The following is a 124,742-nucleotide window of genomic DNA, read 5'->3' as shown; positions in this document are numbered from 1 at the left end:
AACTCCGAATGTATTAGCTTCATGGAGTGTATCCACAAACACAATATCTTCCATCTTTCTCTTCAAACTATCAATTTCTTTAAAAATATGTCGATGGTTCCATGTCTGCTTGTTACAAATCCATGCAAGTTCTACCTTAGAATTAGATTCTATAATCAATCTCTTGAAACTCACCTACGGTGAAGATGCAAAAGGCTTTAGTGATTGCTTGATGACCATCAACTGTGCATAATTGGACTCTTGAATTTCCAGAGGACCAAAAACAGCCCATAATCGAACCCTTATCATCTCCAAGGACTCCTCCACAATCAGCAAGTCTTGATTTTCGTCAAGACGGTTCAGTTATATTGAACTTTAATTCTCTTTCATAAGGAGGAATTCAAACAGTAAAAGACCAGCACTTAAATCTTTTCGGTTCATTCCACAACCCATAGCCTCATTTCCTTCACTTGCCCTCACCCAATCTCATCTTTGCTAAGAAAAGAATTTCCTGCTTGTCCCAAATCTTCTCGATAAAAATAGAATCATTCCTTGCAAGCCATGAGAACCACAAGGTAACACGGCATACCACTATTCATTTTTTTTCAATGCACTCCCATATAAACAATCTTCCAAAGATCTAATGAAGGATTCACCTGAATTTGGAATCGCCCAAGTAAAACCCCACCATTTTCTTTATATGTTGCAGATTGAAGGGATATACTTTTAGGTTCTGTTTTTCTTTCCTCCTTCTAGTGCCACCATCCTAAAACAATTTAAAACGTTTCCAATTTCCTTTAGATGTTCCGAAGTAAGAAATTAAACAAGACCAAATCCAATCTTTCTCTATTAAAACAGTTGTAAGGGGTTCAACAAAGCCCTCATACACTGTCAAAGTTGATTACATGTTCATTTATGGTTCAAAGGTAGGGATGGAAAAAGTCCAAGTTGCTCCATGGATTCCACCTCGATCTGCCTCCAAGGAGGTGTTTCTTTTTTTTTTTGAAAAGTAAGGCGGTTTGCGGTTGGGGCAATATTTTTGTTTGATAGGCTCGGCAGGACAGGGCAAAGCGGTTATGGTATGTGGTTGCCCCACACCACCATGTCCTGCCCCGCTTATATTATTATTTATATTTTTATATGTGTACATTTTTTTTATATGTTTAACTAGTTAAATTTAAAAATTTATATTAAATTTGACTGAGATTATTATTTTATTTTATATTTTTTTTGAAAATTATATTAATTTTGGTATATCAAAATTTGTATTTGACACTTTAATATGATGGTAGTTATATACTATTAATTAAATTGACATGTAGAAAAAGTTAAATTTAAAAACCAAACTGTTGACAAAAAATTTAGTTATATATGATTTTAATTTAATTACCTTTTTTTAATATATGTATGAAAACCAAAGTAAGCCCATTAAATGCTTTAATGACAAAATAATTTGTCAAGAAATCATCTCTTTAGTGCCAAAAGCCAAGAGCTTGATTCTATGATTTCAATTTGACAGTTTAAAAAAAATCACAAAAATTTGATTGAGATTGGAATCCAAAAAGACCACAAAATTTATTAAACGCACAAATTAATCTTATAAATATATATTTTTTTTCAATAACCAAACCCTACAAAACAAAAAGAAATATTTATTATATTTTTTCCAAATTAATATTATCATTCTAACATTTTTATATATGTTTTGATCAATGGTCATAAGGATGAGCTTAGTTTGCATTCCAAAAGCTCTCAATGGTTCAAAATAATCTAATAACCTTGTGATACATAATGTGTAAACTCCAGCAATTAAATTTATAATTCTTTTTTGACTAAAATATGTCATTGTTAATAATAGATGCTTGATGATGGACGGTGGTCATCATAAAAAAACTGGCATATGTGACTATCATGCAAGGGTGTGACCTACAATTAAAATGTTTCCCTAGCATTGGCTTTAGCTTTTAACATTGACTTTAACTTCTTTCGTGTTTTGATGGAAGATTGAGAAAACACCAATAGCCGTTGCACGTTCACTTTTGGTGTTTTCTCAATATTCTATCGAAACACCAATTACTCCCACATTTTAAGCTTCATGAGTTTAGTGTAATGCAATCTTTAATAATATAAAAAATAACTCTATAAAATATTAAAAAATTTTTGACGTAATGCTGAATAAGCCCCTAAACTATTCAAGTAAATTTAAATAAACCCTTATGACTAATAATTAAGTAATTGTCATCAATCAAAATACCACTTGTTATTTTATATCTACATGATACTGACATAATGTTGATGTGGAAGTTGAAAAATACCACGTGATCATGTTTTCATGACCAATTAACATGTCAAGTTATCATCAATTATGATATATCAACATGTCACATCATTATCAATTATGATATATTAGTATGTCACGTTAGCACCACGTGTTATAGAATGATAATGTGCACTTTGACTAAGTTAATAATTAGTTATAAGAGCTTATTTAACATAAAATAAAAATACAAGAGTTTATTTTACACAAAAAAAGGATAAAGACTTATTTGGCTCAAAATAAAAATATAAAAACCTGATTGAATGCAATAAAAATATAAGAACTTATTTTAATTTTCATGAATAGTTTAAAGGCTTTTTTAGATTTTAAACTTAATTTTTTGAAAGAAGATAGATTAATATACTTATTATGGAATCAAATAACCAAATAAGATAATATTTATATTTATTTCTTTTTACACTTTAATATGGCTTATTAATAAATATATGTATCATCTACTCAAAGATTTATATTTTTTAAATATTTTTTTAATTTAGTCTCTAAACATATCAATTTTGTTCAATTTAGTCTCTATGACATGACCTAAAATTTTTTTTTAAATTTTTTTTCTTGATCTTCCACATTAGAATGTTAGTGCCACGTCATGACACGGGACATTGTGAAAGACACCAATTGTAGCGATGTTATAAACGCCATTAAGGTGAATCACCAATCTTAATAAGATTAGAAACCCCACTAAGGTAAAAAATAGTCAAAATCTCACTTTAGTTGTCTAAGCCAAAGATACTAGCACATGTTGTTTTTTTGAAGAGAGTGTAGAGAAATAAGCACTATTGCTTAAGAAAATATTTTTTATTTATTCTCAACTTGAATATGAATAATAACTAAGTCTAAGGGTCTTATTTATAGTATTATAGGCTCACATCCTAATGAAACTTTACTTCAGGTTGTCTAATACAACTAGAGTAGTTAACAAAAGATTTAAATAAAATAGATGTCCTATTCCTAAATAAAACATGACTAGCCTAAAGTCCTAGTATAAGTAAATTAAATAAAATCATACCTATAATTCTTAAATAATAATAATCTAATAATAGACTCTGGTATCATTCTTTCTAGGTTGGAGAAAAATTGTCTTTAAAATCTATGTCTTCTTCATGTTCTTCATACTAAGGAGAGAGATCAACTACGTTGAAAGTACAATAAACTTCATAATCCCCAAAAAAGTTCAATCTTGTAAGCATTCTCATTAATACATTCCAAGACTCGGAATGGTCCATTAGCTCAAGAAGATAATTTTGCACTGGACTTAGAAAAACGTTCTTTCCTTAAGTGAATCTACACAAAGTTTCTTCTTTTAAAACTAGCTAGCTTTTTGTGCTTATTGGTTTGCTTTTGGTATCTGTCAGTCTAATAAATAATCTTCTCTCGAACTTCTTCATGAATCTTATTGATTTGCTTAACACGTTTTTTATGATTAGTACTAGATTCACGAGTAGTTGGTAACGCAAGAAGGTCAAAAGGACTAAGTGGGCATTTTCTATACACTACTTTGAATGGACATCTTCGAGTGGTTTGGTTCAAAAAATTATTGTAAGAAAATTTTGTTTGTGCTAACACAAGATCCCATTGGCGAATGTGTTTACTCACAAAGCTTCGTAATAAGTTTTCCAAACATTATTTTTTATTTTTTATTTTTCTCTGTTTTTGACTTTTACTTCAAGTCTTTCAGAGTTATCTCGACACCATTTCACATTCAATTTCTAATAAGAAAAAATAAGATTTATTTTTGTTAGTACAAGAAATATTTGAATGGTTAGAATAGAAAATAAAATAGTTATTACATTTTATTAGGTTATCTAAAATATAAAAGAGATAAAAGTGTTAACCTACAAATTTATTACATTTCATACAATGAGACATATCCATAATCTATCAGCACTGTTTCAGGTCAACAAATATCTTTCCATGCGAAAATTTTGAAACAAATAAGTTGCTTCAACATTTATAAAAGATGCTCGAAATTGCTTTTTTTCATTAGATAGCATTGAGATAAAGCACTAATAATTAAAAATCACTTACATCGAGAAGAAAGAATCTTTTTTATTTTATTTTGTAGACCTATAGCTGGTAATAGTTAAATTGATGTATCAAACTTTGAATACAAGATCACCTACATTGAAACAAATATTCTTTAATTCTCTTTCAATTAAATCAATTTGTTGTTGGTAAAATTAAATTGATGTACCAAACTTTGAATACAAGTGATATGTATTGAAAAAAAGTAATTGTTTTATTAGAAGGGATAAGGTTCAAATTTACTGTTCTATTTAAGATGATGGATTAAATTTATCGCTCATCTTTAACCCTCATGCTGGATAGATTGCTCTGCCCTCTTTAATCCTCCCTCTTTTGGCTGCTTGTTATTAAGTTTTCCTTTCCAGATTTGTTGAACTGTAGCTGCTGGATCTTGATTATCTTATGCCTTGTATATTCTGCTGATCCCATCATGCTAAGCTTTTTGTCTGGACACACTTGTATAGGGTTTTCTATGTACAGATCTTGCTGTATAGTGTTTGCTGTAGGTATCCTTCTTCTCAACGGGTTAGTCCTGACTTGTTTTGGACTGACCACTTTTCACTTGCAGTTGGTTTTTGTTGGGCTGCAGGATTTTTGTAACTGATGCCTGAGGGACTTCCTCCCCTCATTTTGAGTAATATATTCATCTTTGCCTTTCCAAAAAAAAAAAAAAATCACTCATCTTTTAATGAAGGTTATTTTATCACTATACTTTTTAATTTGATTTAAAATGACAAAAAATTAAAATATATTATAGAATACCCTTTTATTTGCTTCTTGAATATTCTTTCATCCATAACATTTAATTATATTTTAACCAAACTAAAAGGTACAGTAATAAAAAGTACATCCGTTTAAAAATAAACGATAAATTTGATCTACCTATCTAAAGTTCCAATAATGAAAATTTAGAACTACCAATATGTAACTTGGCAAATAGCAGCTTTTTGCAGTGAACAAATGATTATGATGATGGGGTTAATGTAAAATTTTTATTCTAATCAACTTTCAGAGGATAATATATTAAAATGCAGTAACTTTTGCAACTTTTTGTCAAAATTTTTCCTTTTTGATTTGAGAAATTTAAAGGTTACAATGTCACATGTTGTATAGTTGAATTTAAATATTTACCAACAGAATAAAAATTTAAAACAATAGAGTATGATCACAACATGATTTCGTTGACTTAAAATTAATGAAATATGACTTGATATGTGCAAACTTATTAACACCAGGATAATTAAATTTTGATTGTGGAATTGGTGTCATTATTAAAACAAATATTTTTCCCAATCTTACCAAAAAAGAAGTTAAATACAAATCCTTTCATAGAAAAAATGCTAAAATGTCTAATCATCCAACTATGTGTAAAAAATATATGATTATAAAATATTTATATGTATTATTGATACTATTTGCGAGTAATCAATAATTGAATTTTCATAGTGTTATCCATATTCATAGTTAATGAAATGTTATGATTAAAAATTTAATTTTTTTTAGATAAATTACTCCCACCTTTTAAGATTTCACATTAATTCATCTCAATTCAATATTAATATTCAAAATGAACATTCCATCTCAAAATCTTAAACTCGAATGCTAAAAAATAATTAAACTACACATGAGATAAAAATTTAATTTATTTATAAAAATAATACATTTTCAATAACACAATACCACCACTCTTATTATTGGTATTTCCTTTTTAACTACATCCAATTATTGGTATTTAAATAAAATTTATTATTGTTAAAAGCTAAAAAATTCAACGTTTTTTAGTGGTCATTGAAAATTACATTGTGGAGTGGCGGAGGAGATGAAGAAATGAAAAGACTATAATTTCTTGTGAGACTCGTGACTTTTGAAAGGACATCCCACCGACACAGCAAAGGCAAGGAAACAACGACAAGAAAAGAAATGGACAGAAAAGCTTAAGGGAGAATGAGAGTTCTTCTCAAATGAGAATGATATCACATTTTGTCGACTACTCTCTACTTTTCTACTCATAAATTCTATAGTGTTTCACTCTTGACTTTGGTTACAGGATTTTCCACAGACACTCCTAATTTATATCTTCCTCAATGTATAAGCATCCAATAATCAAATTTAAACAATTTCTCCATCTTATATTTAATTAATATCTTGAATGACATAATGCTTAAAAAAATTTAAATAAATTTTTATTTTTTATTACGTTCAATTAAATTTTTATACTTGTATTTGAAATTAAATAAATTCATATAATTAATGGTTGATAAATTATTATTAATCAAAGTACTACTTATCATTTTATATTACGTTACATTGATGTGACATACTGACACGACATAATGAATGATAACGTGACATGTTAATATTGTATTATGATATAGTCATATGATTTTTTCATACTCTATGTCAACACCACTTGAATATAAAATGACAAAAGTATTTTGATCGATGATAATTAATCAACCATTAATTATAAAATTTTTTTGATTAAAAATAAAAATATAATTTTGTAATTGAATGTAATATAAAAATAAAATTATGAATAGGTTTCATAACTAACTCTTATCGTCTTAATATGTTAGGAATATTACAAAAGGTCATTTCCAGGAAAAGAGGTTTTTGCTTTTAATTGCTTTGAGAGAAGGAGAGATAATAAAATTAGATAACTAAGTTTTTTATGTTCTATAAAATAAGATATTCTTAAAATGATTTTCCAACTTATTTTTTTGAAAAATTTTCTAATTTAATTACTAGCCTTATCTTATGTTGATTATATTGGAAATGTAAATAAAAATAAAAACTAAAAACATTTTCTAAAACTAAATACCATAAATTGAGGTGATCAATGACTATTTCAAAAAGAAACAGCTCATTAGATGGTTATGTCAAAAAGAAAAGGAAATTAAAAAAAGAAAAATAATCTCTTAAATCATAAGTTATATTGGAGTTGTTAGAGTCAAAGCTTGTTGAATTCGTCATCCTGTGTGATTATGCCATTAATCATATTTTAATTTTCTAGTGGGGATCAGATGTTGGGATGGGGTCTAAACAAACCATTGTTAGCTGTCCACAATTAATTCAATTTGGAATATATAATACAATTACAACTTGTTGGGTTCTTCACCCTGCGGTCAAGTCCTGGAATAATATGCCATTAAACAATTTTTATTTTATCATTATGGTCCAGGTAAATAAGAATTATATAAGACATAGTCAGTTTAAAAAATTCCACTAACAGGTTAAAGGGTTGTCATATAATATTTTTCATACCTGACTCTATCATCTTGGAATGCTGCTAAAGCTCACTTCTAAGGAAAGAGGTTTCTGCTTTCGGAAGGGGAGAGAGAAGAGCATTCTTTAGCAGGGACTTGAAAATGAGGAGACAAAGAAGCTACTTTATTCTACACAAAATTTGGTTATAATTCCCATAAATACTTATTATTATATATCCACTTTTATTCTACACACACAAAAAAAAAAAAACTCTTATTAAATTTCAATTTTCTTCAAAGCATCAATTTTAAAGCATCCAATCTTTGGTTTTATCTTTTTCTTATAATGTTCCATTTAGAAATGTTATTAAAGTCAAAGCTTGTTGAATTCGTCACCTACTGCTTAATTGCTTGAATGATTATGCCTTTAATCATATTTTAATATTATAGTGTTGGAGTCTAAACAAACCATTTCTTAGCCGTCCACAATGATTCAATTTGGAATATATTTTTTAATTTGGTAGAAGGTGCAATAGGAAGAGATTTAAAGAAAAGAAATAATAATTATATATTTTTGTCTTGTTGAATATTTGAAAATGAAATCAAAGCCACGTGGGTCCACGTAAAACAATCTCTCTTGTTTACTTCTAGTTCAAGTCTTTCCGAGTTACCTCTACCCCATTTCACTCACAATTTCTCTGTTTTTGCAAGTCAGAAGCCATGTCTGTTATCGGAGAAGCTGCTCTAGCTGCGTTCTTTGAAGTGTTGTTCAGTAAGTTAGCCTCTGCTGAATTTCTCAACGCTGTCACTGAGAAACAAGTTGGCCAGGAGCTCAAGAAGTGGAAAAAGATATTGCCCGGTATTCAAGCAGTGCTAGATGATGCCGAGGAGAAGCACATGAAGGATGGGCATGTGAAGAGATGGTTGGCCGAGCTCCAAGTCTTGGCGTACGATGCGGATGATGTATTGGATGAGTTTGCTACTGAAGCTTTGAGACGCAAGTTGACCAGGGAGCATCAAGACAGCTCAAGTAAGTTACAAAAGCTCCTTCCTACTTGCATTCCTAGGTTCAGCCTATGCCATAATTCCTCATCTGATAATGAAATTATGTACAAGATAAAAGAGATCACCACTAGATTTGAAGATTTGGCAGAACGAAAGAGTGCCTTGGCTTTGAGTGAAAATGGTGGTGGGAGGCCTAAACGAGTAACAGAAAGGCCGCCAACCACTTCCTTGGTAACTGAAACTCAAGTCTATGGCCGGGCAAATGACAAAGAAGCAATCTTTGAATTGATTTTAAATAGGAATGTTGGTGAAATTTGTGTGATTCCCATCGTTGGCATGGGGGGGATTGGCAAGACAACTCTTGCTAAGCTTGTCTACAATGATAGTCGTGCAAATAATTATTTTGATCTTAAAGCATGGGTGTGTGTTTCTGAAATTTTTGATATCATGGATATAACAAAATCAATTTTGCTATCAGTTGGTCCTGAATATGGTATTGATCAATATGATTTGAATAAGCTTCAAACAAAATTGAAGAAAAAGCTGTCTGGAAAAAAACTACTCCTCATTTTGGATGATCTTTGGCATCAAATCTATAATGATTGGGTTGATCTACTAGCCCCCTTTGGAATAGGAACTACAATTATTGTGACAACACGTGATCAAAGTGTTTCTTCAATGGCAAGAACTATCCCCATTGAACACAAGCTGCAAAAGTTGTCTGATGAAGATTGCCTTTCTATATTATCTCACCATGCTTTAGGAGCAAAAGATTTCAGTAGGCATCTGAACTTAGAAGAAATTGGTGGAAAGATTGTGAAGAAGTGCAAGGGCTTGCCTTTGGCAGCTAAGACCATTGGAGGCCTTCTGAAGAATAAGGTGGACCTTGATGTATGGAAATATATACTAGAAAGTGAGATTTGGAATATTTCAGAAGAGAAGAGTGATATAATTCCAGCCTTACGACTAAGCTATCATCATCTTCCTCCACATCTAAAGCGATGTTTTGCTTACTGTGCCATACTCCCCAAAGACTATGAATTTACTGAAACAGAAATTGTCTGGTTATGGATGGCAGAAGGCTATCTAAGAATGGAAGCTGTGCAGCAAAATGAAGATTTGGGTCAAGAGATTTTTCAAGAACTTGTATCGAGGTCATTTTTTGAAATATCCAATGACGATAAGTCTAAATATGTAATGCATGATCTGATTAATGATTTGGCTCAATCAATTGCTAAAGAAATATGCTTCAGAGTGGAGAGTGACAAGGAATTGAACATTTCCAATCATGCTCGCCACTCATCTTACATTAGTGGTGAGACTGATGGAATTAAAAAATTCCGAGTCTTTTATGGAAAGAAGTATTTAAGAACCTTCCTACCGTTGCATATGTCACATAAAAGGCAGCACTATATATCTAATCAAGTTCTCAATGATTTGTTGCCAAAATTGAAATACTTGAGGGTGCTTTCTTTACAATGGTATCACTTGACCATGTTACCTAATGTTATTGGAGATTTGGTACATTTACGTTATCTCAATTTTTCTCACACTCCAATCACAACTCTACCAGATTCAATATGCAAGCTTTATAATTTAGAGACCTTGATTTTGCGAGAGTGTTATCATCTTAAGGAGTTTCCTTCAAAAATGAGATTTTTAATTAACCTAAGGCATCTTGATATTATTGGTGCAAATCACTAAAAAGGATGCCAATGGGAATTGGTGAGCTAACCAGTCTCCAAACATTGACAAGATTTTTTTTGAGTCAAGATAATGGCCTTCAGATAAGGGAGATGGAGAATTTGTCTAATCTTAAGGGTGAACTTCGTATTTCAGGATTGGAGAATGTTGTCAAAGCTCAAGATGCATCAGCAGCTATGTTATGTAACAAGTCAAATATTTGTGATTTAACTTTGAATTGGGACTTCCATGATGTTTTTGCAGTAGAAGAAATTCAAATTCATAAGGACGTGTTGAATTCACTCCGACCTCATATAATGCTGGAAAGGCTCACCATTGAATATTATAGAGGTGATACATTCCCAGATTGGATGGGACATCCTTCATTTGAAAAGCTATCACATTTGTATTTGCATCACTGTGCAAATTGTACATCATTACCGGCAATTGGAAGATTACCATTGCTAAAATCCCTTTCTATCAAGGGGATGCGTAAGGTGACTACTGTGGATTCTAACTTTTTTGGAAAAAATGTGTCGATTGCATTTCCAATACTAGAGGAATTATTTTTTGATGGCATGCCCGAATGGAAGGAATGGGATCCTTGTGAAGTTGATGAACATGTGAAAAACTTCCAACACCTTCGCCTGCTTTCTGTTTCAGATTGTCCCAAGTTGTTAGAAAGTTTACCTACTCGTCTTCCTTTCTTGGAGGAACTAGTGATTATTGGATGTCAACAACTGAGAAGTCTAGCTACTTGTCCTCCTTCATTGAAGAAACTTGAGGTTCGTGAATGTGGGCAATTGGTAGTTTCACTCCCTAGCCTTCCAATGTTGTGCAACTTAAGAATTGATGGGTGCCAAGAGGTGGTGGTTACAAGTTGTACAATTTTTAGCTCAATCATGAAAAATGTCTCCCTTTCAAAAATTTCGAAATTCACAAGTCCACTGGATATGATGTTCGGGTTAAGAAAAGCAGAATCTCTTTACATAGGTAAATGTGAGGAGCTAATTTCTTCATGGCAGAATCAAGAAGGATCCTCAGCACATCCGTGGCCTCTTCGCTTTCTGGAAATTCAGAATTGTTCACAACTTGCTTCAATAGGGGTTGAGGACGAAAAGGAAGAGCAGATTCAACTGGGAATCCCTCGCAATATTGAAGATCTGAGCATAAAAGATTGTGATAGGCTAGAAAGCCTATCAGAAAGCCTGCACAGCTACACATCCCTTACGGTGCTACAAATTGAAAGATGCCCAAGACTGATTTCATTTTCAACTGGAAACTTGCCTCCAAATTTGAGGAGTTTAACCATTTTCAGTTGTGAGAATTTGCAGTACTTGTTGGATGAAAGAGAAAATGTCAACAACAACAGCACATTTCTTCTAGAGAAATTGTATATTTATAATTGTAAGTCATTGATATCTTTATTCGCAAGGGGTGAGTTACCATTACAGGTTGTAAGGTTAACCATTTTAAAGTGTGAGAATTTGCAGTACTTGCAAGATGAAAGAGAAAACATCGGCATAGAGCAATTGGATATTCAAGACTGTAAGTCTTTGATATCTTTGTGCACTAAGGGCAAGTTTCCTATAGGGCTGAAATACCTCCACATCAGAAATTGCCGATCGCTAGAATTTATTGCACATGAAATTCAAGACAACTCTTCTCTTGAACAGATGATTATCAGCCTTTGTGAAAATTTTAGATCTTTGCCGCATGGATTGGACAAGCTCAACCATCTTGAGGAGATTTTTATTGGTAATTGTCCAAATCTGATATCCTTCCCGGGAAGTGGATTGTTAACCCCTAAACTCAGAAAGCTCCATCTTTCTAAGTGTGAAAAGCTCGAGGCCTTACCCAACTGCATGCACAACATCGTCTCTCTCGAAGAATTCTTGATATTTAAATGTGCGAGTGTGGTATCTTTCCCAGAAGAGGGGCTCCCTACCAATCTCATCTCACTTGCAATCTTGCAACCCATTATCTGCAAGTCAGTAATCGAGTGGGGTTTGCACAAACTCACCTCTCTTAAGCATTTCTCCATCAATGGTGCTTCTCTAGATGTGGCGTCATTCCCTTTTGAAGAAATGCTTCTACCCCCCTCTCTCACCTCTTTCACCATCATAGATTTTCCCAATCTTGAAATTTTGTCCCCCAAGGGCTTTCAAAATCTCACCTCTCTCGAATCATTGCGAGTCCAAGATTGCCCCAAGCTCAAATTCCTTCCAAGGAAGGAAATGTTTCCCTCTCTTTTGAAACTAGAAATTTCTAGTTGTCCATTGCTGAAACAACGATGCAATAGGGATGGAGGACAAGAGTGGCCCAATATTGCCCACGTGCCTTACATTGGAATGGATAATTTTTTCAGCATATATTGAGAAAAGCCAAATTTGAAATGGATTGTGTTCGTAAACGGAAGGTTCATCCAGAAATCAGGTATATATGTCACTTGAAATTATATATTAATTTTCATAAATATTCCTTTTATGTCAAGAACATACATTAAGTCCAAGTGTTCAAGTCTTCTATTTTCTTGATTACTATAGGTTCGTTAGTTCAATACTGTTTACAAATCTAAATAAAGAGAATTGAGTTTGAGTAGCTTAATACTTTTTCAAGTCAAGTTCAATAAGAGGACACTATGTAAGGACTTCTCCTCTTAGACTAATCTATTTATGCAGTACAATTCAATAAGAGGAACTTTATCCACCGAGTTAGACTTAGATGTCATTTGATCAGATTACAAAATGAAATGCAATGTTCTTTCCAAATCAATATCAAATTGTTTTCGTTTTTCATGAGATGATTTTGTCTACTATAAAGCCTTTCCCAGTATAAATAACATGTTAGTTTTTACCTATTTCCTCTTAAGTATTTCAACCTTGTGCTTCGAAATTTATGTCTAATTATGTTTTATTGTCAATAATATAAGTCTCACAGGATCTGAACCCAGATATCTTATAAGCACTTGGGACCATGCTAGGGGCTGGTTCTAGTTGGTTTACTACAATTGGCTCTTCTGCTACTGAAGTTATTTCTTGTATTTTGTTATAACATAGGATTGTTGTGGGAGAGGGGATACAAACCTGGGTCTTTGAGCAGGGATACATGCACTTTACCATTGGGCCAAATATGCAAGTGCCAGTTATTTCTTGTTACAAGTTATTTCTGTTATGGAATGACTAAATATTTTCCTTTCTGCTTATAGGGCCTACTGAAGGACAATGACAATGGTAGTAAATATTGGGGCATATGGTGGTGACTTTGGAGATTCTCCCAATGATTTAAATTTTTACTTGAATGGCCTTACATGGCCAGGTCAAACTCCTCATCCTTCCTTACATGGTATCCGACTTCAATTTTATATTTGTAATGTACCGAAGCACTTTTCTCTTTAAGATAATATTTGTATTTCAGTTATCTGATTGCATCACCACTTATAAGCTCAATTACTGTTTGCAGAGGTTAAACATGTCTATCAGCCAATCAAGGTTTCTCTAAGGGAAAGGATGATTAAGGTACTTGATTTTCTTTTTCCAGTTTCTGCATGCTTGTGAATTTGTCTGTTTTTAGCATCTAGTTAACTTGGCAGATAAAGAACACTAATTTATATGAGACAACAGAAGAAATGGAGATCAAATGGGCTGCTCATGGGGATGGGCTGTTATGATATACAATGGAAGTCTGGTCCATGGTATCCTCTATGGGCTTTCTTTGACGCTGAAGAAATATTTTTAACAATGACTGCTAAGCTTTTGTACTCCAAACAGTGGGTTGAAGCTGGCATGTTGTTTCATCTGCACAAGTCCAGTTGCCTGCCAAAAGAGATATTGTTCCTCATGTAACTTCTCTTCTATTTCTTTTCTTTTTTGGTGTTAGGTATTATTCTGAAATTCTGAATCGGCTGATCTTTTACTTTTGAGCTTTTCAGATCATCAAAACAGAAGATGATGTCCTTTCGATTGAATTTCTTGAGGATAATATCAGAATTAGCCGGCAGATGGTATGGGAGATTACAATGAATGTCAAAACTGAAAGTCTTGACAACTGGAAGGTAGTCTAAGCCTGTGGCCTTTCCTAAATTGCCCACTTTTGTTTTAATGTTTTCTTGTTTCCTAAAGTAGCAGACAAATGGCAATAAAGCAAGCCTTGCCTTGCATCTTGTAAATCAAATTATTTTCGCAATGTCTTTTCTCCTTTACAAATGCTTTGAGATTTTCATTGTTTTACAGGTGTATCTTGACCACAAGCACATGAGTATAGGCAGAGACAATAGCTTTAATACTAAAATGTATAACTGCACCGGTGTTTATTATTTAACTAAATGATGTATTTATCCTTCATTTTTCAGGCACTTTGAGAGGCTCAGTGCTAACTTAATTTTGATTTTATCCTGATATGTGAAGATGAGAAGTGTTTAGCGTGGTTGAAAGGCAAAAGAGCATAATTGAAGAATACACCTCCTCATGGTTTTTATCCTCTTACTCTGTTTTTGAACTCTATTTTAATTTCAATCATTGATTCTTTCGTTTCTTTTTTCAATAAGATTGCTTTCATTTGATTTGCATATGCCGGAATCTGAACAATGATAAAGAGCACAAAGTACAACACCAGGGTACTTTCCAGCAAGCTGCTCATCTATAATGTCCAGATTGATTTAAAGGGTGAATGATAGTTGCTAATCTTGCAGGTAGAAATTTGTAGAACAATGAAATGGGCAAATGCTTTACATATTTTAGTTGTCCTATATAACTTCCTCTTGGTTGTGTGCTTCAAGGCAGTTCAAATGCTTTATGCTTATATATATTTTCATCACAGGGATTCAGCTTTTATGGATATGTGAAAATGAGAACTGTTTGATGCCGTTGAGGGAAAAAGAGCAAAATGAAAGAATGCACCTCCTAATGGTGTGTCAATTTAAATATCCTCTTACTCTGTTTAATAACTCTATTTTTAATTTCAATCATTGATTCTTATATAATAACAATGCTTTATTTTATTTGTACATGCATGAATCTGAAGAACAATAAAGAGCAGAAAGTATAAACTTCAACCTCTGCATGAAATTTACTAACCATACAGACACAACTATTTAGAAGTAGTTTTCATTGAGGAGACAGTAAAAAAAGATGCATTAACAATGGAACCAATTGCTTCTGATTGAACTACTTTATTAGATTTTGAGCTTTATAAAGAAGAAGGTCAGACCTTTCTTTGATTGTGCAGGCAGCCGAGCAGATTGTATTCTACTGTGGTATCATACTAATTTAATTTAGCAATCAGGTATATAATATGTAATTTCTCTTTTGATTTCAATTTAGCTGCACTTAACCTCAAGAGATGTGAAAGGAAAAACAAGGGAAAAAAAGAACAGACAAAAAAAGAAAGATTTTGCAAATCAAATAAAACATTTGACCTGGTATCAATGGGTAACTGAATGTTTTGCTAAGGATACTTGTCATGACATGTAAGGTATTCTTCATATTACTTTCTTGTTAAAACTTGTAAGATATTCTTATGATTTATTTTGCAGGCATGCTTGGAGTCTAAATCATCAGTGACAAAATATCACCTTCTACATCTGGAAGTCTGAGTAATTCCTGTCTCTCCTATCGATTTGTTTTATGCTTTTGCATGAAAATGACATTAATCAGGACCTTCATTCTGGGATTCGAAAGATGAAAAGTGATATGTTTGTTATTTTCAGGCAATCTGGGGGTTGCATGATTTGTGGGACAATGTTGATGGTAAGATGCTATTTAACTTCTATTTCAAGTTTTGTTACTCAAATGACATTCTAGAAACCAGTTCTTTACTGAAACAGAGTGTAATTACTCAAATTACCACTTATGTACTCATCATAATCATTGCTTGCTTGGAAATAGCAATAATTATGATTTGCATCTGAAATTGTGATGTTTATTGCATTCATTTTGTAGGTAGCATTCATCTGAAATAGCAATAATTATGATTGGAGTAGCATGCTAATTCTATTTACAGATTAGGTAGTTCCAATCTTTTACATTTTTTGTACGTGACTAAAATGAAAGTCCTTGACCATTAACATGAAGATTCCTTATGGGTATACAGGCCTTTCAGAAGGAGTTGAGCTAAAATTACTGGACCTCCATATTGATTTGGCTTTCTGGCCTATGAAAAGGCTATGAAAACTAAACTTTTGAAGTTGGAATCGTCACGTCTTCATCCAAGGACCTATCCAGACTCCACGGTCATGCCAGTAGTCAATCTGTGAATCTGATCTTTCACATTCAAGCAAGATCAAAGTTGTTGTTCTGTTATCACTGTAAAAAGAGAAGCTTCTCAGTTGGAATATGATTGCAAACTTCAGAGTGGTAACCCTCAAAACTGCTAGCTTAGAAAACTTCTATACCTACTAAGACATTTTGGTTGACTTACAGCTCAGTTTACAATCCTGGTAAAGACTTTAATCCTTACTTCAACTCAGCACTTCGCCAGAGAAAGTCTGATGAATTGGCTGAGGGAATCTCAAACAGCTTGTTCCCTAAGTTCTCCAACTTCCACACTATGACCTGTTTCATAGCCAGAGCTACAACCAATTCATGACAGAAATTGCAATTGCTGATAAAATATTCTCAAATCAGTGTGGAGAGGTCTGTTCTTTCTCCAACAATCTATATTTGTCAGATTCAACTCGTAGTTTTACAAACTCTTGCTTGAATGGCCTCATTACAAACTTTTCTCTTTAAGGTCATATCTCTATTTCAGTTTTCATTTTGCATTGTCCGTGACACACTCGATTACTGTTTGCAGATGTTTAAGTATACAAGCTTATCAACCAATCAAGGTTTCAGTAGGCTGGGTAAACAGAATTAAGGTACTCACATTTTTATTCATTTTTTTACATTCTAACAACGCAATCTGTTTCTAACTAGTTAAAATTTCACTAGGCAAATACTGAACAACGCTAATTTGTTCGGGACAACAGTAATACAGCAGTGGAGCTGAGGAAGGTTGTGAACTTGGATGTGGAGTTCCCTGTCTTACCTTGATATAACCCCAGATAAATTACGATTAAGAATGGAAGGTTGGTCCATGTTATCCTCTATGAGCTTCCTCTGCTGCTGAAGTAATCCTTTTAAGGATTACTGCTAAGCTTTGATTACTCATAACAATGGGTTGAAGCTGGTCATGTCATTCCACCTGCACAATTCCAGTTGCCTGCCAAAGAGATACTTCACTAGCAATGCATGGGAAGTTACAAGATATTTGAAGAAGATGAAATTCCAGCTTCATAACTTATTGCTGATAAAGACAAGTGTGATGAATCTTATTTGAATCTGGTGTATTAGAATAATTATTTTTCCACAGCTTTTGTTGCTAGAAAGCAAAGCCCAATTTGCTGTTCTTCCCTTCATTTCTTGTCATTTTACATCCTTAACTGCTCCTTGGGTTGTAGAAAATGTTTTTCAGTTTTCATCTCTATTTTATATTGCAAATGATAAATTAAATAAAGGTAATAACTAAGTTTTTTTTTACTTTCTATAAAATTAGATGTTTTTAAAAATGATTTTCCAACTTTTAAAATTTTTTTTTTGCATATTTTCAAATTTAATTGCTTACCTTATCTTATGTTGGTAGTCATGGGGTTGGTGAAGGCTTAAAACAGTTTTGGACTCTCAATGGGGATGAACTGGTTGTAGTGTATGTGAACGAAGCCATAAGATGGAATACTGCTAGCCAAATTGAAATTTAATCTGCAGCTCTTCATCATATTGTTCATTGGCCATATCCTTACAAGTAGTAATTTTTTTTTAATCTATTAGAGGATACAATAGGAAGCCATTTAAAAAAATAAAAATGTAATTATTTTATCTAATTAAATATTTGAAAATTATGTATATTTTATCTAATAAAAATGAACATAAAAAAATTTACCCTTTAAAAATGTAGCTAGACTCCAATTTACTTTGGAATATTAAAATAAAATTAAAACTTGTTGGATTCTTCGTCCTATACTTAATATTCCTACATTCCGATTTTCCAATCATTCTCAATGCGGCATCTTAAACATCTAGGACAGGCTAAAACATATCACTCCAGCAACCATGCATAGGGAAGTTCGATCCTTAAAATATTCTCAATATCGCTGTACACAGACAAATAAAAGTGATCACCAATTCAATTAATCCTGACTAACTTTTCACCCCTAGCTCCACCCTTTTCTGTATTTTCTCTACTTCCATTTCCTCCAATTTTCTTGCAAGAACGCAACCATGTCTTTCTTTGACGCCCTGTCCGCTATACGAGAAGTTGTTGTCTCCAAGGTCTTCGACTTTCTCATAGACAAGTTGGTCTCTTCTGACTTCCTGCAATTTGCTACCGAAGAGAAGATCCACCTGGAGGTCGAGAAGTTAAGGACGGAATTGCTGGAGATTCGTGCAGTGCTGGATGATGCTGAGGAGAGGCAGCTAAAAGATGAGTCTGTGAAAATCTGGTTGTCCAACCTCCAAAACTTGGCATACGACGTGGACGACATTTTGGACGAGATTGCAACCGACATCTCGATGCGCAATTTGATGATGGAACGTCGAGGTAGCTCAAGTAAGAAACCCAGACTCATGATTTCTGATTCATACAACGCTGTTATGTTTAACAGGGACATGATGTCCAAGATAAATGATGTCACTGCCAGATTGAAAGATTTAGAACCACAGACAAAAAAGTTGCAGAAGAGAACGAGAGACTACCGTAGATCCAAAAGGATAGAAGAACGGCCGCAGCCTACTTCTGTGGAGATCGAAACTCATGTTTATGGTAGAGACAAAGACAAGGAGACAATACTCGAATTGCTCTTCAAGAGTGATGATGAACGAAATTTTGTGATTCCCATCGTTGGCATGGGAGGGGTTGGTAAGACAACCTTGGCCCAACTTGTTTACAATGATGCTAGTATCCAAAATCATTTTGACCTCAAAGCATGGGTTTGTGTTTCTGATGATTTTGATGTCACAAGAATAACGAAAGCAATTTTGGAATCAGTTGGTTCTGTGTCAGGCAATGGCAATGAATTGACTTCACTTCAAGAAAAATTAAAGAATGCATTGTCAGAGAAAATTTTTTTGATTGTTTTGGATGATGTCTGGAATGAGGATTATAATAAGTGGACCATTCTCCAATCTCCTTTTCTAAAAAGGACTCCAGGAAGCAAAATTATTGTGACAACACGAAATCTTGTTGTTTCAAATACAATGGGTGCTTCTCATGCTCAATTTTTAGAACTTTTATCAGAGGATGATTGTTTATCTATATTTGCGCAACATGCATTAGGAGCAACAAATTTTAGAAAACATCCGAACCTAAAAGCAGTTGCTGAGAAAATAGTGAGAAAGTGCAATGGTTTGCCTCTGGCTGCCAAAACCATCGGAGGCTTGTTACGTACTAATGTTGAACATGATGCTTGGAAAAATATATTAGAGAGCGAGATATGGCAATTATCAGAACATCAATGTGGTATAATTCCAGCTCTACAATTAAGTTACCATCATCTTCCTCCGCATTTGAGACGATGCTTCGCGTATTGCTCCATATTTCCTAAGGATTATGAGTTTGAAGAAGAAGAGATAATTTTGTTATGGAAGGCAGAAGGTTTTCTACAAGAAGCACGAGACAGACAACGTGTTGAAGATTTGGGTCACCGGTACTTTAGAAATCTACTATCAAGGTCTCTTTTGCAAATATCCAGCAAAGATAATTCTCGATTTGTTATGCATGACCTCATTCATGATCTGGCTCAATCAGTTGCTGGAGAAATATGCTTTAGAATAGAGGGTGATAAGCAAATTTCAAAGCAGGCTCGCCACTTATCTTACGTTGCTGATGAGTGTGATGGCATCAAAAAGTTTGAAGGCGTTTGGGAAGCAAAGTATTTGCGAACCTTTTTGCCATTGAGGTTGTCAAGTTATGGTAATGGCTTTGTAACCAGCAATGTTCTAACATGTTTGTTGCCAGGTTTGAGATTCTTAAGGGTGCTTTCTTTGAAAGGGTATAAGATCGAAGTGTTGCCAGATTTTATAGGAGATTTAAAACACTTACGCCACCTAGATATTTCTCGCACCTTTATTAGAAGCTTACCTGAGTCAATAAGTACCCTCTATAATTTAGAAACCCTTTTGTTAAGGAGGTGTGAGCACCTCGTGAAGCTACCTTCAGAGATGGAAAACTTAGTGAACCTATGTCATCTTGATATCACTGATGCAATTAGATTACAAGGCATGCCAAGTAATTTTGGTACATTGACTAATCTTCAAACACTTTCTAATTTTGTCGTCGGTAAAAGAAAGGGATATCAAATAAGGGAGCTAAAGGATTTAACCAATCTCAAGGGTCAACTTTGTATTTCTGGGTTAGAAAATGTTATTGAAACTCAAGATGCATGTGGGGCTAAGTTACAAGAGAAGATGGGACTCGATGGGTTAGAATTGAAATGGTGTAGCTGCTTTGGTAATGCAACAGAAGAAGTTGAGAAAAAGGTGTTGGATTCGCTTCGACCTTCTAAAAAGCTTAAGAAGCTCACCATTATGGGCTATTGTGGTGACACATTGGCAAAATGGGTAGGAGATTCTTCGTTCAATAATTTACTATCTTTATCCCTCATAAATTGTCTAAATTGCATGTCATTGCCATCAATTGGGAAATTGCCATTGTTGAAAGAAGTATGCATCCAGGGATTGCATAATGTAATTAGTGTTGGACTCGAGTTCTTAGGAGAAAACACACCAAATGCATTTTCATCATTGGAGATTTTACGATTTGGATACATGCTTAACTGGGAGAATTGGGAAGTTGATGATGAAGCCATGAAATTTTCGAAACTTCGAGAGCTCCATATTTGCTATTGCTCCGAACTGTTGGGAAGTATACCGGAATCGCTTCCTGCATTGGAGAAACTTGTGATTAAAAGCTGTGAGAAATTGGAAATTTCAATTTCAAGCTTTCCAAAGCTTTCAGAATTAGAAATTGATGAATGCGAGAAGGTAGTATATAAAGGGTTTGCAGATCATAGTTCATTACAAAAAGTCTTTTTTTCAAACATTCCCAAGTTTACTTGTACAAGAGAATGTTTGAGGTTAGGATCAATAAGAGTGGAATCCCTTAAGATTCTTAGATGTGAAGAGTTGTTCTCTTCGCGAGAGAACAATTGGGGATTGTTAACTCAGTCAATGTCCCTTGGTAATTTGACAATTAGAGGCTGTGCGCAACTTTTATCCATAGGGGTAGAAGGGGAAAGAGAAGAATTGATGCAATTGAAGATCCCTTACAGCATTGAACATATGGTAGTAGAGGATTGTGAAAAGCTAGAAAAGATATCAACAACCTTGCAGTCCTTCACGTCGCTTAGGGTGCTAGTGCTCGAGTCTTGCCCGAAACTGATTTCGCTTTCAAAGAGCAATTTGCCTTTGAGCCTGAATAGGCTGAGGATTTGGTTTTGTCATAATTTACGCTGTTTGTTGGATGAGGGAGAGAATATCAACATCGACAGTGCATTTCTTCTTGAGCACTTGAATATTTTAGGTTGTTCATCTCTTGTATCTTTGTCATCAAGAGGTCAGTTACCTAGAGGGCTAAAAGAATTGCAAATAGAGAATTGTCCAAAGCTAGAATCAATAGCCCAAGAAATTCAACAAAATGCTGCTCTTGAATGTATTCTTATCTCTGATTGTGATAAGATTAATTATTTACCTCAAGGTTTGAACAGGCTCTGCCATCTCCAGAAGATTAACATAGAATGTACAAATTTGGTTTCCTTTCCAGAAATTGGTTTGCCCGCCACAAACCTCAAAGTGCTCTACCTCTCAAATTGTACAAATCTCCAAGATCTACCCCATGGTATATACAACCTCAACTGTCTAGAAGAATTAAGAATAAGAAATTGCCCAAGTTTGACATCCTCCCCGGAAGAAGGCATTCCTACCACTCTCAAATCACTCCACATCGAAGGACCCAATATTTATAAGCTGCTAACTGAGTGGGGATTGCATAAACTCACTTCTCTCAAATCTCTCTCCATAAAAAATGGGTGTCCAGATGCAGTGTCGTTTCCGCAAGAAAAGATAGGAATGATGCTACCCTGCTCTCTCACCACTCTAGAAATCTGTGATTTTCCAAAACTAGAAATCCTATCCTCCAATGGCTTTCAGAACCTCACCTCCTTAGAGAGTTTGGTTGTCAAAGACTGCCTAAACCTCAAATCACTACCGGAAAAGGGCAAGCTTTCTTCGCTTTTGATGCTAGATATTAGTCGATGTGCAGTGCTAAGAGAACGGTGTGAAAAGGATAAAGGACCAGAGTGGTCCAAAATAGCCCACATACCTTGTTTCCATTATGAGTCTGATGATGCTTCAGAATATGATGATTCAGGGGATGGATATTATTCAGAGGATGCTTTTGGTTCAGATGATGATGCTTCAGAATATTATGATTCAGGGGATGGTTATTATTCGGAGGATGCTTCTGGTTCAGATGATGATGCTTCAGAACATTATGAGGCAGGGGATGGTTCTAATTCAGAAGATTGTGATTTAGGGGATGATTATAATTCAGAGGATGATTCTGGTTCAGATGATTATGATTCACAGGATGGTGCTTCAGAAAATAATTCTGCAGAGCAACAAAATTGAAAGCAAAAAAATCAAAGTTGCAGGTATAACGATTTGGAATTGATTATAACTGCTATAAAATTTTATTACAATTATAGTGTTAATTACATCTTCAAATGTATACACTATAGAGAAAAAAAACACTTTCATTTTAGTCCATCTTTTACATCTTTGATCTTCAGACCATTAGTTTTTGGAGGTTCGTGGTCTTCTAGTTTGTTGCATTAATTGAAAAATTTTAGAATTTTCTCAATTATTTTTGCAGGATACGATAATAACCATGGTCTTATGAACAAAATGCTTGTTATCTGCTGAGAGTAAAACTACAAGTAGCAGAAAGGGAGTTAAACGTTTGTTATCTAGTTTGTTATGCTTGTTATGATAGTCTTCTTAATGCCGATTACTGTACTGGAGCAGAGGTAATTTGTGATTTCTTGTGTTTGTGAATTTCCGTGAAAAGTTAAATCCAGGCATTTCACTTTGACTAACTAAATCATTTTGGAATATTGTTTTACATGTTTTGGTTTCTTCTATATCTTAATTGGATGCGTAATTATAGAGGGCTATATGATCCGTCATTGCAACTTTTTAAGACACCCTCATTGTTTGTTCTTGCAGTGTCCCTGTAGTCAATTGTGAGATAACAGGCTATACACTCTGATTCAAGATAGTCCACATGCTTTATGCATACATGGATGAAAGACTGATTTACAATTTTGAAGGTGGAAAACAACAACCATTTCATCTCATGGAAAGGAAGAGGGCACAAGCAAAGAGTACTCTATACCTCCTTCCATTTGTTTTATTCAATAATCTCCATTAATTTATATATCAATAATACTTGTCCATTGCTAACAGAATGATGCAAAAGCGATAAAGAGGAAAACTGGTCCAACATAGGCAACATGCCTCTTGTCCAAATTGATGGTAGATTCATATGTTACATAGAAGAATGTTTGTCCCAGGTATGACAATTCAGAAATAACATTTAGAATTTTATAAGGACATTGTTTCAGAATTATGATCTTGCAGGTAGGTGGTAAAATCTAACCCGACCAGAGGAACCCAACCATAACACGATTATATAGTAAAATAGTCTAATCAGTATCTGAATTGAGTTGATCATACAAAACTTAAACTCAAAATAACTCGAAAGTGAAGTGACCCAAAATAATCGGACATTTGTGATGACCTGTGCATGAATTGACCTGAAACTACCCAACCTACTCAATTGCCACCTATAATCTTGCATATGAAAATCAGTGTAAAAAATGAAATCACCAAGGACCAATTGTTGCACATGTTACTAAGAAGGTTGAGTCTATTTAGATGTAAAATCAAAAAGCTGAAATTGTTCATATACTCATCTATGATCCAGAGAAGTCAGATTGAAAGCTGTTTAATCTCTAAAAATTAAAGGGGAGACGGAGGGATTAGAAATTTACATCATCCTCTGTTTATACTCAAGGTCAGGTATTTCAATTGGGAAAAGCTTTTTTACTTTTCTTCATAACAGATTTTGAATTTCGAAAGCCAATGTTGTTCATCTTACTTTCACGTTGAAACTTATATGATACTCTCATTATTCATTTTTCAGGCTTGCAAGAAAAAACTGAGAATTTTCTGTATACAGGCATTGAGGGAGGTTGCAGAATGTGCGAGACACTGTAGATGGTAAGAAGCTAGTTTAATTTAGTATTCAGGTATTTTAGCTTCTCGTTTCTTTTTTCAACGCCCAAGCTTTTGCACTAAATCATCTTTTCCTGCTATAGTTTTCCTTTGTATTCAATCCATGCTGTAGATTGAAGCTGTCAATAACTCTCATTCTTTTGTAGACCTTCAGATGGTTTTTCATCTTGATGATTGGACTGGATAACTTTCGGAGACATGATATATCCATGGTTTCAAGCATATTAAACCACTTAGAAGATAACCAGGTAACTAAATACTGAGATCTTTCTTTGTGATTTTTGGTAGCATGGAGATGCCAATAATTATGACTAGCATCTGGAATTTGAGTTTCAGAAAACGTATCTCAATTAATCTTGATGTTTTCGAATTGATTTTGTGGGCACTGTGCATGGTCCACAAGCTACAATTGGTGAGACAAAGATCACTAACTCAAGTTAGAGATCAGTTTCAAATCTAAACAATATTTATAAATTTTGTTCCACCTGGTTTGAACTTGAGTAAATCAAAATACCAAACCATTAATTCTGCTTCTAGAAATGCAGGCACATATGATATTTTGTTTTTACCTATTTCTCAGTTCTCTAAGTTTTGCATCTTTTAGTTTCCTACTGTAGTTGTATGTGTGTGGTTGTTTGATTGTTGCCACATGTTAAAGCGACCCCTATTTCATGGTTTATTCCACCATTTCTTAACATCTGATGTGTTTTATGTTCTTTTGGTATGTAGTGTGAGAAGCTGTACGACCTATGACACAATCATCTTGGTACTTTGCTAACTCAATTTACAGATCAGATATTCGAAGGCTGAAATTGAACGTATATTCATCCATGATCCACATTAGTACAATTCAAAGTTCTCTCATCCCTGGAAAAGGAAGGGTAATAGGATCAGAAGTTTTGCATCTTCCTTCCTCATAATGAAACCCGGGTATGTCAATATAATATTCAATTTCTATTATAATACCAGGGTTCTTTATTTTACTTTCATGGAAAATTTTACTAACTGATATATTTATTCTTCATTTTTCAGGCGTTCTGAGAGGCTAAATGCTAACTCAGTTTGATTTTAGAAATGAGGTACTTTACAGCAAGCTACTCATCTATTATGTCCAGATTGATTTAAAGTGCAAACGATAGCTATTAATCCTGTAGGTAGAAGTTTGTAGAACAATGAATGGGCAAATGCTTTATGCTTATATTTATATTTTCATCTCAGGGATTCACCCATTGAAAGAATACACCTCCTCATGGTGCGTAAATGATATGTGAAAATGAGAACTGTTTGATGCTGTTGTAAGGAAAAAGAGCATAATGAAAGAATACACCTCCTCATGGTGTGTAAATATACAAATCCTCTTACTTTGTTTTTTAACTCTATTTTTAATTTCAATCCTTTGATTCTTATTTAATAACAAATGCTTTATTTTATTTGTACATACAGGAATCTGAGCAACAATAAAGAGCACGAAGTATAAACTTCAACCTCTGCATGAGATTTACTAACCATACAAACACAACCATTTAGAAGTAGCTTTCATTGAGGAGACAGTAAAAAAAGATGCATTAACATTGGAATCAATTGCTGGTGGAGCACTTGTCTTCTCCTTCATTTTATATTGTACAGATCACAGCGGACAGTTGATGCACATAGATTAGGATCGGACCTTAATTTTTAGTTGTCAGTGGCCGCTAATGCTGCCCTTCTTTTTGTCACGGGGCATATTTTTTTTTTTAATTTTTATGGTTTCCATCTCTTTGAGCAGCCACCAAATTTTTTGGCTGGCTTTCTTAATGTAATTGTTCAAGTTTACACACCCATACCAGGTCTCTAATGCCACGGTAGTCTTTGGTCATTTAGACAAGAGACTTGAAATGGCATACCAGTATTGAGGTTGAATAAATTCACTTTTCAAAAAAAAAAAAAAAATGGAACCAATTGCTTCTGATTGAACTATTGTATTAGATTTTTTTTCTTTTATAAATTTCTGTTACTGTAACTTCATTTAAAATCTGTTGATTTATGTTCATTCTAAACTTTCAGATTACTGATAAATAGAGCATTATGATCCACTGTTGCAAATTCATTTCATGGTTTAGAAGATGGTCACTTATCTATAATCAAATTGGAGGCCAGGTGACTAAATACTACTACTATTTTGCTTCATGTCATTTTTGTTAAGATTATACGAGCATTGATTTCAAAAAATGACATTTCCCTGTTATTACTGCAGGTATGCAAGTCTTCCATTAAGGTGGTGATCATGGTAGCATGCTAACTGAATGTTCTGCTAAGGATACTTGGCCAAAAGGAAAAGAAAGAAAAGAATAGAAAATGTGAACAAAAGAAAAGAAAGAAAGATGTTGCAAGTCAAATAGAACAATTGTCCTGGTATCAATGGTTAACTGAATGTTCTGCTAAGGATACTTGGAATGACAAAGTATCACCTTGACAAAGTACACTTGGAAGTCTGAGTAATTCATGTCTCTCCTGTCGATTTGTTTTATGTTTTTTGCATGAATATGAAATTAATCAGGACCTTCATTTTGAGATTGGAACGATGAAAAGTGTTATGTTTGTTGTTTGTAGGCACACTGGGAGGTTGCATGCTTTGTGCGACGATGTTGATGGTAAGCTGCTATTTAATTCTTATTTCAAGTTTTGGATTTCAAGGACATTCGAGAAGCCACTTCTGTACTGAAACATTGTGTAAAGATGGAAAATAAAGAAAGAAAATGGAAATAACCAACTGGAAAAATAACTGCAAAATTTAAGCTTGAGAAGGACTGTCATTCCTTAATACTGCATATCTGCAGGGGAAAAAGCGTAACTCCATAATTGGCTTAATGCATAAGTTTGATAGTGCAGCACAGATATTGTTTCTCACCAGGGATACGACATGTGTCTAATTGTGATGATTTTTGCTATTCATTTCATAGATAGTATTCAGGGTTAAGAGATAGTGATTGGAGTAGCAAGTTAATTAATTCAGTTTAGAGATCAGGTATTATTTCCAATTTTTACATATTTTGTACTTGACCAAACTGAAAGTGCTAGACCATTAACATGCAGATTCCTTATGGAAATACAGGCCTTTCACAACATGAGGTTGAGATAAAATTACTGGACCTCCATGTTGACTTGGCTTCTGTCGTATAAAAGGCTAGTTAAGGAGAGGTCAGTTCTTTCTTCCTCCAAGAACCTATAATGTCAAATTCAACGCCTAATTTTATAAACTTTTGCTTGAATGGCCTCATTACATGGCCAAGTAGAACTCCTCATCCCGCATTAATTCCCCTATTTGGATATTAATATTTTTTGTACCAAACCACTTTTCTCTTTAAGATCGTCTGCTTATTTCAATTTTCATTTTGCATCACCAATGATGCCTTGAGTACTGTTTGCAGAAAGTACAAAATCTCATTAGCCAATCAAGGTTTCAGTAGGCTCGAGAAACAGAATTAAGGTACTCACATTTTTATTCAGTTTTTTACATCCTAAAATTGCAATTTGTTTCTAACTAGTTAAAATATCAGTAGGCAGATAATGAAGAACACTAATTGGTTTGAGACAATAAGAATTCAGGAATGGAGCAGGGGATGGGTGTGAACTTGGATGTGGGGTTCCCTGTCTTGCCTTGATATAACCACAGAGAAATTACGATTAAGAATGGAAGGTTGATCCACGTTATCCTCTATGAGCTTCCTCTGATGCTGAAGAAATACTTTTAACAATTATTGCTAAGCGTTGATTACTTCAAACAATGGGTTGAAGCGGGTCATGTCATTCTATCTGCACAATTCGAGTTGCCTGCCAAAAGAGATACTTTACTAGCAACGCAGGGGAAGCTTAAATTCAAAAGTGAAGAAGATAAAATCCCAGCTTCATAACGTATTGCTGATAAAGACAAATCTGATGAATCTAATTAACTTCACATACTTGTACTAGTGCAATATCTTTTAAGTATTCCATCACTCAGTACTATCCAAAATTCCATTTGTTATGTCAATTTTTTCTTGGTATATCAGAGTAATCATGTTCCCACCACTTTTGTTGCTAGAAAGCAAAGCCCAATTTGTTCTTGTGTTTTTCTTGTTGTTTTACATACTTTACTGCTCCTTGAGTTGTAGAAAATTTGAGGTTATCTGCAGTTGTTAAGTTTTACAATTTTTTAGATTTGAGGTTAATCATTTGATTTAAGAAATGAAAATTTGAGTTTTTTTTCTCTCGTTTTAGAGAAGAGAATTTTGAAATTTCTTATGTAATTTTGTTTCAATAAACATGGAGTAAAAAAAGTGATTACTATTTTTTTATTACACTAGAAAGGGGTTATTATTCATCGGCCCTGTGCTTACTCAGAATTAGCCGGCAGAAGTATAGAAAACTACTTCATTTATTAGCAAGAGTAGTTATTATTTCTATGAAGAAAACAAGCTTAAAAATCAAACTTTTTTCTACACAGGCCATATTTATGAGAAATGGTAATCATAAGATCCTTTTCGATATAGGCCATACCCTTTTTTCATATACATACCATATGTACATACACACAATACATGTCAAATTTCCAATGAATTGAACGTGTCTTAAGGCTTAGATTTCTGGATGTCTTGCTCATCTTTACGCAAATCTCATTCCTTCCACTTATCTATCAACCAATGTGACCTTGTCATATTATGTTTTTTTATTGTTTAACTCATTGGATAGTGTATAATCCCCAGCTTAAAAAACAGAGTTCAAATCCCTTTCTCCCTTTGAAAAAAAAAAACCCCTAGATACACGACAAGTATCTGACTCCGATTGTGCCATACTCTTTCTCTATCAGGTTGTGTCCCATCACTGCAGGTACCTCTAGCCATAACATTCACAAAATTGAGTCCATCCTCTTGTGTTTGCTGGTAACCTTCCAAAGGTTAGGAATCGAGAGAATGTATCTAGTTGCTAATAAAGTGCTTTCATTGACTTTTCCTTTTCCTTTTTATGTAAGAATGATAATTAGGTTGCTTATGACTTTTCATTAGTAATTATTTCTACTTGTAGTTTGGGAGGCATAGCAAACGAAATGCACTATCAAATTATATATATACTTGCAAATTAGGATTTGAGTTCCACATTGAAATTGTTTGATCAATTTATTTGTTTCCTTTTGTATATGATCCTTGTGTACTTTTACTTGGAAATTTAGATCAAATAATCGATAGATTAGGAACTAAAATGAAAGCTTAGTCTTACAATCCATTTAAGCCATCTCATAGCATGCTCTTTGTTAAAGCATCATGTCTTTATTGACTTTTGATAAAGTGAAGTAGAATAATTGTGAAGTATGAGCTGGAGCACTTCTGGTTGTGGCAATTATTAAGTCTGTAGGTCCAACCGTGGGGACTGGGGAGGGCTAGCTGCCAAAGAGTCTCCGACTCTAAACATGATGCCTCCATTTTATACGTTTCTTTTACTCTAATAAATCAAGCTTCGGACGAAATTGGATATGCAGTTTCCATGTTTCAGCTTTTTTCCAATGTAGAAATCACCAAGAAAAGGGGCTTTGTGGGAATCAAATTCATACATAAATTCTACCTTGCTTTCTAACTTAAGAGTCGTGTGGTTCCATCCTAAAATATTCCTGAATTTCTCTGCTTTTTACTTCCACTTCAAGTCTTTCACAGTTACCTCTACTCCATTTCACACTCAATTTCTGATAAAAAAAAGATTTATTTTTGTTAATACAACAAATATTTGAATGATTAGCATTGAAAATAAATTAGTTAGTACATTTTATTACGTTATTTAAAAAATATGAAAGTGTTAACGTACAAAAGTATTACCTCTCATATATTGACACGTAGGCATAATGTGTTACAATGTATTACATTTTATTAGAATCTGTTGGCAATGTTTCATATCAATAAAATATCTTGGCTAAATGCTTTAATTGGGGTTAAACGTTTGGATATCTTTTCAATTAAGGGTCAAATGTTTTAATTGTAACAATTAAGAGTCAAATATTTCAATTGTAATAATTAAAGGTCAAACATTTTTTATTTTTTATAATTAAGGGTTAAGTTGATAAGTGAATAGAAATTGTATCACGCGCGACAGAAAATCAGTTGAGTTGATGACATGGCAACTGATTTGGAAATAATTGTTACATATTATGTTGAAAATATAGTTGTTATATGCCATATTGAAAATTTAATTGTTACATATTATATTGAAAAATGCAGTTGCTACACATGATGTTGAAATTTTAATTGTAAGGAGACCAAAAACGTGTAGTCTTTAATTGTTACAATTGAATTATTTAGCCCTAAATTGACCAAAAGCTAAAAATTTTAAACCCAAATTGAGTATTAGTCAAATATCTTTCCATGTGAAAATTTTGGAGCAAATAAGTTGCTTCAACTTTTAGAAGGATGCTAGAAATTACTTTTTTTATTAGATAGCATTAACATAAATGGACATATTGTATAAATTTTACTATTCTATTTAACATGGTATATTAAATTTATCATTCATCTTTAAATGGACATAAATTTATCATTATACTTTCTAATTTAATTTAAAATGATAAAAAATTAAAATATTTTATATAACATTCCTTTATTGATAATATTTAATTATATTTTAATAAATTAAAAGTTACGGTAATAAAAATTACATCCTTTTAAAAATAAAAGATAAATTTGATCTACCTATCTAAATTTACAGTAATAAAAATTAAATACAAATATTTTCATAGAAAAAATGCTAAAATGTCCAATTATCCAATTATTTATAAAAAATAAAAAATTATAAAATTATTATATTTATTATTGATGCTATTTGTGAGTAATCAAACAATTGAATTTTCTTAGCATTATCCATATTCATGGTTCATGAAATGTTAGGGTTAAAAATCTAATTTTTTTAGATAAATTACCCCACCTTTTAAGATTTGACATTAATTCATCTCATTAATTCATCTCGAGTCCAATATTAATATTCAAAATGAACACTTCATTTCAAAATCTTAAACACAAATATTAAAAAAATTATTAAACTACACATAAGATAAAAAATTTAATTTGTTTACAAGAATAATACATTTTCAGTAACACAATACCACTTCTCCTATTAGTGGTATTTCCTTTTTGGGTACAACTAATTATTGATATTTAAATCAAATTTATTGTTGTTAAATGCTAAAATTTAACCATTTTTAGTGGTCACTAAAAAATGAAAAATACATTGTGGAGTGAAGGGGAAGATGAACAATGAAATGACACCACATTTTACACTAAAAAGACTATATTTTCTTGTGAGACTCGTGACTTTTGAAAGGACATTCAACCGACACAACGAAGGCAAGGAAACTACAAAAAGAAAAAAAATGGTAATTTGAGTTTTTTTCTCTCGTTTTAGAGAAGAGTAAAAAAAAAGTGATTACTATTTTTCTATTACGTTAGAAAGTGATCATTATTCATTGGCCATGTGCTTACAGTATTAGAATTAGCCAGTAGAAGTGTAGAAAACTACTTCATTTACAGTAAAAGAAAAGAACAAGACGGCACAACATTGAGAAACTTTCTCAGGGTTTTTTCTATTCAATCAATGCTTAATGAGCAGAAATATACATACAGTGTTTAAACAGTAAGGTAAAGAAGAAAAATCATAATAATTACATTCAACTAACTTAACAGAAAATTAAAGAAAAGGTTAATAAATCTCCTCAGTGAAATGGTGCTTTTCCAACTTCATATGCTTTGCATACTCTTTTTTTAAAACGGTGAGCTTTACTTGTCTCTTTTTATTCTCTGGTTTTTCCATCCCTCACCCACAACTAGAGTGTTCTTATCCTGCCATTCAATGAAGAAGGCTTAGGATTGAGCTTATTCCTCGTGATCTTTCTAATACTCCCCTTCAAAATGACATATGAATGTTATGAACATTCATCTTGCTTAGAAGATTGTAAAACTACCTTGGTGTTAATGCCTTAGTGAACATGTCTGCGAGTTGCAAATTGGTTGACATGTACATTGGTTTAATTATACCTTCAAGCACCTTCTTTCTAATGAAATGACAATCTAACTCAATGTGCTTGGTCCTCTCATGGAAGACTGGATTCTTGTTGATGTGTATTGCTGATTGACTGTCAGAATAAAGGATTACAGCATCTATACATTCTATCCCAAAATCTGAGAGTAAGTGTTTTAACCAAACAACTTCACAACATGTTGATGCCATACACCGGTACTTTGCTTCTGCTGAGCTTCTTGCCACGACAGGCTGTTTCTTTGATTTCCATGTTACCAAGGAATCCACAATAAAAATATTGTATCCACTCATTGATCTCCTCGAATCTTGGCACCCTGCCCAATCACTGTCATAGTAGGCAGATAACTTTAAATTTTATTTAGACTTCATCAAGATCCTCTGTCCTAGTGAACCTTTAAGGTATTTCAATTCCCTGTGAGTTGCTGTGAGATGCTTGAGCCCTGGTTTGTCCATGAACTGTGATAGTATTTGCACTGCATATGAGATATCTAGTCTGTTAAATGTAAGGTACAATAACTTTCCAACTATTTGCCTATAGTTTATTGGATTAACTAACTTGTCCCCATCTTGAGTCTTCTACAGTTTGTGGTTGTAGTCAATAGGAGTGGATATTGCCTTAGCCCCTAGCAAACCATGTTCCTCTAAGAGATCTAAGGCATATTTCCATTAACATATTGAAATTCCTTCAGGAGACCCTTTTTATTTCTAATCCAAGAAAGTACTTGACCTTTCCTAAGTCTTTGAGTTTGAAATGTGAGCTCAGAAATTGTTTCATTTTTGTTACAACCTGCGATGATGTGCTCCCAATCAATATGTCACCTACATATAATAATAGAGCAATGAAATTACCATATTTTTCTTTCTTGGTAAATAGAGAATAGTTTGCTATGGACTGATGAAACCCATATTGTAGAATTAGGGAAGTAATCTTGACATTCCATTGCCTAGAATCTTGCTTCAGGCCATATAGTGACTTATGGAGTTCATAAACAAGTTGTATTCCTTGCGGATACTCCCCTCTGGATTTCATACCCCTATGGCAGTTCTATATACACTTCTTCTTCTAGATCACTATTTAGTAAAGCATTGTCTACATCAAGTTAAGATAAATTCAGATTCAAAGTTGCTGCCAAAGAAAAAAATACTCTGACAGTTGTATGCTTGGCAACTGGGCTGAATGTTTCTTGATAGTCAAGCCTAGCTACTTGATTATAGCCTTTAGCAACTAGCCGGGCTTTGTACCTTTCAACAGTTCCATTTGCTTTCAGCTTGACCTTATAAACCCACTTGCAGCCTATGACATGAGAATTTGAAGGCTCTTTTATCCAATTTCTTTCTGTTGTATGACAGTGTAAACACATAGCACAAGCTCCCAAACAATCTTAAATGGTCATAAGAAGGTAGCTTCCCATATAATAACTAAAATGGGGATTTATTTTGTAGTAATTTGGTAGGTACTCTATTAATGATATGCACTGCTATTAAAACTGCATCTCCCCAAAAATGCATAGGTATATCGAACTAAAACATTAGGGTCCTAGCTACCATCAAGATATGTTAATGCTTTCTCTCAACAATTCCATTTTGTTGAGGAGTTTCAACACATGATAAATGATGTATGATTCTAGTTTTATCAAAGAAATCTGTCATCCTTAGTTCTAGTTTATTATCTGACCTAATACATTTGATTAAAGAACCAAATTGCCTTTGAACATAGTTGTTGAAAGAAGGAATTATTGATAGAACATCTAACTTGCTTCTCATGAGAAAAATCCAAGTAAATCATGTAAAGTCATCCACTATAGTGAGAAAGAATCTTTGATTAGATAATGTTGGTGTCTTATATGGACCCCAAACATCTACATGTATTAATTCAAAAGCTGTTTTTATGTTTTGAATATGCACAAGAAAAGAAAGTTTTCTTTGCTTTGCAAGTGGACAAATTTCACAAATTAAATCATATTTTACCTATTGAGTCCATGAAGAAAATGGTTAAGGCTATTGATTGTGTGATCGAATCAAGCAACCAAGCTACCAGTAAATTGTTACAACGGGTCCAAGATAGGTAAAGAGGATTTGTACCCTGAGGTTTAGGTATGGAACCATTTAGGAAACCAATTTTGTTCCTAATAGATATTTCTAGCAAGAAAGACCTACTCCATGCTATGTAATTGTTGCTGGTAAGTTTGGGGCTAATAACCACTGAATTAGGACTATCGGTGTGATGTAGGTAATAAAGGGGTTTAGGGTCTACTAGATGTGATATTTTGGTGATTTGAGTCTTGATTTGTGCATTAGTTTGTGTACCAGACTGAGTTCTAGATTCTATGTTCTCAGCCATGATTTCTCAAATGATAATAAAGTACTCTTAAGAACTAAACACTAAAGAGTAAATTTTACTAAAAGGATTAGATGAACCTGAGTGATGATGTAGTAGCAAGAAGACTAAATATTGATGCTGAATAGGTAACAAATTTGTCCTCTATTGATGAAATAGTCCTTTTGCTACTGTAAAAGAATACTGACTGTCAGTTGGATTCTAAGCTACTCTAATATCATGTCAAGAAATGAGCAGAAGAAAAGAACAAGACGACATAGCCTTGAGAAAATTTCTCAGGGTTTTTCAATTCAATCAATGCTCAATGAGCAAAAATATATATACAGTGTTTAAATAGTAAAGTAAATAAAAAAAGGCATAATAATTACATTCAACTAACTTAATAGAAAATTAAAGAAAAGGTTAATAAATCTCCTTAGTAAAACGGTGCATTTCCAGCTTTATATGCTCTGCATTCTCTTTTATTTAAACGGTGAGTTTTGCTTGTTTTCTTTATTCTTTGGTTTTTCATCCGTCATCCATAACCAGTGTGTTCTCATTCTGCCATTCAGTGAAGAAGACTTATGATTGAACTTATTCCTCGTGATCTTTCTAATAAAGCATTCAACCGAATTTGGAATCACCCAAATATAGCTCCATCATTTTCTTTATATGTTGCACATCAAAAGGATATACTTATAGGTTTTTTTTTTCTTTCCTCCTTCAAGTTCCACTATCCTAAAACAGTTTGAAACGTTTCCAATTTCCTTTAGATGTTGCTTAGTAACAAATTAAACAAGATGAAATCCAACCTCTCTATTAAAACAGTTGCAAGGGGTTCAACATAGCCCACATATATTGTGTAAAAGTTGATTACATGTTCATTCCTAGTTCAAAGGTACGGATGGCGAAGTCCAAGCTACTCCATGGATTCCACCTCGAATGAAGGTTTTTTTTTTTTTATTGAAAAGTAGGGCGGGTTAGGAGTGGGGCAATATTTTTGTTTGATAGGTTGGGTGGGACAAGGCGTATGTGGTTGCCCCGCCCACCTGTCCTGCCCCGTTTATACTATTATTTATTTTTTATATCCTTATATGTGTATATTTACTTATGTTTAACTAGTTAAATTTAAAAATTTATGTTGAATTTAAAAAGTTAAAATTAATTGTAATATTGAGATTATTATTTTATTTTATTTATAAATCTTTTGAAAATTATATTAACTTTGTTATATCAAAATTTGTATTTGAAACTTTTATTACATTTAATGTTATGATAGTTATATATTATTATGTAAATTGATAGGTAGGATTCACAAAAAAAAAAATTATAATTATTAATAATAAAATGAAAGTACAATAATTACATGATTTCCTTTGTTAACAATTTAATCAAAATGATTTTATAAAAGAAATTATTGACAGAACAAGATGGGACGAAAATGGATTTTAGAGAAATCCATGGAAATGAGAGCATCAATAAGGATTTAACATACGGCGAGGGGTTTTGGTTGTCTAGATGAGGTAGGAGCCGCTGACGCAATTTCTACCCTATTAAAGATGTTGAAAGTTGTACCATCAAGCGAAAGGGGGGCAAAATCAGGAAATTCGCATTCTACTTTGTTCTTCCCAAAATCTCAAGATTATTTGTTAAATTGGAAAGGGTTAATTACATATTTGATAATAGTAGCTCTTTTTTATACAGGTCAGAATTTGAAAAACTGTAATCATAAGATCCTTTTCAAGATAGATAATATTTTTTCTTTGTATAGTACATAAGAGCATACATACACCCGATACATGTCAAATTGCCAATAAATCGAAGGTGTATTAAGGCTTAGATTTTTGGATTTCTTGTTCATCTGTACTTGCATATTATTACTAATTACTTTTAGATTTTATTTAATCTCCACTCAAATCTAAATTCTTTCCCCTTATTTATCAGTCAACGTGACCTTGTCATGTTATTTTTTCCATTGTTTAGAAAGTGCATCTTGGCCACAAGCACATGGGAATAGATGAAGATGATAGCTGGATACCTTGCGTACACGAAAACTATCTGATTTCAATTGTACCATACTTATTCTCTATCAGGTTACGTCCGATCACTGCAGCTACCTTCGACCCAAACATGTACAAATTCCAACTTTAAAACTGAGTTCATCTTCCTGTGACAGCTAGTAACCTGGTTGAAATAATGAGAATGTATCTAGTTGATTAATAAGGTGCTTTCATTGACTTTTTTTTTTTTTGGTGAGAAGATAATTTGGTTGGCTTATGACCTTTCATTATTATTTGGACTTATTTCTTGCTTGTAGTTTGGGCTACTTAGGAGGCATAGCAAACAAAATACACTATCAAATTATATTATATAAATAAATCATATGAAAGTAGTAAGATCTACTAATCAATATATGTTCTTATAAATTAGGATTTGAGTTTCACTTTTTAATTTTTTTTATCAATTTAATTGGTTCCTCTAGTATATGATCCTTGTGTACTTTTTTTCCTCTCAATTTGTTCGTGAGGTGTTGTTCTGAGGAGTGAATTTAGGATATTTATTGGTTACTTTCACATTATATATAGGGCTTAAGAATTTGACAAAAGAATCTGCAAAGATGTTAACTTCTTTGAGAGTATGCACAAATGTTAACTTATCAATCTCGTTAAATATTCTTTTTTTATCTCATGGTCTTGGATTCAAGTTACGCACTTAAAATAAAGCCACCTTAGAATCCATCTTGACAATAAAAGATTTCTCACCAATCCAAAAAGATAAACTAAAAACATGATGAGCAATATTAATTGCCATGATCAAATAAGTATAATTCAAGTCATGGATGGCTAATGGTTCAAAAAAGATACCTGCCATAGAACTGGATGAATCTCTTAAAATCTCTCCAAAACCTGCAAAGCTTAAAATTTAAGCTCATTTTTCTTAAGAGAAATTCAAAAAAAAAATCTTATTTAAAATTTTACATTTTTATAAGAGTAATAAAAATTCATGGATTTGAGCATCACCCTAAACTCATTAATAACTTTGTTTCCTTCAATAGCTTTGATTTTGAACATAGATCTCATTTTAATTACGACAGATATTTCATCTCCATCTCATCTTTTTCCATTAAAATACTTAAATCATTCCTCACAATTCATAAAGCTCAAAGTGTACGGCATCACACAATGCTAACTGTCGCTCTTTTAAAACACCATAAATGATTAAGTTCTAACATGGCTTAACAAAATTTTCAATAAAGTTTGGAGCAACCCATAAAGCCTATCACTTAAAACACAGTTCAATACAGTCTATGAATAGTAAGATGAAATTAAAATATGATAGCAATTCTAATGGTATAAACCACACCATGTACAAACAACAATTACTTTTTGAAAGAAACACCTTTTGTTTTTGAAAAACTTTTGATAAAAATGCAATTCAAGATAATTATAAGAAACTTTAAAATTTTGGAATAATAGTATATAGCTAACAATGGATATAAACCATTACTTTTAGTTGGTGGAGCATTGGTTGAGAAAGATTGGCTTGGAAATTTAGATAAAATAATTGATAGATTAGGAACTAAAATGAAAGCTTAGTCTTACAATCCATTTATCAACTTTTGATAAAGTGAAGTAGAATAATTGTAAAGTAGGAGCTTCCAAAGATGGTGTTAAAGAAAAGTAGCCATTTTGTTGAAAGGGACAAGATTCAAACTTACCATTCTATTTAAGATGGTGTATTAAATTTATCATTCATCTTTGAATAGAGGTAAATTTATCACTAAACTTTCTAATTTGATTTAAAATGACAAAAAATTATAATATATTATAAAATACTCTTTTATTTTCTTCTTCAATATTCTTTTATCAATAACATTTAATTATATTTTAATCAAATTAAAAGGTACAGTAATAAAACATCCATTTTAAAAATAAATAATAAATTTGATCCACCTATCTAAATTTCCAATAATAAAAATGTAGAATTTTCGGATCTCTGACTTGGCAAATAGCAGCGTTTTGCAATGAGAAAATGATTATGATGATGGGGTTAAAGCAAAATTTTTATTGCTATCAACTTTTTGATGATAACATATTAAAATAAGTAACTTTTACCAATGGAATGAATTCATTTTCTTCTAATTAATGATAAAACAATAGAGCATGATTTCTTTCACATAAAATTAATAGAATATGACTTGATATTTACAAACATATTAACAACAGGATAATTAAATTTTGATTGTGAAACTGATGTCACTATTAAAACAAATATTGTTTCCAATCTTATAAAAAAAAAGGAAATTAAATACAAATCTTTTCTAGAAAAAAGCAAAAATTTCCATTTATCTAACTATGTCTAAAAAATAAATAATTATAAAATTATTATATTTATTATTGATACTATTTGTGAGTAATAGACAATTAAATTTTCTTAACGTTATCTATGTTCATAGTTAATGAAATGTCATGATTAAAAATTTAATTTTTTTAGATAAATTATCTTAAATTTTAAGATTTCACATTAATCCATCTCGAGTCCAATATTAATATTCAAAATGAACATTTCATCTCAAAATTTTAAACACAAAAATTACATTTTATATAAATACAACTATTATATAAATACACAAAAATTATTATTTCATCTCAAAATTTGTTTGTCCTATTCTTTACTTTTCAACTCATAAATTCTATAGTATTCGACTCGTGACTTTGGTTACAGGACATTAAATTGACACAAGTAATTAATATCTTCCTCAATTTATAATCAAGTTTAAACAATTTCCTCATTCTATATTTAGTTAATATCTTGAATGTCATAATATTTAAAAATTTTCAGTAAAGTTTGGAGAAACCCATTGTAAAGCCTACCACTTACAAACACAGTTCCATACAATCCATAAATTGTAACATGAAATTTAAATATGACAGCAATCCTCATCGTACAAACCTCACCAAATGTATAAACAACAATTATTTGTCGAAAAAAACCCCTCTAGTTCTTGAAAAACTTCTGATAAAAGTGCAATCAATACAACTATAAGTATAAGAACCTTAAAATTTTGGGGTAATAGTATATATCTAAAAATAGAGATAAACCATAACTTTTAGTTGGTGGAGCATTGGTTGATAAAGATTGACTTGGAAATTTAGATAAAATAATTGATAGATGATTAGGAACTAAAATGAAAGCTTAGTCTTACAATCCCTTCATCAACTCTTGATAAAGTGAAGTAGAATAATTGTACACTAGGAGCTGCCAAATAGTGGGGTCCATCGTTTCTCTTGCTCCTAATAAACCATACTTCGGACGAAAGTAGATATAGAAATCACAAAGAAAAGGGGCTTTGTGGGAATTAAATTGATACATGAATTCTACCCTGCGTTCCAGCTTCAAAGCCGTGTGGGTCCACCGTAAAAGATTCCCCAATTGTTCTGTTTTTTGCTTCAACTTTTCAGAGTTACCTTTGCACCATTTCACACACAATTTCTGATTGAATGGCTAAAAAGGAAAATAAAATAGTTTTACACTTTATTAGGTTATCTAAAATATAGAAGACATAAAAGGGTTAACCTACAAATGTATTACCCCTTATACAATGACACATATCCATAATGTATTACAATGTCTTACATTTTAGGTTAAATATTTAAATTGAGATTAAATGTTTAAATATTTTTTTAATTAAGGGTTAAATAATTCAATTATAATAATCAAGGGTCAAACGTTTTCGATTTGTTATAATTAAGAGTTAAGTTGACAGGTGGATAGAACGTGTATCATACATAATAAAAAATTACATTAAAAATGTAATTGTTATATGTCATGTTAAAGATTTAGCTATTACACGTCATGTTAAAAATTTAGTTATTATATACCATGTTGAAAATTATAATTGTTACACGTCATGTTAAAAATTTAATTGTTACACGCTATGTTGAAAAATTTAGTTATTACAAATCATGTTGAAAAATATAGTTATTACGCGTCTTGTTGAAGATTTAATTGTTACATGTCATATTGAAAAATTTAATTGTTGCACGTCACGTCATAATTTGAATGGTTTTGACTTAACAGAAAAGACTTTCCGACAAAACTATCATACTGTATTTTATCCTGCAAATCAGCATTCATATTATGCGCGTGTCCTACACGCGTTAGATACCTCTCACTTTAGCCCTTAATTATAAAGAACCGAAAACATTTGGCTATTAATTGTTACAATTGAAACTTTTGATCTTAATTATAAAGAGCTATAGTTTATCAACAAGGTAAACTGAAATAAAGTTCAAAATGTAGCTTTACCAGAACCATAGCTAAGATAAAGGACAAAACTATGCTCCATAAACTGTAATAAATTGGTAATAAATGACCCACATGGCAATTAAGCATATTTTTATGAATAGAAATTTTTCGTCTTCATGCAATGTCTCGTTTAGTATTGCTTTTCATAATTTTGTATTACGTGTCTAAGTTTATATCAACCACAAGTGAGAGAAAATTATGAAAAGAAACAGTATACGGGGACACAGGATTTTTATTTATATTGAGCTTAAATATAAGTTGTGGGCACCTGCCAAACTGTATTTAAGAGGCGGAAAGTTTGGCAGTAAACGAGTACTGAAGTCACAAGTCAAACAGAAAGCAGAACTTTCAGGAATTATGGAAGGAGAACTATAGAAGGGGACGAAGTCATCAAGTTGCGATCACCTACTCTTGATCATTCACTGTTGTCCCAGTTTTCTACTTTCATAAAATATGGGATACGAGTGTATAGTTGAAGGGCTGGTAGCCGCTCTGCTGGGGTTTGTTTTCTTGTACAACGCTTTCGTAAGAGGATTCAACAAGACAAAAGCTGCAGCAGGTGCTGCTTCTTCTTCTTCTTCCATGGTGTCTCCAATGGAAAATTGTGTGAAGAAAACAGGGAATGGCGAGGTTGCTGGGAGTACAGACATTGTCATAGTTGGCGCTGGAGTTGCTGGTTCTGCTCTTGCTTATACACTTGGAAAGGTCCATTCCCTACATATTCTTTATAATTGATAAAAACTCAAAAATTTTGACCCTAAATAGAACATTTAGTCTATATTTTACTAGAATCTATTAGAACTGTTTTGGATCAACAAAATATCTTACCATGTGAAAATTTTGGAGCGCATATGTTGCTTCAACTTTTAGATAGGATGCTGGAAATTACTTTTTTTCATTAGATAGCGTTAGGATATACCATTAATAAGACTCAAATAAAAAATCACTTATTTCGAGATGAACCATTTTTTTTTAATTTGGTGGACCTATAGTTGGTAATAGTTAAATTGATATATCAAACTTTGAATACAAGATCACCTACATTGAAACAAATAATTTTTTTTCTTTTTTTTCAATTAAGTCAACTTGTTGTTGGTAAAATTAAATTGATGTATCGAACTTTGAATACAAGTGATATGTATTAAGAGAAGTAGTCATTTTATTAAAAAGGATAAAGTTCAAATTTACCGTTTGATTTAAAATGATGAATTAAATTTATCCATATTTTTTAATGGAGTAATTTTATTACTATACTTTTCAATTTGATTTAAAATGACAAAAAATTAAAATATTTTATAGAATACTCTTTTATTTGCTTCTTGAATATTCTTTTATCGATAACATTGATTTATATTTTAAGCAAATTAAAAAGTACAATAATAAAAGTTACATTCATTAAAAAATAATCGATAAATTTGATCTCTCTATCTAAATTTTCAATAATAAAAATATAGAACTTCGACTTGGCAAATAGTAGCTTTTTGCAAGGAGAAAATGATTATGATTAAAGACTACATTTTCTTGTGAGACTCGTGACTTTTGAAAGGACATCCCACCAACACAACAGAGACAAGGAAACTACAAAAAGAAAAGAAATGAACAGAGAAGGTTTAGGGAGAATGAGAGTTCTTCTCAACCTTATCTAGATGAAACTAACACTACATTTTGCCAACTATTCTTTACTTTTCAACTCATAAATTCTATAGTGTTTCACTCGTGACTTGGATTACAGGACATTACACCGACATGTGTAACTAATATTGTCACAATCCGGAACTCCCATCAGACCCATGACAACCGTCGCGACGTCCCGATAGGCACTTATTACCTGAAATGCCTATCGAAACCCCGCAAAGCTTAGCATCAGCTTCCGCATCTCCCCGGTGAGCGACAGTTATTAAATCTCACATTTCAAGAAATCATAAGTCGTTTCCAAGTCAAAACAATATAATATTATTTTCTGACTCACAAGGGCATTTTCGTTATTTTTCTTTAAAAATACCAAAACCCGCCAAAAACATGGTGTATGGGTGAAAAACACATGTTTCATAATTAAAAGTAAATTTAGATGTCTAAAATAATTATTTGAAATGAAATTATAATTATTTGAATAAAATAATGATATTCAATAAAATATTTTATTTTCTTAAAAAAATACTATTTATAGAGAAATCCGTAAATAATTTCTGTGGTGTAAAAGCTAAATATATTCATACATACTTTAAAGCAGATAACTGAGATATAAAATTACTTTTACAGTGACACGTGGGCCCCCAACTAACCAATAATGTGCAAGTCTGTGAACCTAAAATTTTGTCGATGCAAGGCTAACTGAAGTCCTTTATGCAATCGGCTATCTACCGACTATCCTGAGCCTAAAATGTGGGGAATTGATGGTGGTGAGATTATAAAATCTCAGTTAGTAAACAGATACCATCTAAACCATCTAAAGTCTAGTAAATAGAGACAAGTAAGATATTCCATTCCAGTATGTTTTTCATAACATCAATAATCAATTTACTCAAATAATCAACTTGGCTTATGTATTTCACAAAACTTGGCTCCTACCAAAATCATTCCTGGGGATGCCTTGGCCTAGGCATCTAACCGAGACCACCAAGGCTGTTCAGTGTAGTACACACATGAACATATTTTTACATTTGAAAATCTAGCCATGCCTTGGCGTTGGTTGAGTCTCACTCTCACGCAGTGGTCCACGTGAAGTGCACTCAAATCTTTACCTCCAGAGACACCCTTCACACGGCTCTCCGATCGAGGTAAGGTATATTTGATTCTGTACCCCCTCTCTTAGGCTGGTCCATAGAACCTCCACTGTAGAGATTATGGATTATTTTATCTACCACCTGATTTATAAAATCTTTTTCTACATGACGTGGCAATTTATCGTAACCTAGCCTCTCAAAGCTGAATACACAGTACAAATAATTCTAACACCAAAAATCAGTTTAGCCATTCATGCTTATATATTGTCATAAGCCATTCAATTTAAACACAATTTATAAACAATCTCCAATTACTCTATTTTTCCAAAATCATCATTTAATTTCTAAAAATTTATAAAATCACATTTATTCAAAAAGCATAACAATTTACCATTTAAACCCATTTTACCATAAAATGGGTTTAAAAACTACTCTAAATAATTAAGACAATAGTAAGTTTACTCACAGATCTATGAGTCGATGTACTCCTAATCTCAGTCTTCAAGCACAATCTCTGTATTTTTACCAGTGTAATTTGCTCACCACCTATCCACAATGTATAGTATATAATTCACCACATTAATACTTGACCATTATAAAATCAATTCAGGCTCGGTGTATATGCATGATATGATATGCAACTTATCCGACTACCGCTTAAATGCGGTGCTGACCTAATTCGATCAATTACTTGATTAAAAGACAATTGTGTCCGATTTGGCTCCAAATTGCTCCAATTCATTTCTAATATTTCAATTCACTAAATACAATTCCAATAATCTAAAATTCAACCTAACAACCCTCACAATTCTTCTTGAAAATTTCGGCAATTGTGGTGCACTATCACTAAAAATTTTTCCATTCCATTTTCTCACCATAAATCACCATTTCATCAATTTTTCAACCAATTCACTTGATCACAAAATCAATTCATTACTTCTACACTTCACATAGGGTTCGGCCATTGAAGGTTCATGGGGAAAATGAATTCTTTTCTTGTTGTTTTGTTTCTAAACATGCTTAACTAACTCTAAACACCAACATAACTCAAAATCAAACACTGCCAACATCATTTCTCTCACCAAACCCATTCGGCCAGCCATGATTTCTCCATTAAAACATACAATCCAACCATGGAAACTAAGGAGAAATGCATGGGTAAGGTAAATCACTAGCAAAATCAAAGAAATTTTACCTTTGTTTGATCAAATCATTGAATTCCAACACTTTCTCTTTGATTTTCCCCACCTATGGTTTGTTCTTCCTTGGTTTCTCTTCTCTTCTGGTTTGGCCGGCCATTATGGGAGAAATGGGCTGATTTTTATGCCTTTTTATAAAGAAACAATAAAATAATAAAAGCATGACACATGGCATTTTCTTATTGATTCAAATTTTAAATATTTGACTTTTAATTCTTTAATTATCCACCACACATTTCTCATGTTTATCCATTTCCATGATGAATAAAATCCCTTGGTCTTGACAAGTGTCGGGGGTGAAAATTTACCGATTTGCTCCTGGGGTGATAAAATTACCGTTTTTACCCTTATACTCCAAAAACACCCAGAATTAAAATTTTTCACTTCTAAATCTCAAATCATACTCCAATAAGTCAAATGGGGCCAAAAAAATCTTTTCTAAAAATTTTCATTTTGTCTCCAGGTGGCAAATGACCATTTTACCCCTAGATAGTGAAAATTTCGATTTGACTCCAAATTGATCATCGAACTCCGAATTACCATTTTGAGTCATCCCTGAACTGTGAAACTCTTAATTTCACCTTAAATATTTGATTTTAAATTTTAAATATTTGACTTTTAATTCTTTAATTATCCACCACACATTTCTCATGTTTATCCATTTCCATGATGAATAAAATCCCTTGGTCTTGACAAGTGTTGGGGGTAAAAATTTACCGATTTGCTCCCGGGGCGATAAAATTACCGTTTTTGCCCTTATACTCCAAAAACACCCAGAATTAAAATTTTTCACTTCTAAACCTCAAATCATACTCCAATAAGTCAAATGGGGCCAAAAAAATCTTTTCTAAAAATTTTCATTTTGTCTCCAGGTGATAAATGACCATTTTACCCTTAGATAGTGAAAATTTCGATTTGACTCCAAATTGATGCTCGAACTCCGAATTGCCATTTTGAGTCATCCCTGAACTGTGAAACTCTTAATTTCACCTTAAAATTCCTATTTGAACTAGTTCGAGGCTTAATCGACTTAATGGTACCATTAGGGGCAATATCGTCTTTTAACGATTTTCTCGAACTTCCTAAATATACAAACATTCTATTGAGCATGTAAATGATGTCATAATTATTTTATAGAACAGGGTTTGACAAATATCTTCTTCAATTTAAACAATTTCTTTGTCTAATACTTAATTAATATTTTGGATGTTGTAATATTTTAAAAAAATTTAAATTATTAAAAAAATTTATACTTTTATTTTAAATCAAATAAATCTTTACAATTAATAATTGATAAATTATTATTAATTAAAATATCACTTATTATTTTATATTATATTATATTAATGTGACGTACTAACATGATATAATAAATGATAACATGGCATTATTTTTACCCTCAATCTCAACACTATGTGAATATAAAATGAAAGTTATATTTTGATCGATAGTAATTAATTAACTATTAGTTATAAATACTTATTTAATAAAAAATAAAAGATAATAACTTAATTGAATATAATATAAAAATAAATATTTATTTTAATATTTTTAAATAATTTAAAAATATTTTCAAATATTATGATTTTTTTTTTCAATCTAGTAGTATTCAAAGTATTTATGAGTAGGTTTTTGCTAGGAATGTTACAAAAGGTCATTTCCAAGGAAAAGAGCTTTAAATTGCTTTGTGAGAGAGAGAGAGAGAAAAAAAACCATTCTTTAGCATTGACTTGGAAAATGAGGAGAGATAATGAAGCTACTTGGAAACTTTCATTTAATACCTACTAAACATAATAGGTTTCCCTGATTCTCTTTTTCATTAAGATTTTCTGACTTCTTCTTTTTGAGTCATTTTATTTTTTCAGAATGTTATAAAAGGTCATGCCCAAAGAAAAGAGATTTTTTACTTTAAATTGCTTAGAGAGAGAGAGAGAGAGAGAGAGAAGACCATTCTTTAGAGACAAAGAAGCTTCTTGGAAACGTTCATTTAGTACCTAATCAATGAAGTAGTTAGTTCATAATTTGGCCAAACGTGCACTTCAACTTTAATTTATAGCATGAAAGATGCATTTATCAATAGGAAATTGGATATTAATACAGTTTCCTTGTTTCAACTTTTCCAATATAGAAATCACCAAGAAAAGGTGCTTTGTGGGAATCAAATTCATACATAAATTCTACCCTGCCTTCTAACTTCAAAAGCCGTGTGGATCCATCGTAAAAGATTCCTGAATTTCTCTGATTTTTACTTCTTCTTCAACTCTTTCATATTAGCTCTGCCCCATTTCACACTCAATTTATAATAAAAAAAATCTATTTTTTGTTAGTACAACATATATCTGAATGATTAGAATAGAAAATAAAAAATATAATACTCAAATAATATAAAAGAGAGAAAGTTTTACCCTACTGCAAATGTATTACCCGTCGTACAACGAGACATTTCCATAATGTATTACAATGTATTATATTTTACTAGAATCTATGGGCATGTTTCAGGTAAACAAAATATCTTTCCATGTGAAAATTTTGAAGCAAATAAGTTGCTTCAACTTTTAGATAAGATGCTGGAAATTACTTTTTTTCATTAGATAGCATTAGGATAAATTACTAACAAGACTCAAATTAAAAATGACTTATATCGAGAGAGACGATTTTTTTATTTTGTGGACCTATAGTTGGTAAAAGTTAAAGTGATGTATCAAACTTTGAATACAAGATCACTTACATTGAAACAAATAATTTTTTGATCCGTTTTCAATAACTAAATCAACTTGTTGTTGGTGAATCTAAACTGATGTATCAAACTTTGAATACAAGTGATGTGTATTAAAAAAAAGTAACCGCTTTATTAAAAAGGATAAGGTTCAAATTTACGGTTCGATTTAAGATGATAGATTAAATTTATCACTCATTTTTGAATGGATTAAATTTACCGTTTTATTAAATTTATCTTGAGTCCAAAATTAATATATAAAATGAACACTCCATCTCAAAATTTTAAACACAAATGTTAAAAAAATGATGAAATTGCACATTAAATAAAAAATTTAATTTATTTACAACAACAATACATTTTCAAGAACGTAATACCACCACTCTTATTATTGCTATTTTTTTTGGTATAACTAATTATTGGTATTTAAATAAAATTTATTGTTGCTAAAAAATAGAATTTAATCATTTTTAAATAATCATTGAAATTGTCTTGATGATTATTAATGAATGAAATTCACCTTTTATCAAAAAAAAAAAAAAGAAGTGATCATTGAAAATTTCGTCATGAAGTGGAGGACAAGATAAACAAATGAAAAGACTATACTTTCTTGTGAGACTTGTGACTTTTGAAAGGACATCCCACCGACGCAGCAAAGGTAAGGAAACTACGAAGAGAAAAGAAATGAACAGAAAAGCTTAAGTGAGAATGAGAGTTCTTCCCAAATAAAAATGAGACCATACTTTGTCGACTATTCTTTACTTTTCAACTCATAAATTCTATAGTGTTTCACTCGTGATTTTGGTTACAGGCATTCCACCGACAGTCCTAATTAATAACTTCCTTAATTTATAAGCATCCAATAATCAAATTTAAATAATTTCTTTATCCTATATTTAATTAAAATCTTGGATGGCATAATACTTAAAAAAATTTTAATTATACGAAGTATAATATGGATGGCAGAATAGAAGGCAAATTTCTTTTTCTTTTTCATTTTTAATCAGGTAGTATACAAAGTATTTATGAGTAGGTTTTCATACCTAACTCCATCATCTTGGAATGGTAGAAAAGGTCATTTCCAAGGAAAAGAGGCTTTTGCTTTTGGAGGGGGAGAGAGAAGACCATTCTTTAGCATGGACTTAGAAAATAAAGAGACACAAAGAAGCTACTTGGAAACTTTCACTCAATACCTAATAAACTTCCCATATTTCAATCACAGCAAATGAAACCATGCACTTCAAAATATTAGATTTAATTTATAGCATGAAAGATGCAATTATCATATTTTACTTATTGAGATAAGTATTACACATTGAGATAAAAAATTGAATTTGTTTATAACAATAATACATTTTCAATTCGCAACTTATTATTTGGATTTCCTTATTGGGTATAAATTATTATTATTATTATTTTAAATAAACATGATTATTTTTGAAAGCTAAAATTTAACCATATTTTACTTGTAATTGAAAATTACATTGTGGAGTGGAGGAGAAGATGAACAATGAAAATGACACCACATTTTGACTCTTAAAAACTACATTTTTTTGTCAGATTAGTGACTTTGGTTATAGGACATGACACTGACACTCCTAATTAATATCTTCCTCATTTCTAAACGCCCAGTAATTAAATTTAAACAATTTCTTTGTCCTATACTTAGCTAATATCTTGGATGATCATGTACTAATAACCAAAGCTATTTTCTCTATCAAAGTTTGGTACAAGGTTCCTCCAGCTTTTTACTAAACAATTACTTGGAAATTTCAATAAAAAATTAAAAAGTTAAAAGAAAGCTTATTACTTTACCCGTCTCTTTTCCCAATAGCATCTCTATCTGCGTTTATTACCTTTAACAATTGTTGTGCCTTTAACGACTTTTAGCAGTGCTGCGTTTTAGTAGCTGCACTGTAAAAGATTCCCCATTTTCTCTGTTTTTCTTGTCGTTCAGAGTTACCTCTGCTCCATTTCACACACAATTTCTCTCTGTTTTTCCAAAGTCAGAAGCCATGTCTGTAATCGGAGAAGCTGCTCTAGCTGCGTTCTTTGATGCGTTGTTCAGTAAGTTAGCTGAATTCCTCAATGTTGTAACCGAGAAGCAAGTTCGCGAGGAGCTCCGCAAGTGGGAAAACATATTGCCCGGTATTCAAGCAGTGCTAGATGATGCCGAGGAGAAGCACGTGAAGGATCGGCATGTGAAGAGATGGTTGACCGAGCTCCAACACTTGGCATACGATGCGGATGATGTATTGGATGAGTTTGCTACTAAAGCTTTGAGACGCAATTTGACGAGGGAGCATCAATACAGGTCAAGTAAGTTACAAAAGTTCCTTCATACTTGCTTCAGTTATAATTTCTCATCTAATACCGAAATGATGTCCATGATAAAAGAGATCACCACTAGATTTCAAGAGTTAGCAGAACGAAGGAGTGCCTTGGCTTTGACTGAAAATGTTGGTGGGAGGCCTAAAAGAGCAATAGAAAGGCCTCCAACCACTTCCTTGGTGACTGAAACTCAAGTCTACGGCCGGGCAAATGACAAAGAAGCAATCTTTGAATTGATTTCAAATAGGAATGTTGTTGAAATTTGTGTGATTCCCATCGTTGGCATGGGAGGGATTGGCAAGACAACTCTTGCTCAGCTTGTCTACAATGACAATCAGGTGAATGATTATTTTGATCTCAAAGCATGGGTATGCGTTTCTGAAATTTTTGATATCAAAGATATAACCAAATCAATTTTGTCATCAATTGGCCATGAATCTCCTGATGCTGGAGCTGATTTGAATAATCTTCAAATAAAATTGAAGCAGAGGTTGTCTGGAAAAAGACTACTTCTCATTTTGGATGACCTTTGGCATCAAATCTATAATGATTGGACTCTCCTAATAGCCCCCTTTGGGAAAGGAACTACAATTATTGTGACGACTCGTGAACAAAGTGTTTCATCGATGACGAGAACTATCCCAGCTGATCACAAGCTGCAAAAGTTGTCAGATGAAGATTGCCTTTCTGTATTAACTCACCATGCATTAGGAGCAAACGATTTCAGTAGGCATCCGAATTTAGAAGAAATTGGTCGAAAGATTGTGAAGAAGTGCAACGGCTTGCCTTTGGCAGCTAAGACCATTGGAGGCCTTTTGCGCAATAAGGTGGACCTTGATGCATGGAAATGGATACTGGAAAGTGAGATTTGGAATTTACCAGAAGAGAGAAGTAACATAATTCCAGCTTTACGAATAAGCTATCATCATCTTCCTCGACATCTAAAGCGATGTTTTGCTTACTGTGCCATACTCCCCAAAGATTATGAATTTACTGAGACAGAAATAGTCTGGTTATGGATGGCAGAAGGTTTTCTACGAGTGGGAGCTGTGAATAGAAATGAAGATTTGGGTCAGGAGATCTTTCAAGAACTTGTATCGAGATCATTTTTTGAAAGATCCAATCAGGATAAGTCTCGATATGTAATGCATGATCTTATTAATGATTTGGCTCAATCAATCGCCAAAGATTTATGCTTTAGAGTGGAGGGTGACAAGGAATTGGACATTTCCAATAATGCTCGCCACTCATCTTACATTGGTGGTCGGAGGGATGGAATTAAAAAATTTCGAATCGTTAATGGAATGGAGCATTTAAGAACCTTCTTACCGTTGAAGATGCCAGATGAAGAGTATTGCTATATATCTAATCAAGTTCTCTTTGATTTGTTGTCAAAATTGAAATGCTTAAGGGTGCTTTCTTTAGAAGGGTATCACTTGACCAAGTTACTTGATGTTTTTGGAGATTTGATACATCTGCGTTATCTCAATTTTTCTCACACTCCAATCAAAACTCTACCTGATTCAATATGCAAACTTTACAATTTAGAGACTTTGATTTTGTGGGGGTGTAAAGCTCTTGAGGAGTTTCCTTTAGAAATGAGAGATTTAATTAACCTAAGGCATCTTGATTTTACTGGTGCAAATTCACAAATAAGGATGCCGATGGGAATTGGTGAGCTAACCAGCCTCCAAACATTGACAAGATTTGTTGTGAGTCGAGATAATGGCCTTCAGATACAGGAGATGGAGAAATTGTCTAATCTTAAGGGTGGACTTCTTATTTCAGGATTGGAGAACATTGTCAAAGCTCAAGATGCAGCGGTGGCTGGGTTATGTAATAAGTCAAACCTTTCTGATTTAACTTTGGAATGGAAGTACTCCCGTGACGCTTTTGCAGTAGAAGAAATTCAATTTCACATGGACGTGTTGAATTCACTCCGACCACATGCAATGCTTGAAAGGCTCACCATCCAACATTACGGAGGTAAAGCATTCCCAAATTGGATAGGAGATCCTTCATTTGAAAAGCTATCACATTTGGAGTTGGATAATTGTCCAAATTGCACATCATTACCAGCAATTGGAAAAGTACCACTGCTAAAATCCCTTTTTATCAAGAACATGAATAAGGTGACTGTTGTGGGTTCTAACTTTTTTGGAGAAAATGCGTCAATTGCATTTCCAAAATTAGAGGAATTATTTTTTTATAACATGCCTGAATGGCAGGAATGGGATCCTTGTGAAGTTGACGGAGATGTGTTCCAACAACTCCGCTTGCTCTCCATTTCAGATTGTCCCAAGTTGTTAGGAAGTTTACCTACTCGTCTTCGTTCTTTGGAGGAACTTGTGATTCTTCGATGTCAAAAACTGAGAAGTCTAGCTACTTGTCCTCCTTCATTGAAGAAACTTGAGGTTCGTGAATGTGAGCAACTGGTAGTTTCACTCTCTAGCCTTACAAAGTTGTGCAAGTTAAAAATTGAAGAATGCCAAGAGGTGGTGGGTACGAGTTTTACAAATTTTGGCTCACTCATGAAAAGTGTCTCCCTTTCAAACATTTCGAAATTCACTTGTCCAAGAGATCTGATGTTAGGGTTGAGAAAAGCAGAATCTCTTTCTATAGGTAAATGTGAGGAACTAATTTCTTCATGGCAGAACCAGGAAGGATGCTCAGCATATCCGTCGGCTCTTCGCTTTTTGAAAATTCAGAATTGTTCACAACTTGCTTCAATAGGGGTTGAGGACGAAAAGGAAGAGCAAATGCAATTGGGAATCCCTCGCAATATTGTAGATTTGGGTATTTCTGATTGTGAAAGGCTAGAAAGGCTATCAAAAAGCCTACACAGCTACACATCCCTTACGGTGCTACAAATTGAAAGATGCCCAAGATTGATTTCATTTTCAAAGGGAAATTTGCCTGCAAATTTAAGAAGTTTAACCATTAGATGTTGCGAGAATTTACAGTACTTGCTGGATGAAAGAGAAAATGTCAGTATCAACGGCACATTTTTTCTAGAGAAATTGGAAATTAGAGATTGTAAGACTTTCATATCTTTATCCGCAAGGCGCGAGTTACCGTTAAAGTTTATAAGTTTATCCATTGTTGATTGTGAGAATTTACAGTACTTGCTGGATGAAAGAGAAAATATCAGCATAGAGCAATTGACTATTGGATTTTGTCAGTCTTTGATATCTTTATCCGCAAGGGGCGACTTACCTGTTGATCTTCAACGTGTAACCATCTATGGTTGTGAAAAAAAGTTAGCTTCCTTATTATCCAATGGCAAGTTACCCGAGGGGCTGAAATACCTCTCTATCGAAGATTGCCCATCTCTAGAATCCATAGCACCTGAAATTGAGGACAACTCTTCTCTTAAACAGATTGATATCGAGTTTTGTGAAAATTTTAGATCTTTACCTCGTGGATTCGACAATCTCAACCATCTTGAGGAGGTCTGTATTTGTGGTTGTCCAAATCTGATTTCTTTCCCAGGAAGTGGATTGTTAACCCCCAAACTCAGAGAGTTCTATCTTATGAGATGTGAAAAGCTCGAGGCCTTACCCAACCACATGCACAACATTGTCTCTCTTGCAGAATTCGTGATATATGATTGTCCAAGTGTGGTATCTTTTCCAGAAGAGGGGTTCCCTACCAATCTCATTTCACTTGAAATCTCGCAGCCCAATTTCTGCAAGTCAGTAATCGAGTGGGGTTTGCACAAACTCACCTCTCTTAAGCATTTCTGCATCCACGGTGCTTCACTAGATGTGGCGTCATTCCCTCATGAAGAAATGCTTCTGCCCCCCTCTCTCACCTCTTTCTCCATCAAACATTTTCCCAACCTTGAAATTTTGTCCTCCAAGGGCTTTCAAAATCTCACCTCTCTCGAATCATTGCGCATCGCACATTGCCCCAAGCTCAAATTCCTTCCGAGTAAGGAAATGCTTCCCTCACTTTTGACACTACAAATTTATGATTCTCCATTGCTAAAACAACGATGCGAGGAGGATGAGTGGCCCAATGTTGCCCACGTACCTCACATTGACATATGGTGAGAAAAATCAAATTTGAAATGGTTTGTGTTGGTAAACGGAGGTTCGCCCAGAAATCAGGTATCTTTATTAATTCAAGTGTTCAAGTGCTCTATTTTCATAATTACTATAGGTTCGTTAGTTCAATACTGTTTACAAATCTAGTTAAAGCGAATTGAGTTTAAGTAGCTTAATTACTTTTTCAAGTCAAGTTTGAGTTTACATAAATGAAAGTTGATAAAACTTGAACCAAGTTTTGAGTTTTGTTTTGGAATTAAGCTCGAGCACCCAATCTACAATAGGCTGCTGAACTTAGAGAAAAAGGGAAAAAAAAAGTTATACTGATCTCATTTTCTTCATTTTACAGGCACACTACCATTGAGGATGAGTGATCTGTGACAATGCTTATGGTAGCAGTACATTACCTAAATTCAAATAGATCAGGATCAGGTATATACATAATTCCTCCCCCCCTTTTTTTCAAATTTCAGTATGCTTTCCTTTTGAAGCCCACTGCATGCTCTAGCAAGATGGAAAAGAATGAAAGGCTGAAAATGAAAGAAAGAAAAATTTACAAGGAGAGAACGAATCCTTATCTGGTGTAATGGCATTATTGAATACTTTGCTAGTTTAAGGACACTATGTAAGGACTTATTCTCCTAGACTAGTTTGTATTCTTAAGTTAAGCTAGCGCTTAGTTGTATTTTTCACCTTATTGTTCATCTATTCATTTACGTTTCTTATTTTCTTGATAGGATTGATATAAATCTTGAATCAAATAGGTTTAGAAGAACAGAAAAGAAGTCCCATTGCAGCTATCTGCACAGACAATGTCTTGACAATTGACTAGCAAATTGCATTGAGCTAATATAGAAGCTTCCTTGGCTATAGTTGAAACATTTGCTATCTTGGCGTATCCTCAACTTCTGGCACTACAGTACATGATCTATACAGTGTCACCCAGAAGCTACATTGATTAATTTGCGGATCAGGGGAACTACTTCTTCGCCCAAAGCATCCCAACTCTGAAAATGTAAACTTTAATTTGAATGTAGTACATTGGTGGGAAGAATATGCCTCCAGGTATTTAACTTCTCTTTGTGCTTCTTTGTTGTAGAAAAACAGGGTTTATCTATTGAATTTTCTGTTAATTATTTTGTCCTTGATACCTCCTTAATAGTACTATTTGTTTGTCCAATAATTATGCCATCATCCTGAATGAATGCTAATATTCTCCTTGATTATTTGACAAACTCAACAGTGCAAAAAGTATAAAGATGAGAATGGTCCAAAATCGCCGCTATATGAGCAGATTGCATATTCCCTGGTGTGATCCAAAAGAGAAAATAGGAAGATGGTTCATCCCTTAAGAAGAGAAGGTCGATTATGATTAGACCAAGGTATGTCAATTTGGAAATATCTAATTACATTCAGGATAATCCATTTGAAATTTTATGTTCACAATGGTAGACATGTACAACCATGAGATGATGGACAAAAGGTGAAATCTATACACACACTGAGATCTCTATATCTCAGCATTAAGATTTATATGAAGAATAACCAAAACCCAAGTTTTCAACCTTTTTCCTGCTATTATTTTGCATATTTCAGTTTCTCTGCCATACTTTTTTGTTGAATGTCTGGCTTAGCCAATGTTGAGGAATCATGAGACCAATGGCAGAGAAGGAATAGAAGTATTCAGATTTGCTTTAAATGCTTAGATCAGATGAGCTAGTTAAATGTTTCTCATTTTTTGTTTCATCTAAATTGAAGTGAACAAAACCAAAGATTCAATTTTAAGCATAACTACTAATAGACTCTTGCTTACTAAATTTTGGACAAGCATTTCCAAAGCTCATTTTCTTAGGAAAGAGTATATGTTTTTGCAGAATTGAGAAACTTCTGTCTTCCATCATGGAGAAAAATGGTTTAATTTCAAGTTATTGGAACTTTCAGATAATTCTCTCCAGGTTCGATATATATATAGATTCAATGTCTGCCATCATTTTAAAAGAACAATCAAGATGAGAAGTTGCTGTAGCTGATTTCAATGGTTTAATTTGTTTTTCTAAATGCTTATATATTCGTTTGTTCTTCATATGTATTTTTGGTCATTCACCAGAAGTTTAAGTAAAGGGAAATAAACTTTAGTTGTAACTATTGTATCGGAATGTTTACTAAAAGCTGGAGAATTTTGTTTATTAATTTCATCATGGTAAGGAACAGATGTTTGGCATTACTATCGTCTATGAAACATATTTATTTCAGACAGCTGGCAAAACATTCCCTGCAGGACTATTTCAAGAAAGGTTTCAGGTATTAACACTTGGTCACTTCTGTACGAACCAAGATATATAACTTTGATTTTAATTTGATGTTAATTTTAAGTTGCAGAGGCTTATGCTTGAACAGAATGGATCTGTTAATTCTTTTAAATTTTTATGTCTGCAAATCATATTGGTTTCAATGACTTCTTATTAAAATTTCTTGCAGAATCATTTCAAGATTAGTTTCAAACATATTAAATGATTGGTATATTGTTTTATGCCAGAAGATTAATATGATATGTAATTTTGGTTTCAGTTGGAAATTGCAGAGGCTTGTACCAGCAATAGGAGCAAACAAACTGGTCTGGGAAGACACTAAAATGGGAATGTCATTACTTATCCAAGTGGGCATTGCTTTTGTTGCTGCCACTCTCAATGCTTGTAATAACCCAGCATATTGACCATATGCTGGGTTGAATGAGCAAACACCAAAATCTCTGCCTCAATCCCAATGAGTACTCAATTTTTGATAAATGATGAGCAATTAAAGTATGTATTGGCAACAATAGCAGTGACCATGTCAGGGGAACAACAATTTCCCAAAGGGAAACATAGTTTGAAAATGGTAATGTTCCTATACACAGAAAGCTAAAAGTTTTAGTTATTGCCAGGAAATCATGTTGCAAAATGAAAACCTGATGTTGTGGAATTTGTCTGACAGGATGAAGTAGACTTTATATTCTGTAGCCCTTAAAAATTCAATGGCAGTTTGAAATTGTTCAGATAGCAGTTCCTTCACTAAATGGGGAATCTTTCCTCCCTTGCGGCAGTGGTGCAAGCATAAATGATAAGATAGCCACTGACTGCCTCAAGAATGTAAAATCAGGTAACCTGGGACCTCCTGTACAAACCAAATTGATATTCTCATCATAAGTTTTTTGTAATATTTCAAGTTAAGAAGCTATAAATGTGTATTTCCCATTTTTAGTTGATGCATTGCATGTACTCTTATCTGTTTCTACTAAAATTTGTAGAATCCTTTCTTCTTTCTCATATTATGTTTTCAAAGTAAAGGAGGTTTCTACTTTGTCAACTGGTCGATTTAATCTAAAGTGCTTTTCAAGCTGCATATCAGGGTAAAATGGCCAGAATTCAGTTTTTACTGATGTAGAAGTGTGAATCACAATGCTTAAGCATTTTTCTATTCAATAATTTCAAGAGTCTTTTAATGTTCTATTGTCCATCTGGAAGTTTGAGTAGTTCTTGTCTCTCCTATCGATTTGTTTTATGTTTTTGCATGAAAATGACATTAATCAGGACCTTCATATTGAGATTGGAAAGGTGAAAATTGATATGTTGCTGTTTGCAGGCACTTTAGAATGTTGCATGATTTGTGAGACAATGTTGACAGTAAGACAATGCTAATCTTGAAGGTAGCAGTTTATAGAACAATGAATGGGCAGATGCTTTACATATTTTAGTTCTCTTAGATAACTTCCTCTTGGTTGTGCGCTTCAACGTAGTTCAAATGCTTTATGTTTATATATATTTTCATCACAGAGATTCAGCCATGAAAGAAAAAAGAGCACAACGAAAGATTACACCCCTCATGGTAATGAACAGATGTTTGGCATTACCATCATCTATGAAACATATTTCTTTCAGATTGTTGGTAAAACATTCCCTGCAGGATCATTTCAAGACAGGTCTTAGGTATTAATACTTGATCACTTCTGTATGAACCAAAGATTTATAACATTGATTTTAATTTGATGTTAATTCTAAGTTGCAGAGGCTTATGCTTGAGCAGAACGGATCTGTTAACTTATCCAAGTGGGCATTGCCTTGGTTCCTTCCACTTTCAATGCTTGTTATCACCTGGCACATTGACCATATGTCGGGCTGAATGAGCAAATACCAAATTCTCTACCTCAATTCCAATGAATACTCAATTTCTGGTAAATGATGAGAAAATAAAGATATATTGGCAGTAACAGCAGTGATAGTGTCAGGGGAACAACAATTCTCCAAAGGGAACATAGCTTCCTATGAAAATGGTAATGTTCCTATACACAGAAAGCTAAAAGTTTTAGTTATTGCCAGGAAATCTTGTTGCAAAATGAAAACCTGATGTTGTGGAACTTGTTTGATAGGGTGAAGTAAACTTTATATTCTGAAGCCCCCAAAATTCAATGGTGGTTTCCAAGTTGTTCAGGCAGCAGTTCCTTCCCAAAAAGGGAAATCTTTCCTCCTTCGCATCAATGGTGCAAGATAGCATGTAAAATCGGGTAACCTAGGACCTTCTGTATAAACCAAATTCATATTGTCATCATAGCAGTGTCGAGTGTTTCTGCAACATTTCAAGTTAAGAAGCTACCGATGGTATTTCCCATTTGTAGTATGATGAATTTCATACTCTTTTTTTGCTAAAATTTGTAGAATCCTTTCTTCTATCTCTCATATTATGTTCTGTATGAAGTAAAGGAGGTTTCTACTTTCTCAAACGCTTGATGTAATCTAAAGTACTTTCCAAGTTGAATATCAGGATAAGTGGCCAGAATTAAGTTTTTCTTGGTGATGAAGTATGAATCTCAATGCTTAAACATTTTTGTATTCAGTTCTATTCTGCAATTATGTCAGAAGCTTTCATTCTTTCCAACTCATTTCTTTTATTGATGCATAACATATCCCTTCATTACACATTGCTCTAAGCAGAAGGCTCTGATTTAACATCCAACTACTGATAGGAAAGTTTTGTATTGCCCTCCAATGGGCAATACTTTCCTTGGATAATGTTTCCATAGGGCTTTTCTTTGTATATATATATTGCTCATTCATAGGTGGTTTTATTAAGTATTAAAGGTATACAAAAGCTGATCAAATTTAAGAGATCAGTACAAAGGCAGCAAGAAGCACTCTTAAAACAGTAACAGTTAAGAGAGCAAAGCACCGTATCACCTTAAATGGAAACAGAACCACCAACCTATCACCCCGCTCACCCCGTACAAAATATAGCATTACAATGAAAAATCAGCAACAACCAATAGCACCATGCAGGAGCATAAACGTTATAATAACAGAATCCACAAACGAGACAGCTACATCACATTAATTCCTAGCCAATGTTGTCCGAACTGTGAATGATGGAAGAAAAGCAGTTTCAACTCAAAACAGAAGTAACATGGCTTACCACCAAGCGAAAAACATATTGGCTCTTTCAACTCCAAATGTAATAGCTTCATGGAGTGAAAAACATATTGGCTCTTTCTCTTCAAACTATCAATCTTTTTAAAAATATGTCGATGGTTCCATATCTGCTTGTTACAAACCCATGCAAGTTCTCCCTTAGAATTAAGTTCTATAATCAAGCTCTTGAAACTCACCCACGGTGAAGATGCAAAAGGCTTTAGTGATTGCTTGATGACCATCAACTGTGCATAATTGGACTCTTGAATTTCAAGAGGACCAAAAACAGCCCATAATCGAACCCTTATCATCTCCAAGGACTCCTCCGCAATCAGCAAGTTTTGATTTTCTTCAAGCCGGTTCATCTACATTAAACTTTAATTCTCTTTCATAAGGAGGAATTGAAACAATAAAAGACCAACACTTAAATCTTTTCGGTTCATTCCACAACCCATAGCCTCAATTCCTTCGCTTGCCCTCACCCAATCTGATCTTCACTAAGAAAAGAATTTCCTCCTTGTCCCAAATCTTCTTGATAAAAATAGAATCATTCCTTACCAGCCATAAGAACCACAAGGCAACACCACATACCACTATTCATTTTTTTTTTGCACTCCCATAAAAACAATCTTCCAAAGATCTAATGAAGGATTCAACTGAATTTGGAATCACCCAAGTAAAGCCCCACCATTTTCTTTATATGTTGCAGATTGAAGGGACATACTTTTAGGTTCTGTTTTTCTTTCCTCCTTCTAGTGCCACCATCCTAAAACAATTTAAAACGTTTCTAATTTCCTTTAGATGTTGCTAAGAAATTAAACAAGACCAAATCCAACCTTTCTCTTTTAAAACAGTTGTAAGGGGTTCAACATAGCCCACATACACTGTGTCAAAGTTGATTACATGCATGTTCATTTATGGTTCAAAGGTAGGGATGGAAAAAGTCCAAGCTGCTCCATGGATTCCACCTCAATCTGCCTCCAAGGGGGTGCTTCTTTTTTTTTTTGAAAAGTAGGGCGGGTTGACGAATGTGACTGAGGTTATTATTTTATTTATAAATTTTTTGAAAATTGTATTAACTTTGGTATATCAAAATTTGTATTTGACACTTTTTAATATTATGGTAGTTATATATTATTAAGTAAATTGACATGTAGAAAAATTATTGACCGAAAAGATAGGACGAAAATGGATGCTAATGATATGCATGGCAGGATACGGTGAGGAGTTTTGGTTGTCTAAGTGGGGTAGGAGCGGATGAGGTTGAATAGCCTAAAGAGGTTGATTTATCTTTAGCTTTTAGGAAGAATGGAGATGACAATAAAATCAACAAAGTTTTGAGAGGAGCTCGGAAGAAGCAATCCATGTGATCAAGAAATAAAGAATTCATCTAAGGAAAAGGAAGAATAGAGAATATTAGTTAGATGACATAAAAATAAGGGAATAGAAATACCAATCTATCGATAATTTTGATGTTAACTAAAAGTGATGTTAACATAAAAAGTTTACTGACATTTTGTGAAAAATTATGAGAAGGATACTAAGTGAGAACAAAGGATTTTTGTTCTTTATTTTTTCTTATGCAATCTTGTTTTTTTTTTTAATAATTGAATATAATAATTAATACCTACAATCAGATTTTTGTTGTCATTTTTTAGAAGTGTAAGGATAGCTTTCAAGTATAATTTATTTTAGATGTAAGGTTCGAAAAAACTCCTGAATTATACAAAAAAATTTAAATAAGTCTTTACTCTTCTATTACGTTAAATTAAATTCTTATATTTTTATTTTAAATCAAATAAATCTTTATGAAAATTCAAATATGGTTCATAGTAGTTTCCCTATCTATGCTTGATTAACAGTAAACGTAAGATTCATTTCCATATAGGTCATATCCTTCTTCTGTAAATATGTGCATACACACACAACACACGCCAATTTGCCAATGAATTGAAGGTGTCATTATGGCTTAGATTTTTTGATGCCTTTTTCATCAATACTGACATATTGTTGCTAATAACTTTATTTTATTTTATTTAATCTTCACTTCAATCTGATTCCTTCCCCAATCTATCAGGGAATGTGACCTTGCCATGTTTTTTGAATTGTTTTGCAGGTGCATTTTGACCGCAAGCACATGGGTATAGGCAGAGACAACTGCTTTATACTGAAATTTAATAATAACATCAGTGTTTATTATTTTACTAAATGATATATTTATCCTTCATTTTCCAGGCACTCTGAGAGGCTAAGTGCTAACTTAATTTTGATTTTAGAGATGAGGTACTTTACAGCAAGCTGCTCATCTATTATGTCCACATATAATTGAAGTGGAAAGGGTGAGTCAAACTCGTGGAAGTTTATAGAACAATGAAATAGGTATATGCTTTGCATATTTTAGTTCTCCTATATAACTTCCTCTTCGTTGTGCGCTTCAAGGTAGTTCAATTGCTTTATGACTATACTAGCCTTTTCCCTTTACGTTTCATCGGGAAGATATTGTTGTTCTGTAATCATGAACAGGGGCACTCTTCAAAAGGATAATTTCAAAAGGATACTATCTTAGCAATAATTGCTGGATTCAAGGAGGGATTAGAGGATTCTTTTTAAAAATAATGGATTCATCAAGGATGCTGAAAAGATAAGAGTAAAACTGATGGAAATCCCTCCAAAAACCAATGGATACATGCATAGCCCCCTTCTTTTTTTTCTTTCAAGCCTAAGCCCAAACCCTAAAACTCTCTCCAAATTCACTTCGATCGACAGCCCAAAACCTTGAACAAAATCCAGTCAACCCAGTCGACGTGGCAGACATTGGAAGCAAAAATGTGGCTTAACATATGAGCTCCTTTGGACCTACCTTTATTCTGAAAGGCAAAAGAGCATTATGTACCAAAAAAAAAAAAGAAAAGGGAAAGGCAGAAGAGCATAATTGAAGAATACACTTCATCATGGGGTTTATCCTCTTACTCTGTTTTTTTAACTCTATTTTAATTTCAATCATTGATTCTTTTTTTTTTAACTAACATTGCTTTCATTTGATTTATCTGAAAATGATAAAGAGCACAAGGCGTAAAATTCAGCCTCTGCGTGAGATGTATTCTATCATGGTATCATACTCACTGAATTTAACAAATACTTATATATTGACTTAAGCAATAATTATGATTTGCACCTGAAATTTGAGTTTCAAAAAAAATATCTAATACAAATTGTGATGATTTTTGTACTTAACTAAACTGAAAGTCCTTGACCATTAACCTGCAGATTCCTTACGGATATACAGGCCTTTCACAACAATGAGTTGAGCTAAAATTACTGGACCCCCATGTTGATTTGGCTCTTGACTTATGAAAGGCTACTTAGGGAGAGACCTGTCCTTTCCTTCTTCAACAACCTATAATATCAGATTCAACTCCTAATTTTATAAACTTTTGCTTGAATGGCCTCGTTACATGGCCAAGTAGAACTCCTTATCCTGCATTAATTTTCTTTTTTGAATTTTAAGTTGACTAGAATTTTAAATTTTATTTGATTAAGATTTTTGTTTATGCACAATATCAAATAGTTATATGGGTTTAAATTTTTTATCCCACATTGAGTTTTAATTCTATTCTTATTTGGACATTTTATATTATAAAAGTAGATCTCTAAGCTTTAGAAACGTAAGTAGTGCTTTGGAAGCTTAGGGTAGAAACACATTGTAACTTTGGCTTTTGCTTTAAATGGAGCTAGTGGGTTCGGGTGAATGTTCTTGAGAGGTTATTGAGAAAAAGTGTACAAAGAATTTTGAATTGGTTTGGAAAACCATATATTTTAGTGTACCGTAATTTCTCAATAGTAGTAGAGTTGTTTCCCTTTGTGGATGTAAGAAATAGGTTGAACCATTTTTCATTATCCATTTGTTTCCAAGTGGTATTTTTTTAATCAATTAGAGGATGCAATAGGAAGCCATTTTTAAAAAAACTAAAAATGTAATTATTTTATCAAATTAAATATTTGAAAATTATGTATATTTTATCTAATAAAAATGTACATTAAAAAATATACTCTTTAAAAGTGTTGCTAGACTCCAAACGACCAATCTGCTTTAAAATATTAAAATACAATTAGAACTTGTTGGATTCTTCGTCCTATACTTAATTAATATTCAAGGGAGCATCTTAAACATTTAGAACAGGCTAAAACATATCACTCCAATAAACATGCATAGGGAAGTTCCATCTCTAAAATATTCTCAATGTCGATGGACATGGGCACAAGGACAAATATTCTCAATAGTGTTTTGGGAGTCTTAATGAAGGAACACCTTGTACCTTTGTCCTTTTTTTAAAATAGAGCTAGAATAATGTGGGAGTATAATCTTGTGAAGTTATGAGTGTTCTTGGGAGATTATTGAGAAAGGGTATACAAAAGATTTTGGGTTGGTTTGGGAACTATAGAGATCAATTTTATTGTACTTTAATTTCTAAATAGTAGAATTGTTTACTTCGTTGACGTAGGCAAGAAAATGAACTATGTAAATTCTTGTATTTTTTTTGTTTGTTTAATTTCTCTAGATTTTATTTTTATTGTTTTTTTTAGCCATTTTCATAATAGATACTTTACTAGCAATTCATGGGAAGCTTAAATTCAAAAGATAAGAAAATAAAATCTCAGCTTCATAACTTATTGTTTCATGTCGGGTATCAAAGGTGACCCAAATCAAGGAAATGAAATCCCAAATCCCTCCCCACTAAAAGAACGCTGGAAGGTTTGCATGTTATCACAATTTTGGTTTTGCAAGAGGATATTTCAATTGTACAAATAACGTTGAAGTTTTGCAAATGAGAAAATTTACTTATTTTCAAAAAAACCTTCACATATTTGTACTAGTACAATGCCTTTAAGTATTCATCACGAAAGCGAGACCTCGAGTTGCACAAAATGTTTTTCAATTTTAATCTCTATGTTACATTACAAATGATGAATTAAATAATAGTAATATCTTCTTTTTTTGTTCTATAAAATTAGATATTTTTAAAAACGATTCGCCAACTTTTTAATTTTTTTAACACTTTCAAATTTAAGTACTTACCTTATCTTATGTTGATTACATTGGAAATGTAAATAAAAATAAAAAATTAAAACATTTTCTAACCTAAATAGACCCTAAGCTTTCTTCTATAATTAGTTCCTATTTTTGGGTTAATAAATACCATAAAATTGAGCTCATCAATGACGATGTCAGAAAGAAAAAGCTCATTAGATTGTTATGTCAAAAAGAAAAGGAAATTAAAAATGAAAAATAATCTCTTAAATCATGGCCGGCAAGGCATATGACCAAGCATCCAATCTCTTTCGTTATATTATAGGGTACCCTTTAGAAATATTGTAAATAGTATCATTATGTTAGAGTTGTTTGAGTCAAAGCTTGTTGAATTCGTCATCCTGTGCGTAATTGCTTGAACAATTATGCCTTTAATCACATTTTAATTTTATCAGTTGTTGGGGTCCGAACAAACCATTGTTAGCTGTCCAAGATAATTCAATTTGGAATGTATAATACAATTACAACTTGCTTTCTAACTTCAAAGTCGTGTGGGTCCATCATAAAAGATTCCTGAATTTCTCTGTTTTTTACTTCTACTTCGAGTCTTTCATAGGTAGCTCTGCTCCATTTTAGACTGAATTTCTGATAAAAAAAAATCTATTTTTTGTTTGAACAACATATATTTGAATGGTTAGAATAGAAAATAAAAGGTACAATACTCAAATAAATTTTTAAATTATTTAAGAAAATTTAGATAAGTTTTTATATTTTTATTGTCTTTCATCAAATTTTTATATTTTTATTTTAGATCAAGTAAGCTCTTATAACTAATTATTAACTAATTATCATTAGTTAAAATATCACTTGTCATTTTAAATTTACATGACATTGACATGATATTGATGTAAAAGGTGAAAAATGTCGTATGGTCATGTTATCATGCCAAAGTCACGTGACATAAAATAATAAATAACATTTTGATCAAATCAATCATTAATTATAAAAGTTTATTTGACTTAAAATAAAAGTACAAAGACTTATTTTACTCAAAATAAAAGTAAAATAGCTTATTTGATTCAAAATAAAAATACAATGCTTGATTGCAGACAATAAAAATATAAAAACTTAATTTAAATTTTTTTGAATTGTTTAGAGACTTTTTTTATATTAAATAAAAATAAAATAATTATTACATTTTATTAGATTGTCTAAAAGTTAGAAAAGATAAAAGTTTTAACCTACAAATGTGTTACATGTCATACAATCATGAGACATATCCATAAATTATTACAATGTATTACATTTTACTAGAATCTAGGGGTACTGTTTCAGGTTAACACAATATCTTTCCATGGTAAAACTTTGGAGCAAATATGTTTTGCTTCAACTTTTAGATAGGATACTTGAAATTACTATTTTCATTCGATAGTATTAAGATAAATCACTAATAAGACTCAAATTAAAAATCACTTATTATATCGTGGCAAATGATTTTGTTTTTTCATTTTGTGGACGTATCGTTGGTGATAGTTAAATTGATGTATCAAACTTTAAATACAAGATCACCTACATTGAAATAAATAATTTTTTCAATCTTTTTCAATTAAATCAACTTGTTGTTGGTAAAATTAAATTGATGTGTCAAACTTTGAATACAAGTGATATGTATTAAAGAAAAGTAGCTGTTTTATTAAAAGGGACAAGATTCAAATTTACCATTCTATTTAAGATGGTGTATTAAATTTATCATTCATTTTTAAATGGAGGTAATTTTATCACTATATTTTCTAATTTAATTAAAAATGATAAATTAATAACTTTTACCAATGTAATAAAATTCAATTTCTTCTAATTAATGATAAAACAATAGAGTATGATTTCGTTCACATAAAATTAATAAAATATGACTTGATATGTACAAACATATTAACAACAGGATAATTAAATTTTTATTGTGGAACTGACGTCATTATTAAAACAAAAATTGTTACCAATCTTACAAAAAAAAAAGATATTAAATACAAATCTTTTCATAAAAAAGCTAAAATTTCCACTTATCCAACTATGTGTAAAAAATAAATAATTATAAAATTATTATATTTATTATTGATACCATTTATGAGAAATCAGGCATTTAAATTTTCTTAGGGTTATCTATATTCATTGTTAATGAAATGTTATAGTTAAAAATTTAAATTTCTTTTAGATAAATTACGTCAATCTTTTAAGATTTCACATTAATTCATCTCGAGGCCATTAATATTTAAAATGAAAACTCTACCTCAAAATCTTAAACACAGATGCTATAAAAATAATTAAACTATACATGACATAAAAAATTTAATTTGTTTATAACTATAATGCATTTTCAATAACACAATACCACCACTCTTATTATTTATATTTCTTTTTGGGTATAACTAATTATTGGTATTTAACCATACTTGTATTTGAAACCAAATAAATCAGTATAATTAATGGTTGACAAATTATTATTAGTTAAAATACTACTTATCATTCTATATTACATTACACTGACATGACATACTGACACAATATAATGAATGATAACATGATATATTGATACGATATTATGATATAATTATATGATATTTTTACATTTTATGCCAACAACATGTGAATATAAAATGACAAATGATAGTTTGATCGATGATAATTAAGCAATCATTAATTATGAATATTTATTTGATTAAAAATAAAAATATAATATCACAATTGAATGTAATATAAAAATAAAGTTATGAGTAGGTTTCATATCTAACTCTTATCATCTTAATATGTTAGGAATGTTACCAAAGGCCATTTTCAGGAAATGAGGTTTTTGCTTTTAATTTTTTTGAGAGAGGGAGAGAGAAGACTATTGTTTAGCATAGACTTGGGAATGAGGAGAGACAAAGAAGCTACTTGGAAACTCTCACTCGATGCCTAATGAATGAAGTAACTAGTTCATAATTTGGCCAAACATGCACTTCAAATGTATTGCATTTAATTTATAGCATGAAAGATGCATTTATCAATTAGCCAAAAGAAAGATGCATTCATCAATAAGAAATAAAATTGGTTTCAAACGCGTGATATAGCTTTTCAAATTCTTGGCATATTTTACCAACCTAAATTAAATAAGTAAGAAATGATAAAAATAGATTGCTTCTACCTTTCCTCCCATAATTTCCTTTTGTTTTCCAAATATATGGTGTTGTTTTCACAATCAAAAGTGAACTCCTTTAACACACTTTCAGAGTAACTAATTCTTTTGCAGATTTTTTAACTAACTTTGGTGTTAATAGATCAAATATATTTCTACACTTGATGGAAGTGTCCCTAGTTTGATTTGCTATGCTACTACAAGTCTTTTATCTCTATGGTTGAAAACATGTTATACCATTTAGACTATCTTGCGTTAATAAATTTATTTTTCAAAAAAAAAAAGTACTGATTTGATTTTTTTTTTTTGTACTTTGAATGTGTCGTTGATTTTGACTCTATTTATGTTATTTCTATTTATTTATTTATCTCAATTATATTGAGATATCAGTAATATTACTAAAATTGTATTATTTTGACTAAGAAAAAAAAATCCTCCCTGGCAGACACGAAGACATGAATGCTTTTTACAACAATTATTTTCCAGTGTTACTTTTACTTTTCAGAGTTTCCTCTACACCATTTCACACACAAAATCTGATAAAGAAAATAAGATTTATTTTTGTTAGCACAATAAATTTTTGAATGGTTAGAATAGAAAATAAAATAGTGATTACATTTTATTAGGTTATTTAAAAATATAAAATTGTTAACCTACAAAAGTATTACCCATCGTACAATAAGACATATTTATAATTAAAATTTGAGATTTTCAATTTCATTTTTCATTCCACACCTTAAAAACTTGTGAAATTTATGACAAAAGAGAAGAAAAATCATCTACTATGTATAGTTCAATTATTTGGTTTAAGGCTTAGTAAGCCAAAAAATAAATAAATAAGAGATGGATGAGAAAAGTTAAATTGATGTATCAAACTATGAATACAAGGCCACCTACATTGAAACAAATAATTTTTTCATTTTTTTTTTCAATTGAATCAATTGATGTTGGTATGTATCAAATTTTAATTAGGCGTTATATGCATTAAAGAGAAATAATCGATTTATTAAAAGAGAAACAATAAATACTTATAAAATGATTATATTTATTATTCATACTATTTGTGAGTAGTTAGGCAATCAAAACTCCTCCGTAGCATTATCCTTATTCATAATTAATTTTTTTTGTAAAGCCATATTCATAATTAATAAAATGTTATTGTTAAAAATCTAATATCTTTTTGGATGAATTATCACACTTTATAAGATTTCATCTTAATTCATTTTGGATCTATTACTAGTCAAACTAGACACTCCCTCACAAAGCCCTCAACATCGTTAATGGATGTTAAAAATAACTAAACTACACATCAAGATAAAAAATTTAACTTGTTTATAACAATAATACATTTTTAATTACGCAACTTATTATTGGTATTTTGTTTTTGGGTACAACTAATTATTGTTATTTAAATAAACATTATACATAGGAAATGCTACATTGGATTGAATTTATAGCATGAAACATGCATTTAACAATTAGCTAAAAGAAATTGCTTCCGTCAATAAGCAAAGCTATTTTCTGTATCAAAGTTTGGTGCAAGGCTCCTCCATCTAATTTGTTGCAGATCATACTTTGCTTCCTTTTTATAAACATTTACTTTGAAATGAAAATAAAATAATTGAGAGGTAAAATGAAAGCTTAGAATCCATTTACCCCCGTCTCTTTTCCCAATACCATCTCCTGTTGTTAAAGCTGATCATTATCTTTATCTGCTTTCGATGAAGTATGAACTGTTTAGTAGCAACTCCACCTTTTGGTTGTCGCAATTATCACCTTTAACAATTATTAATTTTACAATTACTTAACATCAAAGCCGTGTAGCTCCATCGTAAAAGATTCCCCATTTTCTCTGTTCTTTACTTCTACTTCAAGTCTTTCACTGTTATCTCTACACCAGTTCACACTCAATCTCTCTCTGTTTTTGCAAGTCAGAAGCCATGTCTCTTATCGGAGAAGCTGCTCTAGTTGCGTTGTTTCGTAACTTAGCCTCTGCTGATATCCTCAACGTTGTCACTGAGAAGCAAGTTCGCGGGGAGCTCAAGAAGTGGAAAAAGATATTGCAGAGTATTCAAGCAGTGCTAGATGATGCCGAGGAGAAGCACATGGAGGGTCGGGAAGTGAAGGGATGGTTGGCCGAGCTCCAACACTTGGCATACGATGCAGATGATGTATTGGATGAGTTTGCTACTGAAGCTTTGAGACGCAAGTTGACCAGGGAACATCAAGACAGCTCAAGTAAGTTACAAAAGCTCCTTCATACTTACATTCCCCTATGTCATATGAAGAGTATAAAATTTATTTATTTATTGTAAATAATTTGGTTTTACAGTTCTTTTACAATTTTAGCCTTATGTATTGTTTAGAATTACAAACTATACCAGCAATATAAATAGCTCGCTTATGACTATTTCATTGAGGAATATAGATGCAGAATATTTTCCCATTCTCTGTTCTTGGTTCTTCGATTCTATGAAATGGCAGATTCTTCACATGGTATTAGAGCATCGATCCAGAGTTCTTAAACTATTTTTCTTTGATTTCTTGTAGGCCCATTCATATTTCTCCTTGTTATACAGTAACAGTGCTTATCTCAAGGATTACTATCGACGATTCAGCCATTGGGAGAATTGATCCTTCGTTATGATTTCTAGCAGATTATTTGGGGACCATATGAAGTTTCTACAATTTCAAGACATAGGTTTTTCCTTACCATTGTTGATGAATACACTAGGTTTACATGGGTATTTTTAATGAAATACAAGTCAGAAGTTTCCATGATTTTACCTGCATTTTATAATCTGATTGAATCAATTTAATGTTTCAATCAAACAAATAAGGTCAGATAATGGTTCAGAATTTAATCTCACTGATTTTTTTAGTTCTAAGGGAATTGTGCACCAACTTTCTTGTGTTGAGACCCCCCAACAAAACGGTATTGTTGAAAGAAAGCATCAACATCTTCTAGTTGTAGCTAGATCACTTTTATTGCAAGCTAATCTTCCTTTAAAATTTTGGGGGATGCAATTTTGGTTGCTGCTCATATAATAAATAGGGTGCCCACACCCGTTTTACATGATCAAACTCCATTTGAAAAACTTTTTCATAAACCACCTTCATATTCACATCTTAAAGTATTTGGTTCTCTATGTTTTGCATCAACTTTATCACACAACAGAAAGAAATTTGAACCTAGGGCTAGAAAATGTATTTTTTTGGGATATCCAGTAGTATTAAAGGTTACAAGCTTTATGACCTAGTTACACATAGTATCTTTGTTTCTAGAAATGTTATATTTCATGAATCTATATTTCCCTTTCAGCAACATCAATCAACTTCACGTTCTGTTTCTGATTTGTCTTCTTCACATGATGCTTTTTTACCTACCCACCCTTTAGTTGTTCCAGATACACATTTTGTTGATATTCCTTCTCAGCCAATATCTGACAATAATTCTGTTCCTGTTGTTGATAATTCTTTTGATTCTGTTGTTGATAATTCTTTTGATTCTGTTGTTGATACTTCTGCTTCTATTTCCAATATGGATTTGCATGATTTTAATGCTAATCTGCCTGAGTTGAGTGAACCTATAGTTCTACTTGCTGAAGAACCACATCTACATAATTCACCATCCAATATTAGAAAAAGCACTAGACAAAGACACCCACCAAAATACCTTGAGGCTTATCATTGTACCTTTCCTACACAGGCCAATTTTGTTACCAAATATCCCATCACCAAATATTTGTCTAGTAATCAACTCTCACCTGATCATAAAGTTTTTACAGTAGCTTTGTCTCATATACCGGAACCCACCTATTATCATCAAGCTGTAAAACATGTTCAATGGAGGGAGGCTATGTAATCTGAATTAGATGCTTTAAAGGCAAATGGGACATGGATAGTGGTACCTTTACCTCCTAATTCTCATGCTATTGGTTGTAAATGGGTCTACAAGGTTAAGCTAAATGCTGATGGCTCTGTTGAGAGATATAAAACCCGATTAGTAGCCAAGGGTTATAATCAAAGGGCAGGATTTGATTATCAAGAGACATTCAGTCCTATGGTGAAACATACCACTGTTCGGCTATTTTTAGCATTGGCAGCTATTAAAGGCTGATTTTTTACTCAGCTTGATATAAATAATGCTTTCTTGAATGGGGATTTAAATGAAACTGTTTTCATGGAGCTGCCACAAGGGTATTGTTTTAAGGGGGAGTGTCTTACCGGGTGTAAGATGGTGTGCAAATTGAATAAGTCATTGTGTGGACTTAAACAAGCATCACGATAGTGGAATTCGAAATTTACCACTTGTTTACTAGCTTATGGTTTTCAGCAATCCAAAACAGACTATTCTTTGTTTACCAAGACTACTCAAACAAGGGAATTCATTGCATTATTGATTTATGTGGACGATATTGTAATTCGCAGTACTTCAATGGATCTTACTAATGATGTTAAGGGTTATTTGAGTTCTAATTTCAAGCTTAAGGACTTAGGGAAACTTAAGTATTTTCTTGGTTTAGAAGTGGCAAGATCCAGCAAGGGAATTTTTCTTTGTCAAAGGAAGTATACTCTGGACATCTTAACAGAATATGGTTTATTGGGATCTAAACCAGTGTCTACACCGATTGAATATCATAATAAGTTGACAAAGGCCACAGATGAAGAACAATTGAAAGACAGTACTATGTATAGACAGCTGGTTGGAAGACTATTGTATCTTACTTTTACAAGACCAGATATTTCATACGCTGTTCACATACTCTCTCAGTATATGGACAAGCCAAGTGAGGCTCATTTACAAGCAGCTTTCAGAGTAATACGATATCTTAAAGCAGCTCCTGGTCAAGGCATTTTATTTTCTAGTGATTCTGATTTATTCCTACAAGCATATAGTGATAGTGATTGGGTTGGTTGCCCAGATACTAGAAGATCAATTACTGGTTTTGGTATATTGCTGGGAAACTCATTGATAAGTTGGAAAGCTAAAAAGCAGAGTATGGTAGCAAGGAGTTCTACTGAAGCTGAATATAGAGCAATGGCAGCAACTTGTTGTGAAGTGATTTGGTTACTGCATTTACTTATGGACTTCAGTATTGAACATTCAGGTGCAGTGAAATTACTTTGTGACAATCAATCAGCTCTTCATATTTGTCGGAATCTCATATTTCATGAGCGCACAAAACATATTGAGATGGATTGCCATTTTATTCGAGAGAAGGTAGCTGCAGGTCAAATTGATCCATCTTACATTCCTACCAAGTCCCAGCTTGCAGATCTTTTCACCAAAGCTTTACAACCTGGACCGTTTCATTCTCTATTACGCAAGATGAGTATTATTAACATACATAATACTCATCTTGAGGGGGAGTGAAGAGTATAAAATTTATTTATTTATTGTAAATAATTTGGTTTTACAGTTCTTTTACAATTTTAGCCTTATGTATTGTTTAGAATTACAAACTATACCAGCAATATAAATAGCTGGCTTCTGACTATTTCATTGAGGAATATAGATGCAGAATATTTTCCCATTCTTTGTTCTTGGTTCTTCGATTCTATGAAATGGCAGATTCTTCACATCATAATTGCTCATCTAATAGTGAGATGATGTACAAGATAAAAGAGATCACCACTAGATTTCAAGATCTAGCATAACGAAAGCCTCACTTGGCTTTGACTGAAATTGGTGGTGGAAGGCCTAAAACAGCAACGGAAAGGCCGCCAACCACATCCTTGGTGACTGAAACTGAAGTCTATGGACGGGAAAATGACAAAAATGAAATCCTTAAATTGATTTTTAGGCATGCTGGTGAAAAGCTTTGTGTGATTCCCATCGTTGGCATGGGAGGGGTTGGCAAGACAACTCTTGCTCAGCTTGTCTACAATGATAATGGCGTGGATAATTATTTTGATCTCAAAGTATGGGTATGCGTTTCTGAAATTTTTAATATCACGAATATAACGAGATCAATTTTGCTATCAGTTGATCGTGAATCTTGTAGTGCTAAAGATGATTTGAATAGACTTCAAACAGAATTGAAGAAGAAGCTGTCTGGAAAAAGACTACTTGTCATTTTGGATGATCTTTGGCATAAAAAGTATGAAGATTGGAAACGCCTACTAGCCCCTTTTGGGAAAGGAACAACAATTATTGTGACAACGCGTGATCGAAGTGTTTCGTTGATGACTAGAGAAACTGCCCCAGATGATTACAACTTGCAGAAGTTGTCAGATGAAACTTGTCTTTCTGTATTAACTCAACATGCATTAGGAGCAAAAGATTTCAGTGGGCATCTAAACTTAGAAGAAGTTGGTAGACAGATTGTGAAGAAGTGCAAGGGCTTGCCTTTGGCAGCTAAGACCATTGGAGGCCTTTTGCGTAATAAGGTGAACATTGATGCATGGAAAAATATACTGGAAAGTGAGATTTGGAATTTACCGAAGGAGAGTAACATAATTCCAGCTTTACGAATGAGCTACCATCATCTTCCTCCACTTTTAAAGCGATGTTTTGCTTACTGTGCCATACTTCCCAAAGACTATGAATTTACTGAGACAGAAATAGTCTGGTTATGGATGGCAGAAGGCTTTCTACAAGTGAGAGCTGAGAAGAAAAATGAAGATTTGGGTCAGGAGATCTTTCAAGAACTTGTATCAAGGTCAATTTTTGAAAGATCCAGTCAGGATAAGTCTCGATATGTAATGCATGATTTAATTAATGATTTGGCTCAATCAGTCACCGAAGGTTTATGCTTCAAAGTGAAGGGTGACAAGGAATTGAACATTTCCAATAATGCTCATCACTCATCTTACATTGGTGGTTCGGAAGATGGAATTAAAAAATTCCAAGTCTTTTATGGAAAGGAATGTTTAAGAACCTTCCTACCTTTGAAGATGCCATATAAAGGGTATTGCTATATATCTAATCAAGTTCTCAGTGATTTGTTGCCAAAATTGAAATGCTTAAGGGTGTTTTCTTTAGAAGGGTATCACTTGACTGAGTTACCTAATATCATTGGAGATTTGATACATTTGCGTTATCTCAATTTTTCTTACAATCATATCAAAACTCTACCTGATTCAATATGCAAGCTTTATAATTTACAGACTTTGATTTTGTGGAAGTGTTATCAGCTCGAGGAGTTTTCTTCAAAAATGAGAGATTTAATGAACCTAAGGCATCTTGATTTTAAAGGTGCAAATTCACAACTAAGGATGCCGATGGGAATTGGTGAGCTAACCAGTCTCCAAACATTGACAAGATTTGTTGTGAGTCAAGATAATGGCCTTCAGATACGAGAGATGGAGAAATTGTCTAATCTTAAGGGTGGACTTCTTATTTCAGGATTGGAGAACATTGTCCAAGCTCAAGATGCATTGGCAGCTAGGTTATGCAATAAGTCAAACATTTGTGATTTACCTTTGAAGTGGAAGTACTCCCATGACGATTTTGTAGCAGAAGAGATTCAAATGCACAAGGATGTGTTGAATTCACTCCGACCTCATACAATGCTTGAAAGGCTCACCATCAATAATTATGGAGGTGAAACATTCCCAAATTGGATAGGAGATCCTTCATTTCAAAAGCTATCACATTTGGGGCTAGATTATTGTCCAAATTGCACATCATTACTAGCAATTGGAAAATTACCATCGTTAAAATCCCTTTCTATCAAGGGGATGAGTAAGGTGACCACTGTGGGTTCAAACTTTTTTGGAGAAAATGCATCAATTGCATTTCCAAAACTAGAAGAATTATTTTTTTTATTAAATGCCTGAATGGAAGGAATGGGATCCTTGTGAAGTTGATGGACATGTGAAAAACTTCCAACAACTCCGCTTGCTCTCCATTTCAGATTGTCCCAAGTTGTTAGGAAGTTTACCTACTTGTCTTCCTTCCTTGGAGGAACTTGTGATTCTTCGATGTCAAAAACTGAGAAGTCTAGCTACTTGTCCTCCATTGAAGAAACTTGAGATTCGTCAATGTGGGCAATTGGTAGTTTCACTCTCTAGCCTTACAAAGTTGTGCAATTTAGAAATTGAAGAATGCCAAGAGGTGGTGGCTACAAGTTCTACAAATTTTGGCTTACTCATGAAAAGTGTCTCCCTTTTAAAAATTTCAAAATTCACTTGTCCAATGGATATGATGTTAGGGATGAGAAAAGCAGAATCTCTTTCTATAGGTAATTGTGAGGAGTTAATTTCTTCATGGCTGAAGTAAGAAGGATCCTCAGCACATCCGTCGGCTATTCGCTTTTTGAAAATTCAAAAGTATTCACAACTCGCTTCAATAGGCGTTGAGGACAAAAAGGAAGAGCAGATGCAATTGGGAATCCCTTGCAAGATTGAAGATTTGAGTATAACAGATTGCGAAAGGCTATCAGAAAGCCTACACAGCTACACAACCCTTAGGGTGCTACAAATTGAAGGATGCCCAAGATTGATTTCATTTACAAAGAGAAACTTGCCTGCAAATTTAAGAAGTTTAACCATTAGACATTGTGAGAATTTGCAATACTTACTGGATGAAAGAGAAAATGTCAACGTCAATGGCACATTTCTCCTAGAGAAATTGGAAATTAGTGGTTGTAAGTCTTTGATATCTTTATCTGCAGGGGGCGAGTTACAATTAAGGTTTGTAAGTTTATCCATTTTTGGTTATGACAATTTGCAGTACTTGCTGGATGAAAGAGAGAATATCAGCATAGAGCAATTGACTATTGGAGGTTGTCCGTCTTTGATATCTTTATCCGCAAGGGATGAGTTACCCGTTGATCTTCAAGATGTAATCATCTATGGTTGTCGCAAGTTAGCTTCCTTATTATCCAATGGCAAGTTACCTAAGGGGCTGAAATACCTTTCTATCAATAATTGCCCATCTTTAGAATGCATAACACCTGAAATTGAAGACAACTCTTCTCTTGAACAGATTGATATCGACTTTTGTAAAAATTTTAGATCTTTGCCTCGTGGATTCGACAAGCTCAACCTTCTTGAGGAGATTGATATTGGTAATTGTCCAAATCTGATTTCCTTCCCAGGAAGTGGATTGTTAACCCCCAAACTCAAAGAGCTCCGTCTTTTGAGTTGTGAAAAGCTCGGGGCCTTACCCAACTGCATGCACAACATTGTCTCTCTTGAAGAATTCTTTATATATGAATGTCCAAGTGTGGTATCTTTACCAGAAGAGGGGTTCCCTACCAATCTCATTTCACTTACAATCTGGCAACCCAATTTCTGCAAGTCAGTAATCGAGTGGGGTTTGCACAAACTCACCTCTCTTAACCATTTTCTCCATGAACGGTGCTTCTCTAGATGTGGTGTCATTCCCTCATGAAGAAATGCTTCTACCCCCCTCTCTCACCTCTCTCACCATCATCGATTTTCCCAACCTTGTAAGTCTGTCCTCCGAGGGCTTTCAACATCTCACCGCTCTCAAATCATTGCATATCGAAGATTGCTCAAATCCCTTCCGAAAAAGGGAATGTTTCCCTCACTTTTGCAACTAGAAATTTCTAGTTGTCCATTGCTAAAACAACGATGCAAGAAGGATGAAGTCCAAGAATGGCCCAATATTGCCCACGTAGCTGAAATTGGATTCGATCATTGTTTCAGCGCTTATTAAGGAGTCAAATTCGAAGTGATTTATGTTCGTAAATAGAAGGTTCGCAAAGAAATCAGGTATCTTTATGGCACTTGAAATTATATAATTAATTGTCATAAATATTCTCTGTATTTGGAGAACATACATTAAGTCAAGTGTTCAAGTGCTCTATTTTCATGATTAGTGTAGGTTCATTAGTTCAATACCATTTAAAAATCTTATTAAAAAGAATTGAGTTTGAGTAGCTTAAATACTTTCTAATGTATTGCCTAGATTACACCCTAACTACAATAGGCTACTGAACATAGAAAAAAAGGGAAAAAAAAAAAGTGATACTGATCTCATATTCTTCGTTTCACAGGCAAATTTCCATTGAGGTTGTTTGATCTGTGACAATGCTTATGGTAGCAGTACATTACCTAAATTCAAATAGATCAGGTATATACATAATTCCCTCTTTTTTTTCTCTGATTTCAATATGCTTTCCATTTGAAGCCCAGTGCATGCTCTAGCAAGAAGGAAAAGAATGGAAGGCTGAAAATGAAAGAAAAAAAATAAAAAAATAGAAAATTTACAAAGACAGAAGGAATCCTTATCTGGTGTAATGGTATAATTGAATACTTTGGTAATTTAAGGACACTATTTATGGACTCATTCTCCTATACTAGTTTTGTATTCATAAGTTAAGCTAGCTCTAAGTTGCATTTTCACCCAATTATTCATGTATTCTTTTATGTTTCTTATTTTCTTAATAGGCTTGACATAAATCTTAAATCAAATAGGTTTAGAAGAATGGAAAAGAAGAAGTTGTACAGCGGCTATCTGCAGAGACAATGTCCTGATGATTGACTAGCAAATTGCGTTGAGCTAATATAGAAGCTTCCTTGACTATAGTTGAAACATTTGCTATCCTGGCATATCCTCAACTTCTGGCACTATGATACATGATCTAAATAGTGTCACCCAGCAGTTATATTGATTAATTTGCCAATCAGGGGAACTACTTCGCTGCCTAAAGCATCCCAACTCTGAAAGTGAAAACTTTACTTTGAATGTAGTATGTTGGTGGGAAGAATATGCCTCCAGGTATTTAACTTCTCTCCATGCTTCTTCGCTGCAGAAAAACAAGGGTTTACCAATTGAATTTTCTGTTAATTATTTTGTTCTGTAAAATAATTGTGCCATCATCCTGAATGAATGCTAATATTCTCCTTGATTATTTAATGAACCCAACAGTGCAAAAAGTATAAAGATGAGAATGGTCAAAAATCACCACCATACGAGTAGTTTGCATATTCCTTGGTGTGATCTAGAGAAGAAAATAGGAAGATGGTTCATCTCTCAAGAAGAGAAGGTCGGTTACGATTAGACCAAGGTATGTCAATTTTGAAATATATAATTACATTCAGGATGGTCAATTTGAAATTTTATCTTCACAATGGTAGATATGGTACAACCATGAGATGATGGACAAAAGGTGAATTCTATGCACACACCGATATCTCTACTATCTCAACATTAAGCTTTATATAAAGAATAACCAAAGCCCAAGTTTTCAACCTTTTTTTCCACTATTATTTTGCATATTTCAGTTTCTCTACCATACTTTTTTGTTGAATGTTTGGCTAAGCCGATGTTGAGGAATCACGAGACCAATGGCAGAGAAGGAATAGAAGTATCCAAAAGGAGGAAGAAAAATCATGTAAGTTTCTACTAGTTCGGATTTGATTTAGATCAAATGAGTTAGTTAAATGTTTCTCATTTTTTGTTTTATCAAAATTGAAGTGAGCAAAACCAAAGTTTCAATTTTAAACATAACTACTAATAAACTCTTGGTTACTAAATTTTGGACAGCATTTCCAAAGCTCTGTTTCTTGGAAAAGAGTATATGTTTTTGCAGAGTTGTGAAGCTTTTGTCTTCCATCATGGAGCAAAATGGTTTTAATTTCAAGTTATTGGAACTTTCAGATAGTTCTCTCCAGGTTCGATAATATATAGATTCAATGTCTGCCATCATTTTTAAAGAAAAATCAAGATGAGAAGTTGTTGTTGCTGATTTCTATGGTTTAATTTGTTTTTCTAAATGCTTATATATTCATTTGTTCTTCATATGTATTTTTGGTCATTCACCAGCAGTCTAAGTCAAGAAAAATAAACTTTAGTTGTAACTATTGCATTGGATTGTTTACTAAAAGCTGGAGAATTTTATTTATTAATTTCATCATGGTAATGAACAGATGTTTGGCATTACTATCGTCTATGAAACATATTTCTTTCAGACGCCTGGTAAAACATTCCCTGCAGGACCATTTCAAGAAAGGTTTCAGGTATTAACACTTGGTCACTTCTGTATGAACCAAAGATATATAACTTTGATTTTAATTAGATGTTAATTCTAAGTTGCAAAGTGGCTTATGCTTGAACAGAACAGATCTGTTAATTCTTTTAAATTTTTATGTCTACAAATCATATTGGTTTCGGTGACTTCTTAGTAATATTTCTTTCAGAATCATTTCAAGATTGGTTTCAAATATATTAAATGATTGGTATATTGTTATATGCCTGGAGATTAATATGATATGTAATTTTGGTTTCAGTTTGAAGTCACAGAGGCTTGTGCCAGCAATTGGAGCAAACAAATTAGTCTGGAAAGACGCTAAAATAGGGAATGCTATTACTTATCCAAGTGGGCATTGCCTTCGCTGCTGCCACCCTCAATGCTTGTTATAACCCGGCCCATTGACCATATGCTGAGCTGAATGAGCAAACACCAAAATCTGCCTCAATCCCAATGAGTACTCAATTTCTGATAAATGATGAGAAATTAAAGTATGTATTGGCAACAACAGCATGACTGTGTCAAGGGAACAACAATTCCCCAAAGGGAAACATAGTTTGAAAATGGTAATGTTCCTATACACAGGAAGCTAAAAAGTTTTAGTTATTGCCAAGAAATCTTGTTGCAAAATGAAAACCTGATGTTGTGGAACTTGTCTGACAAGGTGAAGTAAACTTTATATTCTGAAGCCCTCAAAAATTCAATGGTGGTTTGAAGTTGTTCAGACAGCAGTTCCTTCCTTAAAAGGGGAATCTTTCCGCCTTCTCATCAGTGGTGCAAGCATGAATGATAAGATAGCTACTGACTGCCTCAAGCATGTTAAATCAGGTAATCTGGGACCTTCTGTAGAAACCAAATTGATGTTTTCTTCGTAAACTTTTTTGTAATATTTCAAGTTAAGAAGCTACCAATGGGTATTTCCCATATGTAGTTGATGCATTTCATATACTCTTTATCTGTTTCTACTAAAGTTTGTAGAATCATTTCTTCTTTCTCATATTATGTTTTCAAAGTAAAGGAGGTTTCTACTCTGTCAAATGGTTGATCTAATCTAAAGTACTTTTCAAGTTGCATATCAGGGTAAAATAGCCAGAATTCAGTTTTTGTTAATGAAGAGTGTGAATCACAATGCTTAAGCAATTTTGTATTCGATAACTTCAAGAGTCTTTTTTAATGTTCTATTGTCCATCTGGAAGTTTGAGTAGTTCCTGTCTCTCCTATTGATTTGTTTTATGTTTTTTGCATGAAAATGTCATAAATCAGGACCTTCATTTTGAGATTGGAAAGGTGAAAAGTGATATGTTGCTGTTTGCAGGCACTTTGGGAGGTTGCATGATTTGTGGGACAATGTTGATGGTAAGACAATGCTAATCTTGAAGGTAGAAGTTTATAGAACACTGTGTGCTTTACATATTTTAGTTCTCTTAGATAACTTCCTCTTGGTTGCGTGCTTCAAGGTAGTTCAAATGCTTTATACTTATATATATTTTCATCACAGAGATTCAGCCATTGAAAGGAAAAAGAGCATAATTAAAGAATACACCTCCTCATGGTAATGAACAGATGTTTGGCATTACTATTGTCTATGAAACATATTTGTTTCAGACTGCTGGTAAAACATTCCCTGCAGGACCATTTCAAGAAGGGTTTCAGGTATTAATACTTGGTCACTTCTGTTGACCCAAAGATATATAACTTTGATTTTAATTTGATGTTACTTCTAAAGTTGCTGAGGCTTATACTTGAGCAAAATGGATCTGTTAATTCTTTTAAATTTTTATGTCTACAAATCATATTGGTTTTAGTGACTTATTAAAATTTCTTGTAGAATCATTTCAAGATTGGTTTCGAATATATTGAATGATTGGTATATTGTAATATGCTTGAAAATTAATATGATATCTAATTTTGTTGTGGAACTTGTCTGACAGGGTGCAATGAACTTTATATTCCAAAGCCCTCAAAAACTCAATGGTGGTTCGAAGTTGTTCGGACAACAGTTCCTTCCCTAAAAGGGGAACCTTTCCTCCTTTGCATCAGTGGTGCAAGCATAAATGATAAGATAGCGAATGACTGCCTCAAGCATGTTAAATCGAGTAACCTGGAACCTTCTGTATAAATGAAATTGATATTCTCATTGTAGCAGTGCCAAGCTTTTTGTAATATTTCAATTTAAGAAGTTACCGATGGGTATTCCCCATTTGTAGTGTGATGAATTTCATATACTCTGCTTTTTCTGCTAAAGTTTGTAGAAGCCTTTCTTCTATATTGCTCATGTTATGTTCTGGAAGTAAAGGTTCTACTCTCTCAAATAATCTGAAGTTCTTTTAAATGGCCAGAATTCAGTTTTTGTATGATCACAATTCTTAAACATTTTTGTATTCGATAATTTCCAGAGTCGGTTTTTGAGGTTCTATTGTGCAATTATGTTAGAAGCTTTCTTTCTTTCTATCTCAATTCTTCATATTGATGCATAACATATCCTTTCATTACACATTACTCAAAGTAAGAGGCTTTACTTTAACATCCAACTCTTGATAGAAAAGTTTATATTCCCCTCCGATAGGCAATAGTTTCCTTAATTAGTTAATGTTTACATAGGGCTTTTCTTTAGATATATATATTGCTCATTCATAGGTGGTTTTATTATGTATCAAAGATATACAAAAGCCGATCAAAATAAAGAGATCAGTACAAGAGTAGCAAGAGGCACTCTAAACCGTAACACTCAAGAAAGTAAAGCACCCTATCACCTTATATGGAAACAAAACTGCCACCCTATCATCCTATTACCCCTTACAGAATATAGCATTACAATGAAAAAACCAACACCCCCCATAACACCATGTAGGAACATAACCTTATAATAACGGAATCCACAAATGAAACAAGTACACCATATTAATTCCTAGCCAATGTTGTCCAAACTGTGAATGATGGAAGAAAAGAAGTTGCAATTGTGCATAATTGGACACTTGAATTCCAAGAGGACCAAAATACAGCCCATAATCGAGCTCGTATTATCTCCAAGGACTCCACAACAATTAGCAAGTACTGGTTTTCCTCGAGCCGATCTATTCACATTAAGCTTTAATTCCCCTTCATGAGGAGGAATTCAAACAATAAAAGACCAACATTTAATCTTTCCAGTTCATTCCACCATCCATATTCCTCAATAGCCTCATTTCCATCACTTGCCCTCAACCAATCTCATCGTCACTAAGAAGAGAATTTTGATAAAAATAGAATTGTTCCTTGCAAGCCATAAGACCTATAAGGTAGCACCACATGCCATCACTCATCTTCTTTTCAATGCACTCCCATAAGACCAATCTTTTAAAGATCTAATGAAGGATTCAACCGAATATGGAATCACCTAGGTAAAGCCCCACCATTTTCTTTATATGTTGCAGATTGAAAGGATATACTTTTAGGCTCTGCTTTTCTTTACTTCTTCTAATGCCACCATCCTACAACAATTTAGAACGTTTCCAATTTCAAAAAATTAAACAAGACCAAATCCAGCCTTTCTCTATTGAAACAGTTGGAAGGGGTTCAACATAGCCAACATATATTGTGTCAAAGTTGATTACATGTTCATTTCTGGCTCAAGGTAGGGATGGCAAACTCCAAGCTGCTCCATGGATAAGTAGGTCGGGTTAGGACAGGACAGGGCAGTTATGGTATGTAATTGCCTCGCCCCACCCTGTCCTACCCCGCTTATATTATTATTTATTTTTTATATCCTTATATGTATATATTTACATATGTTTAACTAGTTAAATTTAAAAATTTATGTTGAATTTGAAAAGTTGAAATTTATTGTGATTGATATTATTATTTTATAAATCCTCTGAAAATTTACATTAATTTTGGTATACCAAAATTTGTATTGGACATTTATTTTCAATTTAATGTTATGATAGTTATATATTATTATGTAAATTGACCTGTATAAAAAATTATTGAAAGAAAAGATAGGACGAAAATAAATGTTAAAAAATCGATAACAGAATAGAGCGAGGGGCTTTGGTTGTCCAGGTGGGGTAGGAGGAGCGGATGAGGCAATCTCCTTTTCATTGCCATCCCTATTCAAAGATTGAGACTTCTGCATTATTATAGATTAATTTGGAAAGGATTAATTACATATTTGATAATTGATTTACAGTAAAATTGTAGATCTGATAAAAAGTTTAAAAACTCACAATATTCAAATTTTATTTTCATTTTAATTAACAAGATTAGTTAGATAGATGAAATTGAAAAATTTTTATCTTCTCTCACGTTTACATATCTAATGAATTCGAATTTCTTTCTTATCCATTCTTTTTTTCATCGACACACATTTCTTTCTCCAATTGTATTCTCTTTTCTCTTCAAAAATTTAGTCAAAAATCTTGAACTGCATTTCAATTTGTTAGGTGATCAGCGTTGTACGTTTTGTATACATGAGCACATACACTCTAAATCTATTTTATATTCTTCTCTCTGTTTCATATCAGCTTTGTTTCCTTTATTAAGTGTTTAGTAAAATCTCATATGGATTGAGCAAAATAAACAAATTCTATTATTACATTTCATTCTATACTCCTCCAATATCTCTGATATCTCTCCTTATTTTAAGTTTGGTTTGTCCAGAAATAAAACCTAATTATTTGAAATGGGATGGTGTTGGTTGAAAATATGAAAAAAAAAAAAGAATTTAATGAGATAATTCATAAATTTGAAAATATTATTTTTCATGCAAGTCGCATGCTTAATATACAAGATCATCCAGATTGAAAGTATATTATTTATGTAAATATCTACTTGAAACACTAGAAGAGATTATCATGAAATGTGGCTGAGAAGACGGTTGGAATTAAGGAGAATGAAAGGGATAATTGAAAGAGATTAGAGAAATAGAAGAGCTTATATGAGAGACAAAACTGTGGTGGGGAGGGATAATGTTGGATTTATGGCTCGACATGGCGAAATATCACTTTATCATACTCTTTCTTCCAACAATCTATTACTATATATAAAGGTAAGGTAACAATTGCATTGTTCATGACCTTAAGTAAGGGCCTAATTGAATGACAAATGCTGCCACATTCTTTTAATTGCATCATCTAGAGGCTTCTACATGCCTCTAGCATTGCTTTTTTTAATCTTATGCGTTTGCAGACACGTGGGAGAAATCAAGGAGGCTTCCACACTCCTCTGGCTTTGGTCTTATTTTTTTTCTTAAAAAATATTTTTTTAGGACATATATTATTGTTTGATTGGGGATTAGAGCTGCAAATAAGATACAATAAAGGTATGAATTTTTACAAGGACTCTTGGAAAATAATCTTTTGTCCTCGTTTGGTGTTCTTTCAATAATTTTATGTCACATCTTTACTAAATTTATCAGGTTAATGACTTTTAACTACATTGTATCCCATTATCCTTCATTTGCAAAACAAAATTACAAAATTCTTGAGTAACAAAACCATGAAAATTATTTTGAAAGAATGAGAGAAACTTGATTCAATATTTTTTCAAAATCTCCAATTTTTTTCCAAGCAAAAAAAGAGAAGAACTTTTCCTTCAAATCACCAATTTCCTCCAAATTAGATAATTAGACTATTATTTCAGATAAACAAAATACTCAATTTTCCTTTTCTTTAAAATCCCGAATTTTCTCTCCCTTTTTCTTCAAAATCCCTAACTTCCTCCAAACCTTGAAGCTTCTTTGCTGCAATTATCAATGCCATTTTTTAGCAAAATTTGTGTAAATGAATTTCTATCTTTTTCATTAATTAAATAAAATTTCTTTGCTTCTTTTTTTAATTTAATTTCCCTGCCATAAGATATGCATAGACATGGCTCAGGGAGCATGCATTACATTGTGGAGATAAAATTTGAGTCGCATAAGGAGAATTATAGTAGTAATTATTGATGTAGATAGTCCAATAGTCTAACAAGTAATTTTAATATTTAATATTTTTCTTATTTAGTATTTAGTATTTAGGATTTTTTTTACTTTATTTTACTTGGATGACAAGTAAATATGAGTTTACAAATTTACTTTTCTTATACTTCAAGGAGGTCTAGGTAGCATGCTTCCTTATTTTAATTTACTTTACTTGCACTCCAAAGTTAGATTAAGTAAGATTAAACTATTATAAATAACACTCTTAAACTTAGCTATTAGACAACTAATTTTTTAAATTATTGAATAATATTCTATTTTCTCTCAAATTTTGAGTGTAAGCTTTCGTATTTAAAACTTGGTTATCAATTTTAAAAGCTCTATCGAGTGCAAGTTTTTATTTTCACGTTAACTTGCTGCGTCAATTATACTTATCAATCTAAGACTTTTTGAACCAAATGAATAGCAATTTTAATATTCATTGCTATTAATATCTTTGTGGGTGAGATTTTTGCAAAATTTTTTAATATTTATTTTCAATTTTCATATGAAATTCAATGCAAAAGAACTCAATGTAGCTAAGGTTCAAATAATTTCCAATTGTTTAAATTGATTATTTGTTAGCACTTGCTTCTTTTATCTCTATTAATGAATTTGGTCCCATCAGGAAGTTGACAGGTTCTTGACCGATTAGATCTCAAACAGTTCTAAATTTGTTTTTAGACCAAACATGGTTCTGGATTTAATCACTCCAGTCCAAGTTTTAAAACATTGGCATAGGTTAACTTAGCGTCTCAATTAAAATTCCAAGGCTATATATATAACTTTTTTTTTAGTAAAGTGAACATTATTAATCAAATGTCTTTGGTAAAATAATACTGAAACAAGTATTTAACCTTTGAATTGAGCAGATAAAGACTTGTGTTCAGATTTAGTGACATTCTGATGCCCCACGAGAAGTCCAACCATTACGATGGTTAGAATTTTACTACAGACCGTAACATTGGGTGCTGTGATATGAGGAATTTACATCGGATGAGCCACCAAGACCCGGCTGGTTTTGCTTCCTGTATTAAGAATGGTCTCACATGGAAAGTGGCGTTCTTTGCCATCTCTTGGGGAATTTGGCTTGCAAGGAATGAGTTGGTTTTCAAGAGTAAAGAATTTGGGGAATTTGGCTTGCAAGGAATGAGCTGGTTTTCAGAGGTAAAGAATGGAACGCATTGATGGTTTGAGTTTATTAAAATCATAATGGCATGGTGGATTAATTAAGGCCAAATGGCCTAATCTGAATATTTCTATGGGTGATATAATCAGGCTGTCCAGCGAAGCTAGGACACCTTTGGCCTGCGGCAAAGTTACGAGAATGAGGGAGTGGGTTAAACCTGAAGAAGGGTGGGTCAAATTCAATAATGGAGCATTACGTGGTAACCCGGGTGACGCTGGGATAGGTGGAATCCTCAGAGATCATAGAGGTACGATCCTTGCTCTCTTTTCTAACGATGTGGGGGTTATAGATTCTAACATGGCTGAGTCCTTGGTGGTTAAAGAGGCTGTCCATCTTCAGTGTGTTTGCCTGGACGAATTGTTGCCTTAAGATTGAGTCTGACTAGGCTAATGTGGTTAAATGGGTTCAAAAACCCCATGAGGTTCCTCGGAGGTTGCGAAAGGTGTTAATGTTGATATCCAATTTGCTTGGCCTGATCCGAAGTTGGAGGATTAGACATACGCCCTGATCAGCAATTGGTGAAGATGATAATCTAGCCAAAAGTGGAGTACATAGGCCACTGGATTTCTTATGGACTAATCCTGATAATGTGCTGGCCCCATGTGAATTTGATAATGTGTTGGAATCTGGTTAATTTGTATAGTGTATATAGTTTTGGCTTACATGACGATGGAAGCAGGTTGTCGGAATCTGATGATCCTTTTTCTGATTAGGATGCCTCTGTTTGATCGATGTGTATCTAAACTATGTTGTCTGGGTACCAGCATACCTGGTCGAGAGGGTTATGTTGACCCTTCTTGTTGTCGGCCTGCTGGGTGCGAAGTGCGAACAACAATCAGCAGGGGTCTGTTTTGAGGTGGTCTCGACATGCAGGTCTTGTTTTTGTATGCCTGCATCCTTGTTGATTTTGCATTATCAAGGTATAATACTACATCATTTAAAAAAAAAAAAAAAACCTCTACAGAATCCCACATTTTGCATGCAGTCTTGCGAGTCCCTCATGGCCCATGATATCATCCTCTCTTATCATAGTGGCGGAGTCAAGGTGGTGGTGGGGTGGTGTTTTTTAGCCTTTTTTTTATTATTATTATTATATTTATAAAATTTTATATTTTATCACTGGTTTCACCGGCTAATTCCAAGCTCTGTTTTCTCTGGGATGAGCCTGCCGGTCGCACTCACATGTGGCTTCACTACACTAAATTCTCGGTTTGCCATGGTGATTCTCCGCACATCGTTATTGAGGACCAACAAAAGGTTTACATCGAGGCCTATTTTATGGTCAACGTTGTAGCATTGTAAGTGTTTAGCTTTTCTGTCATTTTAGCATCATGCATGCCAGTTTTTCCAGCTTATCAATTATGTCTATGGACTAACTTTAACCATGTCTATTGGTAGTGATCCATGTTCAGATGAAGAGAGCAGCAGCTGCGCTAGTTCTCTCTTTTTGTAAGAGTAGATGTTGCCTTCTCAAGGGAAGAATATTCTGTATTCCATTACAGTTATGGTATGCTTGGAGTAAGAGTTTGGATATCCTTAATTACATGCAATAAAACTAGATGGATTAAATACATTTTTTTGGTAAAATTCAAAGGCATTTTTAGATATTATTCCTTCAGTGGCTGAGTTTTTCCCATCTCTTTTTCCTAGTGTTTTATTTGTAACTTTTCTTTTATATTTAGATTTTATAGTTTTAATTATCTCTTACAAATTCTAATTCGGATCATTTTGAATTTAAATTTTTAAGTTTGAGCAATTCAAAAATAGATTGATTTGAATTCGAATTATGCACAAATCAAGAAAATTTTTTTAATTTGTTCAACTTTACCATCTCTACTCATGGTACTAGTGTCAAAAGATTATGAAATTGGAAAATTGAACGTTTGAAAGATATTCTATGTTTTTTGCACTTGATCAGTTGTTATTGCTCAAGCTTTATTACACTACATATATATTATATGCTTGATATTCAAGTTCTGAGACTATGGGTACAACCAAAGGTAAACGAACACCATCAAGGTTGTGAAAGCATCCCATAGATGGTCCATTTCTATCAATGAATAGAAACTATATCAGAACTAGCAGCCATGCCAGGTGCATCTAAAGCAGTGTTCAGTCTTGACTGTGCAAAGCCCTCAAAGAATAAAGAACATAACCTCTCAAGTGAAAATAACAAGAAAAAATTATTGGATCGTTAACCAAGATGAGCATAAAAATTTGTTTATTCCAGACTGAAATAGATGATGGGAAAAGATTCGGTATTCTTCACAGGTATCCAACTTTATGTTAAAATGGTACAAAGGACAACTGGGAAAAGTGCAGGAACAAAGGTTTCAAGAACTGTGACAGAGTTCTCGCCCAATTGCTGCACATGTACACTCGAGAAGGCCCTCAGCAAGCATCTTAGAGAATCACACATGCTACAGAGATTTTGACTAATGCTTCATGAAAGACCAATAACCTTTCCAGTGGTCGTGTCAAGATCAATTTCATAGAAGCAAGGCCTTGTTGGTAGCCCTGGCATTGTGCTCATTGTACCAACTAAGGGGTAAATAAACCCAGCTCCTATGCTGGCTCTCACATCCCTTATTGGTAAGATAAATCCGCTTGGTGCTCCTTTCTCAGAGGCAATGTGTGAAAATGAGTACTGGGTTTTGGCCATGCAGATTGGTAGACCAGAAAACCCTTGTCTGCTGCACATCTCGATCTGTTTTTCAGCCTGGTTGGACAAAAAGAAAGGACTCATGTCAAAAAGACAAGAAGAAACTCCTGAATGGTTTTGTGAGTTAAAAAAACAATAGAAAATTGACAATGAGGTGTTCAATTAAAAGAATTAATTGCAATATAAAATGGAAGGAACTGATGAAAGATCTATGGAGAGTTTACCTGCTCTGTGTATTCGACACCACTGGCACCATATGACCTTGCTATTGCCTCTATTTTCTCTTTAATACTAATATCCAGAGGATATAGGAACCTCAGTGGCTGTGTCACATTCTCACAGGCCCTTTGAACAGCAACTCCAAGGTCCACCTGACAATTAAAATTAAGATTAGAGGAATCAACGGCACTACGTTCTAATACACACATAGTTTGAACTTCAAGATTTGCAACCATAACATTTTCTCTTAAGTTAACGTTGAATATGCACTACTTAGTAGCATGTATGTCAGATTGCCCAAGGTCCATTTTCATTCAATAAAATGATTATTGTCAAAGCTACCCCAGAAAGGAGGGATTTCACAAAGAAATCTAAAGATTTGGAGGCAAACAGTGATGCTGATCCAGAGCAAGTGCCTCTGCTGGATGGTACAATTAGAAGTTACAGCTTTAAAAAGAGAGAAACCATAGGGCGTAGTTCGTTGACAAAACCAGTTATGTGTCAATCATACTGTTTGACATGGGGTGAGTGCAAGATTGAAAAAAAGGCAGAGTGCCGAATCTGTTAAATTAGATGGACCTAGGTACTTAAAATGCATAGGCGATGAGATGCCATGAGGGTGAAACAAAGAGGCTAATTCTAAAGAGTGCACATTTGGGCAGATCATTATGTATTTGTGGAAACAGATTGATAGGGGGAAGACACTAACCGCTCCTTTACCACCATGAGCATGGTGAGTACAGATTACAGCATCAAATGCTCCAGCAGCCAATGCCGCATTTCTAACTGCATTCATTTCTGCTTCAGTATCAGTTGAAAACTTGTTGACAGCAACAACAACATTTACACCATAAGCCTTAGTGTTTGCAATATGCCTGGCCAAATTCACGCAACCAGCTTCCACCAGAGAAACATTCTCATTTACATAGGCATGGTCAAGAGGCTTTCCAGCAACAACTTCAGGGCCACCACCATGCATTTTCAAGGCCCTTATTGTTGCCACAATAATAGCACACTGAGGTATTAGACCACTGTATCGGCACTTGATATTCATGAACTTTTCTGTTCCAATATCAGCACCAAAACCTGCTTCAGTGACCACAAACCCACCTGGTCCCACCAGCTTCAATGCAATTTTATCAGCCACGATAGAAGAATTACCATGGGCAATGTTTGCAAATGGACCAGCATGAACAAGAACAGGGGTTCCCTCAAGGGTCTGCATTAGAGTAGGGTTGATGGCATCCTTCATAAGCACTGTTAAAGCACCTCCAACACCAAGATCATCAGCAGTTATAGGATCACCAGCCTTGCTATTTCCAATTACCATTTTTCCAAGCCGCTCTCTCATATCAGCAAGAGATGTTGTTAGGGCTAAAACTGCCATTATCTCACTAGCAACTGAAATATCAAATCCTGTTTCCCTTACCATCCCCTTTTCTTCTGGGCCCTGGCCAACAGTGATTTTCCTCAAGAACCGATCATTTACATCCATCACTCTTCTCCATGTAATAGAATTGGGGTCAATATCAAGCCTAGAAAATTTTTTAACTTCTTCTGGTGTAAGGTCCTCAGGATGTGTTTTGGAGATGCCAAGCTTCTTCAGTCGTCTAAACATGATATCACTGAATTTCCTTTTTCCATCTTTATTTGGTGGGCATAATCGATTAAAGAGAGCCTTATCTGATTGGGATGACTCATGAAAAATCCTAGTATCAATGGCAGCAGCAAGCAGATTGTTTGCAGCTGTTATTGCATGAATATCTCCAGTTAGATGAAGATTAAACTCATCCATCGGGATCACCTGACTGTAGCCTCCGCCAGCTGCACCTCCTTTTATTCCAAAAGTTGGTCCTTGTGATGGTTGGCGAAGACAGGTAACAACCTATCAGGATGGATTAAGTAGTTAAAACATAAGATTGTCAAGTTTGAAACTTCTGTATCCATGTCCAGCTATAAATAGTTCTAATCTCTCACCAGTAAACTTGCACAAGGAGAATTGAAAAACATAAAAAAGAGTTAGCTTCATCAAGGACATTTGCTAACTAGGCTTCTAAACTAATATTTCAAGATATACATAGGTCACATAACTGTAGATCAAGAATATCTAAAAAGTCAAAATGATACTAATGCAGTAATTCTCAGATTTGAAATTCTTTCAAACTAAATTTACACAGGAAGAAACTGAAAAAGCCATTCCCAATCACAATGATAGCTTCAATTGTTGAGATTGCTTTACAGGCTCATTTAGGAATAAGCAATTTTATACATCAAGAATCATGGCATTTATTCTCTGCCATTTATGAAGTTAGCTTGAAATATATTACTTTGAGCAAAAATTGTCCCATCTGCCAAGATTCCAATGTCAAAGCTGTCCGTTTAACAAAATAAGAGAGCTTTTACAGTTCTAATGTATTTCAATGTATGCTGCAAAACAAGAAACAACAACAACAGAGGATCTAGAACGCAATAAAAAACCCTCAATAAGTTCAATGTATAATCTTATATCCCAGAAAGAGCTAGAGCAGCACCATTTCATTTGGCAATTTCCTATATATAAAAATATCATTAAGTGTGAATAATGAAATGACTACCTTTTTATCAAGAAAAGCACCCAAAGCTTGGCACAGACCAACTGTAGTAGTGGACTTGCCTTCTCCAAGTGGAGTTGGAGTAATTCCCCCGACTACCACATAATAACCATCTTCAGATCCTTGAAGCTCATCAAGCACGGATAACAACACCTATAAACCAAATCACCCAAGTAAATCAAATTCAAATCCCAACATTCAGTTGCTAACATAAATAAGGAAAGAGCATACAAACAAATGGTTTTCTCCTGGACTTTTAAATCTTTTAAACACTCAATCAACTATACTTCATCTCAAATAAGTCAAAATCAAAAGAAAATAAGAATTCTCTTCTTTTCCATTTCCTGCATTATCTTTGAAGCAACAGAGCATGTGTCAAATCTGGCATTTTAAGTATTCAACAACCAAAGAGAAAAGTTTTAATTTGGCAGTTGAGAAAATCCAGAAAAATCATGGAAAAAGATAAAATTTTTAAGTCTGATCTTATTATTCAATTTTCTACTTTTACCATTTTTCAATTTCAAAATGACAACCAACCGACTAAATCAATCATTACAGAATCCAAAGTTTCATATCTTGGCCATCTCTAAACAACAAAACAAACGATCAACCAAAATAAACAACTAAAATGCATAGAATAACATACATCAAAATCCAATGAAATGGGCATATGAGAATTATCATAACAACTAAAAGGAAACAAAGAAAAGACCTTGGCTTTGTATTTGCCATAAAGATCATAATGGTTGGAACTGAGATTCAGATCCTTAGCAATCTCAGAAATATGAAATGGTTCAACTGAGTTTGCAATATCTATGTCTGCTGGCACTGGTGACACCACCTCCAACTTCCTCACACTTCTTGAACTCATTTTCCTTTTTCTTAGGTCTAAATTTTTTTGGTTGGTCTAATCTGGGTTTCCTTCAAAATCCACCAATCTGCATTCTAGAACACAAAAATCGGCACAAAATTATCGAAAGCAAGGAGAACAAAACAAAAGAAGGAAAAGTCTAAAACATGCGAGTGTGTGCCTTTTTCTTTATTTCTCTTATCTAAGTGAGGTGGCAAATGGGAAGGGAAGGAGCAGAGAAGTAAGTGTTACTGTGCAATGTCATGACTGTGATGCATTATTGAAGTTTGATTGGTTTTTGAGGTTCCATTTTTCTTATGTGGCAGTGGGTGGAGGTTGACTGTGACAGATGAAGCTGTGAATTTAGCATAACGAGCATCCACGTTTGGACCGGATACGGTGAAGAATCCTGCGGAAAACTTTGCATTCATAGGATTTTTGTTTGGGGAAATGAACCAATTTCATATATTGTCTGTATTTATATTTTTTAATCCTTTATATATGCATTTATATCCAAATTTTTTAACACCTAAAATTTTTATTTTTTTTTACATTTTATATCATTTTTTAACATTTTTTTTATTTTTTATATTAAAAAGTATGGTTTATAAATATTCTAATATAAATTTTAAAAAATTTAAAAAATACTAAAACTAAAGTTTTTTTTTTCAAATTATTCATCAAATTAAAAATATACATTCAATCAACGAAAGAGTAAGCAAAATGTTTTTCTTTTTAATACTAGACTTAGTGAAATGTTTATCGATAATTTATTGACACTCGTTGAAGTGATATTTATAAAAAAACTTATATGTAATCAATACATTGCAAAGTCATTTATTAAATTTGGTGAAAATAATACAAAATAAAAAAAAATTCAAAATAGTATTTTAACTATTTACTATGATAATAAAAAAGTAATAATAAGAAAGATATTAAAAATTACAGCCCCGTACATTTAATTCTAAATATTTTTACTTTTAATGAACAATTGATTATTTCTCCTTTATTATCATGATGACTTTCAATTAAGAAGATGTCATTTTTTTTGTTGACTGACAATATATAGATAGAAATGTTCATGGACCAAATTGATTCTCCCTTGATTAACACCTCTAAAATCCTGCCCTAAACTCGGTCAGAAGACTATTTAAGTCATTTAATTTAAATTTATTATTAAAATATATTAATTAATATGTAATTGTTATTATGTCAACAGTTACTTCAAGATTGTCCTTTTTAATTGTTGATTTAGCAACTTGACTATTCTTTCCCAACAATTCAAGCCATTTGAATTTATGCGTTGCAAGAGACAATATTAATCATATTAATCGATTTAAAAGAAACAAATAATTTACAAATTAAGAATGCGTTTGATTAATCTTAGAGAGAACATTACAAAATTTAAAGTTCGAGTCTTTTATTAAAAAAATTTTAATAAAATCTTCAATTTTTAATTCAAGCCATAAAAATAAATTGATACGTATTGAACGGAAGTGTATATATTACATTTTTTATATAAATTGAAATTTACATCCAAGCATTTAGGTTTAATTTCAAAGATACATTCAAAACCTTTTTGCCCGAAATTAAAAACAATTAAGAAGTAATAATGTGAAGTCATTTGCTTTCTTTTTTACAGCAACTTGTGAGGAAGCAAGAAACAAATAAGTGTAAAATGCAACAAAATCAACAAGGAAAAAATATAAAAGAATATGGGGTTTCGTGTACCCGAAGACAAAGTTAAACGATAGAAATTAGCCATACATGTCCATTGGAAAAATGAAAATGAAATCTGACCAACATTGTTATTAAGAAATACTGTAGTCAATTCGGCCAACAACTTTTGAATTCGAAACAAGTAATTACTAAGTCAAGCACATATAATAAAGCAAGGTTGACTTGGTGCACATGGTATTATTATATATGATTTTGCAGTAAGACTAAGGATTTCGGGTCAAATTAGGCTGCCCTTTTTTTATTATTATCCCCTTTTCCTTTCCCTGGCTTTCATCCAGATCTAATCTTCAAGATTGGGAAGACAGAGAGGGAATCAAAAGCCCCTGAAATTGAATCAAAAGCTAGAATTAAGGACCAGATGGCTGAGGTGGCTGTGAGCTTAGTTCTTGAAAGGTTGATCCCCTTGCTCAATCAAGAGGTGAAGCTGCTAAGAGGTGTTCATAGAGAAGTTGAAGACATTAAGGTTGAGTTAGAGTTCATTTCTTCTTTCCTAAGAGATGCAGATGCGAAGGCGGCTAAGGAAGATGACAACAATGGGTTGAGAACATGGGTGAAACATACCAGGGAAGCAGCTTTCCGTATAGAAGATGCCATTGATGAGTACATTCTTCATGTGGGAAAACGCCATCACCAGCATAGATTCAAGGCTTTCCTCCGGAAAATTGATTGTCGGGTAAAGAGTATGAGAAAACGCCATGAGATAGCATCGGAGATTCAAGATATCAAAACATCAGTACGCGAAATCAGGGAAAGAAGCGAACGATACAGCTTCAACACCTTTGCATCAGGAGGCGCTGCTGAGAATAAAACTTGGCATGACCCTCGAATGGGGCTCCATTTCGTTGAGAATGATGCACTTGTGGGCATTGATTCTCTGAAAACGGAGTTGGTAAGCAAATTGATGCATGGTGAATCTCATCGTACGGTTATTTCACTGGTGGGCATGGGAGGAGTTGGTAAGACAACTCTTGCCAAGAAAGTTCTTGATGAACAAATCGACACAGGACACTTTGACTGCCATGCTTGGATTACAGTCTCTCAATCATACAAGGTGGAGGAGCTGCTAAAGACCATGATAAGGCGGTTTTATGAGTCCAGGAAAGAGTCTTATCCTAGTGAGGTTAATGCAATGGACGGTAATGAGCTGATTAGCAAATCCAGAGAATATTTACGGGACAAGAGGTACTTTGTAGTGTTTGATGACATATGGAAAGAAGACTTTTGGGGAGATGTAGAGTATGCACTGTTTGGTAATGACAGAAGTAGTAGAATTATGCTCACAACAAGGAGCAGGAATGCCGCTGACTTTTGCAAAAGATCATCACTTGTTGATGTCCTCGAGCTGAGACCTCTACCTCTAGAATTGGCACAAGAGCTCTTATGCAGAATAGCATTCCAATTCGACGAAGATAAGCAATGCCCTCTAGAGTTGAAGGAATTGTCTTTTGATATTGCCAAACGATGTGAAGGCTTACCGCTTGCAATTGTGGCCATTGGTGGACTTCTGTCAAGTAAAGGCAGAGATGTTGGTGAATGGCAAGGCTTGCACGATAGCCTCCAATCACAATTAGAAAGCAACATACATCTCACGCGTATCAAAAAAATTCTTTCCTTCAGTTATCATGATTTGCCTTATCATCTCAAATCTTGTTTCTTGTACCTTGGCATGTTCCCAGAGGATTATGTTGTCAATTGTGCAAGATTGGTTCGACTGTGGATTGCAGAGGGGTTTGTAAAACAACGAGATGGTGCAACACTAGAAGACGCTGCTAGAGAATACTTGACTGAGCTCATACGCAGAAACTTGGTTCAAGCAGAATGGGTTGATTTTGATGGTGTGGTTAGAGACTGTCGAGTCCACGATTTAATGCATGAGGTCATTCTTTCCAAGTCAGATGAACTGAGTTTGATACAAACTTCAGCCAAAAATTTACAATGTCCTAATCAAACCGCTCGACACCTCTCAATCAGGGATGAATCGAACAACTTGTCAAGAAGTAGCGGTTGCTCAAAAACTCATTCAATCATCTTTTTTGAGGTAAACGAATTTCCCAAATCTTTGCTCAGTTCATTGTTTGCGAATTTCATACTTTTGAAAGAATTAGATTTTGAGGGAGTTCCATTGAATTACTTACCTGAAGAATTGGGAAACCTCTTGCATTTGAAATATTTAAGTGTAAGAGATACAAAAGTAAAGATGCTCCCAAAGTCCTTAGCTAAGTTGCGCAACCTAGGAACTTTGGATTTGAAACGTTCTCTTGTGCGTGAATTACCAGTTGAGATCAATAAGCTCTCCAATTTGCAACATCTTTTAGCTTATTCTGAGGATTATGATACTCGACAAGGGGTGAAAATACGCGGTACTCTTCGAAGTTTAAACTCCTTGGAAAAGCTTTATTATGTGGACATGAATGCACAAAATAATTTTGGTTTTATTAGAGAGTTGGGAAGTTTGAAGCATTTGAGAAAGTTGGGAATCACCAACCTAAAATCAGAAGCTGGGAATGCTCTGTGCAATGCCATTGAGCATATGTCTTACCTCGAATCACTGCATGTTATTTCAGTCAAGGAGAACGAACTTCTCCAATTGCAATCAATGTCATCTCCTCCCCTTCTTTTGAATTGCCTTCGGCTTCAAGGACGTCTGGAAAAGTTGCCTGATTGGATTTCTGAACTAAAGTGCCTAGTTAGGATTCGATTATTTTGGTCACAATTGTCAGATATTCCACTCAAAATGCTTGGGGGTTTACCTAAGTTATTGGAGCTTGCTCTCTACAAGGGATACAATGGAGAACAACTGCATTTTGAGGATGGGTACTTTCCGGTACTCAAGGAGTTAACGCTTGAAGGGATGGATAGATTTAATAGATTGATAATAGATGAAAAAGCATTGTGTCTTGTTGAAATGCTTTGGATTGAATCTTGTCCAAGATTGGAGGAGCTGCCATCTGGCATATGCCATATGAAGTGCCTCAAATATTTGGAAATTAGTGATATGTCGAAAGAATTTGCTCGAAGAATGCTACCGGATGTTGGCCAAGACCATTGGAAAGTTCAACATATACCAAATGTCTATTTCTACTTCATGAATACTCAACAACAATATTCAACCTACAAGCTCGGTGATTCAAGCTTGTTAGAATACTTACGTTAGAAGTCTTCTGAAACTACAGGTACACTCTTCCAAAGTTAAAGTTTATACTAATTTGTTGCTTTTGCGCTTTTGTGATTCTATTATATTTATACTGGAAGGCATGTATTTTGCTTGTAGGTGGTGCTTGTCTATTAATCCAGGATGGTTAAATTCCTTGAAAAATCAATCAAAAGAAGTGGTCATTTCTTTCCCATCAAGACTGTAGTGTTGTTGATGTTGATCACTATTTCTCAGTGTTCATGATGTGTTTTGTTTTCCTTTATGTTGTTTCTCCTAAATTTGTTCAAAAACAAAGCTAAGAGCTCTTGACAAGAACATTTGGAACAGGTTTTGAACGAGATCAAGATTATATATAATTTGCAAGAATGTTAATGCCTAACGAGCTAGCTAGGCTCAAGAAGTACATTAGCACTTGTGTTATTGTGAGGTGTAGCCTTAAGGCTAGCTAGTTTATCGGCAGAAGTAATCATCCATCTATATATGTATCCAAAATCACTAAGACACATGTTTGATGTGAAGCTCAATGCATACTTGCATCATGTGACAGCTCTCTTGAGCTATTCCATCCTGGGAACACACACACACCACCAGTGGAGTCTGATGCCATGGTTCCCTTGAGTCCACATCATAGTACTTTCCTAAAATGGCTCTAATCATGCCATTTTGTCGTGCCTCGACGCTAATCCAAAAGACTAATTTATTAACTGAAATGACCATCTTTTTGTGTATATCGAAAATCACTCTAATATACATTCAGTAAAGGATTCAAACACAATTATGTTGTTTGATATATACATTTTTTATTTAAAAAGTAGGGTTTAAATTCTCTTGCTAGATTCTACTTGATTTTAAAAAAAGAGCTTATCTTAGGTAGGTCAGAGTCGGAGTCATGGTTAAAGATTTTAGGTTTGTTCTACAAGGCTTTTGTATCAAATAAAACCAATTAAACCATATTAAGGAAACTACCAAAAAGAAAAAATGTAGACATCAAGATCGAGCACAATCCTTAATTCAAAACTGCCCTAATGACTTTGCATGAATGTTCTGAAATTGAAGTATTATGTATATATGAAATCAACTGATTTTGTGTTGGGTTGACCATTCCCCGTCCTTGATTAGCCTAAGGAGGGTTGAAATCAAAGAGCTCATATCTTCCTAACATGGTATTGTCATGTTAGAGTTATGTTCTTGTTCCTCTGTTTGAGTGGAATATCTGACAATTGTGACCAAAATAATCGAATCCTAACTAGGCACTTTAGTTCAGAAATCCAATCAGGCAACTTTTCCAGACGTCCTTGAAGCCGAAGGCAATACAAAAGAAGGGGAGGAGATGACAGTGATTGCAATTGGAGAAGTTCGTTCTCCTTTACTGAAATAACATCCAGTGATTCGAGGTAAGACATATGCTCAATGGCATTGCACAGAGCATTCCCACCTTCTGATTTTAGGTTAGTGATTCCCAACTTTCTCAAATGCTTCAAACTTCCCAACTCTCTAATAAAACCAAAATTATTTTGTGCATTCATGTCCACATAATAAAGCTTTTCCAAGGAGTTTAAACTTCGAAGAGTACCGCGTATTTTCAACCCTTGTCGAGTATCATAATCCTCAGAATAAGCTATAAGATGTTGCAAATTGGAGAGCTTATTGATCTCAACTGGTAATTCACGCACAACAGAACGTTTCAAATCCAAAGTTCCTAGGTTGCGCAACTTAGCTAAGGACTTTAGGAGCATCTTTACTTTTGTATCTCTTACACTTAAATATTTCAAATGCAAGAGGTTTCCCAATTCTTCAGGTAAGTAATTCAATGGAACTCCCTCAAAATCTAATTCTTTCAAAAGTATGAAATTCACAAACAATGAACTGAGCAAAGATTTGGGAAATTCGTTTACCTCAAAAAAGATGATTGAATGAGTTTTTGAGCAACCGCCGCTTCTTGACACGTTGTTTGATTCATCCTTGATTGAGAGGTATCGAGCTGTTTGATTAGGACATTGTATATTTTTGGCTGAAGTTTGTATCAAATTCAGTTCATCTGCCTTGGAAAGAATGACCTCATGCATTAAATCGTGGACTCGACAGTTTCTAACCACACCATCATAATCAACCAATTCTGCTTGAACCAAGTTTCTGTGTATGAGCTCAGTCAAATATTCTCTTGCAACTTCTTCTAGTGTTGCACCATCTCGTTGTTTTACAAACCCCTCTGCAATCCACAGTCGAACCAATCTTGCACAATTGACAGCATAATCCTCTGGGAACATGCCAAGGTATAAGAAACAAGATTTCAGATGCTTTGGCATTGTCAGAATGAATTGAACAAGATTCAATGCAAGAAATCCATGTACTCCAGGCAATATCTGCTTGCCAGAAAGGGGAATTGTTCAAATAAATTTACTCTACATTCAAAAATTATTATGAATTTAGTATTTTTCAGAAACTTGACATAAATTTAGTTTTCCTCTTAACCAACAGTAGGGACATTGCTAACATTGCCGTTATCGTCAAGGAAAACATAAACACGATTGCAGCAAAATCTGAGAATCCACCTCTTCCTGGTGGTAATATCCTGACGGTAACTTCAGGATTGTCCTTTTCAATAGTTGATTTAGCTACTTGCCCATTCTTTCTAACCAATTCAGGCCATGTGAATTTATGTCCTGCAAAAAAGGAAAGTATGACACCACATCATTGAAACGAAGCTATACTTCCTGTTAACCCAGCCATGTCAATTAAAAAAAATCAAAGACAGTAGGAGAAGGATAGAATATACCATGAGACCAACAAGCAGGATTTGTGCACAAATCGGTAGCGCAAGGTGGGTAAGGTGGCCAAGGGGATTTAGACATGTTTGCTTTTGTTATGTTTACCTACAATAATTTGTTCTCTTATACACTACTATTTTGCCTAGTCATCGGAAAAGGGTAGGACACTCATTCATGGTAAGTAAATCATAGGTTTCTTTGCAAGAAAAAAATTACAGCCAACTTACTATATAAGGCAAGGGCCAAAAAGAGTAAGACACCGATGCATGGTAAGTAAATCCTGGGTTTCCTTGTGAGGAAAAAGGTACAGCCAACTTACTATACAAGGCAAGGGCCAAAAAGAGTAAATCATTAATTCATGGTAAGTAAATCCTAGGTTTCCGTGTAAGGAAAAAAATTACAACCAACTTACCATATAAGGCAAGAGCTTTAATTATTTTTGCGACCCCACAATTTTAATATGATAATTTTGTCCGAATTTAAATATTTATTAATGTAATTGATCTTAAATTTGAACACATTTTAATCTCTACACCTTCAATATATTAATTTATGATCCAAATAATTTCATACTTCAATATATTCTATAGCACATAACATTATCCATGCTATCTAATTTCCTTTTGCTAATATCTTACATCTTTATTACTATGTACTAACAATTTTTAAGATTAAAAATGAGTAAGGAAAGAGGGAAAAACAGTGCATAGATATATAATATATCCTTTCCATTCAAATTATAAATATATGTCACATAAATCATATTTTTTTTTCAAAAATCATTACTGATTAACAAAATATCCCATTCATAAAACGTTTTACCGTGCAGAATATTTGAAATTTAAGTTGAAATGGTAGGGAAGTCATATTCTTTTAAGAAAAATGAAATCCTATTTGCTTAAGATTCATTACTGACCCAGATGGACATTGACCTTGAAATACACACAAAGCACAATATGTAATTGACACACTCCAAAGCAAAGCAAGCAACCAAATAAGTTAATCTTACATGCATCAAATCAAACATTAATCTTCCTAGCCACAAGGCAAAGAGCATTTCTTTTTTTGTGCATAACAACACCAGGTATCACATTAAAGTCTAAATCATCCTTGTTCATCCCAACCGGCATTTCCCAATCAAATTTGCAAAGAAGATTAGCAAGAGCAAGCTCCATAGTTGCAATTTCCATATATATTCCAGGACAACCCCTTCTAGGAGCACCAAATGGCATGAGCTCAAAGTCTAGTCCTTTGTAATCAATAGAACTGTCAATGAATCTCTCAGGATAGAACTCATTGGGTTTTCTCAGGTGTTAAGATCTCTTCCTACAGCCCATGCATTGACAAAAACTAGTGTTTTGGCAGGTATTTTATATCCGTCAATATCACCCTTCCTAATTATTTCTCATGACAATAATAACCGAGCTGTTGATGGCAATCTGAATGCTTTTTTTATCACAGTTTTAAGATATGACAAATCTTGAATATCATCATTATTTATGAAAATATTATCTCCAATCAAATTTCTGACTTCCTCTTGAACTCTCTTCATAGACTTGGGATCCTTCAATAAAAAGGTCATGCCCCAAATCACTATTGCAGCACTAGTGTCAATTCCACCAACAAACATAATCTGCATAAAAAGGAAATAATTGCATAAGCTTGTATTCCCACCGTGAAGTTAGAAAATAAATGATAACAATAAATAATTGAGAAAATTTTATCTACAACCCCATACTTTTTAAGAATGTTTAATTTTCATCCTTGACCTAAATATTTCACATTAATTATTTATAACCTTTTAAATTATTTCAAATCAATCCATCCTCCCATCAGTCAATGGTCGTTAGAATCTTCACAAAATTTAACACATAAGTGCCACATATAATTGAATTGTTGATGGATTTATCCACGTGGACATATACATAACAAATTGCACAATGTTAGTTACATATACATGAGACTAATGTGACAAATTGCACAATGTTAACAATTGACTGATGGAAGGACGAATTTGAAACAATTTAAAAAAATTATGGATAGATAAATATGAAAATTTTAAGTCAATGATGAATATAATCTTTTTTTAAAAGATCATTGATCACAGATAATAGCTATTTTTGAAAAATTAACCAAAGTAAATGTTTGAGTGAAGATCGAACCATAGCACAATTTTTTTGTGATCAAAATTGAGATCAGCTTGAAATATGATAGAGAGTATTAATTGTTTTGATATCCTCCATTGCTCAAGAGAAGGTAATGAAGTAGCGCACATGATAGCTACAAAGGCAAAAGAAATGAGAGAGGAAGCGATTGCCTGGTTCAATATTTCTCAAATGCCAGAGGATTTTCAACGAGCAATCATTAAAGAGGCTGGAAGCTTGGTCGGAGGAGATTAGCAGTGTTGAGAAGAATGTTTATTGAAAATGTTGCTTCAAAGTATATTTGTCAGTTGTTTTTATTTAGTGATGATAATGAATTCATATTTTATTCCAAAAAAAATTGAGATTAACTTGAAATATGCAATCTTTCCAAATTTGTTGTAAAACATCAATAATATCACTTGCTTTGATTTTGATCTATTGGGGTCAAGATGTTCATCAATAAATTCTTGATAGAATATATCAAAATCTTTAAATTTTTTTCAAGATGACCCAGTAATTCCAAGAGCCTATCAAACCAACCTATGAAAGGGAGATAGCCAGCAACAAAAAAACTCCCCAGCATGGCTTGAGTTTCATTAAACAACCCATGGAATCTACTTCTTTCACTACCTTCATCATCATACCTCTTGCCAAAGGCTATTCCACAAGTTATATATTGTACTGGTAACATACATCAACAACTCACTCAAGTTGATTGGTTTCAAATCATAAGATGATTTGGATATTTATTTGATCATGTGAGCAACTTCATCTTCTCGAATTGGACGACAAAATAGCACTCTACTTTTAATTAAAGAGATGAAGGTTGCAAATTTGCTTGATCTCTCTCTAATAAAAATTATAAGGTGAAAAAGTCAAATCTAAGGCATTGTAAGACAATTTGTGCTGGCCAAGGAATCGAGGCCTACTACAAAAATCAAGGTCATGAGCTTTCAAGATGGTTTTGGCCATTTTTTGTGAAGAAAAAACTAGAGTTGGTCTTAGACCAAGCTGCAAAGACATTAAAGGACCATATTTTTGTGAAAGCTTCCAAAGAAAAATATGAGGGGTTGGTGAACTATTAAGCTGGAGTAAGCTACAAATCAAGGGAAGACAAAGGGGGTTAGGGGGATTGTGTCTACGTTTTCTGAGAAAGAAAAGGACCACGATACGGAGAGCTAGAATAACAAAGAAAAGCAACAATCCCATGGTAAATTTCTAAATTCCTAATTTAGTAATTGACTCAAACTTGTGAAAATCCAAAGGAAAGAGTCCCCTTTATAGACATAGGTCACACTTAAGTGCAAACAATTTACATTATTATACATATATATTATATATATATATATATGTATGTATATATATGTATATATATATTTAAATGGAAATGTGAAAAATATCTTCTTTCTTGAAAATGAAATACTGGACTAAATGTTAATATTTCGTTTATTTGTAATGTATGATGTCATAGTAACTTGATGTACGAGGCTGTCATAATTTTTTGTCAAAAATACCTTTGAATATTCTTATTACGAATATTATCAGTTGTGTAGCCATTTTCTTTAGCGAGAAATTAGCATGTGCTACGCATTTTTTCCTTCCATAATAAATACACATTCTTTACACTAGCTATTTTTCTTTTTATAATGAAATACTAGACTAAATGACCATCTTTCGTTTATGATGTCATAGTAACATGATGTACAAAGCTATCTTTATTTTTCATCTAAAATATCTTTGAATATGTCGTAACGTGCGGGTCCGGGAACCCGACCGCCAGACGTGATGTGAAAACTCTAAAAAATTAAGAGTCTCTACCAATATTTTTTACTAGGTATGATTGGCCACCTATTGACTCGATTTTAATCGATGAAGTCTTAAATTAATTTTAAGCCCGCCGAAAGAACCTTAAACTGGTCTATGTTTTTCTATATCTAGGTTCGGGAGTACGGTTATGCTCGGGGAAGGATTAGTACCCCCGAAATGCCCCGTTCCATGAATGGTACCATTTTTAGATTATCCTATTTGGCTTTATTTTTTAGTTCATTTTATTTTCTTAGCTATTATTCACTTATTTTATCTCCAATTTTGTTAAATTATTTTATTTGATTTTAAAATGAAATGCAAGTGTGAGGCAAGATGAAATACATGGCATAAGATAAAAAATATCGGATGAATAACCTTTTATCGATGACGTTCTCCCAAATCCGCCCATCATACTGGTGGAATCCGGGGTGTTCTCTCACCTAGGGAATTATCTGAGAAATTCATCTTCGCAAATTCAACGAATAAATCCCATCATCAGGGTTATCGTACGTTTTTCTTCGAAAGTTATATTTTCATGAATATGAACTTATTACGAGCAAAAGTCTTTTATTAAAGATATTTCCCGAGCCCTCCTATCATACTGGTGGGACCTGGGGACATCCTTTCACCTAGGGAGTTTTTCGAGAGAAACTCGCCTTTGCAAGATCCTCAAAAAATCCCATCATCGGGACTTAACTCGTAAACAAAATATCTATATGCAATGATATGCATGATGCAATAGAATTATATGTTATGTTTGTGAAATTTATTTTTATTTTATTATTTATTTTTTTAATTATTATATTTTTTGTTTATTTATAATTAAAAATCTCGGACCCTCAAAATCAAGGCCCTCCCATCATACTAGTGGAACCTTAATTCGGATTCCGAACCTAGGAAAAATTAGCCTGAGATTGCGACTTCTCGCGTCTCGACCAATCATCCCATCACCGGTCTTGTTTACTTGTCTTATTTAAATTGAATAATTCTTCACTTTGCCCCATTCTCATTCTTTCTCATTTATGAAGCTATCTTTTTAAATACTTTGACAATTACATATTTTATTCTACTACATTTTCTATTCTTATTATTTTATTATTTTTTCAAATTCTTTTCCATTCATGATTTCCCCATATAAACTCACCTAGTTAAGTATGTTATTATTATGTCTCACGTTTCAACTCTTCCTACATTTTATATTTTCTCTTACCCATATTCTTAATCTAGCCATATATTTTCTTTTCTTATGTATATAATTTAATCTAAATGAACCTATTCCCATTTACTAAATATTTAATGTTATTTTATATTCAATATCCACTTAAACCTATTATTATATTATTATTTTTAGTTAAATGTTCTTTTGTTTCCTTCTATATATTTTTTTTTATCCTTGAATCGGTGTTTATAACCTAATGACTTTTTCTATCTAACTTTATTATTTTATATAGTTGCATATATGTTTTCTATATTTTCCTATCTACTCCAATTTTTCTTTCTCACAATTTATTTTCATCCTTATCTATTTTCATATTTTTCTATTTCTATGATTTTCTTTCTTAATATTCCTCAGATTCATATTTATACCATTTTGTTATCATTAACATAAACTATATTTAAGAAAAATTCCTAAACTAAAACCAACCAATACAAATGCTCAATTGCTTAAAGGTTTAAAATAAACCTACCCAAAGCTTAAACCCAGCCAAACCCAAAGAAGATTGGTCTAGCAAAAGCTTGCTAACCCGATTCAAAACTCAGCTCCCTCTTCCTTGAAACGACGTCGTTTTGGTGTGGTTCCCCCTTGGCTGAAACGACGCCGTTTAGTCCTTTCTTAACCCAGCCGAACCCTAGTTATAAAACTCTTCTTTTCTTATTTTTCTTCCCATTTCTTCCCTTCACTTTCTCTCTCTACTGCCAGACCCTCTCTTCCCTCTCTAAAAATCTCACCTTTCTCTTTAACGCTACCCGTCGGCGGCTTGAGGAGTTTCTTTTTCTCTCTGCCGTAGCCGGCTATAGGACCCAAAGCTTCCTTTTCGTCGGACCTCTCTCACTCCCCCTTAACCGATTGGTTCCCTCTCTCTATATTCCTCCATCTCCTTTCGCCGATCGTCGGCTCTCTCTCTTCTACCTCTTCCTCTCCTCGGCGGCAAGCCCAAAGCTCCAGATCTCCCTTCCTAAAATCGACGGCGTCATAGCCCAAATCCTAATCCCCCTAAATCGGTGACATTTTCCTAAAACTTTTACTCAATCGGCTACACTACCCAAACCAAAAAATCCCTCTCCAAAAGTCAAAATCCACCCTTAAAAAAAAAACAAACCAAAGAAACCTCTCTACTTATCATTCTCCATGGTGTATTATTTTGTTGATTTTTTTACTCTTTTTTTTTTGTATTTTTTGTTTGTGGATTTTGTGGTTGCTCTCGGTTGCTAGAAAGCTAGGGTTTTTTGGTTTCAATTTTTGGCTGCCGTTGTCCTTTTTGCTACAGTGCCCCTTCCCCCTTATACTCGGTTCTTGGCCTCTAGAGGGGGCACGCTCCCACTACCCTGCCAGACTCAAATTTTTCTCGTCTAGCAGGGTGAGGGTGGCGCCTGGCAGGGTGCGGACGTACCCCTCTCTTTCTCTCTCTCTCCTATTTTTATTATTATTATTTTTTAATTCATTTTTGTTTATGATTTTTTTTAATTAATAAAATTTTATTATAATTTTTATAGTGTCTACAGCTGCCCTCTTTGCGCATTTCGAAAATTTGAAATAGTGCAAAGACGTAGACACTGTATTCGACTAATTCTTTAATTCTCTTACCAAGGTTTTTTTTTGTTTTTTGTTTTTTTTTTATTTTTATTTTTTTAAATGAGACTCCTTAAAGCTAAGGCAACGAGACTTTAAAAATGAACTCTTCAAAATTGAGGCAATAAAACTTTAAAAATAAACTCCTCAAAATTGAGGCAACAAGACTTTAAAAATGAACTCCTCAAAATTGAGGCAATGAAACTTTAAAAAAAATGAACCCCTCAAAGTTGAGACAACGAAACTTTTTAAAAAAATGAACTCCTCAAAGCTGAGGCAACGAAACTTTTAAAATAAACTCCTCAAAGCTGAGGCAACGAAACTTTTAAAAATGAACTCGTCAAAGCTAAGGCAACGAAACTTTAAAAATGAAACTCCTCAAAGCTGAGGCAACCTAACTTTAAAAATGGACTCCTCAAAGCTGAGGCAACGAAACTTCTAAAAATGAACTCTTCAAAGTTAAGGCAATGAGATTTTTTAAAATGAACTCCTCAAAGCTGAGGCAACGAGACTTTTTTTTTTTTTAAAATGAACTCCTCAAAGCTGAGGCAACGAAACTTTTAAAAATGAACTCCTCAAAACTGAGGTAATGAAACTTTGTTTCTTTTTTGAAATGGTGAAAAATAATCAATTCCTCATCTGAGGTTCTACGACTTTAAAGATGAATTTCCCTTTTTTTCAATTGTTTTAAAACTTTGAACATGGCAATTTAAATATCTTAATCATCTTCATCAGTTTTTTTTTGGTATTTTAGAGCCTTCTCTTTGATCAATAGGGGATGAATCGATCATGCTTTCGATCTCTCGTCTTCCCCAATTCATTGCTCACAACTGTTTTCTTCCTCTATCATATGCATGGTCCAATCATTCTTCACATTTTTACTGTTCTCCATTCTGTTGCTATTTTCATTTCTTTCTCTCATTTCTTAGCCTTTTCTCTTTTTTTTTTTATATTACCAGACTCCATTTCATTCACCGTTAATTATGATCCTTTTTCAAAATACTGTAAACATTTCTTTACTTTATCATGCTCTTTATCAAATATCATTCCAATTTTATGACAAATGCAATGCAATGTACTCATATCTCCTTTCTTGGCAAAATGGAAATGATGACAATGTTGGGAGCAGAAAGACTATTTTTCATTAGAAAAAAGAGAAGTTTCTACAATCAGGCATAATGACAAGGAACAGGAGAAAACCAATTAATACAAAAGGGATACAGTTCTTTCTTAATGACTGTTTCGATAGATATTGACAGTAATCTTGAAAGTTTATCCCGAAATAGGCACAATCGTCAGCTCCCTTGTCTTTTGTCTGAACATCTCAGATCATGATTTTCACCCCTTCTGTGTTAAGCCCTTATAATACTAGGACCTCTTTCGTGTCTAGACTGCCTTTTCGGGTTTTCGCCTTAAACACATCTCCCAAATTCAAGCCACCTTTTTAGGTTTTCAACTTGAAATTTTTTCTTTCTTCTTTTTTTTTACGTAAAATATTTCTTGACAGCATCGGTATTCACTGGGTTGGAAAACTCCCTTCCGTCCATCTCTGCCAAAATTAGCGCCCCCCTGAAAAAGCTTTCTTCACCACAAACGGTCCTTCCTAATTTGGTGCCCATTTCCCGTTAAGGTCCTACTAGTTCGGGATAATTCTTTTCAATACCAACTCTCTTTCTTGGAACTGACGAGGATGTACCTTCTTGCCATATGCCCTCATCATTCTCTTTTGATATAACTGCCCATGGAAAGTGCCGTCAACCTTTTTTCTTTTATGAGATTCAATTGCTCATAATGAGCGTTAACCCATTCGGCTTATTCCAACTGTACTTCTTTAAGGATCCTTAGGGAAGGGATTTCTACTTCAATTGGGAAAACTGCTTCCATCCCATATACCAAAGAGAATGGCGTAGTTCCCGTGGAAGTTTAGACTGTTGTGCGATAAACATGTAAAGCAAAAGGTAACTTATCATACCAATCTTTGTATACATCTATCATCTTTTCAATTATCCTTTTGATGTTCTTGTTGGCTGCTTCTACCGCTCCATTCATCTTTGGGCGATAAGGCACTGAATTGTGATGCTTGATCTTGAACTTGGCACAAACCTCTTTCATCATTGAACCATTAAAGTTACTAGCGTTATCTGTGATGATCCTTTTCGGAAGACCATAGTGGCATATTATTTCTTTTTGGATGAACTTACATACCACTTTCTGGGTCACATTGGCATAAGATGCTGCTTTTACCCACTTAGTGAAGTAGTCGATTGCCACCAGAATAAACTGATGCCCATTTGATGCCTTCGGGGTTATTAACCCAATCACATCCATGCCCCACATTGAGAATGGCCATGGTGATGTCAATACATTCAGTGAATTTGTAAGAGTGTGGATTTTGTCTGCATATATCTGACACTTTTGAGCGAAATCTATACAATCTGTTTCCAACGTGAGCCAGTAATAGCCTGCTCTTATGACCTGTCGTGCCAACATATGCCCACTTGCATGTGCCCCATAAATTCCTTCGTGAACTTCCTCAACTATTCTCCGAGCTTCTATTGAATCCACACATCTCAAAAGCACTTGATCCCTACTTCTCTTGTATAAGATGTCCCTATCTAAGAATAAATTCATTGCCAACCTTCTAATAGTTTTCTTATCATTTTCTGAGCTTTGCTCCGGATACTGCTGAAACTTGAGATAATGCACAATATCATGGTACCACGGTTTCCTGTCTACTTATTCCTCTACACTAGAGAAGTGTACGGGGCACTATCGAAGATTAATCATGATGGGTTGAATCTTGACATCGATACCAACTTTGAACATTGCTGCCAGCGTGGCTAATGCATCAGCCATTTGGTTCTCCTCTCGGGGCAAAAGGGTGAAGCAAATCTTATCAAAATTTTCAATCAGCTTTGAAATAAACTTATGATACTAGACTAACTTTGAGTCACGTGTCTCCCATTCTCCTCGTAACTGATAAATAACTAAAGCAGAATCCCCAAATACTTTCAAAATATGAATTTTCCTCTCAATTGCTACCTGAAGTACCATGACACAAGCTTCATATTTAACCGTATTGTTGGTGCAAGAGAAATTAAGCTTGGCTATGATGGGATAATGACCTCTTTCTGGTGATACTAACACAACCCCTATGCCATGCCCCAAGGCATTCGAAGCTTCATCGAAAAATATATTCCAGTTCTCTTTCTCCGATTCCTCCTCACTTGTTTGGCATATTGACATCAAGTCCTCATTTGAAAACTCAAACTTCATTGGCTCATAATCCTTTTCCGCCCTTTCTGCTAGAAAATCAGCAAGTGTGTTTCCTTTGATAGCCTTTCGAGACACGTATACAATATCATATTCAGACAACAACACTTGCCATCTTGCCACTCTACCAGATAATGATGGTTTCTTGAAGATGTATTTGATAGGATCCAACTTCACAATGAGCCAAGTGGTATGATATAGCATGTACTGCCTGAGTCGGTGCGTTGTCCATGCTAAGGCACAACACATTTTTTCCAATGAGGAATACTTGGATTCGTACTTAGTGAACTTTTTGCTCAAGTAATAAACTGCCCTTTCCTTTTTACCAGTTTCATCATGTTGTGCCAACACACATCCTATGGACCCTTCATTCACTGTTAGATACAAAATAAGGGGTCTCCTGGCCACAGGTGGTACTAATACTGGCGGACTCAACAGATACTCTTTAACCTTTTCAAAAGCAATTTGGCACTCCTCATTCCATGCCCTAGGATTGTGCTTGTGAAAGAGTTTAAAGTTGGGTCACATTTGAGTGTGAGTTGTGATATGAAACGGGCTATATAATTCAATCTTCCCAAAAATCCTTTAACTTCTTTCTGCATTTTGGGAGGAGGCAAATCAAGGATTGCTTGAACCTTGTCTGGATCGACTTCTATTCCCCTTTTACTAACAATGAAACCAAGTAACTTTCTTGAAGTGACTCCATAAGTGCATTTTGTCGGGTTTAGCCTAAGCCAAAACTTTCGTAATCTCTCGAACAATCTTTCAAGATTGGTCGCATGGTCTTTTGTTTTGTGAGCTTTTACAATCATATCATCCAGATACACCTCGACCTCTTTGTGCATCATATCATGGAAAAGAGTCACCATGGCTCGTTGATAAATTGCCCCAGCATTCTTCAAACCAAATGACATTACCTTATAACAAAAGGTCCCCCACATAGTTATGAAGGTAGTTTTTTCTCTGTCCTCTGGTACCATCTTAATTTGGTTATACCTTGAAAAACCATTCATAAAGGAAAACATGGAATGATGGGCAGTATTGTCAATGAAGGTGTCGATATGGGGCAAAAAAAATTATCTTTTCGGCTAGCTCTATTCAAATCTCAATAGTCCACACACATTCTTACTTTCTCATCTTTTTTAGGCACTGGGACAATATTTGCAACCCATTCAGGGTACTTAGCTACTTCCAAGAATCCCGCGTCGAACTACTTTTTCACCTCTTCCTTAATTTTTAACAGCATTTCAAGTTTCATTCTTCTCAACTTTTGCTTAATTGGTTTGCATTCGGGTTTCAAAGGCAGATTATGGGCTACAATGTTTGTATTAAGTCCTGACATATCTTGATAGGACCATGCAAACATATCTACATATTCATGAAGTAGCTTTATTAGTTTTTCTTTTTCAGTCGGCACCAACATCATACTAATTCTAACTTCTTTCTCATTGTCTTAATTTCCCAAATTAATCATTTCAAGTGTCTCTTGATGTGGGACAATTTGTCTCCCCTCTTGTTCTACTAGTCTTAACAAGTCCGGAGTTAAATCATAATCCTTCACATTTTTTGTATCGTCAAGTTCACTAACACTTGTACCTTTTTCAAAATTAACCTCAAAACCACTATCATTATCATTATCACATTCATTATTTGGAATCCTGGAAGGTAAAGGGAATTGAAAGATGTAGAGCTATTGTATAGCTAAACAGTTAAAATAAATGGATGAGATGACAAGAATAGAAATGGTGAATCATGAGAGGAGGTATGAGAAATGCACTACGCATGTCAATTTATTAGAATGATAAATGATAAAAAGCCCGATACATAAAATTTCCAATGCTCTTGGGCATAAGCATGGATGTTTAGTTTGCATTACTTTGAAATTGAATCACAAGTGACTGGTAAACTCATGGTGGTTCAGCTGCTCAACTTCAACTTCGGTGGCCCGAGGTATGTAGTAGGAATCCCATCCACATTTTCTGCCTGCTCTTTACTTTCTTCCATTACGCATATTGATAAATCAGAAAAGGCTTCCCCTAATGCTGACACTAATTCTCGACTTCCAATGGTGAGTGATTCAAGAAAGATACAGCCTCCAGATCGAAATGTCTTGTAGAGATGAGGATATATCATTCTATGATTTTCCAACTCATGCCCCTTAAAGCGAGCCAACCATTCCCTTCTTCTTTTGGATGTCATTTCTTCTTTTTCCTTCTTAGTCGGCTTATACCCTAGGCTAAACCTTTCTTCATTTTTGGTAGAATGTATGGGCTTTCTAATGCCTTGTAGTTCTCTTCCCAGTCCTACCCCCACTCGGTATCCTTTCCCTACTATTTGACTGACAGCCATCTCGGTGGTTTTGGAAAGCCTCGGAATAGGTAATGTGGTTCATTCTCCAACATATGTGGTATTAACAAACTCGAAAGACCGAAAGGAACATTCAGGCACTTCTTCTGTAGCCTCCACGTAAGGAGTATCCGTTGGCTTGCTTATGAGTAAGTCCTCTTCCCCGTTAACACATACAATCTTCCCGTCCACGATGAACTTGACCTTTTGGTGAAACGATGAAGGTATGGCCCTAGCCATGTGGATCCAAGGTCTTCCCAACAAATAATTATATGAAGGAGCGATATCTATAACTTGGAATTCAATGGTAAAGGTACACGGGTCAATTTCTATCGGTATCTCAATATCCCCTACTACTTTTCTCTTTGTCCCATCAAAGGCTCTCACAATCATCTGGCTCTTTCTCATGTAAGACATATCGACGGGTAAGCGGGCCAAGGTCCTCATGGGCATCACATTCAAGGACGATCCGTTATTAAGCAGCACTTTTACGACGGTACAACCTTTACACTTAGTAGTGATATGCAAGGCTTTGTAGTTTCTCCTACCTCCAGAAAGGATTTCTACATCGCTAAAGGATATTATATTACCCACTGAAATGTTCCTAATGATGTAGTCTAAATTTTCAACTGAAATGTCGTGATCCACATATACTTGGTTCAGAATCCTCATCAAAGAATTCCTATGTGGTTCCGAGCTGAGGAGCAACGATAATAGTGAGATATGAGCTGGTAACATGTTCAATTGCTTGATCACATTGTACTCACTGTGGTTGATGAACTTGAGAAACTCTGTAGCTTTTTTTTTGTTATTGGTCCTTTTGGGCCATTTGTCGATTCTTGAGATTGCACATTTTCTTCTCTCGAATTTTACTTTTTTTCTTTTCCCTTTTCCTTCCTAAGATTCTCCAATGCCTCCGGTGTATAGCAACGTCCGCTGCGAGTAATTCCCCCAACACTAGTTATATTTGCAGCATTATTTTGAGATTCGGCTATCCATTTCCCCGCATTTGAAACTTGTACATTGCCATTGTAGTTCCACGGGACAGTTTTGTCATCTTTGTAGGGAAAAGGTTTAGGGACTTCGATGGTCATTTTGGCATGGGTTTTGGCTTCCACAGACTCTCCTCTTGGTTCATAGAAAATAGTTAAAGGTTTTATCTTCATTGGGCGAGTGGAATCTTTGGCCATCATGTTTACTGCTGGCCTTGAGGCTTCCATGTAGAATTCAATCCTTGATTCATTCATCATCCTTTGCACTTTCTTTCAGAAAGAACTACAATCTTGAATTAAATGCCCCACACATCCTTTGTGATATAAGTAGTATGGCCCATGGAAGTCTCCCGAATCATTCTTGTCAGGACCTTCTAGCCAAACCTCGAACATATTGGTCTTTACCAAAACTTCAAACACTTTCTCCATGGGGGTTTCCACTTCTTGAATACTCCTTTTAACATACACCTCCCCTTCGATTGCATTTACCCTTGCCCTAGCATGATTTGGCAGTGGGTTGTTGTTAACATTCTGTTATGGCTTCTTTTCAAAATTCAGGATTCCTACCTTGATCAACCCCTGCACCTTATGTTTGAATGCTATACAATTCTCGATCGAGTGACCTTCAACTCCATAATGAGAATCATAATGGACGAAAACGTCATACCATCTCGAGAATGAAGGTTTTAATGGCTCTATGTATAAAGGTGCCACCAGATGGTTTGTAACTAACTGAGTGAAGAGTTCAACATATAGGATTGGGATTTGATCAAACTGCACTTTCTCTTGCTTGTTTTGCCATCCTCTTGATTCACCAGCAGTATTGTTATTCGAAGATATTGTTTGTTGTGTGGTTGAAGCTGTAACGGGTGTGGAAGTAGGTGGGTGGATATTTGTGGGGTAAGGTGTTCGTTGGATGGGAGTATATGCGTACAGGTTAGGAAAGGCATTTGGCATGGGTGGGTATAAGTATGGGCTTGGTGAAGTGTTGTTTACAGTTAGGTAATAGGGGTATGGTGGATATGGTTGGTAAGGGTTGTATATTCCTCTTTGGTGTTGTCTTGAAGTGATGGCTTGGGCTTCTCCTTCTTTCTTCTTAAAAGTTCTTCATTTTTTCGTGTTTGCCGTATCACCTCTTTCTATCTTCCCTTGCTTAATGGCAGTTTCTATCATCTCTCCTAAAATCACCATATCAGCGAAGTTCTTTGTGGCGCTACCGACCAATCGTTCATAATAAGAGGCTAGTAGGGTGTTAACGAACATTACGGTGGTCTCTTTCTCAGTCAATGGTGGCTGAACTTGAGAAGCCACATTCCTCTATCTTTGAGCATATTCTTTGAAGCTTTCAGTGGGATTCTTCTCCATGTTTTGTAAAGAAAAACGATCTGAAGCCATATCTGTGACATGCTTATACTGAGCTACAAACGCTTGAGCAAGGTCTTTGCACGGTGGATTCGATTGCGGTCCAATTGGATGTACCACTTTTGCTGAAGCACTAGTGATGCTATCTTGGAAGCAATGTATCAAGAGCTTGTCATCATGGGCATATGCAGCCATCCTTCTGCAATACATGGTGATGTGTGTGACCGGACACTTGGTTCCATCATACTTTTCAAAGTTTGAAACTTTGAATTTTTGGGGTATAACCACATATGGAACAAGATAGAGTTCGATTGCATCCATAGAACAATACATTCTCATTCCTTCTATCATGCGTAATCTCTCCTCCAAAAGGTTAAATTTCTGGTGGGTATCGGGATTGTCCTTCGATTCAACGGATCCACACTTGAGCTTCTCTTGTTCCTTTGGATCGTCCAGATCAGGTACAGAGATGGGATCTAAAAGACTTGCCCCTCCAATTGACCTCTGTTGGGCATAAGTCGATGGTGGCCCTGTAGGCATTGACATCCCAAAAAACGGATATTGTCCTATAGATGGCATAGGGATAGACGCATTCCTTGCTGGTGGTGGTGTGAATCCTAGTGGATATACAGAGTCTGTATTGGCTTTTGTCTGTTGAACATCTTTTGGTGCACCAGAGCTCCCCACCACTCTCTTCCCTTTATCTGTTTACATCAATTCCAAAATATTTGACAGTTGACCCATAATCTTTTCTTGCTTCTTCTCGATCTTGTCCATTTTCTCCGAATGCTCGTCCCCCATGATCTTAGAACGGGCTCTTGTATTGTATCTGTAGAGAGTTTGTTTCTCTGGAATTTTGTTCTTTTAGACCAAAGGATAAGTTAGAATTTTATGCTGACGAATGCATTATTATTTGTTATTATTTTCATTTAAATCATGCAATTATGATGCAAATGAAATGTATTGAATAGAAAAATAGGAAAAATATTGGCCATCCAACATTTACCATAAAAAAATCTACATCCATAAAACTGAAATATCCGATTACATGATTGTCTAAAACCATTACATAACTACCAAAAGGAAAAACCAACTTTGTCATATTGGTCCCTAACCATCCTGAGGTGATCGATCAACCACTCACTCAATTCATCCCTAAAGAGAATCTCTCGCCTAAGTTCTTCGATCTTGTTTGCCATCACTCGCACTCTAAATGCCACTTCTCTCATCTGTCTCAGTATCCATCGCATTTCGGCTTTTTTCCTTTGAAGGCTTTGTGTGCACGAATTATTTCTCTCCCTCAGCTGGAAATACTCTTGCCTTACTGCTTCATGCTGTATTTTGTAGCCCTCCATGGCAGTTTTCATCAAGCCGCTGTCATTTTTCAACTCTTGGATAGTTTATTCTTGTCTTCGTACCTTGTGCTGCAAAGTGTTGTTGACACTTTGGATTTCTTGCATTCTAGTTATCAGAAAAGAATTTGCTACGTTTGCTCCCTCAAACTTGCTTTGCCACTCATCCCACTCTTCCAAAGCCATTCGTACCTTTTTAGCCATCTCTTTTTTCATTTCTTCTAGCTCATCCTCATGTCTCTACTTCATATTCGCCATCTCTTTTTCAAGTCTCTTTCTTGTCAACTCACCTTCTAGTAGGACATCTTGACGTTCTGGGTTTACTAGATGTTTTGATGGGTTTTTCGAGGGGCATACGACATCTTTCACCCTTTGGTGGTGCCAAGTATCATATCCTGTGGTGACTTCATCGGTAAACCTCCCTTGATCCACTCGGCACGTTTTCTTCCAGTCTTGTGCAATTTTCTCAATTTTCTTTAACGTTTTCGGCTCTCCATATGTAAACTCTAACTGATTGAGCTGGTGAGTCATGGGCACGAATTGCTCATATCTGAATTGTCTCCGTACCATTATCGGTGGATAGCTAATGGCTCCTCATGGTCCCATTAGCGGCACCCATGGCTTGTCCCCGCATTTATACATCACTTGCATTCGCGACATCCATGGAGCTCTACAAGTCACTTCAACGCTCATTAACCTTCGGAGCCTTGCGACCCACTCTTTTTTCCTCTTGCAGTCGGGCCATTAACTTTCGCAGAACTCAAGGATAGGACAACTTGCAGATAGATAAGGCTTTTGAAATTTGCTCTCTTTGCATTCGAAATGGCTTTTGATCCATATGGTTAAGAGTTGGGCACATTCGATGAACCGTCCCTCGCCTTTGCGCTGACAGAAATTCAAGGATCTGAAGGTTTCAGTTAAGATGGGTGGGGCCAAGTTGATGCTCCTTGTCACCTGATCAAAGAAGTCTATGACTGATACCTCCATGTGACCTAGAACCTTCGGGAAGACCACTAAGCCATAAATTGCCATCGTAAAAGCTAGGAGACCTTGTTCATCCTCTATGTGTTTTTTAATATATCCGTTCAAGAAACTCCACGGTAGGTATTCTGTGTCCCCTTTCTTCTTCAAATGCTGATCCACTTCTCCCATAGTCATTCCTAGCAACTTGGCCAACTTCCGTCGGTGTCCCGTCTTCTGGGCCCTCCAATATATCTTGTCAGGCTGCATGTGTTCTATCTGGAGTAGAGAGGAGTACTCTTCTATGGTAGGGTCATGTCCATCTTGTTAAACACAAAACAACGGTATGAAGGATCCCAAAACTAGACAATGGCTTGGAGCATCTGGTCATCAATTGGTACATAGAGGAGCCATCCAATGTGTCCATACTGGCTCTGAAAGTTGTCTCGGTGAGCACGTCTCCATTGTTCCCAAATACCTATCATCTCCATGAAGTCATTCTGCTGAAGGTCCAGATGAATTCTCTCGGGTAAAGTTAAAATATGTTCTTGGGTCAAATAGTCTCCTTTTTCTTGTTGAATCTACCCAGTCTGTAACTCTATCTCATAGTCATTTCTGTATATGTTGAGTGGACTTGCTGATAACGATGCCATGGATGTAACCGGGATCTCTTAAGTTGGGTGTTGTGTAGCCAATATTTCTCCTATATGCAATTACGATGTATGTAAATGGACACGTAAAATGCACATGACAAGAAAAATAAACTTAAATTAGTATGGTAAAAAGAAATAAAGTGTTAAAAATAGTGAGAGAATAATAAGCGATATCATGGGTATTACTAATGTCATTAGACATTATTTACTCCACGTTATTTTATTATCTCATGGGGAAATTTAAAATAGAGGGAGTGAAAGAGATTCCTTCATGTGTACCTACTTACAGGGTATATCCTCACAAGTAAGGCCCTACCTAGGGTTAAGCTGCCCTCAGGATTCTATATGCTGAGTTGGGATTACAAATAGAGCTAAAGGTTCCCAAATTGTTCCTCACTGTCGTCCACGCAGACTAGTAAGGCACCCCGGTCCTCACTCATTATAGGTTTCAAACAGACTAGGTTCAATTTGAATATGAGTCTTCACTAGCCCGTGCGGAGGTTATCACCTCACAAGAGCATAACTACTAAACTCCCTCCTAAAAATGAACAATGCCCGGGTAAAGGGCTTATGAATATATGCAAAAATGTGCCGTGTGTGAGAAGGAAAACATCGAGTTTGAAGTAACAATCTCACATCCCTCAATCCTAAATCCCCACAATTATTAAAAGTAATAAAGTAACAAATGCGAAACAAACCAATGCACCAAACAAAATATGTAGAACAAATCATTAATACTAAGGAAACATTGAATTATTTATAGCCTTGGATAATCTATTATTATTTAATGGTTCGACTTTCGACATCCCCAGTGGAGTCGCCAACTGTCGTAACGTGCGGGTCTGGAACCCAACCGCCAGACGTGATGTGAAAACTCTAAAAAATTAAGAGTCGCCACCAATCTTTTTTACTAGGTGTGATTGGCCACCGATTGACTCGATTCTAATCGGCGAAGTCTTAAATTAATTTTAAGCCCGCCGAAAGAACCTTAAATTGGTCTACGTTTTCTAGATCTAGGTTCGAGAGTACGGTTATGCCCGGGGAAGGATTAGCACCCTTAGAACACCCGTTCCATGAACGGTACCATTTTTAGATTATCCTATTTGGCTTTATTTTTTAAGTTTATTTTATTTCTTTAGCTATTATTCACTTATTTTATCTCTAATTTTATTAAATTATTTTATTTGATTTTAAAATGAAATGCAAGTGGGAGGCAAGATGAAATGCATGGCGTGAGATAAAAAATGTCGGACGAATAACCTTTTATCGAGGACGTTCTCCCAAATTCGCCCATCATACTGGTGGGATCCGGGGTGTTCTCTCACCTAGGGAATTATCCGAGAAATTCACTTTCGTAAATTCAACGAATAAATCTCATCATCGAGATTATTGTACATTTTTCTTCAAAAGTTATATTTTCGTGAATATGAACTTATTACGAGCAAAAATCTTTTATTAAAGATATTTCTCAAGCCCTCCCATCATACTGGTGGGACCCGGGGACATCCTTTAACGTAGAGAGCTTTTCGAGAGAAACTCTCCTTCGCAAGATCCTCAAAAAATCCCATCATCGGGACTTAACTCGTAAACAAAAATATCTATATACAATGATATACATGATGCAATAGAATTATATGTTATGTTTGTGAAATTTATTTTTATTTTATTATTTATTATTTTATTATTATTATATTTTTTGTTTATTTATAATTAAAAATCTCGAAACCTCAAAATCAAAGCCCTCCCATCATACTGGTGAAGCCTTAATTCGAATTCCGAACCTAGGGAAAATTAGCTTGAAATTGCGACTCCTTGCATCTCGACCAATCATCCCATCACCGGTATTGTTTACTTGTCTCATTTAAATTGAATAATTGTTCACTTTGCCCCATTCTCATTCTTTCTCATTTATGAAACTATCTTTTTAAATACTTTGACAATTACATATTTTATTCTACTACATTTTCTATTCTTATTATTTTATTATTTTTTCAAATTCTTTTCCATTCATGATTTCCCCATATAAACTCACATAGTTAAGTATGTTATTATTATGTCTTACGTTTCAACTCTTCCTACATTTTATATTTTCTCTTACCCATATTCTTAATCTAGCCATATATTTCCTTTTCTTATGTATATAATTTAATCTAAATGAACCTATTCCCATTTACTAAATATTTAATGTTATTTTATATTCAATATCCACTTAAACCTATTATTATATTATTATTTTTAGTTAAATGTTCTTTTGTTTCCTTCTATATATTTTTTTTATCCTTGAATCGGTGTTTATAACCTAATGACTTTTTCTATCTAACTTTATTATTTTATATAGTTGCATATATGTTTTCTATATTTTCCTATCTACTCCAATTTTTCTTTCTCACAATTTATTTTCATCTTTATCTATTTTCATATTTTCCTATTTCTATGATTTTCTTTCTTAATATTCCTCAGATTCATATTTATACCATTTTGTTATCATTAACATAAACTATATTTAAGAAAAATTCCTAAACTAAAACCAACCAATACAATGCTCAATAGATTAAAGGTTTAAAATAAACTTACCCAAAGCTTAAACCCAGCCAAGCCCAAAGAAGATCGGTCCAGCAAAAGCTTGCTAACCCGATTCAAAACTCAGCTCCCTCTTCCTTGAAATGATGTCGTTTGGGTGTGGTTCCCCCTTGGTTGAAACGGCGCTGTTTAGTCCTTTCTTAACCCAGCCAAACCCTAGCTATAAAACTCTTCTTTTTTTTTCTTCCCATTTCTTCCTTTCACTTTCTCTCTCTATCGTTGGACTCTCTCTTCCCTCTTTAAAAATCTCACCTTTCTCTTTAACGCTACCCGCCGATGGCTTGAGGAGTTTCTTTTTCTCTCTGTCGTAGCCGGCTATGGGACCCAAAGCTTCCCTTTCGCCGGACCTCTCTCACTCCCCCTTAACCGATTGGTTCCCTTTCTCTACATTCCTCTATCTCCTTTCGCCGGTCATCGACTCTCTCTCTTCTGCCTCTTCCTCTCGTCGGCGGCAAGCCCAAAGCTCCAGATCTTCCTTCCTAAAATCGGTGGCAGCAAAGCCCAAATCCCAATCCCCCTAAACCGGTGACATTTTCCTAAAACTTTTACTCAACCGGCTGCACTACCCATACCAAAAAATCCCTTTCCAAAAGTCAAAATCCACCCTTAAAAAAAAACAAACCAAAGAAACCTCTCTACTTCTCATTCTCCATGGTTTATTATTTTGTTGATTTTTTTACTCTCTTTTTTTTGTATTTTTTTTCTGTGGATTTTGTGGTTGCTCTCGGTTGCTAGAAAGCTAGGGTTTTTTGGTTTCAATTTTTGGCTGTCGCTGCCCTTTTTGCTACAGTGCCCCCTCCCTTTTATACTGTGTTCTTGGCCTCTGAAGGGGGCATGCTCCCACTACCCTGCCAAACACGAATTTTTCGCACCTAGTAGGGTGCGTCCGCCCCCTGCCAGTCGTACCCCTCTCTCTCTCTCTCTCCTATTTTTATTACTATTATTATTTTTTTAATTTATTTTTATTTATGATTTTTTTAATTAATAAAATTTTATTATAATTTTTATAGTGTCTACAGCTGGTACTTTGAACTTAGGTGGGATGATCACGTCAGGTACCAAAGACACTTAAATTTTGACAAAAAATAAACCAAAGTTAAATATTAATTAAAAATTAATTAACTGAATAATTAAAAAAAGTACTGGTAGAGCGTGGACGCCCCTGCCAGTACCACCTCTACATGCCAAACGCGAAAAACTCGCGTCTGGCAAAGTAGTGGAGCGTGCCCCCTCCAAAAGCCACAAACGAGTATAAAAAAAAGGGGGCACTGTAGCAACCTGGGGGGGAGGGGCCAAAAATCAAAGAGCAAACAATCAAAAAACCCTATGAATCCTTAGCAGCAAAAAAAAATCACAGAGAAACAAAAGATCCCTAGTCTCTAATAGCTAGAATCCCTAGCCACAATAGCCAAAAAAATAAAAAAAAAAAGGGAGCAATAAGCAATCCTAAAAAAATCCATAGGCAACCAAGAAACCACAAAACAGCAACCAGAGGAAATCTTAGTTTTCTAACAGCCACAATAATCCAAAAATAAAAAAAAATGCATCCAAAAAATATAAAAAAAATCAGTCAAAAATACACAATTGAAGGAGAGTAACCGGATTTTGGGGGAGGATTTTTTTTTATTATTTTGGATTTTTTTGGGGTACTTGCACCGTCGTCGGTGGGTAGTCAAGGGCCTTAGCTACTAGCAGAAGGAAGGGAGCGACGCCGGCAATGTCGAGTAGCTGCAGAGAGGACAAATCTGGTGCTAAAGTAGATCAGCGGTAAGATAAGGCGAAGAGGGAGAGCCGACCGACGGTAGAGGAAGGCGAGGAGAGGTCTGGTCTTGGTAGCCGGCACCGGTTAGAGAGGAAAGATTCGGCTGTCGATAGGAGATCTGGTTGGTGAGCTTGCCACCAATCAAAGAACGGTGAAGGAGAAACAAGGAGTACCCACCGGTGGTTGGGAGAGAGATTGGAGCGGCACCAGCGAAAAGGGAAGCTTGGGTCACCCATCGACGGTAGGAGAGGAAAAGGTAGCCGGCGGCGCCGCAGGTTAGGGAGGTCCGGTTTGGGGTGGCTGTTAGAGGGAGCTGGTGAGATTTTAGAGAGAAGGTAGAGGGATTTGTTTATAGAGAGAGAAGTTGAAAATAGAAAATGGGAAGAAAGGAAGAAAATGACGCTTAAATAGTTAGGAGCTGGTGTCACGACCCGGAACTCCCATCGGGCCCGTGACAACCGCCGTAACATCCCGATAGGCACTCATTATCCTGAATGTCGATCAAAACCCCGCAAGGCTTAGCATCAGCTTTCGCATCTCCCTGGTGAGCGATAGTTATTAAATCTTGCATTTCAAGAAACCATAAGTCGTTTTCAAATCAAAATAATAAAATATTATTTTCTGGCTCACAGGGGCATTTTCGTCATTTTTTTTATAATATCGAAACTCGTCAAAAACATGGTGTAAAAGCTCAATATGATCATACATATTTTAAATCAGATAACTAAAGTATAAAATTACTTTTACAATGACACTTGGGCCCCCAACTAACCAATAAGATGCGAGTCTGTGAACCTATAATTTTGACAATGCAAGGCTAACTGAAGTCCTTGATGCAATCGGCTATCTACCAGCTATCCCGAACTTGAAATGTGTGGAATTGAGGGTGGTGAGATTATAAAATCCTAGTGAGTAAACAGACACCATCTAAACTATCTAAAGGCGAGTAAATGGAGACAATTAAAAAATAATTAACTTCAGCAAATTTTTCACATCACGAATATTCATTTCAACCAAATAATCAATATGGCTCATGAATTACTCAAAACTTGACTCATGCCAAATTCTGTACTCGGTGACACCTAGACCAGGGGTATCCAACCGAGCCCGCCAAGGCTGTTAAAAATTCATATTTCGCATAAATCATATTTTTATTTTGAAACATAGCTGTTCCTTGGCGTTGGTTGAGTCTCACTCTCACGCTGTGGTTCACGTGAAGTGGACTCAAAAAGCCCACCTCAGGAGATACCCTACGCGCCTCTACGACCGAGGTGAGAATATAAAGGAGTTTACCGTGCCCCTCTAATAGGTTGGCCCACAGAACCCCCCACCACTGCAGTAGCTAATCTTTTATCTATCACCTGATTTATAAAATCTTTTTCTGCATAACATGGCAATTTATCGTAACCTAGCCTCTCAAGGCTAAATACACAGTACAAATAATTCTAACACCAAAATCAGTTTAGCCATTCATGCTCATTTATTGTCATAAGCCATTCAATTTAAAACCATAAATTTACAACACAAGCAGGCAGTCTCCAATTACTCTATTTTCAAAACCAGTATTCGATTTTCTAGAAAATTTATAAAATCATTTTATAAAATCACAATTTCTCTTAAAACATAGCAATTTACCATTTAAACCCATTTTTCATAAAATCACACAATTGTATAAAACTACTCTAGATAATTAAGACGATAATAAGTTTACTCACAGTTTCTAAAAACTAAATTCGGGTACTCTAATTATTACTCTTCGGGTGCGATTTTTTTGCCCTTGCCAGAGGATTTGCCACC

The 124,742-nt window shown here is 34.0% G+C and overlaps 7 protein-coding genes, 1 long non-coding RNA gene and 4 pseudogenes across 14 annotated transcripts; 8 read left to right on the top strand and 4 right to left on the bottom strand.

Annotated features, from left to right (window-relative positions):
- The first annotated feature begins 8,147 nt into the window (after positions 1-8,147).
- Positions 8,148-10,281, top strand: LOC148760492 (putative disease resistance RPP13-like protein 1; annotated as a pseudogene).
- A 62-nt stretch (positions 10,282-10,343) lies between these two features.
- LOC148760491 (putative disease resistance protein At3g14460) lies at positions 10,344-12,608 on the top strand. Its single transcript, XM_088810510.1, has one exon. It carries the CDS (start codon positions 10,344-10,346, stop codon positions 12,606-12,608), a length of 2,265 nt encoding a protein of 754 aa, XP_088666636.1.
- Positions 12,609-13,442: 834 nt separating this feature from the next.
- LOC148760490 (uncharacterized) lies at positions 13,443-17,626 on the top strand. Of its 2 annotated transcripts, XR_016023195.1 has the most exons (12): positions 13,443-13,575; positions 13,693-13,748; positions 13,854-14,071; positions 14,162-14,284; positions 14,582-14,699; positions 14,825-14,920; positions 15,049-15,137; positions 15,764-15,823; positions 15,938-15,977; positions 16,321-16,862; positions 17,023-17,086; positions 17,160-17,626. XR_016023195.1 is itself a non-coding variant. In XM_088802702.1 (4 exons), the coding sequence occupies exons 1-4, from the start codon at positions 13,455-13,457 to the stop codon at positions 14,250-14,252; spliced, it is 486 nt and encodes a 161-aa protein (XP_088658828.1). In that variant the 5' UTR covers positions 13,443-13,454; the 3' UTR covers positions 14,253-14,403. The 2 variants fall into 2 exon arrangements, 1 of the variants encoding a protein (XP_088658828.1); XM_088802702.1 differs by lacking the exons at positions 14,582-14,699; positions 14,825-14,920; positions 15,049-15,137; ... (3 more) ...; positions 17,023-17,086; positions 17,160-17,626 and having other exon boundaries at positions 14,162-14,403.
- Positions 17,627-18,484: 858 nt separating this feature from the next.
- Positions 18,485-28,670, top strand: LOC148760489 (putative disease resistance RPP13-like protein 1). 2 transcript variants are annotated; one of them, XR_016028835.1, is made up of 12 exons: positions 24,251-24,336; positions 24,466-24,542; positions 24,704-24,805; positions 25,287-25,487; positions 25,590-25,636; positions 25,776-25,893; positions 26,001-26,693; positions 26,791-27,031; positions 27,147-27,187; positions 27,630-27,734; positions 27,965-28,023; positions 28,094-28,670. XR_016028835.1 is itself a non-coding variant. In XM_088810633.1 (2 exons), exon 1 carries the CDS (start codon positions 18,486-18,488, stop codon positions 22,887-22,889), a length of 4,404 nt encoding a protein of 1,467 aa, XP_088666759.1. In that variant the 5' UTR covers position 18,485; the 3' UTR covers positions 22,890-22,912; positions 23,134-23,431. The 2 variants fall into 2 exon arrangements, 1 of the variants encoding a protein (XP_088666759.1); XM_088810633.1 differs by lacking the exons at positions 24,251-24,336; positions 24,466-24,542; positions 24,704-24,805; ... (7 more) ...; positions 27,965-28,023; positions 28,094-28,670 and adding exons at positions 18,485-22,912; positions 23,134-23,431.
- A 20,801-nt stretch (positions 28,671-49,471) lies between these two features.
- On the top strand, positions 49,472-55,561 carry LOC148760488 (putative disease resistance RPP13-like protein 1). Of its 3 annotated transcripts, XM_088802594.1 has the most exons (5): positions 49,472-51,857; positions 51,972-54,295; positions 54,582-54,664; positions 54,970-55,297; positions 55,476-55,561. In XM_088802594.1, the coding sequence occupies exons 1-2, from the start codon at positions 49,868-49,870 to the stop codon at positions 54,236-54,238; spliced, it is 4,257 nt and encodes a 1,418-aa protein (XP_088658720.1). In that variant the 5' UTR covers positions 49,472-49,867; the 3' UTR covers positions 54,239-54,295; positions 54,582-54,664; positions 54,970-55,297; positions 55,476-55,561. The 3 variants fall into 3 exon arrangements, with proteins under 3 accessions (XP_088658720.1, XP_088658719.1, XP_088658718.1); XM_088802593.1 differs by having other exon boundaries at positions 49,472-54,295; positions 54,997-55,297; XM_088802592.1 differs by having other exon boundaries at positions 49,472-54,295.
- A 651-nt stretch (positions 55,562-56,212) lies between these two features.
- On the top strand, positions 56,213-59,044 carry LOC148760487 (uncharacterized). Its single transcript, XR_016023116.1, has 7 exons — positions 56,213-56,533; positions 56,801-57,109; positions 57,206-57,370; positions 57,854-57,917; positions 58,045-58,197; positions 58,277-58,541; positions 58,638-59,044. It is a non-coding gene; the product is annotated as an uncharacterized LOC148760487 (long non-coding RNA).
- Positions 59,045-69,742: 10,698 nt separating this feature from the next.
- On the top strand, positions 69,743-82,060 carry LOC108663788 (putative disease resistance RPP13-like protein 1; annotated as a pseudogene). The gene is made up of 15 exons (XR_016028796.1): positions 69,743-70,179; positions 73,475-75,814; positions 75,875-75,973; positions 76,097-77,555; positions 77,840-77,916; positions 78,261-78,564; positions 78,715-78,853; positions 79,071-79,180; positions 79,333-79,460; positions 79,716-79,805; positions 80,076-80,382; positions 80,481-80,644; positions 81,132-81,195; positions 81,315-81,469; positions 81,748-82,060. The product of XR_016028796.1 is annotated as a putative disease resistance RPP13-like protein 1 (transcript).
- A 7,084-nt stretch (positions 82,061-89,144) lies between these two features.
- Positions 89,145-93,439, bottom strand: THFS (10-formyltetrahydrofolate synthetase). Its single transcript, XM_018129289.2, has 5 exons — positions 93,125-93,439; positions 92,416-92,565; positions 90,531-91,706; positions 89,827-89,973; positions 89,145-89,659 (listed from the first exon to the last, which is right to left on the bottom strand). Exons 1-5 carry the CDS (start codon positions 93,281-93,283, stop codon positions 89,384-89,386), a joined length of 1,908 nt encoding a protein of 635 aa, XP_017984778.1. The 5' UTR covers positions 93,284-93,439; the 3' UTR covers positions 89,145-89,383.
- A 1,770-nt stretch (positions 93,440-95,209) lies between these two features.
- Positions 95,210-98,967, top strand: LOC18587218 (disease resistance protein RPM1-like). Its single transcript, XM_018129288.2, has 2 exons — positions 95,210-98,175; positions 98,274-98,967. The coding sequence occupies exon 1, from the start codon at positions 95,361-95,363 to the stop codon at positions 98,154-98,156; it is 2,796 nt and encodes a 931-aa protein (XP_017984777.2). The 5' UTR covers positions 95,210-95,360; the 3' UTR covers positions 98,157-98,175; positions 98,274-98,967.
- Positions 98,968-99,325: 358 nt separating this feature from the next.
- LOC148760486 (disease resistance protein RPM1-like) lies at positions 99,326-100,462 on the bottom strand. Its single transcript, XM_088810508.1, has one exon. It carries the CDS (start codon positions 100,460-100,462, stop codon positions 99,326-99,328), a length of 1,137 nt encoding a protein of 378 aa, XP_088666634.1.
- A 47-nt stretch (positions 100,463-100,509) lies between these two features.
- Positions 100,510-101,008, bottom strand: LOC18587217 (proteinase inhibitor-like; annotated as a pseudogene). The gene is made up of 2 exons (XR_016023122.1): positions 100,933-101,008; positions 100,510-100,819 (listed from the first exon to the last, which is right to left on the bottom strand). The product of XR_016023122.1 is annotated as a proteinase inhibitor-like (transcript).
- Positions 101,009-101,943: 935 nt separating this feature from the next.
- On the bottom strand, positions 101,944-104,277 carry LOC108663612 (cytochrome P450 83B1-like; annotated as a pseudogene).
- Positions 104,278-124,742: the final 20,465 nt, after the last annotated feature.

This window comes from Theobroma cacao, chromosome 10 (assembly GCF_053813885.1).
Source record: "Theobroma cacao isolate CCN51 chromosome 10, ASM5381388v1, whole genome shotgun sequence".
Taxonomy (NCBI): Eukaryota; Viridiplantae; Streptophyta; class Magnoliopsida; order Malvales; family Malvaceae; genus Theobroma; species Theobroma cacao.
The sequence above is the reverse complement of the archived record's forward strand: the minus strand, read 5'-3'. Positions and strand labels throughout refer to the sequence as shown.

What these genes read in the sequence shown, in the direction of transcription:
- LOC148760491 (XM_088810510.1), top strand. Translation starts at nt 10,344, where the DNA reads ATGGAGAATTTGTCTAATCTTAAGGGTGAACTTCGTATTTCAGGATTG.
- LOC148760490 (XM_088802702.1), top strand. Translation starts at nt 13,455, where the DNA reads ATGACAATGGTAGTAAATATTGGGGCATATGGTGGTGACTTTGGAGAT. An exon ending in TCCTCATCCTTCCTTACATG is followed by an intron (nt 13,576 to 13,692) that starts GTATCCGACTTC and finishes TACTGTTTGCAG; the next exon opens with AGGTTAAACATGTCTATCAG. An exon ending in AAAGAGATATTGTTCCTCAT is followed by an intron (nt 14,072 to 14,161) that starts GTAACTTCTCTT and finishes TGAGCTTTTCAG; the next exon opens with ATCATCAAAACAGAAGATGA.
- LOC148760489 (XM_088810633.1), top strand. Translation starts at nt 18,486, where the DNA reads ATGTCTTTCTTTGACGCCCTGTCCGCTATACGAGAAGTTGTTGTCTCC.
- LOC148760488 (XM_088802593.1), top strand. Translation starts at nt 49,868, where the DNA reads ATGTCTGTAATCGGAGAAGCTGCTCTAGCTGCGTTCTTTGATGCGTTG.
- THFS (XM_018129289.2), bottom strand. Translation starts at nt 93,283, where the DNA reads ATGAGTTCAAGAAGTGTGAGGAAGTTGGAGGTGGTGTCACCAGTGCCA. An exon ending in ATGGCAAATACAAAGCCAAG is followed by an intron (nt 92,566 to 93,124) that starts GTCTTTTCTTTG and finishes TTTGGTTTATAG; the next exon opens with GTGTTGTTATCCGTGCTTGA. An exon ending in GTGCTTTTCTTGATAAAAAG is followed by an intron (nt 91,707 to 92,415) that starts GTAGTCATTTCA and finishes CCATCCTGATAG; the next exon opens with GTTGTTACCTGTCTTCGCCA.
- LOC18587218 (XM_018129288.2), top strand. Translation starts at nt 95,361, where the DNA reads ATGGCTGAGGTGGCTGTGAGCTTAGTTCTTGAAAGGTTGATCCCCTTG.
- LOC148760486 (XM_088810508.1), bottom strand. Translation starts at nt 100,462, where the DNA reads ATGCCAAAGCATCTGAAATCTTGTTTCTTATACCTTGGCATGTTCCCA.